The 132,612-nt window shown below is 37.9% G+C and overlaps 13 protein-coding genes across 20 annotated transcripts; 3 read left to right on the forward strand and 10 right to left on the reverse strand.

Moving 5' to 3' along the window:
* Positions 1 to 1,282: 1,282 nt before the first annotated feature.
* LOC131309597 (PKS-NRPS hybrid synthetase cheA-like) lies at positions 1,283 to 5,050 on the reverse strand. Its single transcript, XM_058336207.1, has 7 exons — positions 4,898 to 5,050; positions 4,781 to 4,833; positions 4,299 to 4,364; positions 3,792 to 3,855; positions 3,511 to 3,651; positions 2,227 to 3,417; positions 1,283 to 2,092 (listed from the first exon to the last, which is right to left on the reverse strand). Exons 1-7 carry the CDS (start codon positions 5,048 to 5,050, stop codon positions 1,283 to 1,285), a joined length of 2,478 nt encoding a protein of 825 aa, XP_058192190.1.
* A 942-nt stretch (positions 5,051 to 5,992) lies between these two features.
* On the reverse strand, positions 5,993 to 12,055 carry LOC131311383 (uncharacterized). The gene is made up of 6 exons (XM_058338822.1): positions 11,888 to 12,055; positions 11,610 to 11,767; positions 9,443 to 9,603; positions 8,469 to 8,555; positions 7,465 to 7,623; positions 5,993 to 6,322 (listed from the first exon to the last, which is right to left on the reverse strand). The coding sequence occupies exons 2-6, from the start codon at positions 11,737 to 11,739 to the stop codon at positions 6,221 to 6,223; spliced, it is 639 nt and encodes a 212-aa protein (XP_058194805.1). The 5' UTR covers positions 11,740 to 11,767; positions 11,888 to 12,055; the 3' UTR covers positions 5,993 to 6,220.
* Positions 12,056 to 16,183: 4,128 nt separating this feature from the next.
* LOC131310969 (uncharacterized) lies at positions 16,184 to 17,431 on the forward strand. Its single transcript, XM_058338254.1, has one exon. The coding sequence runs from the start codon at positions 16,648 to 16,650 to the stop codon at positions 17,221 to 17,223; it is 576 nt and encodes a 191-aa protein (XP_058194237.1). The 5' UTR covers positions 16,184 to 16,647; the 3' UTR covers positions 17,224 to 17,431.
* A 906-nt stretch (positions 17,432 to 18,337) lies between these two features.
* On the reverse strand, positions 18,338 to 19,371 carry LOC131310877 (uncharacterized protein At3g17950). The gene is made up of 2 exons (XM_058338128.1): positions 19,174 to 19,371; positions 18,338 to 19,072 (listed from the first exon to the last, which is right to left on the reverse strand). The coding sequence occupies exons 1-2, from the start codon at positions 19,258 to 19,260 to the stop codon at positions 18,590 to 18,592; spliced, it is 570 nt and encodes a 189-aa protein (XP_058194111.1). The 5' UTR covers positions 19,261 to 19,371; the 3' UTR covers positions 18,338 to 18,589.
* A 1,544-nt stretch (positions 19,372 to 20,915) lies between these two features.
* Positions 20,916 to 34,521, reverse strand: LOC131310876 (uncharacterized). 3 transcript variants are annotated; one of them, XR_009195326.1, is made up of 12 exons: positions 34,401 to 34,521; positions 34,216 to 34,308; positions 34,016 to 34,080; positions 32,762 to 32,816; positions 27,412 to 27,501; positions 27,212 to 27,296; positions 27,022 to 27,117; positions 26,553 to 26,737; positions 26,381 to 26,469; positions 21,653 to 21,752; positions 21,471 to 21,577; positions 20,916 to 21,393 (listed from the first exon to the last, which is right to left on the reverse strand). XR_009195326.1 is itself a non-coding variant. In XM_058338126.1 (12 exons), the coding sequence occupies exons 1-11, from the start codon at positions 34,449 to 34,451 to the stop codon at positions 21,533 to 21,535; spliced, it is 954 nt and encodes a 317-aa protein (XP_058194109.1). In that variant the 5' UTR covers positions 34,452 to 34,521; the 3' UTR covers positions 20,916 to 21,393; positions 21,520 to 21,532. The 3 variants fall into 3 exon arrangements, 2 of the variants coding, with proteins under 2 accessions (XP_058194109.1, XP_058194110.1); XM_058338126.1 differs by having other exon boundaries at positions 21,520 to 21,577; XM_058338127.1 differs by having other exon boundaries at positions 21,516 to 21,577.
* Positions 34,522 to 36,053: 1,532 nt separating this feature from the next.
* On the forward strand, positions 36,054 to 40,888 carry LOC131311689 (protein C2-DOMAIN ABA-RELATED 4-like). Its single transcript, XM_058339231.1, has 3 exons — positions 36,054 to 36,354; positions 37,286 to 37,381; positions 40,330 to 40,888. The coding sequence occupies exons 1-3, from the start codon at positions 36,244 to 36,246 to the stop codon at positions 40,618 to 40,620; spliced, it is 498 nt and encodes a 165-aa protein (XP_058195214.1). The 5' UTR covers positions 36,054 to 36,243; the 3' UTR covers positions 40,621 to 40,888.
* Positions 40,889 to 53,777: 12,889 nt separating this feature from the next.
* LOC131309745 (phosphomethylethanolamine N-methyltransferase-like) lies at positions 53,778 to 61,106 on the forward strand. Of its 2 annotated transcripts, XM_058336348.1 has the most exons (12): positions 53,778 to 54,205; positions 54,300 to 54,415; positions 55,803 to 55,940; positions 56,443 to 56,580; positions 57,851 to 57,994; positions 58,447 to 58,557; positions 58,685 to 58,826; positions 59,420 to 59,700; positions 60,140 to 60,301; positions 60,389 to 60,442; positions 60,547 to 60,621; positions 60,722 to 61,106. In XM_058336348.1, the coding sequence occupies exons 1-12, from the start codon at positions 54,193 to 54,195 to the stop codon at positions 60,818 to 60,820; spliced, it is 1,473 nt and encodes a 490-aa protein (XP_058192331.1). In that variant the 5' UTR covers positions 53,778 to 54,192; the 3' UTR covers positions 60,821 to 61,106. The 2 variants fall into 2 exon arrangements, with proteins under 2 accessions (XP_058192331.1, XP_058192329.1); XM_058336346.1 differs by lacking the exon at positions 53,778 to 54,205 and having other exon boundaries at positions 54,272 to 54,415.
* Positions 61,107 to 62,233: 1,127 nt separating this feature from the next.
* On the reverse strand, positions 62,234 to 67,060 carry LOC131309746 (tubulin beta chain-like). Of its 2 annotated transcripts, XM_058336350.1 has the most exons (4): positions 66,823 to 67,060; positions 66,041 to 66,715; positions 63,715 to 63,984; positions 62,234 to 63,105 (listed from the first exon to the last, which is right to left on the reverse strand). In XM_058336350.1, the coding sequence occupies exons 2-4, from the start codon at positions 66,432 to 66,434 to the stop codon at positions 62,432 to 62,434; spliced, it is 1,338 nt and encodes a 445-aa protein (XP_058192333.1). In that variant the 5' UTR covers positions 66,435 to 66,715; positions 66,823 to 67,060; the 3' UTR covers positions 62,234 to 62,431. The 2 variants fall into 2 exon arrangements, with proteins under 2 accessions (XP_058192333.1, XP_058192332.1); XM_058336349.1 differs by having other exon boundaries at positions 66,041 to 67,029.
* A 4,524-nt stretch (positions 67,061 to 71,584) lies between these two features.
* On the reverse strand, positions 71,585 to 72,958 carry LOC131311986 (probable calcium-binding protein CML18). The gene has a single exon (XM_058339665.1). It carries the CDS (start codon positions 72,651 to 72,653, stop codon positions 72,168 to 72,170), a length of 486 nt encoding a protein of 161 aa, XP_058195648.1. The 5' UTR covers positions 72,654 to 72,958; the 3' UTR covers positions 71,585 to 72,167.
* Positions 72,959 to 76,277: 3,319 nt separating this feature from the next.
* LOC131311987 (golgin candidate 2) lies at positions 76,278 to 90,853 on the reverse strand. Its single transcript, XM_058339667.1, has 9 exons — positions 89,126 to 90,853; positions 84,762 to 84,872; positions 84,057 to 84,116; positions 82,412 to 82,469; positions 79,038 to 79,081; positions 78,789 to 78,881; positions 77,502 to 77,627; positions 77,044 to 77,091; positions 76,278 to 76,923 (listed from the first exon to the last, which is right to left on the reverse strand). Exons 1-9 carry the CDS (start codon positions 89,681 to 89,683, stop codon positions 76,576 to 76,578), a joined length of 1,446 nt encoding a protein of 481 aa, XP_058195650.1. The 5' UTR covers positions 89,684 to 90,853; the 3' UTR covers positions 76,278 to 76,575.
* Positions 90,854 to 93,313: 2,460 nt separating this feature from the next.
* LOC131311443 (E3 ubiquitin-protein ligase AIP2) lies at positions 93,314 to 98,668 on the reverse strand. The gene is made up of 8 exons (XM_058338911.1): positions 98,469 to 98,668; positions 98,250 to 98,282; positions 98,084 to 98,104; positions 95,965 to 96,200; positions 95,468 to 95,681; positions 95,137 to 95,342; positions 94,630 to 94,842; positions 93,314 to 93,680 (listed from the first exon to the last, which is right to left on the reverse strand). Exons 4-8 carry the CDS (start codon positions 96,130 to 96,132, stop codon positions 93,531 to 93,533), a joined length of 951 nt encoding a protein of 316 aa, XP_058194894.1. The 5' UTR covers positions 96,133 to 96,200; positions 98,084 to 98,104; positions 98,250 to 98,282; positions 98,469 to 98,668; the 3' UTR covers positions 93,314 to 93,530.
* A 3,383-nt stretch (positions 98,669 to 102,051) lies between these two features.
* Positions 102,052 to 104,091, reverse strand: LOC131311503 (peptidyl-prolyl cis-trans isomerase FKBP17-2, chloroplastic). The gene is made up of 3 exons (XM_058338997.1): positions 103,532 to 104,091; positions 102,957 to 103,001; positions 102,052 to 102,541 (listed from the first exon to the last, which is right to left on the reverse strand). The coding sequence occupies exons 1-3, from the start codon at positions 104,002 to 104,004 to the stop codon at positions 102,184 to 102,186; spliced, it is 876 nt and encodes a 291-aa protein (XP_058194980.1). The 5' UTR covers positions 104,005 to 104,091; the 3' UTR covers positions 102,052 to 102,183.
* Positions 104,092 to 105,186: 1,095 nt separating this feature from the next.
* LOC131309933 (probable serine/threonine-protein kinase SIS8) lies at positions 105,187 to 119,141 on the reverse strand. 4 transcript variants are annotated; one of them, XM_058336653.1, is made up of 13 exons: positions 118,123 to 119,141; positions 115,792 to 116,229; positions 115,365 to 115,468; positions 112,633 to 113,888; positions 112,470 to 112,510; positions 112,264 to 112,332; positions 111,877 to 111,977; positions 108,865 to 108,943; positions 108,671 to 108,769; positions 108,507 to 108,575; positions 106,725 to 106,774; positions 106,444 to 106,620; positions 105,187 to 105,791 (listed from the first exon to the last, which is right to left on the reverse strand). In XM_058336653.1, the coding sequence occupies exons 1-13, from the start codon at positions 118,576 to 118,578 to the stop codon at positions 105,725 to 105,727; spliced, it is 3,006 nt and encodes a 1,001-aa protein (XP_058192636.1). In that variant the 5' UTR covers positions 118,579 to 119,141; the 3' UTR covers positions 105,187 to 105,724. The 4 variants fall into 4 exon arrangements, 3 of the variants coding, with proteins under 3 accessions (XP_058192636.1, XP_058192635.1, XP_058192638.1); XM_058336652.1 differs by having other exon boundaries at positions 105,187 to 105,724; positions 118,123 to 119,097; XR_009195045.1 differs by lacking the exon at positions 105,187 to 105,791 and adding an exon at positions 108,076 to 108,163 and having other exon boundaries at positions 106,531 to 106,620; positions 118,123 to 119,097.
* Positions 119,142 to 132,612: the final 13,471 nt, after the last annotated feature.

Below are 132,612 nucleotides of genomic sequence, written 5' to 3' on the forward strand. Positions count from 1 at the left end.
TTTTTCAACAGTTGTTTACCGAAATGTTATGTATGATTTTCAACAACTATTTACCAAAATATAGTGCTAAGGGAGAAATTACGGGGCTGCCAATACTCGCCCCCTCTGTAGATTGTGGTACTCATATTTGGGCAAAAAAGATTCAGATTCAACTCCATCAATGACACTTGGTGCCTCAGAGAGTCCACCTAACTTTTTGTTCAAAAAAAAATCATATTTCAGCAGGCACATGATGAAATAGTACCAATGATTCGGTATCCAACTGCTGAAATATTATACAAATTTCGGGTCATAGATGCTGAAAAAATACAAAAATATCGGTATGCAGCTACAACAAGATTACAATAACTTTGGAATGCAGCCTCTGAAATGAACTTGTGCTCAGTCAATTTGTTCACATAAACCCCATAATAAAATTAATGGCACTAAGAGCGAAACCAAACTCCATGAATGTGCTTAGTTAACAGCATTGCAATATAAAGCGTCAACATGATAACCATACGTATAAAACAAAACTAATCTACGTCAATCGACTTAGCGGTTGCTACATCACTTCCTATTATGGCTTTAAATGCTTCCATTTCGGCAGAAAAAAGTGTCTCCCATTCATTGGCCTCCTCCCATCGAAATTTGAACCAATTGTTGGCAATAGGCGGCACGGGGGAACATGCTTTTAGATCAACCTATCAAAGTAAAAAGACTTTAAAAATTGCACATGAAGGCAATTTGTAGTAATGTTGAATTTATGAGAAAGAAAATTATACGGTATGTACCTGTACGAAGTGATCTCCGTTCACGAGTCCAATTCCAAGAACCCTTATTTGGTCTGATGATGGAGGACGAGAATGGAGTGGAAGGAAAGTAAGGCATTGAAGTTGGGATATGAGGACAACCACCACATTATAAGTTGAAGCTACAACGTGACCCATGTCAGGAAAAATCATCCACCTATCTTCGGGTGCAGTTCCGTCTTGAAAGAACGACAATCTATAACGCAACTTGTTAGCACCTCCGATACCAGTAATCTTTTCGTACAGGTCATAATGGTTATTCACCTCCAAGAGCAAATCATTTCGGCATGTCTTCCAATTGTGCTCGAATTGGTGCATAAAATAAGCTACCGCTCGGTACCCACAATTTCCATCACTTGTCACATCCGTTATAGATTTTACGTGCGGCCGAATTGGTTCCGGAAAGTTATTAAGGTACGGTCCTACAAAAAGGGTTCCAAGAAGTTTTGGCTTCTTCCGCCTCGGTAACTCCTTTGCCGCCTTGGGGGTTCTCACAATGGCCTTTCCCTGGGGCTATTATCATCCACCGCATTGATGCTTTTTTTTTTTGTGGTCTTGTCGGGAGTTTCCACATCCGCCATGGCATTCGCCTTGGGCCTTTTTTTCACAACTGCCTTAGCCTTGGGGGTTTTTTCCTTGACCGACTTAGGAGTTTCCAAGGATGCCTCAACATACTCAAACTCAGACGGGTTCCTACGCATTGACTTATTGACCGAACCGGACTTTCGACCGCGGGTCTGGACCTTCTGTTGGGGTGAAGACAGGGATATGATTGATGGATTCAAAATGGGTTTTAAACTCTTCATCCAATGCATATGGGTCATAGGATTTTGGCCAACCATTTTGGCCATAAAGATATTCCAATCGGCATTCATTAGTTTCAAAATTGTCCCATCATCTTTATGTTTCTCAAACGAAAGCATCTTCCAATGATCATTAATCAATGACAACGGTATGGGTTCACCCCGATTCTTGAATGGAGCAATCTCGTGAGCACAAGGTAAACCATGGATTCGGCGAATAGGACAGCCACAGTCAACCTTGTCCTCCACGACCATGTCATCAATTTTCTTAATCTCCGGCAACATCAAACCCATGGCAGTCTGTGAAGTAGCTCCCCTTAAATGGTCAAAGATAGGAATTCTAAACTGGTGCTGCCAACAATTCAAACTTTTCTCAAAGCTACCCTTTATATCCGTGATTTGTAATTTAACCAAGTCTTGCATTTTAGCCCAGGCCGCCGAGAAGTTGGCTTGGCAATTCGCAATGTGGGATTTCAGCTTCGCATGTTCAGACTCAACCTGTGGAAATGGTAAAGGAAAGTTTTAGGCATCGAAATATCAATATCTAATTGTGAAAAGATATGGACACAGTAAAACATGCATATGGTGCTAGCCATTTACCTATTGCTTGTCAGGTTGCCAAAGTGCATTACATTGTTCGTCCAAGCTGATACAAATTTCTGCCTATACGGTCCCAACCAATTTGTCTCAACGTACAGAAGCGCATCTGGATATAGCACAAACTCCCGCTTCATTGTACAAAGTGTTTGCTCGTATAAAGATATAGTCGGTGAGTACACCAGTGAATCCCAAGCATGCTTAAACAGAGCCCAAGTCGTCTCATCAAACATCTTTCTACATTTGGCATATACATTTTGCCCAATATGCCATCGACAAAGAAGATGGCTGGCCGTTGGGAACACTCTTGTAATGGCATTCACTAGAGCTAACTCCCTGTCTGTCACAATAACACCGGGAAGTGCAGCAGGATCCATTATACTCTTCAATTTCTCCAACACCCACGTATAGTTTTCCTCTTTCTCCCCATCAATGAATGCAAAGGCAGCCGAAAAAGTCTTCTCGGTGGATGTAATGCCAACAATCTGGAGCAAAGGAAACCTGTATCTGTTGGTCTTGTATGTGCAATCCATCAACAAAACCCGAGGGAAAGCACGCAACATGTCACCAGAAGTAGGATGTGACCAAAATAAGTCCTTCACACAGTCATTGTCATCTTTCCGATTAAACTCGATGTACCCATATTCTTGTAACTTAGCCAATAAATATTGCATTTGAGATCTTTCCGCTCGGTCCTTAAACCCATGCTTGTAGCGTGCGTTGTAGATGGTTTTAATTGAACTTACATTGAATTCATCTTTGCCCTTTATTAGACTTAGGATCTCTCGCGGTGTAGACAATGACGAAACACACATATCCACCAACATATTCGACTGCTCCAAAGATAACCTCGCGGGATAAGCGTGCCCCTCAAGCTGTTTCGCAGGAGGATGATTGTGATTGCCGTTGTAGACAGTGACAGTCCAACCTTCCAACCCCTTAACACATCTCAGTTGAAATGGGCATTCGCATTTCTTAGTTCCTGTGACGCGTGCTATCTTCTTTGCCTTCGCTTCTTTGCCATTGCCATTCTCCTTCACATTACCTCCTTTGTCCTTTGCCTTGTTGATAAACGGTCTAAACTTTCCACCCCGTTCGCATGCAAACCGCATCCTTGGCCTTCGGTTCTTTGTCATTCTCTCTGCCGACTTTATGATAATTACAAACCCATTTTCCTTACCGGTAGATGTTATCCAATCTCTCAACATATCTTCAGATGCAAAAACCTACAAACATGATTCAACAAAAACATTTAATAACAGTAAACAAAGAAAATCCAAAGAACCATTGAATCATCCAACTATTTTGAAAACACTCACATTCTCCGTTGTAAACTCTCGTGTCAAATCATATAGGGCCATTGGACCTATGTGGCTGCCGTGCGCACTCACATTCTCCGTCGTACACTCCGGTGCTATGGTCACTGGACCTATATGGCTGCCGTGCGTTGAAGCGTCACCCTGAAGAAAGTATAAAAAATTCAAAAGTCCATTAAAACAAGTTTTATACCTCTCTAGATCTGTTTTGGTAAGTGAATATCAAAAATACATAGAATTCGCATAAGTATCACTTTCGGTAACCACATGTCAAAAATATATACAAAATTCGGTAACCAACTGCCGAACGTTTGGCATGCCAAAATTACATAACATTTCAGTAAGTACCTATTGAAAATAACATTACATTTCGGTAACTACACGTCGAAAATATGTTCAACTTCGGTAACCAACTGCCGAACTATGCATAGAAAAATTATTATACACAACATTTCGGTAAGTAGCTGTTGAAAATAAGATTACATTTCGGTAACTACACGTCGAAAATATGTTCCAACTTCGGTAACCAACTGCCGAACTATGCATAGAAAAATTATTATACACAACATTTCGGTAAGTAGCTGTTGAAAATAAGTTTACATTTCGGTAACTACACGTCGAAAATATATTCCAACTTCGGTAACCAACTGCCGAACTATGTATAGAAAAATTATAACATAACATTTCGGTAAGTAGGTATTGAAAATAGGATTATATTTCGGTTGTTACACGTCGAATATATATTCAAATTTCAGTAATCAACTGCCGAACTATATAGAAAAAAATTATACATAAGATTTCGGTAACTACACGTCGAAAACATGTTCAAAATTCGGTAACCAACTACCGAACTATGTCTACAAAATTATACATAAGTAAATAAGATTATATTTCGGTAACTACACGTCGAAAATATATTCAAACTTCAGTAAACAACTGCCGAACTATCTATATGGGGAAAACCATGCATACATTTCGATAAATTGCTGTTGAAGAAAAGATTATATTTCGGTAAATACATGTCGAAAATATGTTCAAACTACGGTAAAGAACTGCTAAACTTAATACTATATAGGAAAATCATACATACATTTCGGTAACTAGCTGTTGAAAAAAAGATTCTATTTCGGTAACTACATGTCAAAAATGCATACAACAAAAAAACAATAAACATATATTTCGGTAATTAGATGCTGAAAATGTATCTCAATTTCGGTAACTAGCTATCGAATATGGTAATATTTTACAGTGGTTAGCTACCGAAATTACTTACTTTATTCTGTTCATTCTGTTCGAACCAGAAACATCGACGAAACCCTTGAAAAACTGGGTTTACAAAATCCAGACGCCACAACAACAAAACAGAGGCATTGTAAACGGAAAAACTTACCTCCTCACGCGGCTTCCAAGATACAGTGTCCATCACAATATCATTCTTCTCCTCTGCCATGATATGGTTGTCAATAAAATTTGATTCAATTTCAAAATCAAATCCTACAAGTGGGTCAAAAAATGGATCAATGGAAGGACTTGAACCTTCCATTGATACAATATATGGTCTTTGCTCCTCCTCCATTGAAAAATTTGAGAGAGAGGAAAAAAGAGAATGATGATTTAGAGAGCCGAGAGAAGAGAAGATGAACTGGTACAAAGCCGAGAATGAAGAACTGGAGGTTGTGTGCGTTTTTTTTATTTTCAAACGTGAATGATGATTTTGGGGGGATTTTGAGGGGAAGGGGGTACTGGATAATTTAGGGATTTTGGTTATAAGGGCATATAGGTCATTTCATGTATAGGTATAAGGGTAAGTAAGTCATTATACATTAGGGGGTCATGTTGTAATTACTTGCAAATTTTTAATGGGCTCCGGGAGAAAATAGAGGGCTGCGAATAGCGGCCCCCAAAAAAAAAGAGAGAAACGAAAGAGTTGGGATATTACGGTAGTGACCCTTCATTGATACAATTTTGTTATTGGATTTGCAACGATACCACTTTTTGATGGACCTTCATAAAAAGCTGATATATTTCTCTCTCCTTACCTCTCTCTCTCTCTTACCAATGGCGCTCGCAAGTCGCAATGCAACTTAAATTTCATCATCTGTGCTGCATGGGAGCCTCTCTCTCTCTCTCTCTCTCTCTCTCTCTCTCACACACACACACACACACACAAAAGTCCGCACGTGCATCAAAACCACCTCCTAGCACATCACACCTATAAGACGTGCTTGCTCAGGTGAATAGCCGACACAGCTGCAATGATACAAAGAAATGTGCTCGTGGTGTGGTGTTAACAGGCTGGTGTAAAGAAAGGTGGTCTTGGTGTGGTGGTAATGGTAGCATTCCTGCTAAGAAAGCATTTTAGTTAGCTCTTCCATGAACCAGAAGGCAAACATTACATGCCAGGTACTGATTGTTCTTTTTTCGCCATGAATTCATCTATGAATACATTGCTATAAAGCGAATCTGTCTCCTAAACGGCTAGAAATAAGCAACCGTTCAAAGTTCCATCTAAATTCGTAGCTGAAAACATTATGATTCTCTACAAGCAGGTAATCATATGTATTACTTACATAATTGCAGATATGCCCCATCTGTTTTTTGCCATTTTGGAAGCTCACGATTTGAAGCGTATAGACAAAAAGTATTTCTATCTTCCTCATTAACTGCAAGAGGAGTTTCTAAACAATAACATGGATAAGCTATGTGACAGTTATTAGTTGACCTGCTCACCACTACTAGCCAGGCTTCTCTTCTCTTCCTCTACCTGCTCGAGCAATCCTTCTAACTCTGCTTCGCTTAAGCCTTCCAATCGCTTCTGAAAAACATATACAAAAAAAAAACTTCAGATTTAGCCGCAATATGCTGCATGGAATAATTCTATCAGAATATGCTTCGTAAAAGATTTACAATTAGTGAACATGCACGAGGATTTTTCTCGGACAAAAGGGCAGCAAAGTGGAAGCCCCAAAAGAGGAAAGAATTTTTTTTAAGGAAAAAATGCACAAAGGAATAAGAAGAAGATAGGAATATGGCTGATGTGCAAACATATCAATTTCAGAACATGAGAACAAGCTTATAGGCAATCCCTTACCTGTTGAAGATATGTCCTTCACCAGTATAAGATAATGACATCTTGCTTAGCAAAAAGAAAAAGAAAAAGATAATGACATCTTTGATGATAATGTACGTTTGTGAAACGAATCAAACTAGTTTCTCATTTTGTTTTTTCAGTGAGCAATACTAAACAATCTACTTGAACTTGACCCATGCTCGTCTCAGTAAAAGCAAGTTAAGATCGAGTTGTTATAAAACAAGTCAACCTAGAAACAACTTTTGAGTTCATTGATCTTTTTTGGAGCTCGGCTCCATAAATATAACTCAATTCTAGGGCTACATAGAAAACAATGCACCAAGAGCTGAGCTCATGATTAAGTTGATTGAAGGTCATTTAAAACCAGCTCAAACTGCAAAGAAGCAAAGCTTCAACAGATTTAAGCTCATAAAGTTTTCAGGCAAAGCTTAAGAGCCCATTACAAGACTTGACTTGACTCATCCACAGACCTAGTTACCACTTTTTGAATCAAAGAGAAATATCGAAAGCTGCTTATAATTTTTCTCCTCACAATTTCCAGAAACAGTTAGATATGGGTCTGAGAGTAGGATACTCTTTTGGTCCACTTAGTCACTGGAAACTGAAAGACATATCAATGCAACATCTTGAGATGGACTGTTTTTCATGGAGTACGTAACATATTTCCTATAGAATATAAACAGAGTGAGGAAGCGCAACGTGGTAATTATAATGTCATGCTTTCTTGTTACTTTTAACCATTTAAGTGACCAAAAAGGCCAAATATCAAAAGTAGACACGGGCATGAAACACAAAACCAAGATGCATGTCACATTTAGAAAACAAGAAGAAACCAACACTGAATGCAGTATGAAGTAAAAACTTACCTCCATGACTTTGTTTTCGTAGTCACGTAATTGTTGAGCATATGTCATTTCCTTGTTTGAGACTCTAAAGATGTATGTGGAAATCCACCCAACTGTTAGGCCCAAGACTAACACCAACTGAACAACGTTCCCAGCTTGTAAGGGATCAACTCCCAAAAACTGCAAAAGAAGATAAACGAAGACTAAATGCACGATCAAACCATACAATGAATAATTCCTATGCAGCACATCGATGGGCTTGCACCATATTCCATGAACACATAAGATGAAAAACTGGAACCTTCTTTTTATCTCTTCAGGTCTAATCTGCAAATCTTGCAGAAAAAAACTTTCTATATAATTGGCACAACTAAACATAGAAATCCTAACTTGATAAATGGTCTGACCTACGAAGAACGGATACGGATATGAGATATGGGTATGATAAGATATGGATATGGCGATACAACAAAATTTAAAATAGTAGGTTAAGGATACGTTTGTCAAAAGAATGTTATCTTCACGATTTCTAGTATTGTTCTATATACAAAAGTAAATCCAAATCTATGTTCAAACATTCGACACTTGACAAGTAATCAGATCATTGTGACGGATTGTGGAAGCAACCAAGAGCCAAACATACCATCACAACTTTATTACATAGGATTAAGATACTAGAAGTAGAACCTATAACAAACTAAACAAAGGCAACATACCCCCCAAAATTCCAAAATATGAAAAGAAATGGAGCCTCGCTTATCCCCGCCGTATCCTTTTTTGTATCCTAATAAAAAGAAATTTGTCGTATTGGATACATGTCTGGTCGTATGGTATGTGTATCCGCATCCGATATGCATATGGGGTCTATTTCGAAGTATCCGTGCTTCATAGGGTCAAACTGACTATCAAACACTGTCTGACGATAGAGTCTAGTTAATACTACTACAAATAGAACTATTGTACAAAGAAGATGTGAGGCAAGAATGAATAAGCAACAGATAAATGGGAGAAGGAAGGCAATGCACCTCCAGTCCACTTTTCAGGCCAATGCCAGCTAGAGTAACTCCAAGTCCAATCAACAAAACATCCTTCCTTGAGTATCCAAATGGCGTCTGCAGTAGGATTAAGTAACAGATATGACTACTTGCATAGTTGCATCCAAATGACAAAGATTAAAGCTCGGCAATAAAACTTGAGTCTTCCATTGAAAACTCACAATAGTCTTGCATTAAGAGATTTAAATAGAGGTCAAGGCATTTTTCTTGAAATGGAAACCAAATTTTGTGTCTTGAATTCAAGTTAATAAAAGATGATAGACGGGCTTCCTGGGTATACTTGGGTGTTTTGGCATCTGCAGGGAGATATCAATGTGTCATCGGAATCCAAGAAGCTTGAGATAGCTTACACTACATAGACAAGAACAGTTCAAGTATGTAGAACCCATCGCTCTAAAAATGTCAGCTATCAGTGTTCGCTAAAGTACAACTGCTGTAACCTCTAGTTGCAGGCTTGCAGCTATGGTATAGCAACTGCAGCATAGCATTAGCTCATCACTAGCAATAGTTTGGTAGGTATCACTGAATGAAAACATAGCTTTAGCACAAAACGAGTGCAGCACAGGACAAAGAGAATGATCTTTGACAACTAACACAGAGAAATCTGATGAAAGTAACTGTGTATAAATAGGAATATATCTTGCATGCTGTCACTTCAAACTGTCCGGTTCAACCACCACGAAATTACTAGCCAAGACTTTGTACCTAAATCTAAAACCTTCCCCACAAATTCTGTACAGTTAATCAATGTTAAAGAGTACAAAAGAATCAAAGATATTATACATGAAGCAAGTAAACATTTTATTGTCAAGCGAAATAAATTTTGATTCATTTATTGTCTAAAAATACATTTCATCTGGCTCAGCACACAAGAAGCCTACAACCAGAATAAGAATGGAAGAACGAAACATCATTTTCATTCATAAGGAGGTGCTTATACATGCCTTGGCCCCATCAGAGGATTCAACTTCACTGCCACTAGAGTTCGGTGGATTACTGCATCTTGGGATTGGAAATGTCACTTTCTTTGGTATCATGCTATAGGATCCTTTCTTTGGAAAAACAGTAATTTCCTCGGAATATAATCTTTTTGAGAGCACTCTTTCTACAATACAGAAATAAAAGCACAAAATTAGGGAAACCATGTCATCCTACAAAAGAAGCAAACTAAATCACAAATCCTTCTAATCCATTGAGAAGGATTCAGGCAAATACAAACAGTTCTTCTTATGGACCAATTAAGATAACATGACAAGTTTAAGCTCGGCCCGTTCAAGCAGTGAAAAAAGTAGCATGAGGCCTGTTATTAACATTACTCGCATGATTCATTTCTAGAACTAAGGATCCTAACCCTGGATAGTTGATGAATCTGGACATACCTGCATTTAAGCCTAATATATGTAGGATTATTCTAAACTCCACCCAAAGGGTGTAGGATAATAAGTAAAAGGTTCATTGACATCCGAGAAAGAAGTTTAGATATTTGTGAAAGTGTATTAATATCTGTGAGATATGCATTGACATCCGAACTTGTTTGAAATTATGTGTATATTATCCTTCACCTAATGGGCGGAGGTTAGCAAAACCGATATATATAAACAACTGATGAAGAGGCTCGTTTGACAAATTTGAAGTATCGTATTAGAAGATGCCCTGCGTACCATTATTACCAAAATGCGAGGAATGAGCCTTTATTCGTAAATTATCATTGGTGATCTTAATAAGCTTTCTTCTGTCTACCTACAGATAGATGTCCTACTTCGGATCAACTGTCACACACACACATACACAAATAGAGCAAACAACTTCAATAGTGTTCTAAGGAAGTTCAACCAAATACTTTGAGGCGAAAAACTTTGTATAAAACCAAAGAAAGAGCTCTGAAAAAGCACAAGAGGAGAAGGAGGAGTAGGAGAAAAGAACGAGACTTTGATCGATCTCGTGACTTCGACTGGCACACGATTGTGGATAGGAGAGACCTCGATTGTTTTGTCCAAGTAGGTGGATTACAAAGACTTTGATCAGATGTGAAAGAAGTATGCGTTCTTTTTCGCTTTGAGGGCTAGTATTTTAAGGATTTTTCCTATTTTTCAAAGCAACTTCAAAGAGGCAATCACAAGGAGAGGCGCGCGCCTCGAGTAACTATAGTGGGTTGCTCTCCCGTTGCCTTGCCCCATACTCCTTGAGGGGCAAACCATGAGCCAAATTGGGCCTCAGTCCTACGTGCACGGCTAGGCACAGCTTTAACAACCATCTTCCTTCTTTTTCCTCCTTTATCTTTGTTTTTCTTTTTTCAATCTTGTGGGTTGGGGATGGATGTGAAGGTCCTAATACCAACCAACTCTTCTCCTACATGTATACACGAAAAGTTGAAAACCCATCTCAACTTCTAACAAGGAGAAACACTGCTGATGAAAAAGTATAGAACAATGGCAATTCTGAATCAAGTCTGATAACATTTAGATACTGATTGCCATTGTGCACTGCATAAATTGAGCCATAGAACAGAGTTGCGCAAAGTGATACAAGAGCAAGCAGGAAACAACTTACGGGGAGTTTAACTGAAATGCAGTACCTAATAAGCAAATTTAGATTACTCCAACATTATAAAACAAAAAAAAATACACTAAGTGCCAAATCCCACAGAGAATATTCACAGAATAGATCCCAACGAGCAGATTTAGATATACACATCATTTCACTGGGATTGGGGGTCATAAACAGGTCGAACAGTTAATTGTTCAAGTTTGATTTGAAACTTAACGCGCTTCAAAACATGTTCAAGTTTATGCTTGTTTATGTGATGAGCTGATCTCGAACGAGCTTTATCAAGCCATAGACGATCTCGAGTATCTCGGAAATTTTTTATACATCACAAGCCAAAGGAGCCGAGTAGTAGCTTTTTTGAGCTTGCTATGAAATCTTAAATGAGCTTCAGAAAAATGTTCAAGCTTGGTTTATCTATGTATCAAACTGATCTTGAAAGAGCTTTTAAGAAACAAGCACAAGCTCGAACTCGAGTAGCCTGGGTCGTTTATCAGCTCTAACTAGAACGAAACCAAATTCCAATTCATGATGTATAAAAATCTCTACTAAGAACTATCAACTCACCTCCCGCGAAACCCACAATGGTTCTGACCCTTGGCAGTGACGACGGAAGAGCCGAAACACCCACTACGGAAATCGCCCCTTTTTTGCATAAAACTGTGGTATTGACACTTGTGTGTTGCAAAGAAGCCATTCCAGCTGCCTTCTCTTCCTTCTATCCACTAATTTTTTGGCCATGGTACAGAGGGTAAGCAACCAAACGTATTGGAGAAGATGATATGGAGAGATGCGAGAAAGATAAACCTCTCATAATTATGCAAAAAATTGTTCGAAACGGGTACCTGGTAGTATTGCAAGAGATGATGAATGATGCAAAGCTGAAGGGAAAATGGGTATGAGAATTGGAATGATCTGCTGCCTCTTGTTGAATGCGGAGTTGAGTTGAGTGGCTCAAGTGCTGCCTCCTAGACTGCTAGTAAAAGAATATCTAGAGGCCTTGATGGTTTTGAACGAAATTAGATAGATAACCCGCTTCTTAAAACTAAACAAGAAATGTATAGTAGTAGTAAATACTACTTTGTTTGGGGACTTGTTTTGGGACTTGTGGAAAGAAACAGAAATGAAGGGAAAATTAAATAAAAATTCTCTCCCATTGTTTGATTCGGACATTCGGAGAAAGTGGAGAGAAAATAGAAGTATTTAGAATTGTGAATAATTCATTTTTCCTCTTATTTTCGTCTAATTTTTTTTTCACATTTTCCTTTCTCTAGTCTTGCCTTTTCCAACTTTCCTCAAGTTTCCAAACAAGCCTAACTGTCGTGTTCACATTCATCGACTACTGGCCGGTCAAGCCACTTCTGTGTCAACTTACATGAATCTCAATTAATTATTTTTCCGATCTGATTCAAAGTAGATCCTCCACACCCGACCAAGAACTTAAAACTAACTATAAATGTGTGTGTGGTGTGCACGTTCATTGAGTTTGAGTCGTACTTGTACAGAGTACAAAATAGAGTAAGAGCATCTCCGACCCTTGACTTTAAATTTGGGATGCCAATTTATTTTGAAGGCTGATGTGGCATTTTGACATCTCCAATATGACATCAAAACCTCCTCTCCAATCCTTATGTCAAATTCTATTTATTTGACATCAAATTATCCTTCTCCAACCCTTATGTCAAAATACAAATGGTCATTTTTTGAAATTTGGCATGGAGGAGGGTGGCTGTCAAAGTTGACATGAGAAGGCTTGCCTTCAATTCCACGTGTATTTGGCATCAAAGAAGGCTGTTAGGTTGGATTGAATTTTGGTGTCAATTTTTACCTTTAAAATGTTCACGTAGGAATTGACATATCTCATTGGAGATGCTCTAAGTCCATCTAACTACAGTATTAAACGAGTTTCACTTTAAAATTTTAAGCCGAATTCCATTAGAATTTAACTTTTTTAATCCCGTTCAATGAACCTATTTACTTATTTTATAAAACTCTAATTTTCTTTAACAAATTCTTCATATAACTTTTTTTTTTTTTTAAATCTTAAAAAACTTTGTATAGTGCAATTTTTGCATGATATTCTAAAAACTAGAACAAACACCTATACGTATTTTCTGTTTCTAAGATCTTTTTGCTAAACACATGCACTAAACGTCTTATGTGGTCCAGTCGGAGTGGATTTCAGGAGAGGTTTCAAAAGTTGGGTCCCATTCGGTCCGAGTTGCTCAATCCAACCCAACATTATATATGGACCTGATAAGTCTGAATCTGCGTAAAATGGGCAGAGATTATTGGTATTTTGGATGAAGATAATGCCACGACGACTTTTACTAGTGCCACGATTTGGTCATGTCTTTTTACAGTTCTACCCCTAATCCTTGTCTCTCATCTCTCTGTGACAAACCCACACACGTCTTTGCCTGCTCCCTTTCTCACAAACTCCCTCACATTTAATTGCTCCTTTTTTTCTATTCCCATTCCAATCCAGCTACTCGTTTTTTGAAAAATCGATGGAAAGGGCAATGGAATTGTGATTGATCAGATATCTTTTGCTTTCATTTTGGGATACAAACCCATCTCCGTGCCGCCGACTATAAGTAGATAGATGCCTTTTTTCTTTTTCTTCATAACAAAAAGTGATTAATCATTCAAATCGGGCAACGTTTATCAATACAGTCATCACCAAATTTCTATCCTGATCTAGATTTCTGTAATTTAACACATGGAAAATGTTGCTGCTCTCTGGTAATTATCCGTTTGCATTCATCGTCCTAGGTTCGAGACAGGGATTTAATTGAAGCATCGAAAGAGATTGAATGGAGCAAGGTTTTTATTTTTTATTTTTTTTGAGAGAGAGAGAGAGAGAGAGAGAGAGAGAGAGAGAGAGAGAATGGGGCGGTGGTTGAAACTTGGCCATGTGGCGGCAGTCAATGAGGATTGAAGGCAAGGTGAGCAGGAACACAAGAGGACTTTGGTTGCTCTGCTCTGTAGACCCGAAACAATTGGAAGAGAGAGAGAGACGTGGAAAAGTTTGCTTTACAGCAGGTAAGGGTATGGCAGTAAAAGAAGAAAACATGTCGTGACACTAAAAATATGTGTCGTGGCATTATCCTCGGGTATTTTGCCTGATATAACCCATTAGTGTGAAAATTTCCTTTGCTATTTTTTCATTTTTAATGGAATGGATGCTACAAAGGTGCAAGTTAAGCCTATTGTAATGGAATAGGTCCACCTGACCCTAAAAGTTCTCCCCTACAAAAAAAAAGGGTACTCCTCGGAGCCCAAGTTGCCCAACTCAAGTCCAAGGTGCCACCATATATACCACTCTCAAGTTTCTATATCTAACCCATGTAAGATTGAGCCTATTTTATCGGTTCTTTATACAAACAAGCCAAGCTCAAGTATGGGCTTTAGGCTCGTTCAGTAAACAAGTCAAGCTCGAGCCATATAAAGCTTGACTTCACTCGTTTGCACCCGCAGTAGTGGACTTCAGATCCAACTTCGAATTCATATATTCCTGAGTTTGAAATGTTCTTGTGAAGGAGCGCTAACTTTTCACTTGGACCCACTACTCAAAATGTTGGATGGAAATTTCTAATTTGTGCCCAGATTAGGAAACTGACTCTACTTTTCGAATCTATTTCAGAACTTTCAGTGGTTTTCCTAATACCAAAAGTTGTTAGAAGGTATCCATAATGATTTCTATTGCAGAAGTTGGTATCACAAATAGTTTTGTACAGTTGTCCTATTATTTGGAGTGCTGAATGATTTGCAAGCTACTAGCTAGTATACATGAGAGAGCGACCCCTAACCTAGAAAAGATTTGAAATTTGAAATATTTTTATCGTTTTCATGTATAAGATTCTATGGTTTAGAGAATTCAAATCCCAATAAACTTATGTAGCCTAATGTGCATAAAGCTTTTCCAAATTTTATACTGAAACACATGTATGGTTAAGGAAGAAAGACCTCCGACTTTAATGGAGCTTCCCTCGGTGAGATTGGATCCCGAGATTAGTCGAGGTGCTTGTAGGTTGGCCCGAATGAAAATCAAAGAAAGAAGATAGATCTCGCTTCATATATACGTGTATTTTTATGTGTGCAGATATGGTAGGCCATGGGACTTGCCAAGAAGAAGAAAAGAAGGTAGGTGGACCGGCCAAATAGAATAGGAATAATGTTTGAAGAGATTGATTGTGCCATGTCCTATCATTAGGTTGGTGGTGTCCTCAAGCGATATCTCTGCTACATTGCCCAACTCTTGTTTCCATCCCTCACCATGTGCTCACCCCAATAAATAAGTTTGGTAGCTGGGTCTGTGCTAAAATGACCACTAGCATCATCGAATGAGCCTTATAGACTCCCACCATATCGTCTGCACCAAAAATTGTCTATACCTTTGTTCCCGTGCACTTTCAATTGAAGGATTGCGCAATTTTAACAAGGTGACGGTTGGCTGTATAGGAAGAAACTTTTGTGCAATCACATGAATGAAAATACATGGGAACAGAGGTACAGAAGATTTAACTTCTTCTAGAGGACACACTAGCGCAGAATGCAAAGAAATGTCGGTTCACTCCCACTATTGCACTTGGCGCATACTCTTCGAGAAGGTAATCGTGTTGTCGATACACATTTAAACCAGGACACGCATCTTTGTCAGTGTCCAAAATAAGATTCAAGCCATGCTCGCGGCTGCTATGGCCGCGCGGGGTTGCTTTTGTTAGTGGAGTTGCCCCTTAATTAGTTTTACTTGTTGCTCAACTGTTTTTCTGGTGAACCAAAAATAAGGAATCCAATAGGCTTTCTTGTTTGATGAACATGAATTAATGTTGTTGTACTAACCACTGTTAGTTGGATAGAAAACTTATGCAACCCTCCTTCCAAGACAAGAAAGCTGTTACTCATACTTCATTACCCCAAAAAACAAAAAATTTTAAGAAATAAAAACTACTAAAATTAAGCTAATTAATGCCAAAAGGAAATCCAAATTTAAAAAAATGCCAAAAACATTCATCGAGTTGTTTAATTAAAAATACCCAACAACATTTTACAACCTCCCTCACTCTCTCCCTCCCAACCACTACCATTTGGCTTAAGTTCAATATATTTTCCAACAGGCTGTCATATGCCAAACAAACTCTTACCCTTCACCCTAAGTCTCCATTGACACTGCAGAGAACTAGAAGTATATAGCTAGGCACCCTTCTCTCTCTCTCTCCCTCTCCTAAAGTCTCCATTGACACTGCAGAGAACTTCTGCAAAGAACTAGAAGTATATAGCTAGGCACCCTTCTCTCTCTCTCTCCCTCTCCTAAAGTCTCCATTGACACTGCAGAGAACTTCTGCAAAGAACTAGAAGTATATAGCTAGGCACCCTTCTCTCTCTCTCTCTCTCCCTCTCCTAAAGTCTCCATTGACACTGCAGAGAACTAAATAGCTAGTCACCATTCTCTCTCTCTCTCTCGCATGAGCGCACGAGGATCAGGGGAGTCGCGCGCGCACACAATACAGAGACAATTGAGCAAAAAATTTCCACTATTCACACAACAGTTTACAAAAAACTCCCGCTGGAGGAGGAGCAACGCGATCGACATCTCTCTCTCATGGGTAATGCAGCAGCATCATGTGCACCATCAATAATCTGCAGTAGTACCGGAGCAGTCAAGGTCTTGTTCAGCGACGGAACGCTAGAAATCTACACGAGGCCAGTCATGGCAGGAGAGCTAATGCTGCAAAACCCGGGACACTTCGTGTGCGACTCGAGCCATCTCAAGGTAGGGCACCGGATACCGGGGCTCTTGGCCGAGGAGGAGCTCGACCTGCAGCCGGACCGCTGCCGCCACGGCCAACAACGAGGACTCTACTATCTCCTTCCGATGGAGATGCTGTATTCGGTGCTGACGAACGAGGAACTCAATTCTCTCAACGACAAGGCCTGCAAGGCGTTGAAGCAACAGGGCACGGGAGGGATTAATGGGTACTTGAGTTTCCCGAAGATATTCCCCGCGGCATTTGGCGAGTTTTGTCTGTTTCCGAACGATCATTCGGAAACCAAGACGACGTTGTACTCGGAATCTGTGGCGGTGGCCGCCACAGATTCGAGCCATTCGAGGCAGAGGTCGTGGACGCCGGCGTTGGAGACCATCCTCGAGACTCCGCCGCGGAGGCTAATTGGATGATCACGAACTTGGGTCTCTAATATTGTTTTCATTTCGGCTTTTTTTGTTTTTCTTTTGATGTTTTGGGAAATAGTAATAATGGAAAAACGTTTGGAAACGCTTACGTTTTGTTGTGATTTTGCGGAGACCTTATTTTGTACTAAATGAGAGAAGGGTATGGCACACATTGCGCGTACAATAGTGGCTTTGTTACGGATTTTTAAGTTCATGCTACGTATTTTTACAAATATCAATAGTGTAAAACACTCTTCCGATACATCATGAAGTATGGTATGAATTAAAACTTACTACTATAACCAAATCGATTATATATTGTCCAATATCCATTTTAATCAGTTGGATTTTGTTTTGTTGTTATAGTCGAAGAGCGTAATTTGATCTTTGACACCCGATTTTTTTTTTTAAATTAAGTTTCATGTACTTTGTTTTTTACAAATATAGGACAAATTTACATAATTTTATCTAGCTAAAATTAAATTTTAAGATGTATGAAACATATGCACTTTTAGAATGCTTCACACTATTCACAATGCACAAAAGTTTTACCTACACCTAAACAACTTGAAATATTCATCTCTCTCTATAGAGTTTTTTTTTTTTTTTTTGTCACTAAACTTTTATGCAACCCAAAATGAACTTATTTTTCTATACCTATTTTTTTGGCAAAAACAATTCCTACATGTACTGTGGGGCTGGTTGGGAGTGGGTTGGAGTTGAACTCCCATCATGGAGGAGCAAGCTCCATCACCTTCACATCTTCTTTCTTACATTAACCAAAAGAGTTCTTCTTATCAAGAAAAGTTAAATTTGTTTTTTTCAAAATAAACCCCATCTTGCAGATTTTTTTTTATAAATATTTTTCGCTTTACGAGACAAATCATCACTCCCTCCGTCCCAATTTAATTGTTCTTTTTGAAATTCGTGTCACTTTTTAATTGATTATATCTCGTAATTTATATTATATTATTTTATTTAAAAAATATTGTATTATAGAATTAATCGAAATTTATCAAACAAAATCCATATTAAATATAAAATTCATTATTGATTTAAAAATATAACTAATTTTTTATCCGGTTAGAATAAAACTAGAGACAATTAAATTAGAACGGAGGGGGTATCTCACAATACGTCAACTTTAATTCAAAATTCCTTATTTCTGTGACGGGAACGGGGCCTTTGAGATAAATAAGTAAAGTAAATAAAAAAATATTTAACACTTGACAAAAAAAAAATCTATACCACAGAAATAAAACAAAGTGTCCAATTAAATCATTTAACTCCACTTTATATCCGGCAAATAGTTGGTTAGCCATCAAATGATCAATCAACCGACAACAATACGGAGAACACCGAAATTACATTTCTATCCCGCACCACCGCTGCAGATCCCGGTAAGCGACACGGGAAACCTACAAAGAGCTCCGCCGCTCGAACCCGTCGCCTCCTCCTCCGCGGCCTGCCGCGGCGGCAGCACCCTCCCGTCGGCGAACAACATCCCGCCCTCCCGCGTCCGACCGCCGCCGCCGCCTTCGAGTTCCGCACCGAACAGCGCCACGTCGCCGAACCTCCGCTCGACCTCCAGGAATTCCCCCAGCGACGACGGCCGCGACTCGTCGTCGTCCCTGCACAGGCTCCACCACCTCCGCCGCCGCCGCTCCGCCACCGACACCAACGCCCTGTTGCCTCTCCTCCGCCCCCCTCCTCCGCCGCCGCCGTCGTTCCCCACCGCGGCGGCGGCAGCGGATTCTCCGCGCTGCGAGGGGACCCTGAAGGCGATCGCGGGGAAGTTGACGCCCATTAGCGTCCCCAGCGTCGTGCTCCGGTCATGGAAAAACGAACCTGTTGACTGTACACACACGCACCACCGACACAAACACAATTACGAGTTTCGATGAATACGTAATTGAAGAAAAGATAGATAAATACAGATCGCGGATTTTTTTTTACCTCGGTGTCGAGATCGGAGGAGGAAGAGGAGGAGGAGTTCGTCGGAGAGCATGGGGGTGGAACCAAGGCATTTGCCGGATCTAGCATCAATTCTCTCTCTCTCTCTCTCTCTCCGTGTGTGTGTGGAGTGGAAGTGAGTGAACTGGAATTTGAATCTGGCAGAAGAGAAACACTCCAAAGGGAAAGTTTGAGTTAGATTGGAGGCTTCTGAAATACTACTCCACTTGCTACCCTACTCTTACCAAATTAGGCTTCTATTTTTTTCACCCCCCAGTAATATTTAGGAGTTTTTATTTTATTTTTAACTTTTTTTGTCATGATTTTGGAGTTAAATAATTTATTTCGATGAAAAGAACTAGAAAATATAAAAATGTGAATCAAAGCTAAAAAAAAAATACTCATCTAATAAGACTACACTAAAGACATTTGTTTGGTATTATTATTATTTTTTTGTCTTTGGCAAATTTTTATTTGCATTTGATCGTAAGTTTTTTACTATGTTTTTAAACTTTTCTCATCAGATAAACAGTGAAGTTTCAAAAATTTAGGAAGAACGGTTTGAGAAGCTTAATTATATTTTATTGCGCTTTAGCCCTTTATTAGTTGCGATTTCTCAGAAGAAGTCCGAAAAGTGAAAACCGTATCTCCACACCTGCTCAACCAATTTTTTTCCAAATAATCATTGTAAAGATTTTCATTTAAGTAACCCAGGCATTTAAAACTCCCAATTTCCGAACTATGCATGCTTTTACGAGAGCGCTACAACACGATGTTCACTTACTTCAACGTGAATCAATTATGGCATAAAGTAAAGCTTAAAATCAAATTACAGAACGCTCGAGAGCAACAACAAATGATATGTCAATCACGCACGCAAGAAGACAAAGGCGAGCAGATCGATCAAAAAGTGTGTCACCACTTGAGCTTATCCTTGAGGTTACATAATTGGGCTAGCTCCTTTGGCAAAGAAACATCTCATGTGTTGTTGGTCTTCTTTTGATTTGGTTACTCTAGCCTGCTACGTGAAATAAGATTTATTATATTTTCTTTGCCTCTTGAAGCAAAATTTAATTCGTTATATAGGAGTACCTGACAATGTACATACCCCTTTTTTCTAACTTCTTGTACAATGGACTCTTTGACCTTCTCCTAGTTTTAGTTGGATTAATACTACTAGAGTTTTGATATGGTGATTTGGGACGACGTCGATGATCACTAACAGCTGAAAACCCTTTGATTAATTTTAAATTCCACATTCGTGATGGGGAGGAGAGGAAACTCTCTCTCTCTCTCTCTCTCTCTCTCTCTCTCTCTCTCTCAGACACACACATATATGCCGGCATGCACGTGATTAATTCTTCTGTTGCTCCCCAAAAGATGTTTCTATAACTGCAACTTACACTCTTACAGCCTCGCTTCATGCACCGCGATGAGGCTTGACATGGAAGCAATACCCCAAAATAAGCCAACTCCATCAGGTCAGCTCAGCACACTTGCACTGGAAATTTAGCCGGTCACAAAAGCTGGAAGACTTGAACCATTCTAGTCAGATAGGAGCATCTAATATCACTCCTACGGAAGAGAACAAGAGATTCCAACCAGTGAAATCACGCCCCCTCCATTTCACCCCCAATAAGAGAATCTGGGAGCTCGATCAGTGAAGTTATCCAATACGTGAGGCCGGTAGACGTGCCCACGCTTCTTATGGCTTGACTAAAATACAATGACATAGGAGCTGTAGCTATCTCAATTCTCAACTCAATTTCTTCTCAACAAGAAGGTCAAAAGGAGGAAAACGAAAGAAAACATCGTAATAAAAAATGGGGACTTTGAAGTAACCACCCCGTACATTTGGTTCTGTAGGGTCTCAATGCTACAAGTTTTCATTTTTTTATTTACAGGTTCAACTACCCATCAACTTTTCATTTATTTGTTTCTCGTGTCGGTCTAATCCAATGTCATCGCTCATATGAAAGTTGGTAGGTGGAGGAGATGCATATCTAAAGGTGTCAAGATGTAGGTTTTGTTTCCAGGACATCATCCAGCAATCTGATGTTTCCGAGTTCGAGAAGTACCTCCTTCGAGGCAAGACCATCAACAGAAAGAAACACCACACTGTAAGGATAACCCACCTCATTCCAAGAGCAGGCTGCAGATGCTATACTCTTCCTTTTGAAGTCTTATCAAGGCTGAGCCATCTCGGACCAACTGAGCTACTGCCTGTTTGTAAGAAAAGGACTCTTAAGACAACTTACGAACGTTATTTGCCATTGTTCACTGTATTCAGTAGTTTTTACCTCCATTTTTGTTTAGAAGGAAGAAAATTTTGACCAGAAGATTACGTACATCATGGATCATCTTACTTCGTCCGAACCAATTCCAGAGGTACACTTTCCATTGCCAGCTGAAAATTCAAAGTCAAAAACTGCAGAACCAAAGATAGCTGCTATTGAGAATGACTATCTGAATTGATGCTTACCCACTGTCTAGGAGTTCTAGGATCTGATTTTGGATGCAACTTTGATAGCTCCGATGCAAAGGTAATGACAATTGACACTTTGAATTCTATTGAAAATGGACTGCAGAGCAATTAAAATAAACTGTCATGCATGCACTCAAGTTAATATGGTGTATAGATCACGTCAAGTTCGAGGAAAGCCAAATATGGCACAAGCACAATAGCAAAGAACATTGTCAAAAGCATACAAAATTCTTTTGAAAATAAACAAACATGGGTTCCAGTAAGTTGGAAATGGTTTCTCCTTGAATTGACATTCAAACAAACAGTTCATAAGCAAAAAAATTCATAAAGATAACAGTCAAACCAAATGACGAGCATGCTCAAGCATAGTAACAAGTTTTGGGAATATTTTCTCTTCACCATTGAGGACAACTGTAATGACCAAAAATTTTCCAAATAAAATTAAATATTTTATTATAATTCTTTTACTTGATTGTCATTTTATCATTCTTTATTAAATTAAAGTGATTGTCTTATTATAATTTAAACCCTTGTACTAAAAATAAAATAAAGTGTGCATGTGTGTGCCGTGAGTGTACAAGAAGGGGAAGAGAAAGATTTACTCCTCATACCCATTAATTAGTTGCACCATGTACAAACCCATTGGAATCACCCTAAAACCCAAGAGAGAAATGGGGGAGAAAGGGAGTTTGTCATTTCACTAGTCAACAACTCTATTACCCAAGAGTTTACCACCACCACCCATCACAATTTCCATCGCTAAATCACCTCCCTAATCAACCACCCTATTGTCCAAGAGTTGGCCATCCTCACCCATCAACATTTCCATCAACCACCCCATTAACCAAGAGATTACCACCTTCCCCCTCACTAATCTCATCCACCTATCAAATACCCTTAAAACTAGAGGTGGCAAATGGGTGGGTCTGGATGGGTTGAAACAGGTCGCGGGTCAAATCTAGGTCAAATAGTAAACGGGTTAAAATGAGTCGGGTCGAATATAGGTCAAGTTAAACCGAAACCCGCCCGCCCGCCCGCCCCGTTCTACTTGTCACCCCCCCTCCCCCTCCCCCTCCCCCTCCCTTTTTCCTCCTTCCTTCTCACTGTCTTCCCCCGATATGGTTGAAACAAGTTCACAAATAGGCAAAACCCCGTGGGGTCTTTCAGCTATACAAGCCAATTGGTTTTTTTTTTTCTTTATTTAATTTTTTGTATTTGTACGTTCCACTTCAATTTTTTCCCAACCCGTTTTTCCCTTTTCTTCCCTGTCAAATATAACTCAAAATCCACTTGAGTCCCTTGCCCGCACCACTGTTGCATGATGGAATTTCGTGCGCTAATCTATGGGTTTTTTTTCCCAATCCTCACGACACATTGGTAACATCGCATGGAATAGCCACCTAATCATCCACGTCAACCCAAACGCAACAGTATATACGCTAGTTTTGGATTAAAAAGTAAAGTTGACTCTTTTTTTCTTGTCTTTATTCAAATTATTTTTGCATTTGTTAGTTTTGCGTAAAATTTTTGTAACCTATTGATTCATCTCAACAAGATGAATCGAAAAAGTAAAAAATTATAATCGAAACTCATAATTTTGTGATAAACAGTTTTTTTTAACTCATTTTTGTCTTTCTAAAAAAAATTATGAGTTTCGATTATAATTTTTTACTTTTTCAATTCTTCTCGTCGAGACAAAGCAATAAGCCATAAAAGTTTGACGTAAAAGTAACAAATGCAAAAAAAAATTAAAAACAAATAGAAAAAAAGATGTAAAATTTCCTTTTAAATCCAAAATTAGCCATAATATTAGCAATCCGACCAAAATCAAAAAAGATTAAAAGGAAGTAATTGTCCGAAAAGCCGCAGACCACTGTTCGGTCTTTTCCTTGTCGGTTATTTCCTTCTTCATCATTTTTTTTTCACGTGTAAACCCATTTCAATCGCAGGTGTGGGTATTTTAATTCTAACCCATATTGAACCCATTTTCAACCCAACTAAACCCATGTAAATATGGGTTGAACCCATATTAACCCATTAAATAATATGGGTGGGTTGGGTTTTAAGTGGGCAGATTTGGGTGGGTTTAAAAATATGGGTTGAGATTACCACCTCTACTTAAAACCAATGAACATTCTCCATCACCCATTCTAAAATCCAGGAGGAAAGAGAGAGAGAGAGATTGCCACCTCTACTTAAAACCAATGAACATCCTCCATCACCCATTCTAAAATCCAGGAGGAGAGAGAGAGAGAGAGAGAGAGAGAGAGAGAGAGAGAGAGAGAGAGAGAGAGAGAGAGAGAATTGAGCCGAAAGGGAGAGGTGATGGGATTACTCCCTAAATCTTGTACCACAAGCTTGGAGATTCACATACATAACCACACTATCACAACTCATTAAAACTCTAGATTTTGGCCATAGAACCCTATGGATTTACCATACAACCCTAAGATCTTTAAGTACTATTGAATCTCTTGAAAAAAGGGGAGTTGATGTGTGAGTAAGATAGGGGGGGGGCGGCGATTGAGAGGACCGGAGGAAAGGGAGAAGTCTCATGCCTATAAATACCAAGCCTTACCCATTCACTTCACTCACACCTTCACCTTTGTTCTTCTTACCCATTGTACTCAAAGTCAAAGAGATAGAGTGAGGCTAACTGGGATTTCGGCCAAGAAAATGAAAAGGGAAAGAGAGAAGTTGGCCACCATTTTTTTTTTGCCACCACATCGCCATTATTAGACCACCTTTCAATCTTGGAAATTTTAGAAGCTAGTAGTTCGTATTGTTTTTTATTCGAGGAAAAAAGAAAAGAAAAGAAAATCAATTTCTTTTTTCTCCGAATCGAACCCGACGAGCCGTCACTCCATCAGCCACCCATACCGACAAACTGTATCCAACTAACGCCAAGAAGAATGGTAGAAACCTCCTACCAACTCACCTAAGTATAATGTTGATGCGTTATATGATTAAATATTGAAATTAGAATTTGTATGGTATCGCATGTTAAAATTTATATATCGATTGCAAGGTAGAAACCTCCTACCTACTTATTTAAATATATCACAATTATAGTTTTCGTTGAAATGCTGAAACATAGTTTTTTTTTTTATGCATGCGAACCTACTGGGAACTATAAACATTTTAAAGATTCAATGTGTTTTGTTTACTGTTGTAATGCCATAGGAAGAAATGCTTTAGAATGAGACTAGTTAATGATTCCGGAGTTAGAACTCAAATTATTATGCATTGATAAAAAAAAATAAGTGTACTGGCTTGGGAAATTAAAAAGGTGAAAAGCTAAAAATGTTCTTGGCTAGACTTATTAGATTAAGTAAAGGTTAAAAAGGAAGTTTGGTGGTTGTGCTAGCTGCATGTAAAGCAAGAAAAACAAAACAGAGGTAAACTACCTGGTGTTGAAAATGATAATACAATCGTAGAAGGAAAGAATCTTTGATGCTAGATTTTAATTACTAGGAAAACATGATCAGTAACTTAAATTCGTAAGTGTACTGTTAAAAAGAAATAGAAGATGCATGGTCTATTATCTAAGCAAAGGACTTTGAATGTGACTAATATGACATGAAGAAAGTCATTAAACAGTAAGTAGAAATTTTCGACTGGATTATTAGTGATGCCGTTAGAATCCGTAAATGGTTAGAGATTATATTATCTTTGTCACATGATTATTATTTAGCAATCTTTGAAAGATTATTGTGTACGCGAGAAAATGATGCATGTGTACGAGACACAAGAAATGATTATGAAAAGAAATGAGAAACTAAAATGTGAAAAGATTAATACTTGTGTGAGCATGAGAGCCCAATGGAGTCTCAAAGAATGGTTAGCGGAATCATGGCTCGGGTGTGCATGTGTGAATCTGAAAGAATGCTGAGTGGAATCATGGCTCGGGTGTGTGTGACCTAGGAGCCCAATGGAATCTGAAAGAATGGTTAGGGGGAACTAGTGTCGTGTGAAAATGGTGAAAGCGCCAATGAAATGAATAAGCCTGAGAGCCCGATGGAATCTGAAAGAGACAGTTAGCCGAATCAGTGCTTTTGGGTGGAAAAAATAGCCTTGGAACCCGATGGAATCTGAAAGATGGTTAGCGGAACCAGTACTCGAGGAAATAAAATGGAAAGTGAAATCGATATTGATAAAACGATGACACAAATCACGATACGCTGCGTCGACTCTAAAAGGACATTGACACCTTTTTGTTGAACTGTTATATATATGTTGAACTGTTAAATCTTTGTGGTTTACTTTACAAAGTTATATATTAATTTTTGCTAAAGTATGGGACATAGGGGTATGAGTTAGCTATTGGGCTTAATTGCTCACGGTGCTACTTTTTGTGGCCCATGCCAGAGTTTAGAGATGTCCAGGTAGTACTATCCGTTGGAAGTGTACGGTCCTGATAAGAGACTTGCCGAGGAAGAAGAAGGATACAAAGAGTAGATTACCTTAGTGTCCTTCCTATCATGTTCACTAAATGTAAATTTGAATTAAAGAGAAATTTAGTTTGTAATGACTTTATAGTTATTAAATGATTAAAATAACGTTCCCAAAAATCGGGGCGTTACAACAACTAAACCTGCTAACGATTTTTTGAAAAGTAAGATGAGAATAGCCAATAGGCCCTATTTATGTAGAAGACCAGGGACAACAGTTTCACAAATAAAACGGCACAGGATTAAAGGAGAGGTTGTGTAGTCAGAAACTCACCCAGCATAAATTGTCGGACAAGTCAAAAGACGGGGGACTATGACGTAAATGGGAAGAGTCATTTGACGGCAGACATCTCCATCTGCTATCTAATTAGGGAAGGAAATACTCTGTCAAAATAAAGGAAGAAAGGAAAGATAAATAAAACGTAACATAACATAACTAAAATTGCCTGGGTAGTTTGAATTAGAGAGGTTTCAGTGATGATTCTTTCTCCGAGAAGAGTTGATTCCACACGAAGCAAGTGGATATCAATGGAGAGAATAGGAACCGCAGATGCTTCAACTGTTAGCTCACCACTAATAGGATCTGACAATGAACACTGAGTGCATATTTTACCAGTAACTCGGAAACCACCTAGTCAGCAAAAACCACTATCAATCTTGAATGTCATAACCTGGTGAGTATTAGCTAAATTTAAGGCCACAACGAAATGCAAAAACAACATCATTCGATGTTTAAATCAAATGTATTTGCAGACTATTCTACTTCTATCAAATTTCATGCTTATCAGTAGTTGAGAAAATCATTTAAGGTTTTGAGGAGGTTTGTAAGTAACACAACATTGTCAAGGAAGCTGAAAAAGAGAACAAGAAGCAACCTGATTAAGGAAGAGACAGAAAAAGAGAACAAGAAGCAACCTGATTTTAGTTCCGGAAGCAATGGATGTCTTTGTGTGTCCTGGGTAATGTAAAACAAGACCATTTCAGGAGAAATTGCTTGATCAGGGAGATTAGCTGAAGACAACACAACAGTAAAAAGGAAGCTGATTCAGCGCATCGATCATCATAAGTTAACTGGAGAACTATAAACGAGGAATATGCACAATACCTTTTTCAGTCTCGATTATGAACTCCACAGTGGCAGACAAAGATTTATGCAGGTATCCCCTGAGTATTTCTACAGTTGCCAGATACTATCATGGAATTTATAAGAGAAGTATGAGGTCAATATCAAAACTAAGATTGCCGCAGAATGGGAAGGCGGAAGAAGGCAAAGAACAGAAAGCCTAATTGTGATGAAAAATCTACCTGGATGCTGATATCAGCTCCGTGAAAGGTTTCATAAAACGATTCTAAATTGCCGTCTCCTGGATTTTTTAGAATAACAGAAAATGGTATCTGACATAACCGAAAACAATTATCTCAGAGGCAACATCAGAAATCAGGAATTGAACATTCTGTTATCCTCAAATATTAGAACTTAGAATACTATTTGATGAAGGAAAATTTGCAATGCTCATTTAGAACTTTGAGATCATGCTTAGTCTACAGAAATTCGTGGGGTCATGCCCCAATTGCAACAAAGGGTTTCTATGTATTATGATTCATCCAAACTAATGACACACAAATTTGTTTTTTCAAAAGTATCGCACTTCGCACTCCATGGTACAACCATAATTTTCTACCTCTATCAAATTGTGATTTTTTTTCCCCAGAGTTTACAGAACTCTTGGCTACTCATAGGACTTTTATTAGTCTTCTTGTTCAGATACGCCAGTACAAAATGGTCCGCTAAGAGAAAGCATTGTCATGTTCTTGATATGGCTAGGTCTCTTCTTCTATTTTACTCCGTTCCTTCTGCATTCGCAGAAGAGGTACCACAGCTTATCTCCTAAATCAGCTTCACTTCTCTCTATGTGTACTTCTCCCTATGCGTGTCTCTATGGCAATTCCTGACTAGATCACCCATCGTGTTTTTGGTTATGCCTGTTTTGTCCTTCTCTCCAAAAGACCGTACTAAGTGTAGTGCTTGCTATGTTGTGTCTTTTTGGGGTTGGAGTATGTTTTTACTCAATAGGAGTACCGATATGAATTACGATGTCATATCACGATGATCCAGTTACCAAGAAGCAATGTTGTAAAAACCGGACCGGTGAGCGAACCGGAAAAGGGACCGGGTGGATGGGTCAACCGCGGTCGAACCGGAGTTGAACCGTTGTGTCATAATTATGTTAAAAATATATTATTAGTGTAAAAAGAACAATGAATCAGTAAAGAGGTGCAGTTTTCATGTTTTTCCTCTGTCCCACATCGGTTAGAATTCTTTTGTGAGAAACACTTTCAACCATAAAACCATCACACAAACCAAACCGAGCCTTATGTCCCAATTACTTGGGGTCGGCTATATGAATTATTTTCCTCCATTGAGCTCTATCAAGGGCCACTTGTTCACACAAACTCATTATACTTATATCTTTGCGCACAACAGCATCTAATGTCAATTTAGGTCTACCCCTCCCCATAGCATTGCTACGCAAAGCTATCATATCCGCTCTCTTAACTACTGAATCTCTTGGTCTACGATAGACATGCCCAAACCACCTTAGTCTATTTTCCCTCAACTTATCCCCTATAGGTGCTACACCTACAATCTCAAGAACCGTTTCATTTCTAATCATGTCCCGCCTAGTCTTACCACACATCCACCTCAACATTTTCATTTCCGCTACACTCATCTTGCTTACCTGTTGTTTCTTAATAGACCAACATTATGCTTGTAAAGCATCGCTGGTCTTATGGCAGTTCCGTAGAATTCTCTTCAATTTTGTGGGTACCCTCTTGTCACATAGTACACCAGTAGCGCTCCTTCACTTGAGCCACCCCACTTGGATCCTAGGGGTCACATCATCGGCAATCTCGCCATCTTTACTAATAATTGAGCCTAAATACCTAAAATGATTGCTCTTTGGTATCTCCTGGTCTTAGATCATCACTCTTTCTTCATGCGCACTGCTAGTACCACTAAACTTGTACACCATATACTCAGTTTTACTTCTACTTATCCGAAAACCCTTTGACTCTAATGCTTCCCTCCAAATTTCTAGTTTCGTATTAACATCTCTAGTGGTTTCATCTACGAGGAGAATGTCATCTGCAAACATCATACACCATAGGATATCCTCCTAAAATTGTATAGTCAATTCATCCATAACTAAGGCAAAGAGGTACAGGCTCAAGGCTGACCCTTGATGCAATCCTATAGTGATTGGAAATTCACTCGTTTCCCCTACTAGTGATCTTAATGGTAGTGACGGCACCTTCATACATGTCTCTAATCACCTTGATATACCCTTTGGTCACTCTCTTTCTCTCCAGAACCCACCACACCATATGATGTACCTAGATCATAAGCATTTTCTAAGTCTATGAAAACCATATGGAGATCCTTCTTCTTTGCTCTGTGTTTTTCTACCGATCTCCTTAATAGGTAGATAGCTTTCATGGTTGATCTTTCAGGCATGAACCCAAACTGTTTCTCTGACACTGTAGTCACCATCCCCAAGCGATGCTCAATAACTCTTTCCCATAATTTCATCGTATGAATATCAATTTAATACCTCCATAGTTGTTGCAGCTTTGAATATCCCTTTTATTCTTATAGATAGATACTAAGGTGATCCTTCTCCATTCGTCGGGCATTTTCCTCGTCATAATAATCTTGTTGAACAACTTCATCAACCAAGTCACCGCCAGGTCACCTAGACTTTTCCACACTTCAATAGGGATATCATCTGGTTCTAAGGCTTTACCCGGTTTCATCTTTTTCAAAGCTCTAACCACTTCGAACTTTTGTATTCTCCGATAAAATACAACGCGGCAGAAATCAAAGATGGGTGGGGTTCTTGTGTATACCGCCTAAGGCAAGCACTCTAGACCCCACGATTTCCACTTTATCGGCGTTTAAAAGTTATTTTTTCCTAATGCAAGTTCAAATTTTCACCGGTCCAGTTCAATTAATCTGTCAGTGGGTTGATCGGTTCAGTGGTTCGGCTATCTATTTCTAGTGGTTTTCATTACGGAGGCTGGTTTTCAATCTAGAACGGTTTTTGTCAATGTCCGGACCGGAGTATGGTCCAGTTGAACCGACCAGTCCGGTCCGGTTTTTAAAACGTTGTCAAGAAGTTGTATGTGTCTTGACATGTTACCTTCCTTGAGCATCTCCCAAACTTCTTTCTTCCTCCCAAACTACACATGTTACCAAGAAAGACCATTCATATTCATCATTTCCCATCTAATGTGCCATTTAAGGAGCTTATATCCACTCTTAGAACTGTTGGATATTCCTGTAGCTCCGCCTCTACCTCTAGTTCTCCTATACTCCCTCCTTACCCTATGGTTTATTCCCATCGCCATGAAACTTCTCTACCTCTGCCTCTAAGTTCCACTCTCTGTGGACCCTAATTCGCCTGACCGTTTGCATTTTACATGTGATCATCGTCCATGGTAACTTGGCTTCATGAATACTTGTTTCTCTTTCTTCCTATCGTTCTTTTTCATCTTGTATCCATAATTAATGTGACCCTAGATCCTACAAAGAAGCTTGTAATAATCCTCATTGGGTAGATGTCATTAATGCCAAGCTAACCACCCTGGCTAAGGATTAACTTGGGACTTAGTTTCTCTGGAGGCAGGTAAAAGTTTTATTGGTTGCATTTACGAAGTGGAGACCCATTCTGATGAGTCTTTAGAGTAGTATAAAGTGCGTTTATTGGCTATAAACTATCTCAGAAAAATGGAATTGATTACGATGAGACATTTGCCTCTCATTGCCGAAATACCAATGTTCACACTTTGATTTCTGTCGCTGTTGGGCAACATCGCCCCTTTTCAATTGACATTAAGAATGTGTTTCTTAATGGTATGCTTTGAAGAAGTTTATATGTGGCCTCTCTTGGGTTCTCTCATGCTTATAGCCTTGTCGTTCACCTCGGTCTACATGGACTTAAACAGTCTCCGGTTTCGGGATGTGATTCTTGAGATTGGTTTTCAACGTAGTATTCACAGTTATGATCCCTTTGTTCACTACACCACTCATGGGCTTGTTGTACTCTTATTCTATGTGGATGACATGATCATTACTGGTTTCGATACTCCTGGTACTAGTGAGGTGAAACTCCATATCTTCCGCGAGTTTGGGAAGAAGGATTTGGGCTCTCTTAGGTATTTTCTGTCACAAAAAAAATATGCAGATGAGAGGACATTCTTCATCGCGCTCACCTTACTAATGACAAAACCGTTGATACTCCTATAGAGAAACATGCCTAGTTCTCTGCTTCAGATGGTGTTCCTTTTTGATGATCCTACAGAACACCATGAGTTCCTTGGCTGCTTAGTTTACCTCCTATGACGCGACCCTCACACTACGCATTGGGCTACCTTGTTGCTTATTTGCAATTTGTTCATGGTACTATTGTTCAGTGTTTACTGCTTTCTTCCACTTCAAGCTTGACTCTTCATGCCTGTGTGGATGCCATATTGCCAATTGAGCAAGTGATATCTCTTCCCAAGCCTACCTCTAGATTTTGTGTTTTTCTAGGTAATTATATTATTTAGTGATAGTGAAAAAGGAAGTAGCAATTTGTTATTGCTCCTCATACTTTGGCTTTGTTGGCTTTTACTGGCGATGGATGTCACTCTCTCAATTATTAGAATAGCAGCGCTATTCATAATGTTGACAATTAAATTTGCTATGATCGAAAGAAACATATTGAGAACACTGCACCTACTTGATTTCTTCACTATGACTCACAATGCAGCTCGTTTTCATTTCCTCCTTGGCAAACTCCCGATGCTTCTTGTTGGAATGTGTCCCACATTGCCTGGACATGCCACATCTGTGCTAGTTATAAGGCCTCAGTTTCCCTCTTCTTAACACCTGGGTTTTAAGGATTAGTGTGGGCTGAGCTTTTCAACTCTTCTCTGCTCTTGCATACAGAATTGGGGGGAGGGCCGAGGGGCTGTTCAACGTATTCTAGTTTAGTTTTATCATAATTTTGTCTTATCTCTTTTCCCAAGAATAGTTTGGACATTATGCTTCCTAGGGCTTTCCCACATTATGTAATGGTCGGTCCTGTATTAGCTATTAGGTGATCTCTTTCTTATAGAAATTCTTGTCTTCTTCCTTTTGCATAGTACCAAAATCAACATATTGGTAGGCTTGCATTTAAGTGCAAATGTTGTCTGCCTTGCTTGTGAATGTTTACTCACGTGCTCCATAGGAGGGAACCCACAACTGTCACCAATTCCCACTAATTCCTTATTAGCACACCTATACTCAGTTCAACACCTCCCCCTAACCCCAACCTCCAAAGAAATTTAATAGAATAGTTACATAAAAGTTGCAGGCAATGTTATTAACATCAATCAACATATAAGAGTGAGAAGGAGATGAATAGTAAGGACCTACACAACTGCAAGCAGAAACTATAGCTGATTGGGTAGGTAAACAGTTCATCATATTGCCAAAAATAACTTTTAGGAAAAGAAAGTTTAATCCGAGTAGTTGAAAGTTGAAACATCAGTTAACCATCAGTACGTCAACGGTAACAAAACTCGTCCATACAGTAAGCAACCTTATGTATTTCAGGTATCTACATACCTCCGTTGTACCTGAACCTATCCTTCCAGAAGATTTGACCTCAACACTCTTATTCCTGTTGTAAGTGAATATTTTTTTAAGAACAAGAACAGGAAAAAAAACAAATAAGAAAATCATGCTCAATCGGTTAAAAATCCAAAAATCTTTGCTGCATGTCACAAAGGAAACTGAATTTTGATTGTCATAAAAAATTCTGAACAACTAAGACTACTTAACCCTAGCCATACAACTAAAACCAAAGGGCCCTATGAAGAAATTCAATAACAATATATTACAACCAGACACCACCTCCGGCCTGAGGTCTGCGATTTATGGTTCCCTTCGCACATAAGTTACACATGATTTGCTCAGATTCATCCTTGCAAAGTTCTTCACCATTTCCTTAACACCACTATTAATATTAAGAGCCTTTCTCCTCTGGCAACTTTATAAGCAGTTGCAGATTCTCGTGACATTATTTTCTGTAGAAATCTTAATTTTTGCAACCAGATTGACAAATGAGAACGACTTAAGCATAGAATAGACATGTTGATGTAGACCCACAGTCGTACAACCAAAGAGTAAATTCAAGCCTAATCGCACCCACGATATTGAAATTCTAAAACCCTACTTTCTTCTCTTTTATGCCTCCCCCCTACATTGAGCCTTAGTGTTTGACATGCTACTTTTGAGTCTAAAAATAAGCAGCAAATACTGCCTATGATAACTACAATTAAGCACCACCAAGATGGTAGCCGAGATGGCCAAGGAACTGGGGTGAAATTGCCTCCCTCCCACACAATCTTGGGTTCGAATGCTGCTTGTGGGTAGTAGGGCTCTTGAGTGAACCAAATGCTGTGTGGCCGGTCCTTGGGCCTACCAGTACCTTGGTGGCTATGGTGACGGGCTATCCTCCTCCAAACAAGGGTTAACTAGCAAGAGTGCCCCGTGGTGACGACTGTAATTAGGACAGTTAGCCATGGCTGAACATTCCACAGTGGGTGGGCACCTCATCGATCACGCCCATAGGGAAAGCTACACTGGTCGCTCCTTCCCATCCTTTTAATCGGGGGGAAATAAACTACAATTAAGCAACTGAAACTTTCATGGCCCTATTCTATCCAATGCATCCTTAACTAAAAGAATTCTTCCATATTTGCTCTTCAACTGCTTATCCCACTTCAATTCCCTTACCATACATCCTAACTTAGCAACAATTTTAGTGCAATAAGGATTATTACCAAGGAGGGTGGGTAAAAAAGAGAGGAGACATACACAATCGAGATAGGTTTCAAAACACCGTATACAGACTCGATCACTCCAGCTGATCCGCCTCGGATCTGAAAATGATATGAACAAGCATGAAGCATAAAAATCAGGAAAAACCAAAGGTCAACTTTCAATACTTGTCTCTCTTTTTACTATTCCCTTCCTTGCTTTTGCCTATAAACACAAAAGGGGGAGCTAGCTAGAACCTGCAAGGTGACTGATCCGTTCACATTGAGACGAATTGCGGAGTGGGAGAAGGAAGATGGAGATTTGGTGACGATTGTGCCTTCAAGTGGCTCCTGCAATTAGTTACAACATAATTCTACACCCGAGAGAGAGAGAGAGAGAGAGAGAGAGACGCAGAATTCAAAGGTTAGAGAGAGAGAATTACAGTGGGACGATATATGCGGTTCGAACGGGAGAGCTTGATCTCAACGGACATGGTGACGAGACGACGCAGTGTGAGGAAATGACGAGATCGATTGCTCCTGAGCTCCGCTCAAATAGTAGTACCGTAGGAGTTACTCTGGGAAAACTATTTATACCTTAGGCTAATGACTTCTACAGTTTCACGCCTCTTTTATTTATTGGCGCTCTTCTTTTTCTTTTCTTTTTTCTCTTCTATTCACGTGAAATTATTAAATTATTCTTATTTGTTGAACTATTTTTTTCATATAAATGACAATTTGATCCTTTTACATGAATAAAAATTTAAAAAAAGTGTCAATGAATAAAAAGGGATGTTTAAATCATTTTTCTACCTTATTGTTTACCAGTACATTTATTTGTATTGATGTGAATTGAGAGAGATGGTGCGATCAGTGTACAGAATTTCGTCATAGGAATTGGTCACAATGGCAATAACGTCATTGAGCTCTTCTAACAAAGTTCGTCAACTAACTTTGACATGGGGTGAAATGTGGCTTTTAGTGTATCTGATTGTATTTGATGGCTTTCAAGGGGCCAAAGATCAGAAGGTTTAGGTTTGAGTCTATGGAGAGACTTCGAGATCTCTTTAGTTGTTCATAACTTACTAGCTCCCCTCTGTCCACTGTTGTATATTGTCTGTCAAAAAAAAAACCTCCTGCAAGAGTTAAAGTGTTATTTTCGAAAGGCAAAGGAAGAGCATGTGCTAAATAGAAAACCTCAGGGGGTGTGCATGCAATTTACCCATTTCTTTTTGAATGGCTGATCCCTCGTCGATCAAGGGGTGCAGGGGGTGTGGCCACCAAATTTTGGCACTTTGCATTTTTTGTGCTTTAGAGCCAATTTCGGGGTTTTTATTTATTTATGAAAATCTCTTCTAAAAAATGGTGCATAATAAAAAAAAAAAACACTTGAGGAGTTTTTATTATTTCTATAATTCTATTATATCATTACTCACAAAATTCTTAGAAAAGTGATTTTGGCACTTCACATTAAGCCATTGACACTCCATTTTTTGTCTTTATCCTATGTGAAATTATCAAATTACCCTTTTATTTTATTAGTGTTCATTCACTTTAAAAGGTATTGTTGTAATTTTAAAAAAAGAGAGACAAAAAGCGAAATGCCAATCTGTAAAAATAGAATGCCAAAATCAATTTCCAATTCTTACATAAAATTTATTCTGCACCTACCGTCAAAATACTTTCACAGATTGACGTTATAATTAAAAAAATTACGCCCTCTCGTCGCATTTTAACTGTCCCTTACTGGAATTCGTGCATTTTCAAACTCTCAAAAAATATATTTTTATATGTTACTTTTTTTATTTTTTATACTTTAATAAAAAAAATTGAAGGGTTTGAAAATGTACGGATTCCCATAAGGGGGACGGAAAATTATTTTGTCACTCCTTTTTTTTGTTAACGTCGCTCTCCTGAAAGTATATTTTGGTGCAAAAATACACTTACAGAAGCGTAACATTAAAAAAAAAAAAAAAAAGAGCCACAAAACAGCAGCCTTTATATACTTTACAATACAGAATTTAAAAAAAATATACTATTGACTCCCGATCTCTCCACGTAAAAGACAATTTTGTGACATTCTTTCAATTTGCCTCGGTCTGCTCCGAAAAATTTCTTGTGCCTCAGGTTACCAAATATAGATCTACTATATATAGTATATAACAAGGACGGTTAGTACATATCTTTGCCTCCGGTTACGTAATCTTTGCAGAATTGGTCAGCGCCACCCTGGGGAGGGAGAGTCTGGCTGCTGGCTCATCGTGGCCTTCTTCGTCTTCCCTAAACATGGACAGTTTATTGGGTCTCCTTAGAATTCGCGTCAAGCGGGGCCTCAACCTTGCCGTCCGGGACGTCCGTAGCAGCGATCCTTACGTCGTCGTCAAGATGGGCAAACAGGTATACACACATTTCTACAAAAGGCATTTACGTATGTCTCTGTGTGAATCTGTCCTCGGTGATGTATGTTTTTCCATACATGTTACGATTAGAGGTGTCAAACGGGTCGGGTTGGCAAGGGCACGGTCACGTGAACGGAAGTGGCCCGGGCACGGCACGACACGGTTCTAGATGGGCATGAAATTTATAATGTATTGAAAAATTTAATATCCGGGTAGATGTCTCGGGGTGAGATATTTACATTCTCAGCTAGAAAGCAGGCATATAAAATTCCAGGAGCTAAATTAACAAGGTATAGATGGATGGGTGGTGTTATGAGAAAACAAATAAAGAGATTTTATTTTTGAATTGGAAATATTAAGAAATGAATCTATTAGGAAAAAGGCAATAGTCGCAAAAAGAGTCATTTGACACTGTATAATCAATGAGTTCATGACATGGCCGACAAATTAACGCACCAATAACAAGGAGTGATGAGATTGCGGTGGAGGGTATTAAAGAGACAGAGAAGGCAAAGGAGAACTGCACTTAAGCCATAAGGAAAGACATACCTCAAACTGCGCGTATGACTTCAAATGGATTAGTGGCAGATTAGGTGCTAAATTGACATGCCATTGATATTGGACTTGGTAAACACTGCCACAAGATTTGGACTGAAATTTGGTTGCAACAGTTGTATCGTATCTGGTTCTAATATCCTTGGTTTCTAAGTTGGAGACGTATGTACCAACTTAGTGCTTGGACTGTTAAACAGCCATCAAATTGGTTTCCCCACACTTCAACATGATGACAAGTGGTTGCAACAGTGGATTTGTAATATTGCAGTCAATATCTGCTTTTAATTAATATGTTTCCTCATTGTGGTTACCTAATATTTTTTTGTTACTTCATGTCAAACGCCGTATGAATGCTGATATTAGGCTTGTTGCAGAAATTGAAGACTCGTGTTATCAGAAAGGATGTCAATCCTGAATGGAATGAAGATTTAACTCTTTCCATTTCAGATCCTAATCTCCCAATCAAGTTGGTATGTTCATTCGTTATGTCTTTCTTTGAGTAGGACATAATAAGTGTAGTTTGTTTACTTAGTGTTAACACAGTTGTCCTATGCTCATCCAAAGGTTGGATATTGGCTGCTTTTGTCAAATGTTCACATGTTATATAAGGTTAAGCCATTAAGAGTATATAATGTGTGATTGCTTTCTATGGATAAAACAGAAATGATATTGGTACCGACGGGGTCGGTACCGAAATCGTAGGGATGGCCGCGCCGGGCCGTCTCCGGCCACCGGACGGCCTATCCGAGCCGTCCAAAAATTCTAAAAAAAAAAAACGAGGGGGCTTACGCTGGAATCAACGGCATCCGAGGTGTGTAAGGTGCTTGATCCGAGCACTCTTTTTTCGTGTATATATGTATATTCGCGCCGGTGGCCGGAGACAGCCCGGCGCGGCCGTCCCTACGATTTCGGTACCGACCCCGTCGGTACCTGTAGCACTACTCATGGATAAAATGCTTGTCATTCGAGGAGATACACTAGTTTTATTGTCAAATTGTAGTTTTGTTTACATTGTTGCCAGAACTTTCACGTACTTAATTTGGAGTTCTTAGGTATCGGATTCTTTATGATACCAAACTGATGTAGGACAATCCTAGGAAACTTAAATAGTGTGCCAACCTACAAGTGGTTTTTTGGTGGGTTGAGTTGAAGAACAGCTTCTAGCAACATACTAAATTATGGAGAATACAAAGTAAGGTTTATAGGTAACAAAGTAACAAACACTAGTTAGTGATATCTAAGTTGGGCCCAGTATAAGGTGAAGGTAGAAATTTTCTTTAGCAGGGGCTGAGGTAAAGTGCAGTAACCAAAATTCAACTTTTGGGGTTCTTTTGCACAATGGAAAATTCAAAGAATAGCGATCACTTGAATTTGAGTTTTGATTATCTCTGATGGGCTGACAGTTTATGAGCTGTGCGATTAAGATCCTACCATAATTTTTTGATTTGATAAGTAAGACCTTGCCATGAAACTAATAGGATCTCTATTTCAAAGGAACTTTTTCTGACTCATAATAAGAGGTCTACCCGTATATTGAGAACTTGACTACTCGAAATTGAAAATCTTCAAGTCATGTGGAAAACCCACTGGCATAGGAAGAAGAGGGTGGGGGTTATGTTGTTGGGCACTCGATTATTATGGTGTTAAAAACCTCTTCCCCTGTCACCACAAAAAACAGCGTTTTATGTATAGGCTTTTCCTTTCTTTTTGGTCGGTTTTGCAAAATAATTCTCCCCATTTCATTCCAAAAGTGGCAGAGTGACCTTAATCAAAAATACGTTTTCTAGCTTGCCCATTTATTTTATGTCTCTTTTTGTCATTCCGGCTTCTATGGCTAAGAAATTAGAGAAAATACAAAGAGACTTTCTGTGGAGTGGTGTAGGGGAAGAGTTTAAATACCATCTAGTTGAGTGGGACAAGGTTTGTGCTCCCATGAGAGAGGGCGGTTTGGGTGTGAGGAGGTTAAAGTTGTTCAATCAAGCCTTGTTGGGCAAATGGCTTTGGAGATTTGCTTGTGAAAGAGAAAGATGGTGGAGAAAGATAATAGTGGCAAAGTATGGATGTGGGTGGGGAGATTGGGCTTCCCTTGATGTGAGGACCCCTTATGGTGTGGCACTTTGGAGGGGCATTATGAATGGGTGGGAGGCTTTTGGCAAGAATACTCGTATGGCGGTTGGTGATGGGCGTAGAGTGAAGTTTTGGGAGCATGTATGGTGTGGGAATGCATATCTTTTAGCTTGCAACAGAGATGCGAAAGTTTGTGATTAACTCCATGTCCACAATGGAGTTACTGTTTGGGATATCCGCTTGCGTAGAGATGTGTGTGTACAGGAGGAGGCAGCTTTGATGGTGTTGCTCTTTAGAGTGTATGATGTATGGGGGTTAGGAGAAGGGGAGGATGAGATGCGGTGGAATGTATCCTCATCTAGAGCCTTTCGGGTGAATTCCTTTTATCTTTATGTCGGAGGGGTAATCCCTCCTTTCCTTGGCAAGCTATTTGGAAAACAGTGGCTCCGCTTAAAGTGAGTTTCTTTGTTTGGTGCGCGGCTCAAGGCAAAATTCTTACTATCGATAATTTGATTCGGTGAAGGAGAATCTTGGTAAATTGGTGTTATATGTGCAAAAGGGATGCAGAGATGGTCAATCACCTTCTGCTTCATTGCCCGGTGGCGTGGGAGCTTTGATCCTTGATTTTCTCTTGGTTTGGGATACAATGGGTTGTTTCAAGTAGTGTCATGGAACTCTTAATTGCTTAGAATGGGGCCAAAGTGGGAAAAAGAAGGAAGCGTGTTTGGGCTATGATCCCTCTTTGTTTGATGTGGGTGATTTGGCGTGAAAGAAATTCGAGATGCTTTGAAGGAGTTGAAAAGCCTTTATCTAGAATTTTTTTTTTTTTGTTAAATAGCTTGTATAGTTGGGACAAGTATGATTGTTTTCCATCTCTTGACCAATTTTTAGATTGGTTTGAGCTTTTTCAATCGAATAGGAGTGCAAGTGTATAGGGGCTTTTTGTCTTGTGGCCTTCAATTGTATATGGGGCGGTATTCCCTTAATGCTTTTTTGGTAATATAATCTTTTACTTATCAAAAAAAAAATTGTCACCGTTAACAGTCACTGTGAGGTTTTCCTGTCCAAGGGAGTTGAGGAACTAATAAGGTTCAACATACTGACCCGCATAAGGGTCCTTCAAACTTGTTAAATTTCACGTCGTTAGGCCATAGCAAGTTAAAATGAATGGATTGGACGCAAAAAACTGCAACTAGTATTTGTAAAGTTTAGACCGAGAATTTGCTCACGTAGCTATACATCTCACATGATTCGTTTTTTATCTTATTCACTCTGGTTTTCTGTGGCTTTTCCTTCATGGGTTTCTAAGATTGTGTTTATGTCCATCATTTTTGTTTCCCTGAATCCGAAGACTGTGTACGACCATGACACGTTCTCCAAAGATGACAAAATGGGAGATGCAGAGTTTGACATTAAAGCACTAGTAGAGGCCATGAGAATGGATTTGCACGGGCTTTCATCTGGGGTAACAGTCACAAGAGTCGAACCGTCAAGGCAAAACTGCCTAGCGGAAGCTAGCTCTATTAAGTGGACAGACAGGAAGGTTAGTCAAGATTTGTGCCTCAGATTGAGAAATGTGGAATGTGGTGAAGTGGAACTGTCCCTGCACTGGGTTGACCTTCCTGCCACCAAGGCTTTATAGAGTTCATGAAGGATGTTTACTTACTTGCTATTATCCACAATATGGGTAAATAGTAGGGGTTGTGTTTGGTATACAATAATACATGTATGACAGATTGACCTTCCCGTACGTTAATAGCGTATGGGATAGACGTTTTTCTCTTCTGTTGTCAATTTTTGTGTGTAAGTTCCTATTACCCGTTCTCTTTTTTGTTTTTGTGTTTTTGTAAACTTGTGCCTGTTTCAATTGCAGGTTTTGTTTAAAATGTTATCTAAACCGATTGCAATTTGGAAGTTATTTATAATTATAAATGTGCAATAGGGAAAGTACGTAGTTTGGTTGAAGAGAAAAATGTCAGTGAGCAAACTTGAACGGTCGCCATAAGTTGGCCGTGTTAATTTACTGGTGAAGTTGTGGCATGCGCCCGTTAGAGCTACTAAATATGCAGCCATTTTTGGTGTTCTCCGAAGGAGTGTATTCACTTTGCTGTGATGCACAGCAGATTCACCCGTTTATGCCAGTTTTCCTCTTGGGTTTTGGTAACAGTTGTTGGAGAACTGTGGGTGGTCTTTTTCCCAACGGGCCGTAGAAGTTCTCAAAGAAAAATGCTGGATGAGCCTGATATAGTGGTCAAGATCATGAAGGATGTAAATACTTCATTGCAGGGATGGACCGAGGGGCGGCCAGAGAGGGTGACCATCCACCCCGACGTTATTCTAATCGAATTAGGTCGAAAAAACTTAAGTTATGTAAATCCGCACGTCCAAGTTTGATATATATGCTTTTTTACCTATTATATTTTTGTCCATACATTTGCGCGTGCCGCCTGAAGTTGAAAACCGGCGTCCGTCCTTGCTTCCTTGTCCTCTCGGAGAAGGATCCCTCCTTCAGCTGTTGGATTAACTACTGTAAAACAAGAGCGTATTACTTCGGAATCTGATACTGAAATATAGAATATCAAAATGAAGAACGACAGCTGGGTTAAGTCGCGGACTAGGTCGCTCTTTTTAAGACGTTTCGCGGCTCTGCCCAGATTGTGCAAGCAGTTCGTTGAGTACCACGCCGTCCCCAGGATAAAACAGCCCAGAATTCACCACCTCTGCTCGGCCTTCTCTGCACAGAAGAAAACCGAAAAACAAAACACAATTCTACCTATTGCTCGAACTCAACAGAAACCATTTTTGTGGAGGGAGAGAGGGATGTTTTTTTTCTGTGTAAAAACGTATTCTGAAACTCTGAATTTATAGGAGTAGGAGGAGCGGGTTGTGGCCACGGTTTTGGAAAACAAAACAATCAAATCCCACTAATTATGCACATGTTTTTAATCAATCCGTTAATCAGCAACAAATCAGATCCCACTGATTATGAACACGTTTTTAATCAATCCGTTAATCAGCAAGAACTTTCCATTTAGAAAAGGATTTTTGAACACGTTTTTAATCAATCCGTTAATCAGCCAGAACTTTCCATTTAGAAAAGGATCTTTGATTGACTGAATATCTTGTAACAAAAAAAAACGTGTTTCAGAATTTTAACAAAAATGTGGGCTTAACTAGTACGTGCGCGAGGGGCTCAAATCTCGGATTTGCACCCCCTTGCACAAATAACCTATGACGCGCACCAGATTAACTAGTTTCCGAAATTGTCACCCATTTTTCTAAACGCGCTAGACCTCTCTTTGGGTCCTTATTCACAAACTCATTTGTGTGCAAAGTCATTTAAAGTAGATAGAAGTTTTGTGACTTAGCAATGTGGGACTAGAGAAAATACAATGTTTTACAAATACAAACTAAAGTTCCAACATCAGCAGATAAGTTTTTGTGGTGTGGAATTTGGGTTTTGGATAATAGAAGAACTTTATGGGATGTAGATTGCCTCTTATTCTGGGCTTTGGTTTAGTGTTAGGGTTTTAGCGTCTCTATCCGTGTTTGTGTATCGAAAGCTATCTGTTCTCAGTTGTGTGTGTCTTGTTCCTTCACGCGAGGAGCTAGTAAAGCAGGTTGTTTTAGGAGCTGGTTTAGTGCCTTTGCCCTTTAGCTGGATCTATGTTACCTGAAACGCAGATCACACCAGTAGGCGAAACGAAAACTAGAACGCAGAATGCTACATGTCTAAATTGTCAAACTTTAGAGCCTAGGGGCCGGGTAGGGTTATATAGATAACGAACTCAAAACTTACCCTTTTAAGGAATAAACATCTGGTAAAACTAAATATTATTTTCGAAATTATTGATGCAAGACACAGTTTTAGGGATATAATGACCGTATTTTTACATTTGCTCTCACCAAAATTCAATTCTCTCCAAAATTTTACACTAGAAAGTTATGTACATTTTTTAGAAAAAAGTTTGCGGATCGCTAGATTTACAGTTTCGGAACGGTCGCGTATCATGTTCGGAACGTTTTGTACCAATATGTAATTTGCTAGCATAGTAGCGTTCCCTCGTAACATAGAGCCGGATTCTCAAGGTTATCTCATTGGTCCATGTTATTTTGGTTTTATAAATGAATTATCTTACAAAAAATGACTCGTGAAACCTTTTAGAGATGTTTTTAATAAAGATTATCATATTTAATAGTAATCAAGAAGGTTATCTTGATGAAGTGCAGGTTCGCAAACTTATTTGGTATCTAATAATGACTCTTTTTTTGTTCAAACGGAAATAAATCTAATCATGACTTCTTTTTTTTATCCGCATCAAATAATGAATTTGCTATGTCTATGCGAGGATTTATATTTTCACCTATCATAATAATCTAGACCTTTATAGATCTCGATTCATGCCTTGGCCAGGGAGGAAGGTGTGGGTCCCAGACAAGGGCAGCTTCACATTCATTTGAGGGGGTTCAAGCGAGCCCTCTGTATTCGAACAATGCACTCAAATTTTATATATATATATATATATATATATATATATATATTTTTTTTTTTTTTACATATAATTTGATTTTTCTTTTATATTTTTCATAGTGTTGGCGCTGAATTCTTCGTGAGTAGTCAAAGTGAGAAAAAATTGCCTTAAATTTGTGAGTATGTAATAGATAACTTAACTTAACTCAACAAAATGAAATAAATTAAGCACAATTCATTTTCAATCATAATAAAAAGAATTTATTTATATAGAGCTTTGTATACAAAAAATTTCTTTTGTGTTTATATCACTACTAAAACCCTGTAGCCGCCGCTGGTTCCGGATAAATTATATTTTGATCAAATGATTACCTCCCTCTCTACATCACAGAGTCACAGACCATGCATGATGCTCTTCTTCTCACAAGAAATCCTACGTCCTTTTCTCCTCCACCACTCACGACCCTGACATCCCCACACCCCAAAAGAAAGGTTAGATACATTGAGAATATATCAAGAAAATTAAAATATGAACGTACCTAATGTATGATTTAATTAGGTTAGTAGTGGTTTAGGTACGATTCTATATGTAATGGATGGTAGAGGAAAAGGTGCAAAAAGAACATGAAACAAGAAAAAGGGTTATACGGTCATTTAAGATTTAACTTCAGGTTTCAAAAATTAGTGTGCATGCGCGCTGATCCGAACATCCGGCTGTAAAATAACGGTCATTTAGGATTGTTTAGGATTTTCCCGTTAAGTGTGTTATCAAACCCAATCCATTCATGACCATTGTAACCAAAATATGACAAGAAAAATAACTGTAAATTCACAAGCCTGAGATATGAAAAATTAGTGAAAATCCACAATATACTTTCATCATTAGATGCCCGTTAAAAGGGTCTAATTCCAAGTCCTAGATTTTTATTTTATTTTTGCTCGGCATTCCGAGTCCTAGAATTGCTCATAGAATAGGTGAAAATATCGATATCTAACCAAAAAAAAAAGAGAGAGAGACCATCTTTATCCCCTACCATAGATGATCCCATTCGCGGAATAATTATACTATGCCCCAAGGGCATAGCCACGTGGTGCCCTAGGGACTCTTTTTACCACACAAATATGTGTGGGCCACTGAAATGTGTGGTGCAGAGAGCCCTTGGAGCACCACATGGCCATACCTCGGGAGCATGGAATAATCTCTCATTATTTTACCGGTTATAATCTATTAGCTTAGTTAAAATTGAAAGAATGAATGAGATTAAATCCATCATCGGTGTTACTTCCACCGCATGGTTTTGCCGCTATCTCAATCTCATCGTCCGTATTGCTAATCAATAAAGGAGTTTTTTTTTTTTAAATTCAAACCTTCCAAAAGAGGAAGGTGAGATGAAAATGGTGGAGTAACGGTAAAAAGTGATCAGCGTAGAATTTTCGTAAATCCATCAACGCATTGTTCTTTTTTTGAAGGAAAGTAAGAGGGTAATTTCACATACCAACTCACCTTGCCAATTGCTGACTAGGGAGATGCATAATGAATCATTTAAACACATACACAATCAACGCATTGTTCAGAAAGATTCCGAAAGGACTTTTGGGCATTATTGCCGGACCCAGGTGAAAGTGCCCACTGGCCGCAAGACCCTGTTGGCAACTGGAAATCAATGGGGGCAATAGCGATATTTCGACAAGAAATTAAGGGAAGAATTGATCATGTTTTTATCGATATTTGATTGAGCTAATTTTTTACAAAGATTTTTTTAAAAAAAAAAATATAAGTAAATTGAGTGACTCCGATTATTTGTATAAAATTTCAAAATGGGTTGTGTAAGTTTGCATTTGGTGTACACTCAAGAGAAAAACTTTTTCACGGAGCTTTCCGTGAATGGTTATTTACAGAGGTTAATCTCAAGCATCCAAACTGTTTTGGAGGGTTTGAATTCTAATGAGACTTTTCCAGAGAAGAGTTAAAATCTTCCTCGGAAAAGTTTCATTTAAATCCAGACCGTCCAAAGCCAAAACGGACAGCCGAGATCGCACGGCTCTCACAGAACAGATTATTTACAGCGGCTTGAATAAGAGCCCATTCCAGAACGCGAAAAAAATTCTTATTTTTTAAGAAGGCAATTTCAACCTCAAATATTATGAACATATTGAAATCTAAAAATATGCAATATGGATCTTGTTTGAAAGAACTCATCGAGATTTTTTATACGATGCAAAAAAAATTGAAAATATATTTTTCATTTACATTATTTTTGAGTTTGAAAATGTGAAATAAGCTGCTTATTTTTTAAGAAGGTTTTTGGAACGGAGCCTAAGTCTTTCTCGTACGCTAAATGAAGTCCATAGTCAGACTCGTGGGAGAACCTTTAAATATTGCTTTACCCGCTAAAAAACGGTGAAATTATATAATAGTCCGAAAGTACACCACGTGGTACTCCAGACCACTTTACGATCACACATTCATATGGGGTCTAAGTGTATAGACCTGGGACGGAGCCAGAATTTTACTCTAACAGTGGTGAAATATATACTAAAAAAATAAAAAGATGCATTGCAATATGTGTTCAACACATCTTTTCTTAAAGTATGAGTCAGTTATTTTCTTCACCATGATTACCTAGTACATTAATTTACACAAATCAATATAACTGCTATATTTCTTTCATATAGTGCAAATACCATCTATTGCTCAATACAAACTCAAAAAGGAATTCAAAACATTCAATAATTTCTCTAATTTCAATTGAATATTAAAAAGTTGAAGAACACTAACCTTTTCCCAATGGAGTTTGCAAAATTCACAGAAAACGCCGCACAATAAATGATTTTTTAATTTTTCAAAATTCCACTACTGCACAGTGCTGGCATTAGAAATTTGAAAATCTGGAAATCTACTAAACGAGAAATTCACTACTACCGAGTCGTGCACAGTGCCAACTATTTTGGTTAATGTGTTTAATTTTTTAGGTTAAATTGTGGATTTTTTTTTCTTAATTAGACCTCATCATTTATATTATTTCACCGACCCATTGAATTTAGTTTTGGAATACTATTTTAGGTATCATTTCTTAAAAAAAAAAATAGAGAATTTAGGACTAGTATATAGTAGTAAAAGAATAAGAAAAAAAAATCTAGTGGTGACGAATCTATATAAGTTAGAGAGAAATTTATTTTTTTCATATAATAATTATATTTTTTTAAATTCTTGTCGTAGTGGCCGCTCTTACTAGACCCCTCTGACTCCATCCTTCCTGTAGAAACATATAATTGTAAAATAATTTGGAGTACTGTGGCGGTACCCCTGGCCTATTGAATAATTTGATCAGTCCATTGGTTAGAAAGATTCCAAAAGCACCTTCGTGTATTATTGCCGGACCCATGTGAAAGTGCCTACTGGCTAGTGTCTCCAGACCCCGTCGGCTACTGGTAGGGCAATAGCGAGATTTCGTTACTTTCATTAATTTATGGACATTGGGTCATCTCCAGCAGCTACTGAACAATCGATTTGAACCGTTTAAAATTTAAAAAAAAAAAAAAATGAAAGAGCCTCTGCAGGAATTAACGACATTTAATGTGTGTAAAATGCTTGATTCAAATATCTTATTTTTTGTGTATATATGTATATACATGGATGGCACACCGCGACTGTCGGTACAATTTTGATATGTTATCTATTGGTACGGACAGCACTACTAAAAAAAAATCATTTGTTGATTGGAGTGCTAAAAAAATGAAATTGAGAGGCTAGATTCGTGCGCTAGGGAAAGCGACGATAGCTGTTGCCAAGTGTTCGATAAAAGGACCAAGAGAGAATCTCAGGGAATCACGTGGCGGGGCCATTTGTGTATGTGCGTCTAGTCACTACATCATTTTTAAATCCCTCGCGGCTTCCAGGTCGCCGATTCTCATGATCACTTCAATGGACCCGACTTCTCTGCAGTCATATAATTTAATTTGAATTGTTTATATTAATAATTAATGGTTCAGATCAATTGATATTCTTACCGATACCGGTAAGAATTAAGAATATCAAAACAAATCCGGACCATTAAAAACTTTACTGGACATTTACGATCACTTGGATCGCACATTTGCAGTTCAGAACTGGACTGCGGACAAGCCTTGTGCCTCTTCAATTATGATTGCTAACCTTTAAAAAAAAAAAAAAACATTGCATGTTCGGATTTTCGCACACTTGGACTAGTTCTGGAGCTCAATTCCATCGACCGCTTGCAGGAAGCTCAATTAAAATCGGAGCAAATCCCGTAAAATTGACTCAAATGAGTTGATAATACATGAGGAATTTTGAACCTGCAATCTTGAGAATTAAAATCGGAGCAAATCCCGTAAAATTGACTCAAATGAGTTGATAATACATGAGGAATTTCGAACCTGCAATCTTGAGAAGGACCAAGTATCGAAGTAGTATCAATTTGACCACGAGGCCAACTACTTGGGATTTTATGACTACTCAACCTTAGAGCATGTACGAAATTTATTGTGCCTTTTTCAAGTGAAATTGGGCTTCATCGATTCGGTAGACCTTGTAGCCCATAGCCGCACTACAGGACTGTAGTGCACCAAAACAACATCGTTTTGGTGCCAAATAGGGACACCGCTTAAGGCTTCAGAACTACGTGTTTCAAAGGCCAAAATAATTGGGCAAGAACTTCATGTTATACATAACCACCAAAGTCCCAATCCACCAAAATGACATAACCATCATCCATGACCTTAATTCTGGCTCCATTTTTATAAACTTATTTTTCTTCTTTGTTCTGTGTTTTTTGTTCTTCTTCTCTGAAGTTTTATTAGATTTGCGTAATATTTTTTGGATTAATCATCCATTTTGATGAGAGAAGTCTAAAAGTATAAAATTATGACGGAAAGCAAAAAAAAATAAAAAAAAATTCAAACAGTTGTCTTATTTGTCTAAAGTGCCATCTTGTTTGAATTTTTTCCATTTCAGTCTATATTTTTATACTTTTCCGATTCGTTTTGTCGAGACGAACGATCAACCCCAAAAATTACGATGAAAAGGTAAACAAAAAATTACGAAAAATTCAAAAATATCGAAATAAGTTTCAGACTTATAAATTTACAATAACGCATCCTAACGTGTTACATCATAAGTGTCTCACGAAAAAGAAAGTCAATGATAACTAAAATTTAACCCCTCATTATCCTCTCACTACACTTCAATTTTTTTGGGCTATCTCGAATAACTAAACATTTCGAAAAAAGAATCATCATCCAAGAATGAGTCGGCCCCTCCAATAAAGAGTGACTTGTTGGATCAAATGGCATCTCCTGAGTAAAATAAAAAATAAAAAATATTACAAAGATCGAATAAGTTCAAGCGACGCAAATGAATTGAATGGCTAGTTTTTTTTTTTGGGAATCGATAGTACGTAACAATGTAAACACAATTTCAAAATTTGTGGATTATACGATGTTTGGGAAAACAAAGGTATTGGTCGACAACTATCATCGTAACTTATCGTTTGTGTTACATATGGGATTTCAACATCCTAACAAACAGACGATCAAAAAAAAAAAAAAAACATCCTAACAAACAAAACGTATTTCACAATTATATGCAACATATCATAGCATGTTGTGGAAATCGTAGTAGTGGCAACATGATCAATATGCTATATATGGAAATTGCAAAATAGTTAGAAATACAACGCATAAAGTAAAAATGCTCAAATCATTGGAGATGCTCTTACTAGTCTAAAAATAGTTATAGGCAATGCAAATTAAATGAGTTTTAAATTCTTATATTACTTGTTTATTTTTCAAAGTTAATTATTTTAGCTGAATTAGAAAATACTTTATGCTACCATGAATTTAACTAGGCATTCGGTGGTGCAATTTAAAAAAGACCCATGTTAATTTAGCTGATGATTCCTCACAAAAAATAATTGACTAATGGTTTTTCGAACTTGTTTTTTTAAGACTTATTTGGAACAAACGTATCTTCAGAAAATTGTTATAAAATATTTGAACTACTGAAAAACCAATTTCACTAAAAAAAAATGAATAAAATGCAAATATAATGAGTATCGGTGTTTGAACAAAAATCTAGAAAGTGTTTGGCAAAATCGATTAAAACAACCAAACAAGGCCCAAGGAGTAATGTGTTCGGAGAAGAGAAGTTGGCTTGAAAAAGGATAAAGGTGCAATATTTTTCGTTGTTGGCCCCCCAAATTGGGTTACACATTGTGCATCCTTTTTGTTTTTAAATAAAAGGGTTTATTTAAAAAAAGGGTTTATTAAAAGGGTTCAATAACATGGAGTTTTAGACACATCAATGTGACTTTAAGCCCCGTCTTGGATGAACCCGATGATGAAGCTAGTTACTGTGGTTGAGGAGTAAGCCTCGGACGACCCCGATGATGAAGCTAGTTACTGTGTGATTGAGAAGTACCAAGTTTCTGACATAGGATTGAGAGGAATACCTAAAAGAGGTGGCGAATGGCCCGATGATATGAACCAGAGGACTTCAATTGCATTTTCCACACTCTGATTAGGTGGTCGCCGCATTAAGAATGCACGACTGTGTTATTGATCAAGCGCCCGCATGATTGAGGGGAGCCACCCCAAGGAGATCGCACGGCTGCGTAATCAATGGCACTACCACGTTTCTAATATAACTCTACTCTGTGTGTTTGAAGAGGCACATAGGATCCAAACTCTTTTCAACCGGGCGCGTTTCGAATCTTTGATTGGTCAGCCAACCTTGGAAGTGTGGTTGCATGATCTTATTCATGAGCTAGTAGCATTTGGGTTGGGCGAAGAGAGGCGGTAACACGTTCCCCTACTCGAAGTAATTTTATATTCGGATCCACTAAATTAAGATATACATTCCAAAAGTTTATAGTAATACATATTTTATTACAAAAGCATCTAAAAATGATCGTAAATGTTACTCCTGGTAATATTTTTAGAGTAATTCTACATGACATCGACAAGTTTTTAGAATGTCAAAGATGATCAATTTGTTGATAACTTTCTTTAAAATATTCTTCGATGACGGTTAAAAATAAAGAGAATGAAAAAAGTTAAGGTTCCAAACAGATAAACACTTGACCCAAAAAAAAAAGGAGTTTTTAAATATTCATCCTTATTCATCACTCCTCGTAAGTTTCCATCCTTTGACTTTTTTGCACTTATGTTTTCATCCTTTCTCTTTTTTAATACCAATTGTACCCTTACAAATAAATATGCATAACAGATGTTGCCTAAATAGGTGGCATGTAATTAGGTTTTATGTGATTATGATTTCCTAATTAAATGGGATTTGATTGATGATTTGAAAATGAAGGGGGATAATTCAAATCTTTGTTATCTTTTCCAAAACTTTTTAAAACTAACTAAAATCCACTCCATATACACACCAAATCCTCATTGAATAAACACATCATGAATGGAAAGAAAAAGATATATATCAGTACCTTCACATTGCAATTGGAATTAAATATGGCAATTGCTTTATTTATTGGGTCTGACAAACCACATCAGTGGATATGGTTCTGATCCATTGTCGTCTTCTCCTCCGCTGTCGCTGGTGATTCCTCCGCTGCAAGCCCGCCATCGGAGATTCTAACCCAAGACAAACTCATTGCCGCCTACTACCTCCCACCTCTCGAAGCTCCTCTCCACTGTTCGCCGCCTTCGCGACCTTGACTTTTCCGTCCGATCCACATGCATCCACGATGACTCCTCCATCTCCTCGTGTTCTTGCTGGTTAGCTCCATTAGTTTTGAACCTTTTTCGTTTCATGGTGTTTTTTGTTTCAAACGTGATGTATTTTTTCATATTGTTGAGTTTTCATTAATAAAACATTGTATATTCATGTTTTTTCGTGGTGTATATTCATGAATAAAACATTTTATATTCATGGTTTTTTCATGCTATTTTTCCGGAATGTTATGGGTTTTCAAGTTTCGCCGAGAAATCATGATTTTGGTTTATTGTTTTTCATGATAAATTAACCACGAAAAATATGGTCAGTTTGAATATTGTGTATGTTCCGAAATATTTCTTAAGATTATTTTCCAAATAATAAAAACATGGTCAATCCACCATGTTTCAAAAAAGGGGCTATTTTCCTAGAATGTTATGGGTTTTCAAGTTCCACCGAGAAATCATGATTTTGGTTTATTGTTTTCATGACATATTAAGCATGAAAAACAAGGTCAGTATGAATATTATATATGTTCTGAAATATTATTTATGATAATTTTGCAAAAAATAAAAATATGGTCAATCCACCATGTTCTAAAAGGTTTCATGATAATACGTGCTATAAATGAAAAAATAAATATCGTTTTCGAATGTAAATCGGTGAAATTTGGTTTTTACGAATCTTTTAAGCTTTGAAATCATATGTCATAATTATCTCCCGTAATTATTGAGATTGAATCCCACTAAATTAGGAAATGGTTGAATCCTAATAAATTAAAAAATGGTTGAATCCCACTAATTTAGGATGTCAATTTAATAAAACATATATGAATATATTATTAAAAGGGTAAGATAGGTAATTCACCATCTGAAAGGATGGAAACATAACTGTTCAAAATGACCGGGATGAATTCTTACGTGGGATGAGGTTTGAGGATGAATATTTAAATTCCCCAAAAAAAAATTGAAAACGCTTTATAACAAATAAATATAAAAATTTGCAATACAACAAAAGTTTTGAAGCACATAATTAATCTTCTATCTTGTAACTGCTACCATTAGCCCACGTTGGCAAGGATATGGGGTAGTTAGCAGGTGCGACCGCGCACTGCAGTGATTCAAAAAACTACTATTACTATGGTGGAAATTTGTAAATTTTCGACTAAACTCTATAATTTTGCCACTACTAGAAATTTTTTAAAAATATTTTCCAAATTATAACTAGCTTTCTAGTCCTTTTAACTCTTTTATGTTTCACGAAAGAAGATCTAAAGAATTATACCCTTTAGTTGGTGCTTTACGTGTAGATGAGAAACGTCATTTAATATAGATACTTATATTTCCATTTTTTAGTTCGATAACCATCATATTGTAGTTCATCTTTCTATTGTTATTTTTTTTTGCGTCCATATTCGCCACTAGATTAAATCCTGTCCCTGCACGTTGGTATAATGTCATTGTTTTAATTAGTCAGCATGTTTATAATATCAATTACTCATCAATAAAATACTTTTGTTCTTGACTATTTTGCCCTTGTTCTTTTTTTGAGCTGTATTGATGCTGGGTGAGGTCCAGATGCACGTCGGTATAATGTCATTGTTTTTAATTAGTCAGCATGTTTGTAATATCAATTACTCATCAATAAAATACTTTTTTTCTTTACTATTTTGCCCTTGTTCTTTTTTTGAGCTTATTATTGCAGCTGCTTGCTTGTGGTTCTACTTCACCGCATGGATTTCGTGGTGACCGTCCACCGCACGTCTATTGGGATCCACTCCGGGCTTCAAAAAAATATTTATAAATTTTAAAATAATATTTTATGGGACTCTGTAAAAAATTAGCTCCAACGGATATAAGTAGATATATTTTTTGAATTTGTAGGGACGAAACTGCAAAACTAAACAGTTTCGTTCGTACAAATTCCGAAAAACATACATATCGACATTCGTTAAAGCTGATTTTTAACAGGGTCCTATAAAATATTATTTTAAAATTTATGAATATTTTTCTGTATTTTTTTGAAATCTAGAATGAGCTTCGATAGACGCGCGATGGACGATCACCGCATGAAATTTTCATGCGGTGACCCTAGACTCTCAGGGCTACAAATGTGTCCCAGTACTAAGGCCCCGTTCCGGAAACGGAAATAAGTACTTATTTTTTAAGAAGGCAATTTCAAGCTTAAAAATCATGTGTTTACGTAAATAATTTTTCTATCAATATGGATCTTATTTGATAAATCTCATTGGGATCTTTTATACGGTGAAAAAAAATTGAAATATAATTTTTCATTTATATTATTTTTGAATTTGAAAATGTGAAATAAGTACTTATTTTTTAAGAAGATGTTTTGGAACTGAGTCTAAGCCACACGTGGGTTCTCGTGACATACTGCAATAAAAATTTTATCCTACCCTACGTGCGGGCCCGTCACGTGAGATTTTTCAATCCCAAGCGAGTATATTTCACGTGGTATCCGTTAGGCGTATTCGAGCAGTCCGATATACTTTTGGACGGTTCGGCTTAAAACCCTTTTTCTCTTCTCGCCCCAAAACTTTTTCTTCTTTTTTTTTCTCCAAATCTGAGCCATTCAAAAATGAAATGTTCGGTTCAGATACGCGAACAGGCACCACGTGGTATCTCTCGGGACTGAAATTTTTTTCCCCCGTCACACCTTCCTCGAAAAAACCAAAAGAAAATCCTCTCTCTCTCTGTGCTGGGCTGGGGATCTGAGTTTCCGCTTCTCAATGCATGTTTTTCTCTCTCTATAAAAAGAGAATACCAATTGCTGGCGAGAAGAAGAGGGAGGGAGGAAGAGAGTTCGTAGGCGTTGATGCAGCAGAAAGGGAGAGCATTCAACCGCAGATCCAGGAGCTTCTCCAGATCTCGCGTTGCCATCGAGGGTTCATAGATCTTACTTCTTCCCCCTGATTTCTCTCACTCCCTCTGACTCCGTCAATTCATCATTTTATTCATCACCTTTCTCCTTTCTCGACCCATATCAAATCCTCATTCCCATTCCTGCGACTCTCTCAAACCTCAACAATGGCTGCCCAGGGTGAGTCCTTCACCTCTCTCTGTATATATATACATATGCGTTTGTGTTTAGTAGACTTGGAATATGATGTCTTTTTCTTGTGTAAATAATGTAGGAGGAGAACGGGAGATTCAAAAGAGCTACTGGATCGAACACTCGGCGGACCTCACCGTCGAGGCCATGATGCTCGACTCCAAAGCCGCTGATCTCGACAAAGAAGAGAGGCCTGAGGTAATCTCTCTCTCTCTACATGTATGTATGTGTGTGTGTGATATATATATATATATATATATATATATATATATATATATATATATATATATATATGTATGGTCATGATTGGTTGGATTGGATCGAGAGGAGAGGAGATTCGTTGGACGCCGTAAATGTTTTCGTGATAGTATCAAAATGTCATTTTTGTCGGCTCAATGGGTGAGAAAAAGAGTGAATTTACGACATTGCCCTTATTGTTTGAATTCACAAGATTACAGAGGAGTAATAGACAAGATTAGTCGATTACGAGATTCCTCGCACTGTTTTGATTTATTTGCACGTGTGTAATGCTGTTTCTGTTCACTTTTTGTGCAGTCGACGTTCCCTGAAATGTTTTGTGATGTAATTGTGAATATTCTGTGCTTTTTCAGTTATGTTAATCTCATTGTAATGACGAATGATAGATGTGCACGGATTTGGACATGGTTGTTTTCACAATTATCCGATGCATGTGGGTCCCACACGGTAGATGGGTAATCCACACGCATCAGACTGTGTGTCCGGATTTGTGCACTTTTTTTTTTTGTGTTTGTAGAATTTTTGAAGAGTAATTTTTAGTGATTCCTTGTTTATGAATTAAGATTCTCTCAAGTGATGCTCCCTCATGTGATTGATATTAAGTAGGATTACCATCATTCCATTTGACGATATGAACTGTTCATTTTCTAGGCTTTGACGTGTCTAGCATAGTAGCATCTATGCAACAACAATAGGTTGACTTGATTCTGGTAAAGGATTGGTCGAATCAAATTTTGTCCGTAGAGCAAAGGAAACTGTTTGTTTCCTTTCTATCTAATATGACTTGTTGGGACTTGGGATAGATGCTGATATCCGATGAACTTAATCTTTTTGACCTAGATAGCAAACACATTGAGATGTACAAAACGAACGATTCGGAGATTCATGGAATTAAGCCTTGGTAGATCCCATTCGGCCTCACATGAGGGACCACATGAGAGATCATCACATTAGAGGATCTTGATTCCTTATTTACAAGCCGTTGAAATTATTGGCGATTGACGATTTGGGTTATTAACCAGTCTTGTCTATAGAAGAACACAAATGCATGTGGTAACCTCAATTCACAAGAGAACCAGGTTAAATATACAATCTATCTTACAAAATGCAAGTTTCATATGACGTGTTATGATAGGGAAAGGAACATGTTAGAGTAACATGTCACATGAGCTTGTAGATAACTCTAGGAAATGTAACCCATGAATAAGTATGTCCTACCTCTTTCTTCCTCCCTTCAAAAAGTTTGAATTGCAAATAAAATATTCTTTACTGTACTTATTATTGCAAGTATATGACTTGATGTCTAACCATCCTGTGGCACACTCAGGTACTCTCTCTGCTTCCACCGTTTGAAGGAAAATCAGTTCTGGAACTAGGAGCTGGTATTGGCCGTTTTACTGGTGAATTGGCTAAGAAGGCCAATCAGGTTTTAGCTTTGGACTTCATTGATAGTGCGATAAAGAAGGTAATCAGATGCTACCTAGAGAAGGGATCATTGGACCTTCCTTGTAAAACTTGAAATGACATTTTTTACTTATGCAATTATAAATATTTTCGATCAACCTATCCTTGCAGATAAGTAGAAAGTAATTGTAAATATTTTCAATCAACCTATGCAATTATAAAAATGTAGACATATATAATTGTAGATGCATACAATATTGTACCCCATAGATATTGCAAAAGATAAAGTACTAAACCTCAAATTAAATTCTTATAGATACATGCAATCTTAAAAGGACACTTATGAAACTTTTTAAGAAAATCTTGAACGGAAAAATGTTAGATTTTCTTTTGAAAATGTTGGGCGGGCGAAATAATATAAATTTAACGTTTTTAAGACAAAAACTACCGTGATTCTAAAAAAAAATTGAACTATGGTTAGGGCGGTCGCTCGGTCTCATCCGCCCCTTGGTCCGTCATCGCTTATCCGTTCCACTTTTAATTGTTAATTGGGTACCTTGCAGAATGAGAAAATCAATGGGCACTATGGAAATGTCAAGTTTATGTGTGCTGATGTGACATCCCCAGATCTACAAATTTCAGCTGAATCAATGGACTTGATATTCTCAAATTGGCTACTGATGTATCTTTCCGACAAAGAGGTGAACATTTTTCTTCATAACACATTTAGTTAAGTATCTATGGCATTATGTCTGATATTAAAATAGGTTGAGTAAATATTTGAAATCATGAATGAGTTTGGAACGTCAAGTGCTACAAGTATCTGTCAAATGAGAGATTAACCACTTATCCAACTGCAGTATAACTTCATTTAGTTCTTCTGGCAAGTGGAAGTCAGCATTGCCCCTTTTATGAGAGTGCTTTTGCCTCTTTCCCTTTTGCTTATTCTCTTTGTTTTTGTGTGGCTGTTTGTCCAGTATTTTAGTGTATTGTAATACTGTTTTGCGATTATTTAGCTTTAGTTATGAATTTTCTTAGACTGGATTCTGTAAGCAGATAAGTAGTCCATAAACGGAACACGTCATGGCACGGAGGATACTGCACGGATAGTTTAGCTTTAGTTCTGAATTTTCTTAGACTGGATTCTGTAAGCAGATAATTAGTCCAGACATGGAACACATCATGGCACAGAGGATACTGCATGGATAGTTTCTAAAAAATATATGTATGTTTCTTATACACTGGGGGGGGGGGGGGGGGGTGTGTGTGTTTGGGTTGGGGCGGCGACAAAGATAATGGAAATAACAAAAGAAAGAGCTCAACTTATAAAAATATCACAATTCCTTCACTCAGTCATGACATTACATCATTCAAGTTTGTCACGGTATTATATTCAAAAGTTTTTCATCAAAAAGTGTTTTATCGTCACTTGTGTCATTTTATTCTACTATGTATCTATAAGACAAAAATAATACTTCCCAATCTTTAGCTAAACGCCTACTATTTTGTTTGACACCCTGATGTGTCTATCAATTGTCCATAGAGTATCCCAAGAGTGTGCTAGCGTGTTCTGGAGTTTCCGAATGAGAATTTAAAAAGTCTTGCACTTCTGATTTAAGTGTAGGCCACATGTATGGATTACGATTGTTGTCCATCACCCATGCCCAAACCAAAGATACTGGCTTTAGCCCCATACCCACTGGGGAGCAGAACTCCAATTCCTGGTCCACAATACCTGTTTCATTATTTTGATTTTTTTCCCATAGACCAAAAGTTCTGATTCACATATTCACTAATTTGCTGAAGTTGAATGGACATGATGCAAATACCAGAGGAATGTAAACATGTTCTACTTAATGGATTATGGATACAATTTGTTTGCTCGTCTTTTACACTTCTGCGTGCCTTGGCATTGCATGTTAATTTACTTTTCATTTACCTGATGATATTATCCTTTCTAACTTATTGTAGGTTGAATGTCTTGTTGAAAGGATGGTAAAGTGGCTGAAGGTTGGTGGGTTTATTTTCTTCAGAGAATCATGTTTCCATCAATCTGGAGATTGTAAGCGAAAGAACAACCCAACCCATTATCGGGAGCCCAGATATTATACTAAGGTTCATCCTTTATTAGAACCTCCTGTTGTTGATATATGACTTTTGGCCATCAAAGTGGATTTGTTTCTCTTTTGGCATGCTTTACTTGATTAGAATAAATGCATGTCAACAAAATGGGCAGGGGAAATAAGTTCCTGTAAAACAGAAACTGTTTTTCATACTTCCGCACTGTTTAGATGGCCATTATCACTCATTGTTTTTAACTCGTTAAACTCAATGGAGGTAATTTTGCTATGGCTTTATGCATGAACTAACATGGTCGCATTCATGAATTTTGTCATGGCCTTCTATAACATGATAGAAATGTTATAATATAAGAGATAACTTTCGACTTCCTTATCCTTGCTATCTAGATGTATTGCTTTTTACCTATAGTAGTTGCCCCATTGTCGTTGTGTTCCTTTTGCATGTTAGTTTTCAAGGAATGTTTTCTGATTCACATTGGATTTCAGGTCTTCAAGGAATGTCATCTCTGTGATGGTTCTGGGAATTCATTTGAACTCTCCCTTGTTGGCTGCAAATGCATTGGGGCTTACGTGAGGAACAAGAAAAACCAAAATCAGGTAACACATTTAGCTGCACATGTTCATGCTGTAGGAGGAGCTTTCCTGCTTTCCCTAAAGTGGGGCTTTTATTTTCCCTTCATTTGAAATCTTGGTGTAAGATGCAATAATGATGGGTGTGATGCAGATTTGCTGGATATGGCAGAAAGTCAGTACCGAGGATGATAGGGGGTTCCAGAAATTCTTGGATAATGTCCAGTATAAGCTCAATGGCATATTACGATATGAACGCGTCTTTGGGCAGGGTTTTGTTAGCACAGGAGGGATGGGTATGTCATATGCGAAGTGCTTCTCTCTGAATTGCATATTGTGATTATCATCCAAAAAGGAATATCCATCTTGAACATAGAAAGTCCCTCCTTTAAAAATCTTGAGCTGCTTGTTGTGCAAGAACCTCGGTTGGATTATAAATTTACGTCTAATTCCATGGTAATTTCACGCTGAATAAAAAGCAGGAAGTTGGGCTTGTTTTTTTCCCAATTTGGATTAGTTTGATGGTCCTCCCCTGCTTTTAGTGTTTTGCATAATCTTTAATGAGTTGATAGTACATGTATGGTGCTTCAGATTCCAGTAAATTCGTTGTCAACAATCGAAGATTGTCTTTAGTATGTTACAGTCTTCCTTCCTAATTTTCTATAGCTGTGTTGTTGTTGAGATGATAAACCGAAAAGAAACGTGAAAAAGAAAAGAGTCCAGTGGTAGTCCTGTTGCTTGTGACTTTAGATTCCTGTGAATTTGCAGTAAAAGTGTTTTTGGCCAAGATCGCTCGCAGTAAACTACAATTTTGCTTGTTTGAAAATCGGAAACTCTACCAATTTCTTGAATAGTTTTATTTGCTCAAAGTGAATTTTCTTTTGAGCAGGGACAACAAAAGAATTTGTTGCAAAGTTGGATCTTAAGCCTGGCCAGAAAGTCCTGGATGTGGGCTGTGGCATTGGTGGAGGTGACTTTTACATGGCTGAGAGCTTTGACGTGCATGTTGTCGGCATTGACCTGTCTATAAATATGGTTTCTTTTGCTTTGGAACGGGCAATTGGGCTCAACTGTTCAGTTGAATTTGAGGTTGCTGATTGCACCAAGAAATCATATCCTGACAACTCATTTGATGTGATCTACAGTCGTGACACAATTCTCCACATTCAAGTAATATGCTGCCTCCTTTCTTTCTCTGGGCTTTGAACTGTAAATGTTCACTTTCCAGTTGCCTGTTGAACTTTTGGGTTTTGGCTTTGTACTTCTAGTTCCATATCGTGCCGAAATAGAGAAACTGCTTGAGAACTGCTCCCTCGGCCAATCTTTTTTGATATTTGACTATCATGTGTTCTTTTCCATCTTTTAGCCCTTCAATCAATGTGGAAACAAATATTTTTGCATCTCATTGACTAAAATTTTTAGTTTTTTTTTTGAACTGGGACTAAAATTTTTAGTTTTTTTTAAAATTTTTTTTGATTGGATTTCATGAGAGACCTAACTCTTATTAGTTCAGATTGAAGTTTAGTGTCTGTCTTTTGTTTTTTTTTCACTTATCTAGCTGCTAGTTTATTCATTCCAAAATCTCGATATCTGCATGCTCTATTTTCAGGATAAACCTGCATTGTTCAAATCATTTTACAAGTGCTTAAAGCCAGGTGGAAAAGTTCTTATCAGTGATTACTGCAAGAGTGCTGAACCTCCATCGCTAGAATTTGCGGCCTACATCAAGCAAAGAGGATATGATCTGCACAGTGTCGAAGCATATGGCCAGGTATATTGACCTCTCTCTCTCTCTCTCTCTCTCTCTCTCAAACGTTCTCACACAACGAGCTCCCTGCTCGTTTTGGTTTATGTATAGATGCTTAGAGATGCTGGTTTTGATGAGGTCGTTGCAGAGGACCGAACAGATCAGGTTATTATCCATTTTATGTTTTCCTTGTATCTCAGTTATTTTTGTGAAACAAATATAACTAAAGGGCTTCTCAAGCTTAAATAAAGTTTTCCTTTGTGCTCCAGTTCATGAAGGTTCTTCAGATGGAGCTAAACGCAGTTGAGAAGGATAAGAAAGAATTCATCGAAGACTTCTCTGAAGTGCGTAATCATCTTTTACGCAATCTGTTTATTTGATTGGTTGATCTCACCCTTGGTACTAACTCTATTTTCTGTTTGTTTCTTGTCGAATGATCTCCAGGAGGATTATAACGAAATAGTTGGCGGGTGGAATGCAAAGTTGATCCGTAGTTCATCCGGTGAGCAGAGGTGGGGGCTTTTTATTGCAAAGAAAAATTGATGCCCGCCTATGTTTGGTGTTCTGTTCTGTTTGTTGCTTCTATGTGTGTTTGGTTGTGGAACTTGCCATCCGAATAAAATTGGGACTATTGGAGTCCCGTAGTTTATGGAGTCTCAACAGTAGTATCTATGTAGCCTCGGTTGTTGAGGACGTATTTTATGATGTCTTGGTTGAATCCCGGTTTGGATAGACCCCATGTTGTTGGTTATGTTACTGTAGAATGCGAAGTTTTAGTTGAATCTGAAATAAACTTGTGGTAGTGCAATTAAAGCCTCATTTCGATACAGTGATTATTTTGCTCGGAATTTGATTTAAGTATTCTAGGAAGGGCTGTCCTTTGTTTGAAATTACTCCAGCTGGTATAATGGGGCACACTGGTGATCTCCATTAAACTAAATCGCATGACCTTATTTTTAGCGCAGAGTCCCGATATCTGCAGTTATGATCTCACTGGCAATGTGCAATTTTGGCTGAAAATTTTGGATAAATATCCGATATACAAGGTCATCTTGCACCGTGCTCGTTGGGTGGGGATTTTTTCACCCACCCGACGAAGGTGTGTATGGAGCTGGTCGGATGGCTCTATTTAAGTAGCAATCGCTAAATCTCGGCTCGCCTTCTAGCACTTGTTAGCAGGGCAATACAACGATTGCTGAACATTCTTGTTACCATGCATCTGGTATGCTCTGCTAATAGCACCATGCTACTCAATACGACCTCGTTTTTTTATTGTGAACAATCGGGTAACGTAGGAACAAGATTTAAGTCTATCGGTTTGTTAGAATGCCTTAGCGGAGTATATTATTGCCACCTTTCACTTGTCACCTATCATAATGATAAACGGCTCATCTTGTAGTGACCTCCAATCTTGAATTCTCCATCCCTTTCTTGTGCGAATTTGGCACCGAATTTGGCTTGGGCAAACCTTTAGGCAAATCAGCATCAACTCTCGTCATTTCATTCCTTTTTTGATCCAATGATAAGGAATGAAAAGTGAAGCAGAAATAACACTGAACCCAAAAGTAGAATAGCAAAATAATGGCAGAATGACTCTGTAGCAAGCCATAATAGCAAAAACCAATGAAAATGCTGTGATCATAATAAAATCCAGCAATGGTCTCGTTTGCCACTTTCACTGCATGACCTATCTTCGGAAATAGGAACTTGCCTAGCATGTTTCTTTTTTTTATAACTCGTGTGCCGGTCAGCTTACGCGCACCTGATCTTGGAGTTCCAATCCCACTGCCCACTTGTAGGAGCAAACCTCTGTATCGACTGCCCCAAAATGAGTTGAGAACACCTGAGAGGTTTCCTATTATGCTTCTTGGTTAAATTTCAAACTGAATATATCATGGTTGATTGATCAACAAGAGTCCATATGAGATAGCAATACCATGTAGCCCACAACAAGAATGCTCAGCAAACATAACTAAACACTTGCAAAACCAAAAGTGATAGCCATAGATCAAGTACAGTAATACAGGTGATTCATTTCCACATACTCCAAGTATTTTCCCAACGTATAAAACACATAAAAGCGATTTAAGAACGAGTAATCTAGCGATTTAATGCTGCACGAATGGTACGAAGCAGCAAATCGGCCGATCACCTTCAGTTCTCAGCACTAGCATCATCATCATAGTCCTCACCCTCTCCTTCAGCTGTGGCGTCCTGATACTGCTGGTACTCGGCAACAAGATCATTCATATTGCTCTCTGCCTCGGTAAATTCCATCTCATCCATTCCTTCCCCGGTGTACCAATGCAAGAATGCCTTCCTCCTAAACATAGCATTGAACTGCTCACCAACCCTCCTAAACATATCCTGGATAGCAGTCGAGTTCCCTATAAAAGTCGAAGCCATGGCAAGCCCTCTTGGAGGAATGTCACAAACGCTGGATTTGACGTTGTTTGGAATCCACTCGACGAAATAGGAGGAGTTTTTGTTCTGCACATTTATCATCTGGTCGTCAACTTCTTTCGTGCTTACTTTGCCCCTAAACATGGCTGATGCAGTTAGGTACCGGCCATTCCGCGGATCCGCTGCGCACATCATGTTTTTGGAGTCCCACATTTGTTGGCATAGTTCTGGGACGCTTAAGTTTCGATATTGCTGGGATCCACGAGACGTCAGTGGGGCGAATCCCACCATGAAGAAGTGGAGCCGCGGGAATGGGATCAAATTCACTGCCAGTTTTCGGAGGTCTGAGTTCAGCTGACCAGGGAATCGCAAGCAGCAAGTCACTCCACTCATTGTTGCTGAGATCAGGTGGTTCAAGTCCCCAACTGCATCGACACAAGAATAGAGAAGTTTAAGATGTTTTCAGGTATGATCAAATTAGGCCACTGTTCTCTTTTATGAAGGAAACTATTGTGGATAAGGCTTTGTTTGGATTATGGGTCTCTGGAGGAACTCGTGAAGGGAAAATAAAAGAAGAAAATGATGCTGAGAAGTAAAAGTCAATTGCATTTGTTCTCCGTCATTTTCCTTTCCCTTGGTATATCCTCCACAAATCAATGATCCAGCTTAAATGACTGAGATTGCTTCTCTCTTTGGTCGACATCAATAGCCAATTTTTAAAACTGCATCTACACAAGCAAAAATTACAAAAGATATAAGACGATTTCTTCTGATGTGTTTGGTTTGCTGATTAAGAAAGGAAGGGAAAGGAAACAGATAGAGAAACCAAGGAAGGGAAAAGAAACAGATAGTCCATCAAGTAACAAAACCTTCAAGTTCCTTCAAGCATGAAGGAAGCTTGGCAAGATGATGAAATCAGGCAACTTTTCTCTTATTTTCAATGAACGAAGCTATCGTGGACAAGTGAAGCTAGGACTCTCTCTCTTTGTTTGAATTTATGTCTGTCCCAGTGTGAGGGTGGTTATTATACTTACAGTTTGGGGTGGCGAGTTTGAGGGTCCTGAAGCAGATATCATAGAGGGCTTCATTGTCAAGAACCATACACTCATCGGCATTCTCAACCAGCTGATGAACAGAAAGTGTAGCATTGTAAGGCTCCACAACAGTCTCTGAAACCTTTGGAGAGGGGAACACAGAGAAGGTAAGCATCATTCGATCCGGGTATTCCTCCCTTATCTTTGAAATCAGCAAGGTTCCCATCCCAGACCCGGTTCCGCCTCCAAGAGAATGGCAAACTTGAAACCCTGCAACATCACATATCAACAGGTGGGAAACAAATGAAAGGAAAATTGACTTCTAATGAGAATGAAAGCTGTTTTCATAACCAATTTTGCAGAAAAGGTTTCAGAAACTGTTTTTCAGTATGCAAACACACATTGCTTTCATATCTTATATTCATCTTTTGGCGGATACGGTTTTGTGAGAATATGAAGCAAATTTTCAGGAACATCGACAAAACGAGATACTTTCCAAAAATAAATCTAAGCAAAGAGCAATTTTCAAACATCGCGAACCAAACAAATCTACAAAAGGATTCTGTAAAACTGATCCTGAAAGCTGCAACCAAACAGACTGATTTGGAGTAGTTTTCTGCTGGTTTGTTATCTCCATAGAGATAATTCTAAAACCAAACACACCTACAAACTCTTACGCACACTCACTCGCATAACAGGTGCCCCACACACTCCACCGTGGGTACGGTGCCAGCATAATTGATCTACGTAAACAAGAAAAGCTAGCTTCTACCTAGGTTTCCGCGTTCCTCCGCAGTTTCCTCACTGCCTGTACTTTCGTATGCAGTGAGGTGTGGTTGATGATTTGCCAGAAACAATGCATAGGAATTAAACACGCTAGGAAATGCTGAAACAATCAACCGGCAGTGATCATTACTCGGCAATGTAAGAGATACACTATGTATTACAGTCTTCTCTGTATCGTTCCAATTTTATCGATGGGACCACTATGAATTACAGTCTTGGAATCCAGTGCACGAGGGCTCTACCTCTCACAGCAAGCATCTTCACCCGCCTTTTGCTGAAAGATTCGTTCTCGTGGCTCGTACTCGTGCCACAATGGTGGCCGGCAAATATTACAAGTGCACTCAAAGTAATCAATCCCGTACCGACAAGCGTGCCGTTTTATCTACTGGGACCATACTTACCAGTACCGGTGCATACAAAAAACCGAAAAACTTAAAGCAGAGGTATAAATAAAATTCTAACACTTTGATTTACCTTAAAATTAGTCCTAATAACAAATTAAGATGATTAACATATTATAAACTCCAAGTTTTGTTAAATTATCTAAAATTCAAGCATTTTTTTAAGCAAAAGAGAAAAATACACAAATTTTTTTCGTGCCGGCCGAGAGAGTCATTGATGGATCATCTTCATACAGTACTTTAAGACTAAAAATTGGGTATGAATCAGCGAATCACTGCATATTTTAGTGCTTACTAAAGAAATTTTATTAATCTCTGAAATGGATACAATTGTAATAACGAAACTTGGAGAAAAGTGTGGAGAAAGAATTTACAGTGCCTAACTCTTAATTTTGTTATTTTACTTCCTGTTTACTCTTTAATTAAGAGAATCTTTCTAAATTTTTCTTTCCTTCTCTTTTTTCCTCAAGTTCCAGACGAATCCTTCAGTTTGTGGCTGGCCCATCTCGAGTCCAAAAAGTTTCAAAAGTTCCTTTTATTGGCCATCGAGTTTCTCGCAAATAGTACGATGGGCCATCGATATCGACACTTGTCTTTGAATCTTGTCTCAATATTCATACTAGCATTCAAAAGTTCAAATACTATCGTGTTTAGTCCACGACGCTTCCGATACCCAACTATTGTGAGTTAGTAAATTTTTTTGCATACACGACAAACTCAACCATTGGACAAAACCGACACATCCAATTATTATTAGAGAATGACTTCGGTGTCTCCGGTTATTTTGAGGACACCATAACTTTTGACATAACAAAAATATTATGAGCATAACCAAAATTCATTAGAAATATAACAAAACCATAAGAAGGCATAACTGTTTGTTATGTCTTGGTTGAGTTTAGTTATGCATTGATTGATTTTTTAGATATTCATTGGTTATATCTTGTTTGGGTGGTTTTGTTATGTTTATAATAGGTTTTAGTTATGAAATTATGTCAAAAATTACGGTATCTCAAAATGACCGAAGATACCATAACATCATCCAATATATATATATATATTTTTTAACACAAACTCGACGAGCCGAACAAAATAGACAGCAGGGCTGCAGGGCCCCGGTCACAATTTAATTTACATACCTTGCAAGCAGTCACAGCTCTCAGCTTCCCTCCTAACGACATCAAGCACCGAATCAATAAGCTCAGCACCTTCGGTATAGTGACCCTTGGCCCAGTTATTCCCTGCCCCGGACTGCCCAAACACGAAGTTATCGGGCCTGAATATCTGCCCATACGGGCTGGCCCTGACGCTGTCCATGGTCCCGGGCTCGAGGTCCATCAACACGGCCCGCGGCACGAAACGCCCGCTACCGGCCTCGTTGTAGTACACGTTGATCCGCTCCAGCTGGAGATCCGAATCCCCGGTGTACCGCCCGGTCGGGTCGATCCCGTGCTCTTCGCAAACGACTTCCCAGAATTTTGATCCGATTTGGTTCCCGCACTGCCCTCCTTGGATGTGGAGAATTTCGCGCATCTTGGGTCAGGGAGGGGGTATGTCTCGGGGGCAAAGTTGGAAAGATATATTGCTCTCGAGTCTCTACTGCTTGAGTTGGGAAATTCGGAGGAAGATATTTGACAGTGTTATATACTCCTGCTAGACAGTTGCCTGCAAACGAGTCATACTATTTTTTAAATTTGAACAGCTGATTCATTTTCTTCTTATTATTCTTTACGAACAGAAGCAAATGATTCGTTTCAATGTCTCGGCGGCATCGCCTCGTAGAATATTCCGTGCTTCACCACCGCTACATATATCTACATAGCGCACGAGTCATGCATAAAACGATACGCACAAGCTCTAAGCGTTGAAAGGGTCTGAAGGATATCATGTAACGGTGCACCGTGCATTAAGCAGTAGTTACCTGTGCAGAGTGATTTGATGGAGGTAGTACTATTGCGTAGTTGGGCTTGGTGTCGGATTTAGACGGAGGGCGAGGATTGGGTTCGGTTTCAAGATCGAACGGCTGCGGTGTGACCGTCCGGTGAGAGAGAGATGCGTATGGTTTGCCGTCTGTTGCTATCTCGATCGCCCCTCGCCGGCAGTTGACTTTAAAATATCTCTAAAACAGTTTTTATTCTCGGAGTTAACTACTGAATCTTATTTCATAGTGTAAGAAGATATTTATTTTAGTGCACTCCAATAGAGGGGTGACAACGTCTGTAACTATCTTCTCTTATTTAAAATTTTACTTTCATTTTTTTTTCCTATGATAGTAAATTTGTTTTCCAATGTAAAAGTATGATTTTTATATATATATTTTTATATTGTAGAGGGGCGACAACGCTTACTAGCCTCTTCGGACTCCATCATTGGCTTGAGGATATGTGCGGGGATGCTCTTAAAAGTTTAAAAACAACTTGCATGCAGTTTTCCTCTTCCCCTCTGGAATGAAAACTTCTGCCATGCTCCCAAGTGGTAGAATAGGGAAACTGGGGTTGTTGACATCGTTCTGTCCTGGTCAATCGGGCTCTGCTCCAGTCTCTCTCTGATGATCGAAAACGTTCATTTCGTAAAGCTCGTCTAGTAGAACAATTAAAAAAAACCAGCTCGATTAGATATCATTATGTGCCTAATCAAAACATTTTTAATTTGAAACACTAAATCAAATCCACTGGAACTCATTATTGTCAAATTATATGTGTTCCGATCAAGCACTTAGATATCCGATCAAGCAGGTTTTCTGCATAGTTGTTCTACTCGACGAGCTCTACAAAGTGAACGTTTTCGATCATCGGATCGAGACCGGAATATAACCCAATCGGCCGAGACAGCACCAACCCCCAGTTCCAAGGGGTATAATAGCATGCTTCCATTAAATATAGATCCAAAAATTCAAAAGTAAGTAAATCACAGACCCTGTGTATGATTTCCTAATGCATTTATGATCTTGAAAAAAAGAGATTATTACAACACCGAATTATAACTTATTCAACCCATTTATGTCAACATAATGTGAATTTCAAAAGCGTATCAATTATCAACCTGAACAATGTATTTCTTAGCGAGTTCGATGTTCTCAACAAATCCTTAAATGCGAGCAGTTTAAATCATCAAAATAAACCCGATAGAAACCCAAAATAGAGAAAACTGAGCATCTAACAACCCATCTCCTCAAGCACCACGATAAAAACATAACAAAATCAGTTGTTTAACGCCACTCACTCACTTACAAACAAGCAAAAAAACCTAAAGAAAAACCAATCCTACTTCCTTCAATATATTTACATAACTTTCCATAATTTCCTCTTGTGCGTTACCCTTCATCTCCTCCCATTTTATTCCCTTTCTTTAGTGTTCCTTCCCCTCTCTCCAACCCAGCTCCCCCTTCCCGAGTTCCCCCTTTGTGTATTACCAAAAAATACATACATACATATAGAGAGTTATGGGAGACAACCCCATGAATTATTGGTGCCAAATGTCATGAACCCCATACAAGCTGAAAACCCTCAAATTCTTCCTTAGCACCCACATACCCATCTCTAAGCAGGAGTATATCTCCATTCTTTGTTATTTCTCTCAAAATATAGTCCATAAATATTTTTAACTTATTCTCTACTAATATGTGGTCCTCTTTAAAAGCTACTCCACAATCCTTTCTTTTTTTTCTTTCTTATTCTATTTGTACAAATATGACTATATGAGAGTCGGGTCTCACAGGACATCCAGTCCATTTGGACCCCTTTCTTTTAGAGCGACCAATAATTTAGCGCCTATCGATGGGCTTCAATCATTATCACCTTAAGCCATCATTGTCAATTTTGTTAGGGGAAAGACTACAATATACACCCTTTATTTGAGTGTGTATTATATGCACCTCCCAAAATATTATGAATTATAGAGAAAAATGTTACGAATCGTATTGCTAAAAAGTTATGAATCGTATAAAGGTTATGAGATATATCATAATGTTATGAATCATAATGAAAATGTTACAAATCATACTATTGAAAAGTTATGAATTATAGAACAAAAGTTACGAAACACTCTAAAACGTTATGAATGAACTACAAAATAGGTGCATATAGTACACCTTTTTAAAAAGGGTGTATTATAGACTTTCCCTTTTGTTAGAACCACAAATACATTTACACAAACACTCGCAACACCTGGGACCCTGCACACACTATCGATAAACACGACCCTCAAATTGACATGAGGTCGAAAATTGTTCAGACATTCGGATTAGAACAATTTGAAATCATTCAGACATTGACATCTTTACAATCTGAAAATGAATCGAAATTCCTTGAGCATTCAAACCTCAAGAGCTCAAGAAACCTCAAGAGCTCAAGAAAAATGAATTGGGTTTATCCAGAAAAATGATTTCATACGTAGTCTGAACATAAAGAAGGTTTTTTGGCGGTGATGATGGTGGAGTGGAGGTGGTTGAAAAAAGAAAGATACGTGAGAAATATTTTGGTGGTATGCTATAATCGCAAACACCAATGGTACAAAACTCTTTGACATGAAATTTATGGGTCCCATCACCAATATGTGATTTCACACATCCCATGTAAGCGAATTCAAACAATTGCTATTAGTGCAAATATAAGTGTCTATATAGTTTCTTGCCTATAAAAAAAAAAATTGTATCTTTTTTGATCGTTTCCCCCGCAAAGTCCATAAGCATAACCAAAATATGCAACAAAATACAATTTAATTTAATTTGTGAAATTGGTTCATCAAGTCACTCTCAAACTTAATTAGGCTGTCCTTTTTTCTCTAAGAAGCCAAACATTTTCTCAATAATTTTCATGCCCACCGAATTTTCGTTCCAAGTTCAAACATAAAACAAACAAAGCAAAGTACAGTAGCAAACTGCTCCATCCACATAATTTGGCCCACCACTGCAAGCCTCTCAGTCCACAACTCAAACTTGGCCCACCGCTGCCCTTTGAGGATGGACGGTTCCGTTCTGCTTTCTCCCAAAATTTTTTTTTTTAAAAAGAATGTAATTTTAAATTTAAATATAACGAAAATAAAAAATAAATTTTTTTATTTTTTTTTGTACCGTTTAAAAGATCTCAATGAGATCTATCAAACAAGATCCATATTGGTAAGAAAATTATTTACGTCAACACATGATTTTTAACCTTAAAATTATCTTCTTTTTTCCAAAACCTACTTTTTCTAAAAGTGGAACACCACCGTCCATACCCTTGGTTAGGGGTGGGTATCTTGTTATCGCATCGTGTCATATTCGTATTTCGTATCAAAAATAGTTGACCTTAACCTGCTATTTCGTATCGTGTCGAAAATTTCCACCCTTATTCGTGGTCACCTAATATTCCAAAATGTCATGTCATGGGCTTCAATTCTTAATTTTCCACGGTAATCATGGTCTACATTTTCGCTCTCCCAGACTCTTGCAGTTTAGGATGTGTTTCAAATATATTTGCACCCTCACCGTCGAGCTCTCCCGCACCAGCATGCGAATTATTGATCGGACTAGAAAGCAGATGGGACACTATCAATCCGGCCAAACGGGTGGATTAGGAATCCCACCAAGGACCAGGTATTAGCATTCCCATCCTGGGTCTCCCTTGCTCAGTTACCAAAATACCCATGCTGAAAATAACTAATTTCCAAATTCCTCAGAGCTTATATCCCATGTTTCACACGATCCCATGCTTAAACCCCCTAATTTTCCAAACGTTCTCGATACATAATATTGAAATTACCCCCTTTTTTAAAAAAACTTGCTTTTGTTTTTATTTAACCTCACTGTAAATTACTTCCTCCGTCTCATTTTCTTTGTCATTTTTTAAAGTTCGTGTCAGTTTTCAATCACTTATATCTTTTAATGTGAATCTCAAAAAATATGCGATATCAATCTTATTTGATAATTCTCGATTAGGTCTATAATACAAAATTTTCAAAATTATGAAAAAAATTATAAATTGAGACATATAAGCATTTACAAATGACACGGATAACGAAAAAAGACAAAGAAAATGGGATAGAGGAAATATTATTTTTATTGTTAAAGGGTATAAAAGGAAATTACAGTGTAATCCTATCCCATCCAGACGAAAACAAACATGGTATTAGTAATCTCATCGTCCAATTCTGTGCAAAACAAATAAGAGATTATGATTTAACAATGTCACTATTAATCTCATCTCATTACGAATCACATCTCAATTCCATCTCATTACGAATCTAATTCTATTTATCACAGTTATCAAACCAAAGTAAAGTTGAGGACATATCGTCCTCTTTGATGCTTGTAGTACATCAATGTCCTGTCGACTTTTTTTATTTTTACATGAATAACAAATTAATATCCGTGCAAAGAATTCCAATCAAATTATTGAGCTCTAGATCGTTGAGTCTCATGCAGAGTTTAGGCTCAAAACCTCGGTTCATTACGTAAACCAATTCAATGGATTACATGAACAATTAACCGGACTTCGGATTTGTGTTGTGCAGTAAAGCACTATGCTGCACACCTCCGAGCTGTCGGATCGTGCATCCGATGGCTCGATCTCATTTTGGCAACCAACGATCGAGAGCCGTTCATTATCGAGATGAGATCCGAACCGTTGGATGCACGATCCGACGGCTCGGAGGTGCGCACGCACTACTGCTCAGCACCATCCCCAATTGTCCAATTAACCATATACAAGTCAAAGAAGTAATATATTGTGAATGATATAATCCAAATTCAGCACATTTCCATCATCAAGGATCAGACATATTAACACCAATCTAACATAAAGGGAAAGCTAATTAATTAGATGCCTTCCCTAACAGGATTTAAGAGATTAGTGAAGAGAAAACGATGCCCTGTATACGCACATATATCATTATACCATGCGTGATCCCAACATTACCGTTAATTTTTTTTTATTAGCGTTAATTTCTCAGAAGAAAACAATTTTTGCACATCCATTTTTTTTATAACATACACTTTAAAATTTGTAATTCAGTGTTAATATTGCGCACATCCTCCGTCCCAAATTGCTCAACCTTTCTAAGTTTCGCAAGCCAAAAATAATGTATTAGCAACATGATTTCCCCCCACAAAAATGGGATTTTTTTTTTCAAAAGAACAATCTCATAAGTACATTGTTCTTTGCGTGCGAAATGTATGGTCTCCTAGAACGAGCAATTTGGGATGGAAGAAGTATTAATCACTAAATGACAAATTTTAAAATGTAATTATAAGAAAATCGTGGGCAAAAATCGTTATCCTTCGTCGTATCACTTCGACAAAGCGTCACCTCCGCCGCCGCCGCCCATCATTTTCTTAAACTCGTCAAAGCTGACGTACCCGTCTCCGTCCGAGTCAACCGACTTGATCATCCTCCCGCAATCCTCAACGGAGCACTTCTCTCCGAGCCGGGTCAGGATCTGGTGCAGCTCGGCGGCGGAGATGAGCCCGTTCTTGTCCTGGTCGTAGAGCTCGAACGCCTCCTTGAGCTCCGCGGAGGCCGCGCCGGATCCGAAGGCGGTGGCGGATCCCTTGCTCCAGAAGTCCGCGAACTCGTCGAGGCTGATGAACCCGTCCCGGTCCGTGTCGATCTCGTCCATCATTTTCTTCACGTCGTCGTCCGTGGAGGAGCCGGAGCCGAGGGCCTTCATGACGTCGACGAGCTCCGTGAAGGAGATCTTGCCGTCGCCGTTGGCGTCGAACTTGTTAAACACCTCTTTGAGCTCGTCCATATCGGCGTTAGGGTTTGTTGCCATTTGGTGTTTACGTATCGCTTTCCGTTTGGAATGAGAGAGAGAGAGAGAGAGAGAGAGAGAGATTGGTGGGTTAGGTTTGGCTATAAGGATTGGTGGTTTTCACTTTTCAGAGAAGGTAAGGTTAGGCTTATTTAGAGGAAGAAAAGGAAACAGGTAGGAGAGAGACACAGAGAGAGAGAGGAATGTGGTAGGTTTGGCTATAAGGATTGGTGGTTTTCACTTTTCAGAGAAGGTAAGGTTAGGCTTATTTAGAGGAAGAAAAGGAAACAGGTAGGAGAGAGACACAGAGAGAGAGAGGAATGTGGATTTATAAATTTAGAAAGGGAGATTAGTTTAGGAAAATGATTTTGGCACTCTAATTTGTTATGATGGCACTTCAAAATTTATTTTTTAGTGTATATTGCTATGTATAATTTTTACACTAAAAGATAAATTTTAGAGTGTCATCATCAAAAATTGAAGTGTCAAAATCATCTGTCATTAGTTTATCTATTGAGGCTAAGTTTCTGCGTTTGATAATCTTTTCAGTTTTCAGTTTTTAAAAAACAAGAAACATGTTTGGTAATAATCTTTTTGAAAACAACAAAAATTGAAAACACAACATGTTTGGTAGTATCATTTTTGTTTTTGTTTTTATTCTTCAAATTGAATGAAATTAAAAGAAATAAAAGAAAAAAGTTTCACATACAAACAATTAACACCAATATGATTGGTCTTTTAATTGATTAACTTTCTACGACCATCAACTATTTTTATTTGAGCAATTGCATAGACACCTATCAACAAAAAGCACAAGGACATTTACTTAAACCAAAACTCAAATCTATCAATCGCATACAAATGATATTCACTTTGAGTTCAAACCTCAAATAAGGGTAACATAGTTTTAAATAATGATAATTACATTTGCAGTGGTATTATCCACTGTGATTCATGCTAGTCCAAATTTGTTCAGCAATCCCATCACGAACATTGGACGTACGACAGAGTTGTCCACGAGTGACATCAATCTCAACTGGATTTTGGGAACTACTCCCGCTAGCTCTTTGACATTGTCTCATCACCATATTCTCTTGGCTATATTCTCTGAATAGATCATCATTGTCATCATGCATCCTAATCTAATTGTGAACCATACAACAAGCTGTGAGAATATATTTTTGTGTTCGAACACTATACGGTGGCATTTGCTTCAATATAGGAAATCGAGCTTTTAGCACTCCAAAACATAGCTCCATAACATTACGTAAAGATGAATGACGAAAGTTAAACCACCTTTCTATCTTTTTTGGTCGTCGGCCATGCCCATGGAAATTGTTCAAATGGTACCTCTCTCCTCGATACGGTGATAAAAAACCCGACATATTAGTGTAATCCGAATCCACAACATAGTATTTACCTGTAAGTCATTATCCATTAGCCTAAGCAATGAATTGATAATTTAACATTTTCAACTCACTCTTAATCCTTTTCCAAGCTTCTCCTGTGAAAGTGCCAGTTTCTCTACTTTTCTTTAATTTAACCTTCTTGTCCATGAGTCGAATGAAGATTTTATTATTTCTAGTTGGCCATGGGCCGTCACAACTTTCTCCACTAACCTCCATAACCTCATTGTTTGCCATTTCCTACTTTTGATAACAAAAAACAAACAATGATACAAGACTCCATTTTAGAAACAAAGCTTGGGAAAAAAATGCAATTCAATGAAAGCCCAGGCCACTGTTTGACACATAACTCATGTCAACCAGAAAGTGAAAATTACATGTAATGGCAGCTCTATGTTTTCTTTTCACACAAGAATGCATTTCATGGAAGGGTCAAATGAATTCAAAGCGGGTTCACAGGTTTAAAGGACAAAATGCAACTGCTAGAAAAGGTTTGGAAGTTGCAAATGCTAGACTAAAACTCCTTAAAGGGTGGATCTATAAAATACTCCATTTTAGAGGCTCTTTTTGTCCAGAGAACTCTGTGATTGGTTGTTTGGCTAAGTCTCAAAACGAACATTACTTTTAGGTGAAGGCTAGGCCATTTGAACTAGTCCAGTATAATCAGATGAGTCACATTGCTATGGAGTTTTGATGAAGTCCAATTGTGAAGTTGTTGGTTTACACTGCCTGTTTAGACTGTGTTCTCAATTTCTTGTTCACAATATAAGGACAAACACCGGGTAAGTAAGAAGTCTAGAAGTACATTTCATGGGGGGATAATGGATATGGGGTCCAAAACAGGGATAAGACTTATGCCCATTCTCTCTCCCAAAAAATATATAACGAAAGTTCATACTCCTATTTCATTTCATTGGGGACCTTTCCTGCATAAAGAAGATTTGACCAAAAGCTACTGAGAAAGTAGAAATCCAACTGAAATACTACTAACACCTGCTATCATAATCCGTAGTCCAACAACGCATGCAAATAAATGATAGATACATAACAACAACATCAATTGACAACCAAAATTATCAGAATAATAGCAGTAGCAGAACCACCCAAAACCAATATCATAACCTAACAGAAGTAACAATAGAAGAACATAGATTTAATCCGTACCTTCTCAAAATGGTTGAATAAGCTTGTATTCTTCAATTAATCTACAAGAAGAACATAGATTATAGATATATAACTGCAGAATTTGAGTTTCATAAAGAGGAACGAATATCAATGGAAGAGGGAGAGAGGGAGGGAGGAGCGTACCAGAACACATCACGAGATAGAGAAACGATAGGGATCGACAACAGACGGGTCAAACTTCTGTTTTAAAAACTGGGTAAAACCCCCTTTTCAACTTTTCATAATTTCCAGAAATTCTTAAAAAGTTTATAAAAAACAAAAAAGTAAAAATATGTTACCAAACAAGTTTTCTATATTAGTTTTCAAAAAATTGAAAATAAAAACCAAAAACTGAAAATAAAAAGGTTACCAAACAAGTTTTTTTTTCTTGTTTTGTTGTAATTCAAATTTTTTTCACGTTTGTTATTTTTGTGCCTAACTTATGTAGATTATTGATTCATCTCGAAAAGAAAAATTGGAAAAGTAAAAAATTGTCACCACTGTCGTCGGTGGTGCGTTGATTTTGGGGAGATTTCGTTCCATTTAGCTGTGTTTTTTTTTTAAGAGGTGGAGCCCACCGCTACGCACGTAGCGGTGGGGTGAGCGGTGAAGGAGACTTTCTGATAAAATAACGTGTGATGTGCAATTTTTTTGCAATTTAGTTTTCAATAAATCTACGGACACTCCTATCTTCATTATGCACTCATCCAGCGGGCTACGGTCAGAGCAAGCCGAAGACCAGCTGGTGGTGACAGAAGATATCCCACCGGTTTATTTCATGCGTTGTTATTCCTGTCTTCATCAAGGTTCATGTTCGCAAGAATTATTTTCCTTTTCCTTCATTATAACCTTGTTTAATGAAGACATGCCTTCTTGGAGTCGTGACATGTAACCTCTTTGTGCCCTAACCTCTTTGAGTTGAATTAATTAGACTCGAATCCCGAACTCCCCCTTGAAAGCCAAGGGGTACAACCAGACGAGCTAAAGAGCCATTTCAAATTTTAGCGAGCCGACCAAGAGCGGAGTTTAAATACCTCGGTTTGATCACAAACTTAAATTGTCCAACATTAGGATATCTACAAGCACCAATAGTATTACAAATAAGTTATCAGGGTAAACTATACAATACTTGATCTAATTCTTTCTTATTTACTTTCATGACTGCCTCACTGTTCTTACCTAAATGTATAGTTGAAAATGACTAATTTGCCCCTCTCAACTAGTAATAGTGAACACTCTCTCAGTGCATCCAGTGTGTTATCTCGGAATTGGGGGTAACGGCATAAATTACACCCCCAGGCAACAAGGACCTATAAAAAAAAATGGGGTAAAACCGACAGAAGACACAAATGTACAAAGTATCCATGTCTAAATCAGCCACCTCCGGTGTTATTGATACTCTCCAACGAAAAGACAGCACCTGACCTAGCCTCCTCGGACACCGGAGAGTGAGATAATAGAATGTACACCACCCAGAAATGAAGGCATACAAGGTAAACAAGAGACCACAGCCTAGCAGTGGAATTTCGTCTTAGAAAAATGGCCCCAGCACAAAAGATGGAGTCCAACTGCTGAACCAATGATCCGAAATGTTTCCGTCCTGATTGGATTCTTTCTTCAAACAGTGGCCTCAGCTTTGAGTTGGAAAACTCCCAAATCCCTGATTCGACATCAACAGCGTTTAGCGTTGATTTGTTTTCATCCAACAACCTTGAAACTGCCTGCAGAAAAGCATAGAACCTCATTCAGTTCATTTGGAGTGTAGAACATCTCAGAACGATAGTCATACACAACAACTAGACCCTAGTGTGGGTATCATTAGCACAGCGATGATGATGTACCTCAATTCTCAGCACATATGTTGCTTTCTCAGAAGACAGCGCCTCAACCTGAAAGAACGATCAGAATTAGAAAGGTTCATTGATCCAGAAATTTGATTTTTACGGACATGACATGACAGACACACGTTAAAGTGAATTATCTCCCAAAATTAGGAGACGGACACATTGGGAACACGTTGAAGATATGTATATGTGTGCATGTGTGCGCACACGCGCGTGTTGTAGGTGTACCTCTTATATTCACTCAAAAATCAGAAACAGTATTTGTTCAATGAGGAATAAAAAAAACTAAACTAAAGCTGACATGAAGATATAAAACAACAGTCATTAAATTAATAAGTAAGCATGACTTAATCTGGTATGATTCATTTTAGGGTTGACCTTTAAACTGAGAGCAATTTTATGCTTCATTACTGCAGGACATTACCAATTAAATCAAGTCGATTCATGAAACTAACCTGGGCCTGTTTCTGAATCAAATGATCAGTCAACTGACCAAGCCTTCGCCTGAGCTCAACTTCCACTTCAGTTGGATTCTCTAACTCTTGTCGGGTCATTTCAATATTTGATTCCAAAGTCTTGGCCTATGACAAACAAGAAAAGTGAGTTTAGAGATTTCAGAGCAGATGAATAAAAATAGAAGTTTCCAAACAAGAAACCAACCAGTAATAAGCTACAGTAACTGAGACAGGTGGCATCATATGGGAACCAAGGGCTATGATGCAAAAATTATCGACGGTATATATGATATATGATTGTATATAACTATTATGGACAGGAACTCTATTTTAAGATTTCAACACAAGAAGAAGAAGTAGGCTTAGATAAGCGAAGTAGAATTTGAAAGGGTCAGAAGCAAGTAAAACTTATGTCATCGACTCCCTCATACATATTTCAAAATTACACCTGTCCTTCTCCATCACGTGCCACCATGGTCCGTTAAGAACTGCAACTACATTACCAATACCAACAATAAAACTAACATGACCATCATTGCATGCCACATCACAACTTTTCGAGCTCACTCCAAGATCATACATTTCTAAATTATTTTGCCCATTTCTTAATAGGTGAGCCATTGGGACAATTGATGATATAGAAAATATCAAAATTGGCATCCAAAGTCATCAAGCCTCATATCGAATAGCGTACAGTCAGCTACAACGTCCAAGCATGTATTGTCTAGTGTCAAGCATAATGAGAGCGAAACTCTCAACTTTATTCCGACTATAGCCCTTCATTCCTCTTCATACCTTCATCCGTATCAAACTTCCAAATTGGCAAATCAAAACGAGTTCCAGACCCAATGAATGAATGACTGTCACAAACAGCGCATAACTTGGATGACCAAAGCTAGTACATGGCCTACAGGCTGCGACAGCCTCCTTCCCATCAATAGCATTAGCAACTAATCAGAACAGCAGTAACTTCCAACACAGTGAGCCAGTCAGGATCCATCGTCATAAGTTACGGAACAACACACTTTCCAAATTCTACCCACATACCAAGTTTACCTGTTTTTTAGATCAGAGAGAACCAAAAGAAATTTAATAGGAGTATATGACCGATGATAAACCGAACCAGCAGCCCTTTATAGTGCTATCTACTGTTTAGTCATTATTAGCTCAAGTTGTTGTATATTGCTGAAGTTCATTACTACTGCATTGCAAGGTATCACATTCCCACCTTTAACTGTGGCTATGTCATGTTAGGAGTACTGTGATATATCATCAATAAAAGTTCACCTTTTCCTGCAGTCGTCCAATTTTCTCAATTACGAAAGAGATCTCTGACTCAAGTATCTCACGCTCAAATTCAATTCCTTTTGAAGCAACCAACTGAAAAATATCCAGACAAAAATCAAAAGTTAGTCAAACAAGCTGGTTAGAAAAATCCAATTGAATTAACTATTACATAGCTATGGATGAAGAGCTGCAACCCTCATAACCCATCGCAATGCACTGCAATCATCATGCTGAGTAAAAAATACTCACTTGGTTTCCAGTGTCATGAGCAACCGAGATCTTCCTCCTGAGTTCTGTAACATTAACAGAAATGAGATTTTATTGGTTCATAGCATCAATAACAGAAAATAGAAGATGCATCAATCCAGGCGGGATCAACTTTCAAATAAACAACAATCAATGTTAGCTGAATTCTTCATTGACAAGAGAGAAGCATCTAGAATGCTCAGGCGCATTTTCTCTTGTCCATACATGGAAAGAGCATGGGCTCTTGCGTCAATACACATTTTAATGGCTCTGAATAAGCAAAAAGGCTTTAAAATCCGACTTTTAGGTCAAGTAAGCCAGAAAAAGGACTGTTAGAGCTTGTCCCACGTTGGTTAATTATAACCTCAAAAACTAGTATATGAGCTTGGGTGGCCTCTCCACTCATAGCCAATTTGGTTTTGAGTTGGATGCTTCAAGATGGTATTAGAACTAGGCTTTAGGAGGCTTTTGGACAAGACTCTCTTGATTGATTGCCCCGTTGTTTGTGCCAGAAGTGCACCTTATTTTGTAATGATCCAAATGTGATGGTTTTGTTTACCTCTCCATGTGTATCACGTGCGGGGGAGTGTTAGAGCTTGTTAGTTATGACCTCCAAAAATAGTATATGAGCCTAGGCAACCTCTCCACTCACAGCCAATTGGTTTTGTGTTGGATGCCAAAAACCGTAACTTGGCTTTTTTCTCAGCAAATAAGCTAATTTTGTTAGCTTATTGATGCAACCAAAATTAAAGGATAGATTGATTAGAGAGAGAAACTTCCGAAAAGAGTTACAAAGAGCCACTCTCACAATATTCTACCCTCAAAATCATAAAACTACAAATGAAAGACCGATGGCTAAGATAAAGGCTAGTGGAAAGCTTGGTAGAGTTGTACATCACGAGGCTAGGTACAACCGAGCAAAACAAAGCATAAAAGACTAGACTAAATTTAAAAAATGACATGTCATGACTCTACCACTTAAAAGAAAAACTTGTCATCAAGTTAGGGAATGTCATCACATGAGGCATCGACAAATAGGGCAGAAGGTGTTGCACATTGAACGTGTTACACTTACCCCAGTGAGGGCAAAATTGAACTTCGAAAGTGTCACGTTTCATCATTTAACTTTAAGAGCCCTGAGGGTGCCTTTCTTCGCTCAAGACAAATCATACAAAGTCCCCTTCTTCCAATAAAACCACCCTTTTGTGTGCATGAGCGCACGCCTGGTACTTAGCACTAGACTTCTCAACTTGGACTGACTTGAGCATGGATATCCTTAATAAATGCAGCCATGTCTGCCGCCTCAGTGCTTCCCTTATTTGAAATTAGTGAAGCAACTAAATCCATCATACTAGAAGGTTTCAAACTGCAAACCACTTCAAAGCTGTTAATGGTGCCATTTAGAGAGGAATTGAAAGAAAATTCGGCCAACAGGAGAATGCCATCTCAACTCTTGGAATGATCACCAAGCACCTCAACAAGTTCCTAAAGCTTCAGTTAACCACCTCCGTTTGACCATCGGTTAGGAGGATAAAAGGTAGTTACTAAAGTGTAGGTCAGTCCCAATTTTCTTCCACAAGGTCCTCCAAAAACGAGCAGGAAACTTTGCATCTATCTGAAACAATGGAGGTCAGAACACCGTGCAACTTGTAGACTTCCTTGAAGAAGAGATTAGAAATGTTGGCGGATTCCATAATCTTCTTGCAGGTAGAAGAGTGTCTCCAGTGGCGTAACAAAAACTGGAGTAAAAAATTTGTAAAGTTAGCAATATTGGTCCAAAATATGGCTCACAATGGTATAAGACCAAACTTAATGGGGACCACACACGCACTCTATTTTCTCTCTCTCTCTCTCTCTCTCTCTCTCTCTCTCTCTCTCTCTCTCTCTCTCTCTCTCTCCTTCCTCCCATCACTATCAATGGACCCACCCACTTACATTTATTCTCAAGTCTCTCTATCTCTCCCTACTAAAAATGGGTTTTTGATCATGGACTAAAAACGACCATTGTGGGACTTCACATTGTTAATCTTAGTAACCCCTTAATAAATGGATAACCAAAAGATGAGGTGGCAAGTTTTGATTATCCAATTTTGGTTATGCTATTGGAGATACCCTAGCATGAGTCATCTAGGAGAACCAGTCCACTACAATCATAGTAGAATCACTCCTTCATGCAGGAGGTAGCCTCAAGACAATCCATACGAATGCATCACCAAGGACCAACTGACACAGTCAAAGGGTAGTAAAACCCTGCATTAGTTGTCCCCTTCTTTGACATGTTTGGCACCTTCACGTGGCTTCCCACATCCTTCGTTATCCCCGGCCAATATCTATCTTGAAGCGACCTGAGAGTCTCATCTTCGCCAAATAGACCTAATTTGGGATGTTCAACCAACAATTTTTTCCTCAAAGAGCATTTGGGGAGGCACAACTTGAGTCCCTTAAACAGGAATACATCCTTCAACACATAAATCCAACAAGTAACTCCACCTGCCCTTTGTAAAGCATTGAAAATCTTACTAAAATAAGGATCATCGCTGTAGAAAGTGTGGAACTCTTCAAACCCACGGCTTTATTCTTCATTTCCACCAACACAGCCATCCTTCTACTCAAACCATCGGCCACCTTGTTGAGACCCTGACTTATGCCTTAAAGGAAGATGTGAATTGTTGAAATGTGTCTTGTTAATAAGTTGTTGGCTATTATTGTACTTAGAACTTCATGATCGGTACTAAGAACAAATTCCTTGTAGGCAAGATAATAGCTCTAATGCTTGCTTGCACTATGGCATAAAACTCAGTCATAGGAAAAGTATTTGAGCTTAGCACCATTTAACTTTTCACGAAACAACACAATGGGTTGACCTCCTTGGCTTAGGGCTCTACCAACCCCCCTCTTGATGCATCAAAATCAAGTTTAAAAGCCTTGTCAAATCACAAGGAAATTAACCGCCATAAATGGTAACAAACCCACTAAAATGCCTAACTTTGTAGACACCAAAGACGAGTAACTATCAGCAATAGACCTCTGTATCAGGAGGATTTAAACTTGTGAGCTCTAGAACAAGGTTCGAAGTTGATAAATGTTGAAAACACTCTAAGGGTTCCATGATATATTGTACATAGCAAGGTTCCCAACCTAAACTTTTTAAATGACTAGTGTCGAAGTCAAAACCCAAATAACTTATTCAAACGTCAAACCTATCTCATCCCAAACAACAACCGCATTTTCTTAAACTATATGTGCTCTATTATTCAATTTAATAAGCATTAACTGGTCAACTCATTACACTTTCAATAATAACCAACAAGAAGAATGCAAGAAAAAAGTACTTTGAAAAGCTGCAACTTCCAACTTATAAAGATCCAACGGCATACCTTCATGGGTTGCTTCTTTAACTTCAACTTGTAGCCGAAGTTCTGCCAGCTGATTCATCTAATCAACAAAAATAATGGGGAAATAAAAAATATAGTCAATGTGAGAAAGTTATTCCATAAACTAGAGAAAAAATAAATCAGATTTTCAGGATGGGGCCAAATTGCTAGTTATGTGCAGCAGTATCATAAGGTCATTGCAGCCCAAAATTTCGATTTCTGAATGGACATTAGACAAATCCAACTAGGAAGAAATTGTGCAACAAATAGGACTTAGTCAACAAGAATAACACACTCTAATACACTCTAAAACTTCTAAAGAAAGAAAATGATGCACACAAGCAAACTCAGTAGAAGCATTCATTAGAAGTTTGCGGGAAGAAAATCCAAATCACAGAAGGATACCCAAAAAGTGCATCTATTCAAAGCACAACATCAGCCGAGAGGGGAAAAATGGCAATGATATCATGACAGTTCCAGAACAAGGAAAAGGAAAAGGAAATAGAATACCCAAATACTGGGAGATAGCCTCAGTGTAGTTGCAATTGTGTCCATTGATTGGTAGATGCCAAATGCTACTACACTACTACAAACAATCTATATTGACATACCAATAAGTCCTAAGCGAAAAGCAAAGGCCCTCTCTTTCTTGCTTAGTTTTACAGTAAAGGGGCAATGCAAGAAATATGTGCACTCAATGAGGCTAGCCAAACCTTCACCAAAGATAAAATATCTCAATGTCGAACTTAGACCAGCGAAATCTTCCCAATCATATTATCACAGTTGCAGTTTTGCACCTTGTAACCTTCACTGAGGGTCACTAGCAGGCCAAAACATCGCTAAACTTGGAAAAGGTGCAAGTAAACACTTCGAATTTCAGGATCCATCTTATGAATGCAAGTTATCGTTTTGAATTCCTAGCATAAAGCAATGCATGCTCACAGAGTTCCAAAGCACTTCTTGACTTTACTAGTTATAGAGAGCATAAATGCAATCATGCAAAGTACTATCGAAAATATGCAGTCAATTTCAGATGTTAAGAAGCAAATATGATAGTAAAGCACATGTAAGAATGAAAGAAAAGAGATGGAGAAGACCATGTTTATCATTGTTTCAATTCCGCATACCTTCCTAGGTAAGGACAGGCAAGTCTATTTGAAATTAAAGCAAACAATACCAATTTAGTTTAGTTTTTCCAAGGGCATCTAGAACTAACATTCGTCATCGATCTTTCATCGTTTTATACTCTCTTTCATCATTTTATACTCTACAAATTTCACATTATAACTAGTTTTTCCAGGGGCAACTGGAATTAACATTTGTCATTGATCTTTCATCATTCTATACCAGTATTCTAAAAATTGGAATTATCGGCGATTAATTGCTAGTGGGGCCTATCTGACTAGATCCAACTAATTGTTATGCACCGATTAATCGCCAATTACTAGGCCTCAAAGCTCAAAGGTGGCCGACTGCCCGACTAGCGCCTAGCGACTTTTAGAACATTGTTTAACACACATTTCACATTAAAGAGAAGGCCAAAAGTTGAAACCGATGACAATTCTGCTAGCAGCAGAAACTAGAAACATGAAAAAGGCGAATAGAAAATGGAATTTACCAAACAATTGAAATTAGAATCCCACTATACCTCTACTTCAACTTTCCACTGCGCAGCAGCAAGCGAACATGCAAGATCAGCATTTGCAATCTGCAAAATTTATTAATTTAATAAATGAAGAAAAGCTATTGCCACCTTACTCTGGACAGTCTAACACAGGGAAAGACTAAGAAACCACATCACACGTCCAAGACTATATGCTGTTCAATCAAAAGTTCAAGTTCATTAACTTGCTTCATCATGCATAAATGATTTCACTAAAGAACACTTTGACAAACATCTTTTTCTCCCATTTCTCATAGCAAATCCTTGTATTTCTAGAGCACTAAAACTGCAAGGCGTACTTCCAATTTGTAATCACCAACCAATTTTAACATAAATACAAAAACAAGCCGCCAGCATTATAAAAGCTTAACATCAAATATATATATAAATATAAAAAACCACATTTGTTTGGTGCTTAAAGTAGAAAATAACTAGAACACGCTTAATTGCAAGGGACATTCTACCTCAGTCAGGAAACAAGCTACAAGTAATAAAGGTTCAATTGCTCTACTAAAGGATTTTCTTTTCTTCAATCCTTTCACTTGGACTGCATTACAATTAGTTTGACAATTCATTTCTAACTACGTAGTTTTGGATTTGTGCAGAATTCTTACAGGGAAAATTGTTGTAGAGGATCAGGATCCGAGAAAAACAAGCAAGATAGTGACATTTGTACTACTGTAGTAGTACCTCAAGTTTCGCCATTCGTCCAAGGGCTTCCATTCTAGTACTATTATGTTTTTGCTTCTCCAATTCGACAGCCTCCATTGTTTCCATCATACTGTTCTGCAGTTCCGAAGCCTGAAACCGAACAAAAATTAAATATGAATTGACCTTATAATCAGGTCAGATGATGCTCAAACTACTATTGTTGGAACAGAGGTAGATTCTGCAAATAGGAAGTATCAGAATTGCTGCATCAGAGATGGGAAGCAAAGACAAAAGAAAGACACCTTCATTGACATTCGATAGCTATAATATAAGTGAAAGAAGTAATGGTTGATATCTAAAATATTAGGAAAGGGTCCAATGCACCAAAAAATAACATATTGGGCTAAGGACTTACGCAAAAAAAATGATAGCAACTTGTTTGATCCGTTTTATGGAGAACTAAGAAGCACTGACACTTGAAAGAAGGTGGCGTCTTCGCACATGCCGGACACCAACCCTCTCGGATGCTGTCGGACACGTGCCAAATACTCTTTTTCTGTGTCTATAATTAGAAGATAAAAACTCTTAATTCAGATACATATACTGCACTCTTTCTGCAACGTGCAGTGGCGCCACTAGGTGGAAGAGTATGGGGTCTGCCAACCCCAAAAGGAAAATGAAATTTGCTACAATCATAGTAAAAAAAGGTAATTAGTTAATAATGATTCCATTGAAATATTGCACTGACACCACAATGTTGCGCAAAATACCAGAGAATTGCTTATATTAGAACAATCTACCACTTACACTTTTTCTGTCGGGTTCTCTCTTTGTTATTTGTGGTCTCTTTGAGAGTTAAATTTCTACAAATTAGAACTCAAATTTTTGGAATTGTAAAATTGGTGACTTGAAGCGCTTTTTCAACAATGATATAAATAAAGAGAAGGTTGTATAATTGAATGGCAAACTAATAATTGAACATTCGCTTAGTCACACATAGAGAAAAGGGAGTATATGCAACAAAGTCAATACATTAATCTCCGTCACATGTAATTGTAAAACTTCATGTACTTACCTACTAATTATTGAAAACAAAAAAGACAGCATTCATGCAAGTGTTAGATTTCTTTTACTCCTTGGTTAGAAGTTTGAATGAGCTTGTTATATATGTTGTATTTTGAAGTAGGTGGTTAATTTTTTGCTAGCGTTGATTTTATTTTTCCATATTATTATTGGTAGTTAAGTTTATAAATGACCCCACCAAACAAGATTCCTAGAGTCGCCACTAGCAATGTGTCCAACATTTCTTAGGTGTCTATGACAGAGTTAATACGTAATCAACACTTCTTAGACGCTTACTACCATAGTACCATGTAATTACCAACATTTGGAATTTGGCAAATCACTATCTTAAACGAGTTGGAAAATATAACTGTTATGGCTAATCAATATTTAAACTTCAATTAAGATTTGTAGAGAACTACAAAGAATAAGTTTTAAGGATTTCTTGAGTCTTGTGCTCTTGTGTCCGTCTATTTTTTTCATTATTTATTGTATCTTGTAAACTATGTGAATTTCGAATGCAAACTATACCTGATTCAACATATCCACAACGTGTCTGTGTGCTACTTTTTAGAGAAATATCGTATCCGCTTTTCCATGTCGTGTCTGTGTCAGTGATTCTTAGACCGAGAATGTCTACGGTTCAAGTCCGTACAGCCCTATAATTAAGAAATTTAAAAAAGTTGCAAAATCTAGTCTTGTTTGATGTTTATAACTGCCGGCAGTTCAACAGAATAAAATCATTCTTGTCAGCTCACTCACAAGTCACGAGGATCAGTTAGAAGAAAAAAACAAGAAAACAAAAAAATGTTTCAATGCATCCAATGTGTATTTCCCAAATCTCAATCTAAGTCGTTTTTGTTCTAGTTTATTTGTGTTCGTATGAGAGGAAATTGTGCAGTTTGGGATAACATACGAATCCAGCCTTGAGGGACATATAATCTGTTAATGTGCGTAGGCGCTTCCTATTTTTTGGTTTTATGTCGCAGCAAACGACGTTACATCCTACAATAGTACACAACACGTGAAAATAAGGGAGGCATGGCCTTATTTAAAAGTTAAAAGCCAGCTGATTCACATAAGATTCACAATAGTACCACCCAACAGCTATTTGTTTTTCTTTAATAGGTAGACCAGCCATCAAAGGGTCAAAGACGTATAGAGTAGTCGAATTACATGTTTTTCATCTATTCAGAAAGGCATATGATGTAGAATTCGTAATAGAACCTATCAAATGGTGAAAGACATATAAAATAGTTGAATTATATGTTTTTCATCTATTCTAAAAGGCATAACATGTAGAACTCGTAACTTTGAAAAAATAGAGCAATGCATAGCAAGGAAACAACAGAAACGAAAATTTTGGAATTTCACATACATCATGATTCAAGAACCAACACCATCATGTTTACCGAAAATTTTGAGTCATTTTTACATAGTTTATAAGTTAAAATGCTACTGAACATATTTGACGGTGTTTATCATATTCGACTATTCGTGAATTACGAGTTTACCCGTGCTTTCTTAACTTTACAAATTCTTAAATTCCAAAGGTGGCCCATGGGTCATAATTAGGCGACATATAAAGTTACAGGCTTCATAATCATCGAATCCTCTTCATAGGATTAAATAATGCCACCGAGAAATATCCATGTCATCTAGCTATCCAAAGAAATGCATTTAATTGTCATAGAGAGTTGACTTATGAGATCTTGAGGTAGAATTTGGGTTGAACTTGCCTAACCTTTGCGAGGTAAAGCATCCCTTTCCCATCCTCTACTTCATTCTCTTTCTCCTTTTGTTGCAGAAAGAACCCAATGAATTTTATTGTCACTATTTGCAGCCCTCAAACAGCACCTTTCAGCCCAAGCTCTATCAAGTCACTCGCACCCAAATCAACCTATCATTTCTCTTACCTATTAGCCCTTTGATTTTAGGTGCAACTTACTCAAGGTTTATTCCTCCAATAGCCACATCAATTTCTCAAATCCATCAAGCCATCACTCTCGTAAACCAAACGTGTCTCATGTTTCCGATCTAGAAACTTTTCAAGCATCTGCCACCTTACAGAACCCTACACTATCAACTTTCTATGGCTGCAACGTTCATGAAGAAGAGGAGGGAAATGTTGTTCACTTAGCATAAGCCTTCACCTAGACAACTCATTTAATAGCTTACATGTAGAAATCCCAACATCAACATTTAAACTTATTTAAGTCGCATTTGTCTTGCCCTAATGTGAGCTTTTCTTACCTTTTTGATAGCTATGTAGAATACTAGAATTCTATATAGCACGGATACGGACATGGACACAACAAAGGAAAAGGACACGGATATGGGACACGGAAACAACGAGGGACACAACATCATTTTTTGTTTTTTAAAATTATTCTTTTTATCATGCAAACCTACAATAAATCACTAAATAAGTAGGTTAGGGCTCCTATCAAATGCATAAATGATCAATGGTGTATGCCTGTGCACATACAAGTATCTTTTATATTCACTTTTGGCTCAATACTTTTGAAATTATAAATATTTCAGCGTAAAAAGCTTTTAAAATTTATAAAAATCATCCTGTCATGTCTGTATGTGTCCTTGGATGTCCCCAGAGTGTCATACCATAAAGAAATATTAAGGTTTAATGGACCTGCCACAGTGTGTGTCCCCGCATGTCATATGTACCTTGTCCCCAGAGTGTTCGGCATGGATACGAAAATCTCTAGGAGTCTCGGTACTTCATAGGTAATGCTACACTTATTCAAGGCCAGGCATGAATCTAAACATGCCTGAGTCAAGTTTCCCAGACCAGGGGAAAACCTTTTTACCTTCTTTTTTTTTTTTTTACTTTAACTCGTATTAGCTTTGAACAGAGTGAGGTATTTCTTCCTCTTACTTTTCAATTCTGCCCTCCTGGTAACACTTTGGATAGTCTTTACTCTTATAATTGCATCAAAAAGAAAATGACTTTAGTTTTTTTGCTAGATACTCCATAAAGAAAAAATTCAAATATTACTATTTTTCAACCACTGTAGTTCGAATATCTAGGCAAATGTATTAAAGTTTGGTGCAAAACTAGAGATGAATAACACTACAAATGACTAAATAAAGTATGAAACAGATTTGTGTAAGAGAATTATAGGAGGATCATTCATGGCAGAACTAAACATGGAGTGGATGTTTGCCATTGCTGCTCCTAAGACTTTTGCTTAAATTCAAGTTTTTTTTTCCCCTCCAAAATAGCTGAAGGCTGCTAAGTTAATAACATAAACAAGAAATGATTCCACCAACATCAAATAGACCAAAAAATATGAAGGTAATAGCAAAAACGGAAGTATTACCTCCTGTGCTTGCTGGTTGGCTCGTTCCTCAAGTATTTTCTCTAAGCTCTGTTTCTCCCCCTCCAATCTGGCAACCATATTTTCTCGTTCTTTGATAGCCTCCAAGGCTTTTGCTGCGGCTTTTTCAGCTAGAATCTGTGCCTTCCTCCTCCTCCTTTCTTCCTTTTCACGTTCAATTTCCGAGTCAGAGGTTGAAGTTGAATCTGTCTCTGAAGCAGACCCTCCATCACTTAGTGAAGAAGGGGTAAATGTAGAAGACCCTTTCTTCTTAGAAGAATGACTCCTTGGCCCAACAGTCGGTTTGTCAATTTCCCCAAAAGAACTCCTCACTCTACTGTGATCATCACCTTTTCCAATCTTCAAATCGGAAACCCCATCACCAACTCTACCAACTAAAGAATCCTTATCCGCCAGAGTTTCTGACACACTGTTTCTTTCTTCATTTGCCTCATTCTTCTCCATCCCAACAAGGCTAGGACTCCTCTCCTTCCCATCCAATTCTCTTCCTTCTGCATAATTATCTTCACTTCCTGATTTTACTCTTGAATTTCTCTGCATCGTATCTGCAACCTTAGATTCCTCCCCATCAGAAATCTTTCCACCATTTACTTTATTTACCAACGGAACACGGGATTTTGGTGAAGCCCTCAACCCAGTATTCTGACCCTTCTGGTTCCTCTTCACCTCCAGTCCAGACAAATTTGAGCCCAAAACGCCCTTCCTCCGACCATCCTTCCTGACCCCACGAATCCCAGAAACTCCATTACTGCGACTAGCTGATGTTGCCTGGCTGGGCACACTAAGTAGTTCAGTCCAATCACTGTCGGTAAGCCCGGACTTAGGAGGGCTCACAGAAGGTTTTACTACATTCACAACCAATGCCCCAACATCCTCACCGCTTCCTCTATTATTACCATTACTAGTTTCATTCGAATTACGATCACTCCGTATTTTCCCAATCAAATCACTCGTTTCCGCAACATCCTTATTCTTCTTTTTCAGCTGATCTTTCAATGGCACCACCACTTCAGTGCTCCTCCAAGGGTTTTCAGAACTCAACTCATCGGACCGCGACTTTTCGATCTTCCCTAACGACTCTGCCGCTTGCTGATCGATCTGAGCAATCCATCAAAACGTTTCGAAATCAAAATACCTAAAAATCTTAAATTTACCACTCACTCCGTCCCAATTTGCTAGTCCTTCCTTAAGGTTCGTGTCATTTTTCAATTACTTATATCTTGTAATCTACAATGTTTTACGTGATTTTTAAAACTTTGTTTACCAGAACTAATTGAGATCTATCAATTAAAACTATTATCGACTAAAAAATATAACCAATTTTTATTTAACAGGCGACGTTGATTGAAGGGGGAGAGAAGGGATGAGCTCTGTTTGGTTGCCGATAAACTAACAGGGTAGAAGGGAACGAGTAATGGAGGGCAACCAAACGGAGCGTGGGGAATGACTTGCCTGCTGTAGGAAAGTCTCGGCGACTTTGATTTTGGAGGAGATCCAGCCGGCCATGGTCGTGCGGTTGAGGGGCGTTGTTTGGATCGGCACTGGGGGCGCATGGAGGTCCCTAGTCACGCGTGGTGGTGCATTTTGGTGGAGTGGTGCTTGATGATTTGAGATGAAGTTGGGGAGATGCGAGAACGGTGAGACATCGGAGAGGAGAGAGAGAGAGAGAGAGATGCGAAGACTCAAGCGACCGCTACAAGTAACAGTGACATTTTTCCACACAGAAAAGCTACGTGCACATCATGCTGTGCACAGATTCCGTTTTCTTCCGTCTCGGGTCGCACAAAGATGATCGGAGCCGCTCATTTTGTTCAAAATATGTTGTTTAAGATCTCTGTAAAAAAACAGCTCTTTTTCCACATCGGAAAACCTATAGGGACCGACGGGTCCGGCACCGAAATTGTACCGATGGCCACGTCTGGCAGTCTCTGGCCACCAGACGGCCGATCCGACCCGTCCAAAAATTCTAAAAAAAAAAAACGAGGGGGCTTGGATGAGAATCAATAGCATCCAATGTGTGTAGGATACTTGATTCAAACACCCTATTTTTCGTGTATATATACATACATGTATATATGAAAAAATGGGGTGTTTGGATCGAACATCTAAGCACGCCAGATGCCGTTGATTCCCACGAAAGCTCACTCGGTTTTTTTTTTTTAAAATTTGGACGGCTCGGATCGACCGTCCAGTGGCCGGAGACAGCCTGGCACGACTGTCCGTACGATTTCGGTGCCGGACCAGTCTGTCCATGTCACTTTTCACATACATCAGGGAATTTTTTTTTTTTCTGAGTTTTCATGAATAAGATGTACGGCGCTCGCATCTCGCGCGTTCAAAAGTGTCTTGAACGGTTCGAATTAAAAATAAACTATTATCAGTCAAGAATATTTATTACAGGTCAAAGTTTAAAAACGTATCTTAAATATTAATTGCCAAAACGAATGGCTGTGATTGCACGAAACCTTCGTGAATAAGTTCCCTCTCTTCTTTTTTTTACGGCTTCTATTTACGACCACAATTTTGCTATATACTGGAGTACAACTCAATAAGAACTAAGAAAATTTTTGGAAAAAAAATGCCCTCGTATGTAATGACTATTTTATCCCTAAAACTTTCTCCTTCCCCCTCCCATGATACAACCTTCATTTTCTTCCCTCCTCCTACACTACAAACTTACAAACCCGAGTGACTTTTCCACCATCGCCGCCAACTTTTTCCTCCATCACCAGCACCTACTTTCTCCCTCCACCCCCACCACCGAGCTCCATCACCCCCTCTCGTCACTCCCTCTCCTCTCCACCACCCATTTCATCACTCACTGTTGACAATATCACCATTACTAACATTCAATTAGTGTGTCCTGACATTGCCAAATTTCAAAATATGAAAGTTGCACATAATTTCAAATTTTAAAATATGAAAATTACTCATATTTTTTAATTTTAAAATATGAAAGTTAGATGTATTTTTGAATTTTAAAATTCGAACGTTGTACATACTTCTTGCGCATAATTCAAAAATCTTTCATGGTTCAAGAAACAAATCAATAAAATAGATTGATAATACGAAAGTTAGATATATTTTCGGATTAAGTTGAATATGGTTGAGATTTTTGAAACCATTGATCGACATATTAGTTCAAGAAAAACTTATCATGGTTCTCACAATCTCAAAGGAACAAACCAACAAATTGGTCCGTAAGCATTGTAGAGGTAGAAGTAGCTCTCTTGGAGATAGATCATCCCTTGATGGTATTGATAAAGATGGATTGGAGGTTGAGAAGGTCGAAGAGGATGATTAGTAAGAAAAAGCTTCTTGCGGAGCTTGGAGTCAAGACTGATAAATTGAATCTTAGAGATAATAAAGTCCCCTCTTCTTTGTTATCCTCCAATGACATCTGAAACCGGAACTCCATCATTGTTAAGAAAGCCCGTAAGGCGTCGGATATAGGTATCATTTTGGGCATAAAATTTAGTGGGGGGAGAAGTTATACAAATTAAAATTATTGTATATCAGTTTTAAGTTGTTACTTAAACGAATACGAAATGATTTTTGCGGTTTTTTATTTATTTATCTTTTAAGTGATTTCAATTGAATTCCCCAAAAATATTTCTAATCCCACTTTCTCATTGCACTCCCTCAACATTTAATTAGGTCTCAAAAGTGCTCGCATCTTCACCAAACTTTGAACCTAATTATTTCATACACTTATGCAACCACCATCTACCACCATACCCACCACCATCAAAAACTCACTCCACTTTTTTTTTTCCTCCCCTAAACGTGCCTTTACGGCCTTGTGGGTACTATTGATTACTTTCTGTTATCACAGTTGTGAGAAAAGTGAAAAAGGTTCTGCCAATAATCAGGCTTGTTACCAATAGGAGTCCTCTTTTTTAAACTGTCAGAAACAAGTCAGATTGATCGATTGAGTGGTGGGTTGCCTAGTGACCTTCGGCCCAACAACATCAGATGGTACACTTGGGTGCTAGAAGTAAGGTCTATTACTACAATCCGAACCATTGATTATACCAATTTATGGTTCAGATTTGGACTCTCCCGTCCAATCTAAAACTTGGACCGAAAAGAATCCGAAGAGGTAGTAGATCTACCGCAACCCTTGAAGTTATTTTCCTAACCAGGAACTCCAAGCCAGCAGCAAATCCATGGGAAATAAAAGAATCACTCAAAAATAATTAAGTGTACATCCAGGAGACATAACAACATACAATGCAACTGTATATCCAATACTTACACAACTAGGAGAGTGGAGAGGAGGAGGTAATATATATGAGCACAGATGTTCATGAAAACGAAATTTGATAGCCATCTTGTTGAACGATCATGACTGTGAAAAGCAAGACTTCTAAACAGTCGAATTCACCTAAACATACATATATTCACCACCACGAAGGGCGTTTGCAGCACCTTTCCTCTCCTCTGCAGCCTCCTTCTCCCGCTCCTTCCAACTTTCGTACTTGTGATCATCAGTCAGCAGTTCATGCCGACAAATAGGACATGAATTGTGCTCATCCTGTAGAATCACAAACTGATTAGAACCGCTTACTAAATTTAGGATCTGATCCCTATGATTTTTCGTTTCCTAACACATATTTTGTTCGGTTGATGTCATGGGTGGACCTACATAAAGTCAAGCGGGGTCACCTGATCCCACTCGATTGGAATTCTCCCTTCAAGATATGCATATATTTTTGGATGTTTTGGTAATTTTGCCCATGACATTATACTCTCATCCCTATATCTTGGCCTAAGTAGTATTGGAAAATTACAATCTTGCCACTTGTTTCACCCAGCACCTGATCTTTTTTATTTTTTTGTTTCCATCTACATTTTAACTCAAGCAATGCATATATCTTTTTTATTTTTTTATTAATTTTTAATTTGAATAGAAGTTACAAAGATTAACAGGATTAGGACATGACAACATCACCACGAGAAGCACACCTTCCAATGAATTCCAACTAAGTTGGCAACTTGGCATCCATGATTACCAACAATCATATGCCACTAGGACCCAAACGAACCAAACAAGTTAGCAAGGAACTAACTGTAGTTTTCCGAATACAGAATTATTTTTGCTGTGAATATTTGACCCCAGTGCCATAAAATCCTAGGACCACCCATAAAATCCTAGGTCCACCCCTGGTTGACGTTATTCAAATTTTGTTCTCTCTAAAAAGATTTCTTATTGGGAAATGGTCAATTTTGTGAAAACATTGAAAAGATGTTTTCAAGTCTCAGACAGCATTCCCACGAATAAATGGACCAGTGTTTCTGGTTTTCGAGAACTTTTTTGAAAACTATAGTGCAAGATTGATTTAAAAACAGCAACTGAAAGGGTCTTAGTTATTCCACAGACCAAGTAAATTATCAGAGGAACGGAACCCTTTGTTTACAAGACTGTATTAAAGATGCTAAATAAGTTTCAGTGATTACCACAAAAACGAGTTACAGAACATTACCATCCATGGTTTAAGGCATGGGGGATGAAATTTGTGCTTGCAAGGCAACTCTTGCATCCTGTCATTCACGATTAAGTTCTCCTTGCAAATGGAACAATCTGCATCTGGCCCAAGTTTGGCCAAGATTTCCTCCGTAATAGTGATAACTGGAAGCTTCGCGATCACTTCTTTACTGGCAGGCGGTGCTCTCCGGTTTACAGAAGTCTCAAAGAACTTGAAACAAAAATAGACATTGATATCAGATTTCGATTGACTCTAGCTGACTTTAAAGGGATCTAGATTCTGAAAAACAACATATTGTTATGAAGCCACCAAATGGATCTTGTTTGATAAACAACTCAAATTTACAATACATCATACATGTTAGTTGCTTAGTGACTTAGTTTGTGGGTGTGTACGCGCATGTTATATATATACATACATATATATAAATCGATATATGTATATGCATGTTAATTTGTTGTTTTTATGTTTTATCATCAGGGACAAAAAGAAGGTAAAGATTACCGCGGGAATATCTTCAATTCTATTCAAAAGTTCTTGAAATAGATCAGCATCCGCATCTTGTGTGGTGTTGTTTTCCACTAGTCCTTCAAAAGAAGATTCAGTCGTACTGAGAGAAGCAGCGATACTTGTCAACAGGTTTGATTGCACCAACCATTGAGGCTGTGGAGGCTCAGGATCCACAGTTAAATGCCCCTCAAAAAGGAAACCTGAATCAGCAAATATAAATAACAATCGAAAAGATGGATATATCAAAGCTCTAATACAGTGTGTACAGGGCTTGAAAGCACCTCTACGAAGAAATCATTATTGTACAAATGCTATGCTGACTGACCTCTGCTGGAATTGGAAGCAATAGCTCCTTCAGACTGATTATGTTCTAGCTGTTGATGGGCTTCAGCAATGCAGCTCCTCAAATGTTCCCTTTCAGAGGACTCTGAAACCAAGCTTTCAGTCTCTATGAAAAGCCCCAGCCCAGCATTCCAGAATCCCGGCGCAGTGTATCTTGTTTTCAAAATAGTTGCAACTCGGCATACAATGGAGTAGAACTGAGAGGGAAAAAAAAAAACCTGAAATGCTATTACAGGTAAGTAAATATGGGAAAAGATAAAAAGTGTGCTCCATTCAATTGACATCATCATCATTGGAAAAGTTTTTAGGTATGGCTGTGTGTAAACAGAAAACTTGGAAAATTCCAAAGGACAATAAGTAGAAAACTGAGGTACTCAAAATAAAATAAACATATGACAGCCCAAAGAATCAAAAGGAGGCGCCCTAACTCAGCATGATAGAATAAGTCATAAATATTTAGCTGTCAGGAAGATTACAGACCAACTTGCGGAGAGATGGGGAAGCAGAAGGATAGGTTTCTCGCAAGAGAGATTTTAGGGAGGCAACTGCCTCCTCAAACATTTGCTTCTTCCCCAGCTTTTTCTGCAGATCTTCTAATTTCTGTTTCAAGATCTCCTCCTCAGATGCCCTTCCGTTTCCCTTCGACATGGATTTCACTAGATTATATAGTTCCAAAACCCAATAGAGGCTCTTATGATCTCGGAAATCAGTCACACCTGGAAAAAAGAATAAAAAATGAAACCAAGCTCGTGTTCAGAAGTAGCGGAATTGCATGACCCGCATATCATAAAGATGTGAAGTTTGGGCATCACCAAAATATAATAGCATGATTCCCTACATATCTCATTAGCAAAACATAAAGGTGTGAATTTATTTAAAAGCATGAACACACAACACTGTACTAAAAGCAAAATAGGACATGCAACCAGTGGCGTAGCCAGAAATCTACGTAAGTGGGGGCATTTTTTAAACACATTTCAACCCAAAAATTGCTTACAAAGCAACGTTACAACGTTTGTGCTAAGAATTAAAAAACCCAACATATTTATTACGATAGTAAACTATATAGAATATAAAAACAATCGAATTGCTTGAATTGTCTCAGCGTATCAAGTCTAAGAGCAATTCACTATACAATATTTAGCAATATTGTTCCCATTGTAAATAATTGCTAAAGTATAAAACGTATAGCCCATGGTTTAGGCATTTTTGAATTTTGGACATTATGCATTAGAGAGTTCCAATTAGTAAGTGACTGCTATTTTCCACATTAGACATCTCATTTCGCCAGTGTAATGACAATGTTCAAATATGTGAAACAAAAAATTGAGAATGAAATGATATTCAACATGTCGTAGAAAGATTAAAAGTAAATTTATGAAACACAATTAACTATACAAAATACAAAATATACATTTTAAAATCTGAAATTTAAAAAAAAAATTTATCGAGTGGGGGCGCGTGCCCCCGCTCGTCCCATGCTCCCTCCACCACTGCATGCAACTACATGCAATGATTAAAAGCGACATGTGTTTATCAACTTCGGTCCGAAGTAAGGGTTTATAACGGACCATATACCTTAAAATAACTGAACAAGTATCACCATTGCAGTTCGAAAAATGCATTATCAATTACTCAAAGTATTCTACTTGGAACGCCTATGATAGTTGAAGCACCATAGTACCCCATTTAAATCAATTATCTCAAATGATATTGAAAATTTGAAAGAATTAGCACAAATCCCTTTGACGTATCAGGAAGCTAAAGGCAAATAAGCAAACTACTAACCAAGTTGGTCCCATTGTTTCAGGCTTAAGTTGAGAAACAAGTAATCTTTTCTTTTTCCTTTTATGTTATGGAGGAGTTGCCAGTTTATCAACTCTTGAAAATAGGATTTGCTTGTAAAATTTTCCAGTTAAGTTACGAATAATAGATAAAGAAAAACTGAAAAAATATATATTAAGGCATCTTTTCTCTAGCTATTGCCTATTGATTTCGCTTTCAATGAAGAAAAATAAATTCCAATGCATAAAAGAAACTGATTTCATAGAAATTGAAGGACTCTACCGGTAATAAAGCAACCTGAGATTCGTAAACGCGATATGCACTTTGTTTATTCAAATTTACCATTTCATCATGTGACCCATGCGTTATAGACTTATAGCGAACCCCCAAGAGATCAGAAGCAACTCTTGTCAAGTATGAAATTATTATCAAACCGGAAAAACCTACTGCACATCCAATCATGAGGTGACAGGCAAGAAAATCAACCAATCACCACTGCCATTAACCATTAATTAAAAAATGATTAACCAATCTCTCATGGTTACAAAGTATACAACCAATTCCATCCTTCATATGAGGAAACAAAAAATTTCTAATTTCCCGCATCTATATAATTGAGCACTCAAACTTAGAAGTTTCTATGTTTAAATAGAAAAAACTGTCCCAATATCATCAAAATTCAAAACACACAAGAAGTATCTTTTAGAACAAAAAAAAAGTGTCAAAAACATTTTACCCTTCTACAAAATGTTATGAGTAATCAAATTAACTAAATCAAGGAAAAATATATGAATGTGGGAACAAAATATTGTACCTGCAAAGAGGATTCGATAACCTGCAGCAGAAGCCAGCCCAGCAGAACATGAAAATGGTAGAAAATTAAGATGAAAGGAAATAAACGAAAACGGGGAGAAAGGGAAGAGCACATTTAGAACAAGTTTATTCAAAAGAAACTAATCGAAAAATTGAAAATTTGAAACCTTGTTATATTGATATACCCAATAATTGAGGACCTGGAGCAAGGGAAAGAAATCAAAAATCAGAAGCTGAATTGGAGGTAATCCATAAATAGCCAACATCTTTCTAAAATCTACCTTCCACCCTCGTTAGACAACGAAGAACCAAGAGAGACATGCATTGAACTGAATTAATAAAGAAATCGCAGCTAAAAAATCGTTAGAGAGTAGTATCAATCAAACCTTTGGGCCGAGGAGACGGGGTGAGATGAAAAGGAAGATGCGAGGGAGATGGGTTTTCAGATTACAGTGAAATTTTGTGTATGGTGAGAGAGAGAGAGGGCGGGGGGAAGATACGGCGAGGGTGATGAGAAAGAGAACGGTGACGGTGAGGGATATAAGGGGGACGAGACGGTGGTGTGTTCCTAACTTGAAGAAAAAGCTAGATTCCGGTAAATTGCACGAATTTTGTAATGTATGCAGATACCTCCTTTGAAATTCTGATAAATACACTTGGTTGCCTTAACTTTACAGAGTAGTCTAAATTGCCCCCTTTCGTTGAGTTGATACAAAGGTTGTTCACATTTGATACTACGAGAGTTGGGTGTTGTTTCTCTTAGCTTTTTTGAGAGTTTTTTAGGCTTTTAGAGTTTTTGTTTTATTAAAAAAAAAATTGAGTTTGGTAGTCTTGTGTCAAAGTTTTGTGAATTATTGATTTGTCTCGACGTAAGAAATTAGAAAAGGGAAAAATTATGATTTTTACCCACATATTTTTAGAAATATCTAAGATAAAGCCCAACAAAAGTTTGGCAAAAGACCAAAAACGCGAAAAAAAATTGAATAACAACAAAACAAACAAAAAAAATGCCAAGGGAAACAAGGGCTTAGATTCCAAATGGGATGGCTACTACCATTTCCAGTTGAAAAGATTAACTTCAAGTTATACAGTAGCTAGTCAGTTAATCTTGTAAAACATTTACGCGGCGAAAAGTTATTGCTGCGACAAAACATTATTCAGACTCCAAAAACTTTCGCAGACCAAGTTTCGGCCACTATATATGTCTTAGGGAGTAGCTTCAATGTTGGCATCCAGCTCCAAAGGGTGTCAAGGAGCCATTGAATTTGACATGGGGGATGGGTTCAAAGCTGGGATTCTATTCAAAATGGGGTGATTTTGAATAATGGGGCTGAGTTTTATTTGAAGAAATTGAAGCTTTGTAAGTCCAATATGGGTATTGTCTCTTGATCATTGAGTTATGTCAACATGGCATGGGTATGGATATGTGTAAAGTCTTTGGCAAGTGAGATAGTGTAAAGTGCCAAGGTGTATTTGGGGTTCTCAATATTTGCTCAAGGATTGCTTGATGAATTGGGGTGTTACTGCCTGCCAAAATTCGGTTTTGGGCATGCAAGGGGCTATTCCTTGGTTTAATTTTTCACTTTGACAAGGGCTGTTTTCAATCATGGGGCTATGACTCTGATTGTGTAACGCCCCGACTTTTCGGAAGCAAAATAAAATAAAATTTTAAGAAAATTTGCTAAATAAATATAAATTTCCAAAATAAAGTTTAGCTATTACAATCTCAAGATAAATTTACTGAATCAAAATACATTAACTTCAGAGTTGACTCTAGGCATGTCACGAATCCCAAGCATATTCGATCTCCGTTCCTGATATTCTTTCTGTGTCGAACTGCACTATCTTTGAATCATCTCCAGTGAATCCTGCGCCCTCTGGCAAATTGATCGCCGAAGCAAACGATTTGCCAAGATACAGACATATCCGTGAGTGATAAATCACCCAGTAGAATAATCCAACCCAACCACCCATCTTACTTTACAGTTAGCAAGCAGCAGGATAATAGTAGTGTGAAAAAGCAAGACAGAGTTTGTTCCACATAAACCAGTTTATTACTATCCATTAACTTGTCGTGTAATCTAAGATCTCCTCCGCGGGATCTTTCCTCCCCAACCGCTAACCATGCTCGGTCCCATGAGATCACTTCCCTTTGCTGTCATAGATGCACCTAAGTTATGTACCGAGTATGCATCCCAATAACTACAATAAGGGGAAAGCTTATCATGCCTGAATCACAACTAGGGTTCGCCTATCTTATATACCACTTCACCATCATCACTGGACACACGCCAGTTTATCAATTCATCACTGGACACACGCCAGTTTCAATCTCATCACAAATCTCAACATCACGCCTGCAGGCAATCTAGAAATAAAACTTTTCAATTCATCCATTACTTAGCACCGTCTAAGTGAATTATATTCACATACCACCCCATGTCTCTAGGGTCCAATCTAGCACTCAAATCAAGTATCGATGCAATATACAACAAATCGATAATAATTAAAACAATTAATAAACAATGTAATCACACAACTTATTATGAACGGGCCGTTGCCCTTAATCTTGTATGGTCAAGAAGTAAATATTATTAACAGAAATCTTTACTAATAAAGAAAAATAATTTTGTACAATTACTAGTAACTCTAGGCCTATTTTTTTTTATGAATTTAAATTAACATATTAGTGATAATATAACGATGGGGTCGAACTGGACAATTAAGTAACCTAAGGGCCTAATTGTTTTAAGTCTATAACTCAATTGGGCCAAATTTCTATACTAAACAACCTCAAGGGTGTAACTGCAATAAGATAACCAATTACATTTAATGATCTGGGCTGAAACGTTACATTTAAAAAGAGCAGGGGGATAAGTGTAATTATAGTGTTAATTTTTCTAAAACTTCCAGCGGTGAACAGTTCCAAAGGAAAAGAAAAAAAGAAAAAAAAAATGATCAGTAAGCGCGGCTACAGACAGTGCGCAATGTTTTTTTGTTTTTTTTGTTTTTTTTTTTGGAAAATCTGGGTTTCGTTCGTTGAATTCCAATCTCGATTCTTTTTTGTTCTAGTCATAAAAACTAGTAACATCTTAGCATATTAATATACTTAGAGAAGAGGTTGGAATGAATTATAATACCTTTAATCGGATCGAATTGATTTAAAAACGAATCTTGAATTTTGGAAAGAAGACTTCGGATTTTTTTGATCGGGAGACTGTGGGATCGAATTGGACGACGTTTGGTGATGCTAGGAGTTGGGAAAAACGATTGGAACGGTCAATTTGGGTTTCGGTTGGTTTTTAGACACAAACCCACTTTTCTCTCTCTTTCTTTCTCTCTCTAAAACTCCATGGATTGAAGCTCCGTTTTCTCTGACTTTTTCTCTCTCTTCTAGACTGGTGGGGCGTGAGGAATGTTGTGATGTAAATTTCGTGGGTCAATAGGGTGGAGTATTTATAGGAGAATTTTGGTGGAAGAGGATAATGGTGAATTTAATGGAGTTGGGTTTATGGGATTTGGAATGGACCAATTAGGCTTGATTTTAAGGTTAGGGGGAAAGTAGAGACTGAGTAGGAGACGGAGAGACAGAAGGAGTTTGTATTTGTGCATACATGTAATTTGGTGTAGGAAAATTTTAAAAAGAATACATGTATATATTACATGCATAATTGTATTTAAAAAAAATTGTATTAAGGAAAATAATTCTAAATAATATTATATTTAGGGGAAAAAATTGGATCAAAAATCCGGGTCGTTACAGATTGCTCTTTATTGAGCTTGTTTGTTGTTTCGCCTGATTTCATTGGTCGACCTCTTGCCAACCTCATGTGGCACATACTCGTGATGCTTTCCTCTTGCCTCATTTAATGATTTAATCTTTGCATCGATTACAATAGATTAAATTCTTTTTGCCGTTCAAAAAAAAAAAAGGAATTTTCATCGCAAAAATGCTTGGCAAATAAAAACGATCAAATGATGACCCAAAAGTCAGTCGGCGGGCATGTTTGTTTCTTGTAGTTCAGTTACCATAAACCAGATTCTCAAGTTAGTGTTGTTCAAATGTACCATAAAAAAAGAAGAAAGACATAAGACTTTCAATTAAGCTGGTGCAATAGAAACCCTGTCAACCTGCACAACATACTCTAGCGCCGCGTTTGGGGGAATTTGTACATCCGGGCCTAGCTCTGCGCCCTTCTCCCCAAACCCCAAGCCAGGGGGAACAATCACTCTTCTTTTGCCCCCTGCCTTCATGGATCTCAGCACATAATCAATCCCTTCACACATGCCCCTAGTGTATGGCCTTGACCCCATCACCAGAGCCAGTGACCTGTTTTCACCTCCAAATGTGTCCACAAACACTTTCCCAGTACTCGCTTCAACACTTCCCTTTAGATCAATCACCACCAGGTCTCCTGGCTTTGGAGAAGCACCCCCACCAACTGTGAGCTCATAGTACCTGGTTCACACTGATTTCGTAAGGAAAAAAAGAAAAGCTACATTTTTGTTTACTTGCTTGCGTAAGAAACAGTTATGGGCATGAGAAAGCAAATAAATGTTTTTGTATTCCATGAGGTCGCATGTTTGAATTCCACGGAGGGTGAAGATTCTTCCAAGCCTTGGGGCCATGGAGGGTTTTTCCGGTCGTTAAGTTCAAGGGTCCAGCATTAGTCGAGATGCGCATAAGTTGACCCGAACATCCAATGCTCTGTATGAAACCCAATTCCTAAATCATTGCTATAGTTATTATGGGAGAGCATCAAATATTTTTTGAAAGGAAATGTTTGGGTCAGGTATTCTGAATTGCATCCATTCTGTTATTCTAAAATTGAACTTAATATAGGGTAAGACACAGGACATTGAGAGACTTTTACCTGATGCCATTAGGCAAGACCACCTCTTCTTGCTTCTCCACATCTCTGTAGAATATAAACTGTTGGTGTTACAATAAAGACATGAAGATGATAACTGGACTACCATTGTTGAAAATTGCTATGAATTAAGAAGAAATATTAGCTATCAATTTGAAGGATGCATGGGCTTCATTGGTTCACCAAGATTTGAAGCCTTGACCTGAGAGAATCGCCCGGCGGATCCTAGCGATCGCCCTACCCAGCATTTCAAATTTCTACTAGACTAATAGTAGTTTTTATCTGAAGAACGTTATAATAATACAAGTTCGTCTGCCCCAAATAATTTTGAACAATTCAACACCGGCGCCCGCCCAACCTAAGTTTTGGAAAAAGTGATTTTACATTCATACGTACTTATTTTGCACTTATTCATATAAATCGACCCTATTGCTCTTCCATTGATTCGCTATTTCAAACATGAAGGGACAATATAGTAACTTCACACGAGCAAGGACAAATAAAAAAGACTGGATGATAAAATAAAAAGAGGAGTACCAAAATCAATTCCCTCGTAAAAATTTACATGAATATTCTACCTTGTATTGGCCTGTTGCTGGGAAACTTCAAGCCGGGTTTTGATCTGTTCAGAAACCACACCGAATGCTAAGAAGGCAGCCCATGCCAGCCCAGCTCCGAGTCCAAACCTCCTGGTTAAGCTGGAGGCTATCCAGTCTGTGGAGTCAGCACTAGTACTGGCAGAAGTGGCGGCCGCAGGCTTTGTACTTTTTTGTTGTTGCTGTACTTTTGATGAGACCGGTGATGGTGGCTCTGGCGAGGTTCTAGTGCTTAGCTGCTGAGTCAACGGCAGAGGAGACGGCGGTTGCGAAGGTGGCGGAGTTGGTGGCTGAGGAGGAGGAGGAGGGGGGATTTGGGAAGAAGCAAAGTGTTGAGTTTTTGTGATTTGTGGAGAGAGAAATGGTGGTGATAGTCTTAAGAAGGTGGCCATTTCTGGGACATAAAAATGAAGCAATCTCTGATCACTGCCAATAAGTAGAGAAATGGTCCCCATCTTATCCCTTGTGTGTGATGCCAATTTAGTGGGTATGTCTGATCACAAGGGTATGTTCAGAACTAGGTGAAGGGAAAGAGAGAGAAGAGAGAGGGTATTTTTGACCAAATGTGGAGTTTAATGTATTTTTTCTGTGTGTTTTGCAAATAGGTATGGAGAATGAAAACAAAACTATATTTGCCTCTGCTTAATTTTAAAGATGGAAGAGAAGAAAGTGTTAAAAAGAAACATTTTTCATTCACTTTCCCCGAATTTTTCTAAATCCGGAGACCCTTTAGTGCGCTAAAACACTACAAGTTGTAGTGCGCCTCAGTAAATCTAGACCCTGTCGTGCACCAAAACACTGCGAGATTGTAGTGCGCCTCAGTATAAATCTACCTAAACCCTGTAGTTTAAATTGCTCATTCCATGGAATGTATCAACATGTAAACAAATACTCATCTTAATTTGGAAAAGGATTTGCATAACCGGACATAATTGTCTCAAGTCATTGTTTAGATCGTATATGCTATTATATTTTATTTTATTTTTTGATGTCTGGAACAAGTATTATCCACGAGACTTTCAAGCCAAACCATTGGGCAAAAGTCAATTAATTTGAATTTTTTTTTTTGTAAGAAAATGAGTCACTAAACCTTTAAAAAAAAATGAACATTTTGGATCATGATGATTGGCCTTTTCTTTTCTTTTCTTTTCTTTTCTTTTTTATGCAGGATGTTTGGCTGCAGGAAAACCAGAGTGGGGCAAAGGAAAGAATGCCCTTTCTCTGCCATCTAGTACCAGCAAATACTTCATCCTTCCATATTCTTGGTCCTGTTTACTATTTAGGAACTCTAAAAAATTAGCTATATCTTTTAATTTATAATATTTTTTATATCAAATATGGGATCTTGTTTAATAAATCTCAAATAATTTTATTAAACAAAATTTTCAAAATCGTAAAAAAAATTATAGATTGTGAGATATAAACAATTGTTTGAGTGATAAAAAGTGAAACAGGACCAAGAATATGAGACGGAGGGAGGATAACAAGACACTCTCTTTAATCTACTCAGGCATCCAAAATTCCCAGAAGCATTACTCACAAGCTGTCTAAAGAGTGTTCAAAACTCAGATGGATCATAATTGACCATGCATGGTGATTCCCAAACACCATTAGCACAAGCGAAACGGGGCCGAATCTACAACCAAATTTACTCCACTACAACAAATCAGATCCCCCAAATCTAGTTTACATCGCGGCTTCAATGCACACTTATCTCTAAGAAACTAGGAGGAAAAAAGGAAAAAAAAAAACCTTAATTACAACAGATTCAGATGAATTTTTGCACAAACATGTATGAATTTCCAGGATGGCTGCATGACCAAGCCAAGAATACAGAAAACAATTGTGGACAACAACAAAAAGTACACTTGTCTCGAATCTGAGGCGTATGTATATGTTGGTCAGGAACTTTAGTTGATCTCCTCTTACATTGGATCCCGAGCAATCCAGGACCCAACCGGCTTCCATTGTTAGGCATTCCAAGAGTCTTGATTTGGCTTCGCTTCTTCATCGACTCTTTCCGGCCAAGTTGACCTCTACGGCATGTGATGGGTGGCCTTCTGGCTGTTGTTTATTGACCCAACCGGTCTAGGCACTTGAGCAGTGGTTACAGACTTTTGTAGAGGCTTCAGAGCGGCCATTATCTCAGCAAACGTCGGTCGCAATTTTGGATCTCTAAAATGTTAACAGAGAACTAATGTGAATGTTGGATATTTCATACACTTCCGAAAGCAATCCCTCACTGGTCCACATTAATCAAAATTTAGTGACAAAACCAGAGGAATAATGCTCTTATATAACTAAACTCTCCCACAAACCAACGTAAACATGTAAACATATCCAAGTCGAAGCTGTCAGATCATATACAGATATCCCTGACTATTTAAGGAACCTCTAAACCAGATTATGTTTCACACTAAGGCTCCGTTTGTTTCGATGTAAAATATTTTACAATGTAAAATATTTTTCATGTAAAATATTTTTTCAGAAAACAAATTTCAAACTTTTATTTTCCAGTGTTTGATTGGCACATGAAAAAACCAATGGAGTAAACAAACTTCAAACTTTTATTTTCCGGTATTGGATGGGAGTCTTCATGAAGAGAGAGTGTGTGTGAGTGAGTCCTAGCAAACCTTTTGCAAATGTTTTCACGTGGCCACGTGAGAGCATTGGGGCACAATCATTCCAACAAAGATGAACGTGTAAAACAACTTACGGGATTTTCTGCGGTAACTCATTTTACGCCGGAAGTGGTAAAAGATTTTCCTAAAAAATTCATTTTCCGGACTTTTCAACAACCAAACATCGGAAATCATGTCAAAGGTTTTTGGCAAAAATATTTACATCCAAACAAACGGAGCCTAAGAGACAATAAAGTTTTGGAAAATACTCACGTTTCCCAGCATTTCCAAATAATATCTGCAATAGCAGGATCCAAATCATTTGGAATGTCGAGACGGCGATGCTGAAAACCAACTGCACCGACAACTTGCATTGGGTTCATTCCACCCCAAGGCTGCTGCAAAGTACAGAGCTCCCATAATATGACGCCAAAGCTATACACATCACACCTTCATTGCATCAAGTAGTGATCAAAACATCAGTAAATTGTAAAGAACTAAAATACACCTGTAATGACTCATGCAGAGGAAAAAGACAAACTAGAAAAACATACTTTTCATTGGCAGGCTCATTTCTCAGCACTTCCGGTGCCATCCACTCTGCCTGCAGAAAAAGTATAGGACCTTAGAATTACTTAAGCCATCCTAATTTTACGGCTGTGCTAAAATAAGCATACAATACCAAAGCAACAGTATCACATGATACAAACACATACAAGAAGGGAAGTATCTACAAATCTCTTAACTAACAACAAAAAACAGCGGGAAAGTGTAAGAAATGTCCATTATCTGCTCAAGGCTTTGCGGTCCAACAAGTTTTAATCCAGGGTAACAAATTCTAACTGGTATAAACTACATGTAAACCTAAACTAAAAAGTTCAAAACCATCAAATTACCACATTCAGGTCAATTCGCAGCATATGATCTTACATAATGGAGATATTCTTGTCCTGCCATTCCAACTTACCTTCACAGATGCCGGAACAACATTGAAGTATTGTTCTAATGAAACAGGCATGGGAGATGAGGAAACAATAAATGATACCTCCTGGCCATGCGTCCACATCCACGTAAATGAATATGATAATCATCTCAATCATGTTTCAAAATACAACTAACTTCCATTATCATCATTAGCTGTACATTTCATATAGTTGTTATTACCAATCAACTGAAGTTCATCTTTTGTGAATGAGTTTTCATGTGATGCCCCAATCTTGACATGTCAATTTTCATGAATATTACCTCCATTTGTTATAGCGTAAAAATATTTGCTCGAATGTATTTTCGTCAATTTTTGGTGTTTGGTTGAACATGATATGCCGTACACTGATTCTAGAAATAACTCATAAACCAACTTCCCAAGACCTGAAACATTCCAACAACAGTCCTTCAAGTAAGTACTTCCAACTAGACACTCAAGTAGCATGAAAGCATCTGCCCAAGCAATAGCCAAGTACGTAAGGATCATGCTCCGCAGTTCTTGTTTTTTAATCTTCCTTCTCCGCTCTGCTATTTATCAGTAGAAATGGACATAATTATTAGAATTAATGTGTTCCGACATAGTAGAAAATATTCAGGCCCAGAGAGCTATCTATGAATGCATGCTAACAAATTATCTCAGCTCTTGTAAATTATCTGCAAAGCCTCAACAAGTCAATGGTAAATGATAAGGAAAATGATTGCTTGTTCGTGTGCGTAATTTCCATTAATACTTGATACAGTGAAGTCTTCAAGTTTAAAACTTTTTACATCAAAACACAGGGAGTGTGAAAAATGCAATTTCAAAGAGAAGGCGTAAAAACATAGGCCAATAAGACATCAATCTCAACTAAATCTTCCTCACAAGGAGAAACATAACTTAAAATTGGAAGGTATCTTTTAACCATAGATCACAGCTACCACCTTGTTCAAGGAGAATGTTGGCAACCAAAACATCTCCAAAGGCCTGAATACTAGGACCAACAGCACTTGTGTATCTTCACCAAAATGGCTGATAATAAATGATGTACCAAAAATTAGCCAATTTCCAGTATCGCACTATTACAGTGTTCCATAAGGAAAGGCACCAAGTAAGACAATATGCCACACAAGCAAGCAATAAGCCAAGTTAAATGTATATAAAGGTGAACTAAGAGAACAACAAAGAAGCATGCCAATTGCGGGAAGCATATAACGAATAGATTGCAAAGTGAGAAAAGTAATCTAGCAAGCAGAGAAAACCACAGAAGTAAAAGTATGATTTAATGAGGACAACAAAGAGTGCAGAAGGACTAGACAAAAGCAAGCAGAAATAAGGACAAAGCCAAGATGGGAAATCAGTAAAAACAGCTTACCGTCCCAGCAGTGGACCTCGAAGAAAGAAATGTGCTATATTTCATTCGAGATAACCCAAAATCACATACCTAATGACAGGAAGGAAACTCATGTCAGAGTGAACTAGCTATGGAAGTTTTGTAATACTTCACAAATATTCTCAGCAATGAGACAAAGAAACCACCTTGAGAACCCAATTTTTATCAACCAGAAGATTTGGTGATTTCAAATCGCGATGAACTATTACTGGCGTGCAGTTGTGCAAATAATTCATTCCGCGTGCCTGAAATTGCAATTACTTAGAAGACGTGTATTCCGAGTCACCAGTAAACCAGAGGCTTTACTATTATATATTCAAGCAAAAGGTACAGAGCATACAGCATCAAGAGCCATCTTCAAACGCCTCCGTTCATCTAATTGATTGTTAGGCCGGTGAAGCAACCTATACAAACTACCTCTGCAAAATATAAAGTATGCTTCAAAATACTAAATTAAAGCCAGAATGATTCAAACAGAAACAGGATTATAAAAACAAAACAGAATGGCATTTGTGAGTTCTTTAACAATTATGTCTCCGACTCTCAATGACATAGAACAACTTCACTTTACTCTTCCAGAATAAATTTCTCCCTGAGAGAGCAGTCTAGAAACATAATGCATCAGCTGGACTTGTGTATCCGGGTCTGACACACCTTGAAATACGTTCCGAATGTGTCCTATTTTTTCGTTATGTTTGGCAACACTCTGGAGATACATCGCCGGGGACTGGGCCAAGTTAAGCAACACACTAGGGAACATTTGGGGACAGACTGGGCAAACATTAGGGATCAGAATTCAATTTCAAAGAATAAAAATGGTCAAAATTGCCATGGATGGTTAGTTTCTGAATACTTAATTTCTATTGACTATGTTGGTAGCTTTGATAATTGATACCATGTCTTTATTTTCCCTTTGGACTTATAATGCTTGCCAGTAATGGATAATTCTATATTCAATGTGTCTCGAACGTGTTTGTGTTCTAAATTTTCAAGACATGATGTGTCATGTTTCCAATTTGCGTGTTGTCCACTTAACATGGTATCAAAGCTCCATTGCAAGAGGTCTTTGGTTCAAGTCTCTCTGTTTGCATTTGTTTTTCATCTGCATTATGTTTCTCCCCTTTGCATTCTTTCGCATTACGTATGGATGTTTGCATCTCCACCTACAAGACGGGTTGCCCATGGGGGAGGGTGTTGAATAGCGTGAGATACATTGTTGGACCCATTTCCTAACAGTTTTAAGCTTTTGGGACTATTGGTAACTTAACATGTTAGATGTTAGGCCCATTTCCTACTTAAGCTTTTGAGACAATTGGTAACTTAACATGGCATCAGAGCTCATGGAGAGAGAGGGCTTGGGTTCAAGTCTCTCTATCGGCATTTTGATTCCCCATTTGCATTCTTTAGCAATACATATGGATATTTACATCTCCACATGCAAGACAGGTATTAGATAGCTTGATATACAATTTTAGGCCCATTTCCAAATAGCTTAAGCTTTTGGAACAATTGGTAACTTAACAGTCTGTGCATGACAACTAAAAACAAATGGCAGGATCAGAAACTAACTCTTGATGGGGAAGAAGAATAACCACCTGATGAGGATCATATTCAGTAGACTCACTTGTTGTTTAAACAATATGGATTATTTTATTAGCCTATCTCAACTGTATCTTTTTGTTACCATTTGGAAAGTTGGGGGGGGGGGGGGGGGGGGGGGGGGGGTGGTGGGCGAGGGGGAGATGGGGGTGTTTGAATAATTTTATTGTTGGTGTGGACTAAGTCCCACAGAGCGCAAGCGATGCGGGTACAGAATGCGGGAGCGCAAAAGCATCAATTTTTAGAAGAAACAACCTCCAGAGCATCTTCTATATGCACCAAGATATAATTATATTTTATGTATAATATTTAAACATTCTTGTAATCTGTCTTAAAATTTCATGTCCACTACATGAATAAAAATGTATAGGATTCGGAATGTGTCTACTTATTCAAAAAAAAATTGTAGATCTTCTGTTATTGATAACTTGTTCAAATAAAAAATCCATAAATCGTAGAGGCAAAAAAAAAAAAAAACCCTCAAGTAACTAGTAATACAGAAGTGTTTTTTTTTTAACAAAGTAATACAGAAGTTAAGTGAATACAAATTTAGTGATGCACATGCATCTATGTTTATGGTACTAGAGTGGCATTGGGAATGATTTCCAACAGCCAACCAAAAATTGATGGGACATGGGCCGACTGACTGACAGTCAAGTGGATTGCATTAATGCCTCTTGTAGCAAAGCAAGTAAATAACATGTGTCACTTTGTTATTGGCTGACAGCCTGACACCAACAAGTTCATTCCCACAATTAACTAGTCCGCAAATCAGGGAAAGTTAGTGCACGAATTTTCAACGAATCAAGAGTCAAAGCGCCAATCCACAAACCAGATTGCAGTCCGTCAACCATATACGCCGAACTGTGTGACTAAGGGTGTGGATGCCTTTTCCTCAGATGCATATTCCTTAGGGGTAAATTATTTTCTTTCTTTATCTTCTAGAATTGTCTTACATCAGTTTTCGTTCGAGAACAAACCCATCCCAATCAACACGCATATTCTCCTCTGTTCAGGAAATAAATCACCTCAGCCCAATCCTACCCACTGAAACTTACATTTAGGTTGCCGAAAACCTAACCTTGCTTTTCTTAGAACCCCAACCCTAGGGCTCGAATTCCCAAGAAGAAATTATTCAGAACAAGAAGAATCACTTAATGAGGATCTTATTCACCAAGGGCCCAATTGTTTGACGGGATATCAGCATCGAATTGGACTTTCTATTCAAGAGGACAACATATCCGATGCGTCATTAAAATTCTTAAGGGCTGCATTAAACATAAATCGGATATATAAAATTCCACAAAGTGTAGGATATATAGCACCACAGGTCCGTCGTTATGATTGATCCCATCACTATTAATCCCATGGGACTATATACCCTGCAAAATCATATATCCCTTAACTATTAATCCTGTCAAACGAATGGGTCCTAGATTTAGATTCTAAGAAATATTGTCAGGTTAACTGTATCTTTTGTTATCCTTTTAAAAAAAATGTTCGTTTTAAACCTTCGGCATGCATATCTTGTCTTCGTCTTTTTGTTATTATTTGGAGAGCTTTGAATTCTGGAGGTGGTGAATCAAATCTTTTAAATGGTGCCATGGGTTCCACTGGATATTGATTCTTGTACTTCGCTAGGTGCCTTACATTGATTCTTATTTTTCTTATATCTAAAATCATCAAATCCTTCATTTTCGGTAACCCTTGTCTGATGGTTAAAAAAAATAAAAGATAGATGGTTGCGACATACCTAGGAAGAAATTCAGTAACAATTGAGAGATTTGGAGCACGGGTAACTGCCCCCATGAACAAAACAACATTTGGATGCCTGATCCTTTTCATGATCTTCACCTGGCAAGCCAAACCATAACTGAATGATTTATGCATACCATACTCATTCAAAACAAGTATATATGGAACCGAGGTTGAAGGTGGAAACTGGAAACCCAGTGGTATGCAACTTGATAAAGTAGATGTCCATATTTCTCTAGAAATAAAATTTCCTTTTAGGAATCTGGCACAGATGTCCATCCAATAATTCAGAAACTAGAATAATTACCCTTTACCAACTTTCAAAGAGCCAAATTGTTCAAGACGTGTTTGGGGGTGATAGTATGTCACAAGAGATGGTCTGTACCTCACTTATGAATTCTTCAAGGGACTGTCCAGATATACCTTGGTCTAGAAACTTCTTGACAGCCACCTCCTAAGGAATCAAAGGGTGGCAATAAAATCAGTGTTCAAGAATACAAAGGTGAGACATTAAGGACTCATGAAACATGCAAATTATCACCAAAACTCTGAACAAACAAAGAAAAAATATTAGAGGCGAAGCAAACTCACAGTTCCATGCCAGTCTGCACGATATACCTCTCCATAGGATCCTACAACACAGAATTTAAAGGCAAGGTATAAAATTGAAGCAAACAAACTCCACAACATAGAATAAAGAAACCTACATGTCTGAAGTACATAAATTGAGTCGTTATAGATTACGGGTAAGTACCAAGTCCGATACGCTCACCCAAGGTGAGATCCTCCCATGGGATCTCACAGTCCATGACATCATCAAGTGAGACATCAGATCTTGTGCTATCATCACCAGCTGATCTATCCGAAACTCTCTCCCCTTCTGGAAATGCCCTTGAAGAATCATGCTTCTGGCCACCACTACCTTGTGGCTCATGAACTGCAGCATCTGAATCTACATCACTTCTTGCGCCATCCATTGGGTTACCAAAAAAAGTTTCACCACTTGGCAAATTAGTGCAAGTCACTAAGTTTTCACATTGCTTTCCAACAGCTGCAGTTGTTGCCACTACAGCTGCAGCTGTAGCAGTAGCGGCAGCTGCTACTGGAATCTCCAGACTTGAATCAGCTGTCGTCTTCGCTACAGCAACTACCATTGAAGATGCAACAACCGCTGCTGCTGCTGCTGCTGCAGCAGCAACAGGAACATTTCTCACATATTTTCGTGGAGTTTCTTCAAGTTGAAATGAACCCGGTTTTACAGTTACTTCTCTTGTATCTTTAGAATGCAAGCCATGATGAGGCAGAGGCGGCAAATATAGAGGAAGGTAATTAAGATCATTGGAATCCTTAGTTTTCTGGGTGACGTAACTCTTTTTACTGTCTTCCATTGGGGACTTGGCCTCATCCATTGAGATAGCTAACTGCTCTGAATACATTTCACTGAACAAGTTTGGAGGAGCAACAACACCACTTTCCAGCAACACATCATGAAGTTTCTGAGCTAAGTGTGGATTTTCTTTGGCAGCATCAATCATGTATTTGGACACATCCTTCACCTTCATTCTGCGTACAGCTGGTGAGCTAATACCTTCTGTCCACGAAGGGGATCTTGTATGCATGTAAGGCTGAGTAGGTCTGCTTGGAATTTCACTAACTAGCCCCTTCTTTACACTACAAGGATCTCTAAAATCATCTGACATCTTGGATGATTCCTCACCTTTAATCGACCTATTTAAATTTGAAGAAAGAAGGAATTCAGGTCTGTCATCAAATTCTTTTTCTGCAACGGGTAGATTTCTAGACTTGTTTCTCCTCTCCAACATCCCAGACTGTGACTGTTCTTCAAATGAACTTCCAACCCAACTACTTGAGGAAGCTACACGAGGTGAGTCAACATCTCTAGACAAAGGACTAGAGGAAAAAAAAGAGTCATCGTATTCTATATGTGACTCTGCTGCATCAGATGGAATAAGTGTGCCAGGGTCTGCTGCCAGATCAACAATGTACTCCCTGAAATACCCATTGTCATTCATCTAAATATAACATATGTTTAAAACTCCACACAAATATGCCTTTAATATAAATAATCCACCTGCAATACCATTCTATAAGTAACTTTGAAAACTAAACTGCTGCAACTACCTACACTCCTAAAAGAATAAACTCCTCTATGACACTAATATTTTGTAATTTTCAATCTTAGAGAGAACGGTTGGCTGGTGTGTGTGTTTGTGTGTGTGTGTGTGTGGGGGGGGGGGGGGGGGGGGGGGGGGGAGAGAGAGAGAGAAGAGACCATTGGGAATTTATGCCAGACATGATAACACGCTCCTAAAAGAAGATAGCCAGTTAACATTGGCTATCTCCAACCCTAAACACATATATGACACAACTGGACAACCCACACGGGGCAAAACTTTGGGTTGACCCTGCAACACCCAAGGTCAACTGTCAACCCGATTAACCTGTTTCTTAATTCCCTGTCCCTGTTAACATGAATTTGGTCCGAAGTGATGGCCTGTATATAACTGTGTCACCCGTTACACACTGGTAGGTTTAAATGCTAGTTTTCATTGACTCTTCAAAATAGAAACTAGAAAGTGCCAGTGTCGGATACTCAACATCGTGGCACTCGACAAGTGGGAGATGATATGGGATATGTGTCGGACACTTTTTGTCAGATAATTCACCTATGAAGGATTTAGAATTCTGGTTTAGCGCGGAACTATCCGTGAAGATCTCAGATCAAGTATGGAAATCTCTCTGACGCCTTGTAAACACCATTTAGCCAATAAACAAAGATAATGTAGAGATAATGAATATCTTGGTGCATCTCCGTGTTGACAATTGCATCAATAAATCCGATAGTTGGACAAATATCGGCACCCGACTCTGTACTAGAGTCCATGTAAATAGTTTTAAATGTGTGTTACTGTGTGCATACATTGCCTCGCTTTATAAGCAATCATGCCAACTCTGTCATATTCAGGTTGACACAGTTACAACAGGTTGTGTTGGGGTCAGCATAAGTGACAAGTTTGGCAAAACACGTCAGATCAATTGTGAGGGTTTCTAACACAAACCCTAATTGACACAACACGACACAATGCCCAGCCTACAGAGTCAATAAGCAAACCCACAGTACATCAACCTCCCAAGTACAGGATAATCAAATGGTGATATTTGAGCCCTAAAGGCCAGCCCCATTAACTTCACAAAGACAATCAATAATCTGTGATCACCAGAAGAGCCTAGAGATTGAGTGCTAGAGATATCTGTAGTGAAGTTACTCAATGGCTCAAGTTGTAAATGTCAGAATACATGTAGCATATGAATACTCAGTGCCCAAACTAGGGGAAAGCAGCCCGTGGATCACGCTGTGTACCACCCATACACTATTATGCTAAAAGTATAATAAACAAAATGAAAAAAGATCCCTATAACCACATTGGACTTGCAAGCATCAGCAAAAGATGAAACTGAGATTACCTTCCATCATCAAACTTCACAAAGTTCATTGCTGCATCATCAGAACCAGTGTACTGCTGCCCTTTCACTAAACGGCAGGGGATGCCCACACTATCAGCCAAGACCTGCAAAACCATTCGGAATAATTCAGAAATTGGAAGGTTAAGCTCATGTCTACAACCAACACCCCGAAACAGAAAGATATAACTATACAAGAAACAAAGATAGTTCCAGGATCTAAGAAACATACAAGTACACAATAAAGCACGAAAAGGCTGTAATAGAAAACATGCTGAATGGAGGAATGACTTGGGCAGGGCAACCCTTACCCCAGACCAAGGAACATGTCAGGATTGGACAAAACTGGAACACAAAGTCAGACCGATAAATTCTTCATACCTGTTTTCAAATTCCTAAACACAAAAAGAACTAAAAGCATGTGAAATACCTTAAACAACAATGCACGATGACGAGACAGTCCAATTGTCAAAGAACCAAGTGGCAAAACCATGCTCCCAAGTGATTCCTTCAAACTATGACTAAGGCGTTTCCATGCTCTAAACATAATGTCTGGGTCCCCGACCGGTCCTCCCATGTAATCAGAAACCAAAGCAGCTAGCTTTCTTACCAAATCACCAACGGCAACATTTAGAAAATCTGATCTTGGTTTGACAGCCATCTCCAATGCCTTTTGTTCAAGTTTTAACAAGTTAGAGTCAGCAGCCCTACTGACCAGAATTGCTTCCCAGCTGATGTCATCAGAAACCACTGCCCCTTGCAAATCAACAAGGGATGGCATCCTTGATGAAGTAGACTCCGTCAAGATACCATATAGGTCATAAAAACCATCTAAGATCTTGTCATCGTAGCCAAGAGCATTGTAATTCTGTGAAGAACGCATAAACCTACAACATGAGATTTGCTAGAGAAACAGAAACATATACCAAGTATATATCTTAAAGCCAAAGCCAAGTATTGGGAGTAACGCAACACATAAAATGATACATAGAAATTGTCCAGGGTGGTATAGGCAAGTTGATTCATTACAAGCGAGACAAACACTATTTTATTCATGAATGCAGAAGATGTAGCCTAGGAAGCAAAGGGACGAAGAGAAAGCAGCACCAAGACTGCAACATAACACCAAACAAAAAATGCATCTCTCAATAGTAAGTACTTGGACAATAGATAATGACATAAACCAGTCCTTCCGGATATAAACAGCGGTTATAACTCAAAAAAAGCCACAAGAAAAGCAGAATCCTAAAGTAAATCATCACCAGTTCCAAAACAGGCATGCCCTGGTCATAAATTATCGAAGCAGAACAGCACAATTACAAATAAGAAGCAAGAAATAAGTTGCATATCTTGATTAAGATTTATTTCCAGTCAGTGACTGTAGTTAAACATAGAACTTTTCTATCTACCGATATTATGAAAGTTTACACATTCTTCCAAAACTAACATTCCATGAACTCAACTGCCTCATTCTGAAAAGGCACTTCCTCCTTTCAAAAATCCAATTATATCATCTCTACAATCTACACTTTAGGCATTGCAAGATCCAAGACTGATAACACAGTCTTTTTCTCCCAGGCCCCTGCTGGTAGGAATAAGCCGTGCACGGCAATCTGATAGGTACTCTCCATATAATTACATTGGCAAATACTGCAATACCGGTAAATGTCACATGCATATACAGTTTATAGTCACCTCCAAGACTGTTCCTGTTATCATTAATCATTCACATACATGTATCGCACGCTGTACATTACAAGAACTTATCAGAACAATAAGCAAGACACAAATATAATAAATGTGTCTTAAGACATTGAGGTTGACTCAATGGCATCATGACGCTAAACTCAATAACATAACTTATTATTGATTTTGAGCATCTAAAACGGCATCAAGTCAACTAAACCCAGCCAAGAAAGGCAGGTGAGAAACATACTTGTGCGGCATTGCTACTCTATATATACTGCTTTTAAACGTCACACGTATCTACGATTTCATAGTTGGTATAACTTCCCACAAACAGAGGACCACTAAGTCAATCTGAGCCTTTTTCATTTCTCCAATATTTCTTAATATTGGTTACTACTTACTAGTATAGCTTAACCAAATTTTTAAGCACACACATATTTAAGCTTCGTACTGAGAGTACATGCTTAAGCACGATGATCTTTCACAAACCTTGGAAATATTTACATGTTTTGAAGGTTGAAGCAACTGATTTAATCTAAGCTTAGCTAATTTTAACTCCGCATGTACCATGATTAAGTCTTATCTTTTTTATAGCCGGTCCCAAGCCCAGATAAAGGAGGAAGGTTGCGTGTTAGGTAGCTGACAGTCAACACCAACACGTAAAAGCCCCGTTAGATCTCTATGACATGAATCCTAATATGACAAAATGGAAAAACGAAATTCATGTAGCCGACTCTAATTGATTGGAACATAAGGCTCGGTTTGGTTTGGTTTGGTTTGGTTTGGCTTGGCTAATTTATGCACTAGAATACACCTCCAAGAACAAAGGGGAAATGAACATTTACTCTCGATGCATAGCAACAGGCAACCATGGCATTAGCACTGTCTTACAATTATGCTCCTCACCACCACAATTAACATAACATGCTTGACGATGAGACCCCATTGGCACAATAAGCACATCCAAGAGTGAGCTCGTCAAATAACCCATCATTATCTTGGGTATCCGAAAAATAGCCTAAAGTCAACTAAACTCAACCAAGCAAGACATGTGGGAAAAAGAAAAACTCACCCAGTACCGGTAAGCAATCACTTCTGCTGGTGTGTTTTGAGGAGGACAAGACCCCAAACTGATCTGCTTAACAGCCTCAATCTGAACTGCTTCAGGGTCCTCTCTTGCACTCAACTCCAAAGCCAATTTTATTTGATACTCCTCTATATCTGGATCCCTCAAATTGCCAGAACCCGAATCACGCTGCGTTTCTTCCAAAGCAGCATCCAATCCACTACTACTACTAACCGAATCAGATGGTTCCATTCTCTCCTCTCTCGTCACATTCGAAGACGATGGAGGACTGGGACTTTTTTTATTAGTAACCGAATTAAACCATCCGGATATAGAAAAGGACTTGTGATCAGAATTATGATGCGACCCATCACTTAACCTATTGCTCTTGGATGAAGTAGACCCTTCAGAATCTTCGGATTGATTGGGCATGATATGAAGTTTCTTTAGAAGATTCTTCATACTACTTTGTTCACTAAGCTGAAGTAGTCAATGCTAAAGTAGGAAAACCCTGGCCATGAACCTCTCCATTGTCTTGGACCAACAATAAAACTCCAATCACAAAATCACAGCAGCAGGAAGTGAAAAGTTCAAACTAACCCTCAAAGGGACTTGAGGTCAACCACACAACCCATCAAATCCAAGAACTAATACAACCATTTCAAGCAATACCCAGTAAAAAAATTGCTTATCTACAGCAAAACCCAGATGCTCAAATTAGAAGATAAACCCTTCCTTTGCAAAAAGACCAGATTTTGAATATCAAAACGCAGAGAGAGAACACAGGTATACACTACAACACCAATTGTGAGAAGAAAAGATTGCTTCTTTGTTTACTGTGAAGAAAAAGTGAATTAATTACAACAACAAATCTATACACAAGTGAGATGAAATTGGTACAGTATGGGGTAGCGTAAGGAGAGACAAGATCGATCTTGGTATATACGGAGTATTTTTTTTGAGAGAGAGAGAGAGAGAAGGGAGGAGGGGGGGGCGAAAAATGAACAGTAGTTTAATTAAAAAAGGGACTGGGGGGGTCGTAAGGGGGATTTTGGAAAAGGTGAAGACTGAGGGGCAACGACAGCCAAGATCAGCAAGTGGGTGAATAGTAGGACCCTCAAGAAAGACGGCCCACTTGAATTTTTTGGAGGCACCGGAGGGTTTCACGGTGCAAATTGCTAATCCCCCCCCTGACACACACCCCCCCCCCCCCGGCCCCACCTCTCTTTTACCGATCTACCCCTCCTCCCCCCTCTCTCTCTCTCTCTCTCTCTCTCTCTCTTCTTTCTTTCTGTACAGTTTCCTTTTCTTTTTTTTTCCCTTTTCTTTTCAGTTTGGTTTTTTTTTCATTTTATTTTATTTTCTTTCTTTCCGGTTTGATTTTTTTTTCTCTTTAATAATAGGTTCAAGTCTAATTCTAGGCTTTGTAAAGTAATTAAGAGAAAAAAGTGTTTCAATTGATCATGTTTATATGACTGCTTTATTTTTCTTTTTTTGTCCCTTATAGATTAAAAAATATAGTTACGAAAATAAGTGTTTCAATTTTTAATTCGTTTGAACTAGTGCAAAGAAGTTATTTTTCTGATCATTTCATCCTAAATGGTTGTAATAAATTTTTGACTTCAAGGCTTTTCAATAGACACCCTAAGAGAGTCTTGAAACTAAATAATGAGTCTTAGGGTGTTTGTTGAAAGGCCTTAAACCAAAAAATTTATTATGACCATTTAAAATAAAATAATAAAAAAAAAACGATCTTTGCTCTGATTTAACTGAATTGAAAATTAAAGCATTTAATTCTTGAATTATATTTTTAAATATACAAAGGGTGTATTTATAGAAATTAAATAAATAAGATATAAGTAATTAAATAAAAAAATAAATTAAAAAGTAGGGGACCCGAGGGCTCTGTTGTCCCCATTAGCACAGTAGCCCTTACGAAGCCCCTAAAACGTTTCCGTTTTAGTTTTAAAAAAAATAGAAACCAGCCATTTGCAATCCTATGGAGTAAAAATGTGATTTGAAGCAACATACTACTGAATCAGTTAAGAGGATCTATGTTAAATAATGGTTAACAAATTTATTAAATTGTACTATAGTTAAAAAAAAGTAATCCTAAATATAACATTTATATTCTGGATTAGTACGTCGTTTGCAAAATACATTTCGTAATTAGTTCCCGAACACTAATTGTAATCTTAAAGAATTTTTTGCTTCACAGCCTTTCAACGAGCACCCTAAGACTCATTGTTTAGTTTCAGGACTCTCTTAGGGTTAGGGTGTTTATTGAAAAGCCTTGAAGCCAAAAATTTATTACGACCATTTAGGATGAAATGATCAAAAAATAACATCTTTGCACTGGTTCAAACGGATTGAAAATTGAAACACTTATTTTCGTAACTATATTTTTTAATCTATAAAGGACAAAAAAAGAAAAAGAAAACAGTCGTATAAACATAATCAATTGAAACATTTTTTTTTTCAATTACTTTACAAAGCCTAAAATTAGACTTGAACCTATTATTAAAGAGAAAAAAAATTCAAACTAGAAAGAAAGAAAAAAAAATAAAATGAAAAAAAAAATCAAACCGGAAAGAAAAGGAAAAAAAAGAAAGAAAGAATGAAACTAGAAAGAAAGAAAGGAAGAGAGAGAGAGAGAGAGAGAGAGAGGGGCGGGGGGTAATTCCGGGAAAGGGAGGTGGGGCCGGGGGGGGGGGGGGGGGCGTGTCAGGGGGGAGTAGCAGCTCTCTTTCACGGTTCAAGGGAAAAAAGTTAACCGGTAAGAAGAAAAAAGAACTACTCTCTTCGTTCTAAATTGGATGTTAATTTTAAATATCTATGTCAATTTTAATTTCTTATATCTTTCAACACGGATCTCAAAAAATATGCAATATAAATCTTGTTTGATAATTCTCGATTAGTTTTATTATACAAAATTTTCAAACTCATGAAAAATATTAAAGATTGAAATATATATATAAATAATAAAAAATAACATGAATTTAAAAAATTGTCTATCCTTTTTAGATGGAAGGAGTAGGAGTAAACTTGCCAACCACCCCCTCTCTCTCTCTCCCATTCTATTTCTCTCTCTATACTCTATCCAACCGGTGGAATGGGGGAAGCGGGGGGCTCTCAAACAATCAAATTGCGAGTGTGGGCTGAGTGTTTTTATTTTTTTCCAATTGACAAGAGAAGAGATCAATTACATGAATTCAAAATATGAACCCAAAATATTATATCAATTGTGAGAGTCTGCGGATTAATCAAGCCCAATAATTCAACCCATACAAGTCCATAGGGAAGAATTTGACATCTTCACAATGTTCACTCCAACCTTTATACCTAATTATTTATTTAATGATACTCCGTAGTTATTAAGTTACAAAGAGTAAAATATCCTAAAGAAAAATGTTGACATCGCGTGTCAAATTTGACGTGAGAAATGAGATGTCAAATGACACCTAAACATATATTGGTTGAACTTAGAACAAGTCCAATTGGGGATGAATAGTCATTTTCTATCCCGGATGCAAAAATCAGTGATAACGGAGATGGAAAATGCATTTGATGAATTATGGAAGATGGATATGTACATCCCCAAATGACTATAGTTACCTTCCCACCTCACCCAAATTCAATTGTCATCTGCCAGAAAGTTCGCCGGAGTTACTTGATATTCGCCTAAAAACGACCAGAAAGCTTGAAACTTGAAACTTGACGGAATTTGGAAAACAGGTCCTGGATTTGCAGTGTTCAACCTTGCTGAAGCATACCGACGATGAGATCGAGAGAGGAGAGAGGGATCACTGCCGGCGCGTTCAACCTTGCCGGAGTCTGGAAATCTTGGGTTGGAGAGATTCGAACTTCTGATCTCCTAATAAGATGCAAGAATCATGGTCAACTTACCTATCTACAAGTGTGGGCTGAGTTGGAACATTGATGCGGTAGTGTATTTTATTTTTATTTTATTTTATTTTTTTTGGAAGGGGGTGTAAGTGTCAGATAGTTGGGATAATGCTATTTCCAGCTCAACTTTTACTTCTCAACTGTATTACTTTTTTCCCCAATATATTACTGTGAGAACAGAAAATTGTTGCTATAAGAATTGTTGATACTATTGGTCAATCAACTCGAACCCATAATATCAATACTTTAGTAAATGATTATTGCGCAAAAAGCCTAGGTCATGCGTCATTCTGCATTGTTGCAATAGTTAATTAAACATTATTATACCTCGTTCCTGTAGTTAATTAAACATTATTATACTTCGTTCCAGTTTTCTTTAAAAAATAACTTTTAGAAAAGAAAGATAATTTCAAGCTTAAAAATTATGTGTTTACGCAAATAATTTTTCTACCAATATGAATCTTGTTTGATAGATCTCATTTAAATCTTTTAAACAGTGCAAAAAAAATTGAAATATTATTTTTCATTTTTATTATATTTGAGTTTGAAATTACCTTATTTTCGAAAAAAAAAGTTTAGAAAGAAAACAGAACTGTGCGGCAATCCAATTTATATTTCATTAAAAAGAGCGAAATCTAGTGATACTTGAAAAGAGCAAATTTTTTTTTTATCAGCGAAAAGAGCAATATACACTCTCTCACTCTCTTTTTAAAATATTGCATGGAACAAAAACAAAAAATTACAGTTTGGGCGTACCAATCAACAAGCGTATTTTTGAGGATAAAAAAAAAAAAAAAACAAGCGTATTTTTTTTATTAGTTAAAAAAAAAAAATCAACAAGCGTTGGTTGTTCACTTGTTCGCGGGACAAGATACGGCGCTGAGCAATAGGGTACGGCACTGAGTAAAAGTAACCATGTTTATCGGCCTTGTTTGGATGGACGTGACACTTAAGCCCACCTTGAAACAGAACAAGAAGAAGACGGAGTAATTGTTAGCGTCCATTCACCACCTTCGGTGCGACACCTACCTTTTTTGAGGATGCCATGAGGCAGCCCTGGTATGGGGACTAGCCCTCGCCCTTGGATTTGTAACATGGTTGTAAACTTTTACTAACAAAAATGTCTCGTGTCATTTAGTCCATTTGGTTATACCCCTTGACTTTTTAAGAAGAAGTCTGGTGTTTAAGCCTATGAAAAGACGTCAAACCCCAGATTTGATTGTTAATCCAATAACTTCACTCTAAGCTCCCAACGATGTATAATACTACAATATTAGGGGAGGAAAATTAGCAAGTATAAAGACGAAAAGATTGATTTATTTAGTTATTTTTATTTTTATTTAAATATATATATTTTGATCATAATTTTTTTTATTTTATAGATTTATCTCGTCATGACAAAGTAATAATACTTTAAAATATATTGATTAAAAACTAACATGCGAAAAAAAAGAACTCGAATAAGATCAAACAAAAAAAAAAAAAAAAAACCAGTCATTGGGAGCCTTTATCCTCTCTTTTTTGACAAAGAGGAGCAGATCACAAGTTGGCAACTAGCATCAACATCAACATCATATCACGAAGATTTTAGCGATGTCCTGAAAACGAAATCAGATGTTAATTTGGTCCTCTGTAATAAATAGTACTAATTGTATAAAATACGTGTTCACCAATCGGTGATAGACAATGACTTGGCCAGTGATTTTATTATTACTACTTCAACGGTTTTACTTCTCTTTTGAGTTAAAAAAAACAGAGCTCTCAACCAAGTTCCAGTTCTTGAATCCAGCAAAACCCATTTTGAGGTTAAAAGGTCATGTCTGCTTTCTATCCACAATCTGGGACTGAAACAAAAAAGGTTGCTCATATAAGGATGACAACAAAGTTTGGTATTATCCATCATTTCTTGTCCTATTATGACTCGTGACACTTGTGAAGGATTCTCACAGGAGAACCGTTGGTTTGGATTTTGAAAAAGATTTTAAAGTGTAATAAGTGGAGAGAAAGAGAGATAGATAGAGAATATTTATTGAGAATCGTGCGCTGGAGTTTTGAGTATTCCAAACGAACAAGCTCTGAGTGTTTATGAGGCACCGACCATCATGTGATGTTACACATCTTTGTGTGGGACTCGGGACTAAATGAGTGGACCCCGCATGAATTTTTGGTAAAGAAAAGTTATTGGGACACCACGTGACTGAAGCCGCAAATGAACCGAGCAGCTCGCGAACTCAACTCGAGCTCGAGTTTTCGGCTCGGCTTATTTAGTAAACGAGCCGGGTGGAGCTCGATTCGTTCGGAAAGAGCTTGGCTCGTTAAGAGAGACTTGAATCGATTAAAGAGGCTCGTTTAGTAAATGACTAAGCTCAGTTCATTAGAAGGACATTTTATTGATAACATCAAATGGAGTCTGGCTCTTATTACAACAATTACTCTCACAAGAGTTCAATATTTATACAAATGAAGGGGGTTCTAAGGTTCCTAACTACAGCTCCTCCTTCTTCTCCATCCTAGCCAGCTCTTCAGCTCCAAAAGCCTCCACGGTGATCTGCTTACCCTGATCATCTAAAAAAATCTGACACATTATACCAGCGTCGCCACCGATATAATATGTCAGGGTCACCAAAAAGGCAACAACGTGAGCTACAAAAGCTCAGCAGGACAATCCCATACCCGTTAACCCATAACTTATAAACAACAGGAAATGACACATCGATTTCCACATGATACATATATACGCAGCTAACAATGACACATCCACATTCGTTAATCAACTATCGCTGGTGTCCAAGAGTTTCGTGTTTCTCCTACGCGACTCATCGTAGACTGTGTCAACATTTTCATATACAAAACAATCTTTCAAAAACCATTTGTTTAACACAAAACATTTGCATTGGCTCCGTACCGCGGATAACCAAGCTACACACCCAACCTTTTTAAAATCATTTGCATTGGCTCCGTACCGCGGATAACCAAGCTACACACCCAACCTTGGTTCCGCCGCGTCGGGTTCCCAAGTATCCTCACAATGGTTCCGCCGCGCCGGGTTCCCATTGGCACACAAAAATATTTGCATTGGCTCCGTACCGCGGATAACCAAGCTATCGGACAGAGTAACTTCCTACGGTGGTCTCCGGTAGCTTCGAAAGAGAAAGGTTTCTCTCGAAACTTCTACTTGACTAACACTACTCTACTTTATGGATCGAAGGGTGGTCGGTTGGCCGTTTAGTGGCGGCTTAGGTTGAGTTTCTTGAAGAACTCAAGAACACTCAAAAACAAAGTAAGAACAAAAGAAAGAACAAAGAAAGAACACTAATTTTTCTAGAGAGAGAAGTTGCTAGGTGAAGGTGTGTGTTCAAATGCTTGGAATGGCTTGCTATTTATAGGTCAAGGCATGCCCTCTTCCTCTCTCCCAAGGCCGGCCCCCCTCTCTCTCTCTCTACCTCAAATTTTGACACATGGCATGCAATCTTTGAAAGATCAAAGTCTAACCCTAGGCTTGCATGGCTAGGTTAGGCTAAATAGTAGGCTTGCATGACTAAGATTTGTTCTTGGATGAGATTATGGAAGATTTGTTGGAAGATTTGGAGACAAAAGTACAAGATTTGGTTTTAAACAAAGCATGGAAGTACAAATGGGGAGTTAAGTTTGGTTAGGGGAAAGATTCTCCCATGGACTTGAAAGGACAATGGAAGATCAAGCATGGTACAACCAATCTTCCTCTCACTTTCCTCCTCTCCTTCTCTCTCTCTCTCTCTCTCTCTCTCTCTCTCTCTCTCTCTCCCTAGTACACTACACACACACACACACACACACACACACACACATATATATATATATACTTATGTACTATAAACAAGAAAGAATAAATACAAAGTACCAAGTACAAGATTTTCCAAATAAAAATCCTATTTAAAGAAATCCAATAAGGCATATGTTTGATAAAACAAATAAACTAATGTACTAATGTACTCTAGGAAGATCAACTCCCCAATAAATAAATCCAATTGAGCACAAAACTCCAATACAAAATAATAAAAGAGTACTTAGAAGAATATTAGGCCTTAAAGGCTACTAAGGCTACTAAGTACTTTAATAATAAAATAATGAGTACTTTCATCACATGGGGTTTAAGAAAATATTAGTTTAATGAATTCATGTACTTGTTGAAAGAATAAACCTTTTACCCAATGGACAATAAATCTCCTAACTTTTATTATCCAATAGACAATAGTTAAAAGGAAGCTTTTATATTAAAATAATCGAGAAGTACTTTAAAGCATGTGACAAAAGCCCTATATTTAAATATAGGTGTGGTACCAAGTACCCCAATTAAATAAAAAGGCTAAGATTCTCCCCATTAGTTAATAAAAGAGTACAAGTACTAGTTTAATAAATAAAGTACTTTGAAAATCTAGGGTTTAGATATACCCCAATAGTCAAATGCACAAAAGTACATGGGAATCCAATTCTTGATTATCAAAATGCAACCTTGTACTTGGTAGGAAGATTTGGGCTATTACCCAATGGATAATAATTCCCCTAACGGTTATCGTCCAATGGATAAAAAAAGTACAACTACTTTTTATTTTAAAATAAGATTTTGAAAGACTACATGTACTTTTATAATAAAAAGGGTTTTAACCAATGAACAAAAGTTACCCTAACCATTATGGACCAATGGGTAATGAAAACGGTTCAAAAGGTTCAAAAGCTTCAAAAGGTTCATCTAGTAACTAGGTAAGTTGGTTGTTCGGTTCCTCCAAGTAGTTGGTTGGAAATTAACTAAATTGGTCACGTAGGGTTTCTAGTCGAGAGATTAACCAACGACCGAAATCTAACTACGACGGAAAATAACAAGAATCATATAGCCATTCAAGAGAAAATAAGTAATTTAAATAAAATTCAAATATTTAACGAAATTTTTACTGACCAAAATTCAGGGTCGTTACATGAGCTGAAATTTTTTGCTAGTTTAGTAAACTAGCCGAGCTCGACAAAGTTTAACTCGACTGTAGCCCTACATGTGACGGTGCCCCAGAACAGCTGAAGTAATTATTTGACTTTTATGACCTGTGAAGGATAGTAGTGCCCCTTGTAGTGCCCCCAGCCAGGTCCTTGTAGTGCCCATGTAATTTGCACCACCCTAAACTATGTCGCTTTCGGCATGTTAAGCTTTAACAGCCCCTTAGATGGAGGGGTGAGAAAAGCGAAGAAATGGGTGTATTCTACTATTCTCCTTTATTAGTGAGAAAAGAAAAGAGAGGGGTGTGATTTCTCACCTTCCCATCCAAATAACAGTGAGAAATCAAACTCTTCGGCGAGCTGAAACTCTCTCCCTCTCTTCTCCGGCAAACCTGGTACTCTTTCTCTCTCTTCTCCGCCAACGCACAGCCATTCGTCCGATGACAATCAGACGAGGGGTGGACCACACGCTCCTCTTTCTCATGAAATTTCGTCACTTTTGGCGAAAAACGGAACTAGGCTTGGGAGGGGTTCTGGTCTCCCTCCATCTCTCATCCTCTCTCACCTTGTTCCCCTTCCAAACGAGGGAGAGAGTTCAATCTCTCCCCGTCTCCTTTCTTCTCGCGCGAACTCTCGCGTACCAAACAGACTGTAAGAAAGTCTCCAAAACTAGGTCGTCTTGTTTAATGAACCACCCAAGTATGGGAACAAAGAGAAAAACTTCTTTACGAAGCAATCCGTAAATAAAGTTTACGGTCCTCAATCGCGCGCATCCAAAAGTATTTTGGACAGTCCAGATTTTAAAATAACTATTCGTAAGAATAGTTCGCGAGAAGTGTTTTTTTTTTTTTTAAATCTGAACCATTGATTGTCAAAAATGGATGCTTAAGATTGCGCAGAACCGAGAATAACTTATTTTCTCTCGGGAACAAAACTACCCCTTTTGTTTAATCAATAAGTTTTATCCCATAACATAGCAATTAATTCCAATTGTTTAAATTCAATCAAACCTCACGTTCTAATTGGAGGAAATTTTGTTCCAAAAACATAATAATACCGAGAATTTTATATTGCAAACAAATTAATAATATAAAAAATACTACATTTCCATCAACTTCCAATAGAATAATTGTCAAAACAGAAAAACGTGTATGTCCTTCTTCAAAAGCAAAATAGAATGCATCTCCATTACACAAATGGATTGCCCGGCAATTGGCCAGCACCAAAACGACGTCATTTTTTGGGCATTGTAACTTCTAGCAAAAACTACTCGCTACAGGGATAGCTAAGTCATAAATTGAACTAAATCGATTAAAGTTGCCTCCTAACTCAGTTGATAGAGCATACATTAATGTACATTTCATTGGGTGAGTGTTCAAACCCACCTGCACCCCCTTTTACCCTAGGATAGTGTGGAACATGATTTTATTGGACAAAAAAACTAAACCATTATTATTCTAAATAGTAGTTATTCTTGAAATAAACTTTGTTATTATTTATAGTTGTCCTGAATATAATTAAAAAGTAGAAGATTATGAATATAAAAAAAGCAAAAGGGGCAAAACTTTGTCAAAACATATATATGATTTTTATATTTTTATCGTTTCGATAAGAAATGCTTAAATTTTGATACATGACAAATGATTCAACTCACCAACGCAGCTGAATTCTCTTTACAAAAATAGCTTTTAGCAATGTTATCCATGAAAAATGAAATGTATCATTAACTTCACATCCCCCCTTCAATTTTATTTACACGAAATCTTGAATTTACACGAAAAAAAAATGGTGATAAAAATAAAAGTATTCAAAGTGGAAGTCTGGAAGAAACTAAAATCTATTGTGTGTAGTTTAGATTTGCCAAAGACAATAGTTGTCGACAATTTTAAATAGACGTATATCCTTTCTTATTGACATCAATAAGTTTTTCTAATTAATTAAAGGAGTCGGTTCAGTAATCTTCTTATCGGGAGTTTATTTAAACACTATATATCCCTCTGTAAATGAACCGAACGGCTCGCGAGCTCGTCTCGGCTACGTTAACGTTCAATTTGGGCTCGTCTGGTAAACGAACCGACTTCGAGCTCAAAATTTTGACTCGTTTAATAAACGAGCTCGAACTCAACAAAACTCAGTTCGTTTGCCCAGCTGCTGTGGTCATTTCCCAATCGGTCGGTCGACTGCCTTGGAAGTTCAAATTAATCATCATGCTTATTAATGAAAAAACAACAAAAACTTGAATAACACCACAAGAGATACACCAAACATGGGCTACGTGGTGAATTTGGGTTAATTTGATTATAAAATAAAAGGTCTTCATCATGTTAGATAGAGATACGTTTGAATATTCAATTCGAGGAATTTGACAACAAATTTGAGTAGAGTATATCTTGGGCAACATCCAGCTAGAATTATTTATTTAATCTGATCCTCCTGAAGCTAGCATTGTTTCAGAGGTTCTTATCACCAAAAAACATTACTTGGGTCCTTAATCATTATTCATCCTGTATGGTGGAGTACTATCGAAGGGATGCTACAGCTCTCTCCGCAAGACTAGGCCTGTTAATGGATCAGATTCGTTTTGAAAATCCGAATTCAAAACTAATAACTCCAATTCGGTAGAAAATCCGAATTCAAAACTAATAACTCCAATTCGGTAATCCTAGCCGTGCTCGGGTCGGATCTGAACATATCCGATTCAGATCTAAACCGAACTCAGTTTCTTAGAAATCCTATTTTCTGAAATGAGTTTTATGGGTTGTGTTCTGAAATGGTTTTTTTCCTTTATCTGACGGGAGATTTAGTGATAGGTCCTAAACCCAATGGTACCCTATGAAAGTGTCTAAAATCCTAAACCCTATGAAAGTGCTTACACCACTAAAACTCTATAATAGGAAAATGCACCGTAAAACCCTATAAAAATGCATAAACCCTATGGTACCTTAGCGTAGGGTACCTTATGCTAGGGTAATCTACCATACCCTATGATACCCTATCCTATAATAAAAAAGTATATTCTAAAATCTTATGAAAGTGCCTAAATCCTAGAATACCCTACCCTATTCTATGATACCTTAAAATGGACTTGAGACCTTACAAAATCAATAGGTGGACTTATGTCCTTATGAAGTTCACGTAATGGATTTAAGACTAAATTTCTATTATCTGAAATGGGTTTAATAGATTCGTGAGTGTCAGAGTAGAATGTTTAGTTTTTAATTCTTCCTGTTTTCTGATCTCTATAATGTTTCTTCTTCTTTTTTATGAGGAGATCTCTACAATGGTTAGCTTCTCTATAATTTAATTCATAGGCAGTTTGCAAACCGTTTCTCACCCGAGGGAAAAAAAAACAAAAAACAAAAACTGCAGCTGTGCTTTTTGGGGTTCATATGTTCAAATTCTGAACAAGTGAAAATTTCTGGATCGGATTCGGATGTCCGATTTTTGAATTTGGATTGCTGGAATCGGATTTACAGAATTCAAATTGAATTTGATCGAATCTGGTCTTTAAAAAAAAAAAAGAAGATTTTTTGATCATCTAGGTTAAGTCATGAATCGAAACAGCCGCACGGAGCTATGTGGTGCAGCCGGCAACGGCAAGTATCTACATTAGCTCTTATTGAGAGTTGAGACTATGGGAAATCCATACCGTGCGGTACAACTCTTGTAAGTACTCATTTCGTCCCAATTTAATACCGTAGTTTTTTTAGTAGTTCGTTTTAATTTTCAATCGATTATATGAAAACTTTCAATATACCTTTACTCTAAATTTCAATTAGACTCCCAAACTTTCAAAAAAACCAATTTTACTTTCAACGTTATCTTCCTTTAATCAAAACGACTCATTCCGTCCAAATGACTAAATGATTTCGTTAAAGGCTCCGTTAAATAGCGTTCCGATCGAATTTTGATGATCCGAGCCGCTCAATGTGTTCAGAATGTAATTTTAAGGGTACACTAGAGTAATAAAAAAAGAGAGACCAGGAATGATTTGATTTGAGCAGTTTTTTATTAAACAATTCAATAAAAAAACTGTTTCGATGAAACTCTTTCTAATCATTTATTTGATGATTTCTCGCGGGTACCTTTAAAATCACGTTCTGAACACATTGAGCAGCTTTGATCATTGAAATTCGATCGAGACGCTATTTAACGGGGCCTTTAATGAAATTCGTTAGTCATTGGACTTAAGGGGGCATTTTGATCAGGATTTTGTTCAAGTTAGGGCGTCCAGATTTTGTTTCGGTCCACAACTCCCCTTTTTCAATCAAGTTTCAATGATCCGAGCCATTCAATGTGTTCAAAACGTGATTTTAAGGGTACCCGTGAAAAATCAGCAAAAAAAATGACTGGAAATGACTTCATCCGAATAGTTTTTTATTGAACTGTTCAATAAAAAATTGCTCAAATCAAGCCCTTTCCTTTCTTTTTTTCTGATTTCTTTTAAGGTACCCTTAAAATCACGTTCTGAACATATTGAGCGGCTCAAATCATTGAAATTCGATCAGAAAAGGGGGAGGTGCAGACCGAAGCAAAATCCGGATCGGTCCGCACCTCCCATTTTCCGATCGAATTTCGATGATTTAAGCTATTCAATGTGTTCAGAACGTGATTTTAAGGATATCCGCGAGAAATCAGGAAAAAAATGACCGGGAAGGGCTTCATAATAAAAAACTGATCGGATGAAGCCCTTCAATAAAAAAACTATTCGGATGAAGCCCTTCTCGGTCATTTTTTTTTTTGCTGAATTCTTGCAAATACCATTAAAATCATGTTTTGATCACATTGAACGGCTCGGATCATCGAAATTCGATCGGGACGCTATTTAACGGGGCCTTTTAATGAAATCTGTTAGTCATTTGGACTGAAGGGGGCGTTTTGCTTAACGGAATATAACGTTGGGAGTAAAATTGATTTTTTTTTGAAAGTTTGGAAGTCTAATTGAAATTTAGAGCAAATGTTGGGTGGTATTTTGAAATTTTCCCTTGATTATATTTTGTAATTTATAATATTTTTATTTGATTTTGAAAATATTGTATTATAAAACTAATCGAAATTTATCAAACAAAATTCATATTTGATATAAAGTTCATTACCGATTTAAAGATATATCTTTTTTTTTATCTAGTTAGAATAGAACGATGGACTATTAAATTGGGACGGAGGGAATAGAATTTTTCAAAATTTTCTGAAATTGAAAACCAAAATAATAATAATAATCAAATTGATATAAAGCATTTGATAATTTGGCATTAAGAATTTTTTATTTATGCCAGTTTTACGTGAAACTGACCATCAATAAAAAGATTATGAATCGTTACTGTCCTTTATATTGGTACTAGCGAATGTCCGTGCCTGAAGGCACGACGCAACACATTTTGAAGACAACTAAAACTACGGGTCGAGCAATGAGTAAAGGGATGACAAGTTGAAAAAAATGGATAGGAACAAAATAAAATACGGTATATTTTTGTTGTTGCAAAACTTTAATATGCTAATTACCTATGCCTGCAGCACTCCGCAACAAAAAATTTTATTTGTTAAGCCTCTACCCGTGTGTACATCACTACCAATGATAATCCTAATCACATATACCGAGTTAATTGCATTGATAGAATACACACT

The sequence above is a fragment of the Rhododendron vialii genome, chromosome 12a, assembly GCF_030253575.1.
Source record: "Rhododendron vialii isolate Sample 1 chromosome 12a, ASM3025357v1".
Taxonomy (NCBI): Eukaryota; Viridiplantae; Streptophyta; class Magnoliopsida; order Ericales; family Ericaceae; genus Rhododendron; species Rhododendron vialii.

Coding starts and splice junctions, on each gene's coding strand:
- LOC131309597 (XM_058336207.1), bottom strand. CDS start 5,050: ATGGAAGGTTCAAGTCCTTCCATTGATCCATTTTTTGACCCACTTGTA. Junction 4,365..4,780: donor AACAGAATGAACAGAATAAA/GTAAGTAATTTC, acceptor ATAATTTTGTAG/ACATAGTTCGGTAGTTGGTT. Junction 3,418..3,510: donor GAGAGTTTACAACGGAGAAT/GTGAGTGTTTTC, acceptor TCATGTTTGTAG/GTTTTTGCATCTGAAGATAT.
- LOC131311383 (XM_058338822.1), bottom strand. CDS start 11,739: ATGGCTTCTTTGCAACACACAAGTGTCAATACCACAGTTTTATGCAAA. Junction 8,556..9,442: donor AATCCTCTGATGGGGCCAAG/GCATGTATAAGC, acceptor ATCCTACTGCAG/ACGCCATTTGGATACTCAAG. Junction 6,323..7,464: donor ACGAAAACAAAGTCATGGAG/GTAAGTTTTTAC, acceptor TATGTTTTTCAG/AAGCGATTGGAAGGCTTAAG.
- LOC131310969 (XM_058338254.1), top strand. CDS start 16,648: ATGGGTAATGCAGCAGCATCATGTGCACCATCAATAATCTGCAGTAGT.
- LOC131310877 (XM_058338128.1), bottom strand. CDS start 19,260: ATGCTAGATCCGGCAAATGCCTTGGTTCCACCCCCATGCTCTCCGACG. Junction 19,073..19,173: donor CCTCCGATCTCGACACCGAG/GTAAAAAAAAAT, acceptor GTGTGTGTACAG/TCAACAGGTTCGTTTTTCCA.
- LOC131310876 (XM_058338126.1), bottom strand. CDS start 34,451: ATGTCCGTTGAGATCAAGCTCTCCCGTTCGAACCGCATATATCGTCCC. Junction 34,081..34,215: donor ACGGATCAGTCACCTTGCAG/GTTCTAGCTAGC, acceptor TATCATTTTCAG/ATCCGAGGCGGATCAGCTGG. Junction 26,738..27,021: donor GCTTCCGGAACTAAAATCAG/GTTGCTTCTTGT, acceptor TTTGCTGACTAG/GTGGTTTCCGAGTTACTGGT.
- LOC131311689 (XM_058339231.1), top strand. CDS start 36,244: ATGGACAGTTTATTGGGTCTCCTTAGAATTCGCGTCAAGCGGGGCCTC. Junction 36,355..37,285: donor TCGTCAAGATGGGCAAACAG/GTATACACACAT, acceptor GGCTTGTTGCAG/AAATTGAAGACTCGTGTTAT. Junction 37,382..40,329: donor CTAATCTCCCAATCAAGTTG/GTATGTTCATTC, acceptor CTGAATCCGAAG/ACTGTGTACGACCATGACAC.
- LOC131309745 (XM_058336346.1), top strand. CDS start 54,272: ATGTCTTTTTCTTGTGTAAATAATGTAGGAGGAGAACGGGAGATTCAA. Junction 54,416..55,802: donor ACAAAGAAGAGAGGCCTGAG/GTAATCTCTCTC, acceptor TGGCACACTCAG/GTACTCTCTCTGCTTCCACC. Junction 59,701..60,139: donor ACACAATTCTCCACATTCAA/GTAATATGCTGC, acceptor CTCTATTTTCAG/GATAAACCTGCATTGTTCAA.
- LOC131309746 (XM_058336350.1), bottom strand. CDS start 66,434: ATGCGCGAAATTCTCCACATCCAAGGAGGGCAGTGCGGGAACCAAATC. Junction 63,985..66,040: donor GAGCTGTGACTGCTTGCAAG/GTATGTAAATTA, acceptor GTGATGTTGCAG/GGTTTCAAGTTTGCCATTCT. Junction 63,106..63,714: donor CAAACTCGCCACCCCAAACT/GTAAGTATAATA, acceptor GTGTCGATGCAG/TTGGGGACTTGAACCACCTG.
- LOC131311986 (XM_058339665.1), bottom strand. CDS start 72,653: ATGGCAACAAACCCTAACGCCGATATGGACGAGCTCAAAGAGGTGTTT.
- LOC131311987 (XM_058339667.1), bottom strand. CDS start 89,683: ATGCAGAGAAATTCAAGAGTAAAATCAGGAAGTGAAGATAATTATGCA. Junction 84,873..89,125: donor CCAACCAGCAAGCACAGGAG/GTAATACTTCCG, acceptor GTTCGGTTTCAG/GCTTCGGAACTGCAGAACAG. Junction 84,117..84,761: donor GACGAATGGCGAAACTTGAG/GTACTACTACAG, acceptor TAAATTTTGCAG/ATTGCAAATGCTGATCTTGC.
- LOC131311443 (XM_058338911.1), bottom strand. CDS start 96,132: ATGTCGAAGGGAAACGGAAGGGCATCTGAGGAGGAGATCTTGAAACAG. Junction 95,343..95,467: donor TGCTTCCAATTCCAGCAGAG/GTCAGTCAGCAT, acceptor TTGCTGATTCAG/GTTTCCTTTTTGAGGGGCAT. Junction 93,681..94,629: donor CATGCCTTAAACCATGGATG/GTAATGTTCTGT, acceptor GTGATTCTACAG/GATGAGCACAATTCATGTCC.
- LOC131311503 (XM_058338997.1), bottom strand. CDS start 104,004: ATGGGGACCATTTCTCTACTTATTGGCAGTGATCAGAGATTGCTTCAT. Junction 103,002..103,531: donor CAGCAACAGGCCAATACAAG/GTAGAATATTCA, acceptor TATATTCTACAG/AGATGTGGAGAAGCAAGAAG. Junction 102,542..102,956: donor GTCTTGCCTAATGGCATCAG/GTAAAAGTCTCT, acceptor AGTGTGAACCAG/GTACTATGAGCTCACAGTTG.
- LOC131309933 (XM_058336652.1), bottom strand. CDS start 118,578: ATGAAGAATCTTCTAAAGAAACTTCATATCATGCCCAATCAATCCGAA. Junction 113,889..115,364: donor GTGAAGTTTGATGATGGAAG/GTAATCTCAGTT, acceptor TGGGTATTTCAG/GGAGTACATTGTTGATCTGG. Junction 108,576..108,670: donor ATAAAAATTGGGTTCTCAAG/GTGGTTTCTTTG, acceptor TCCTGTCATTAG/GTATGTGATTTTGGGTTATC.